The sequence below is a fragment of the Lathyrus oleraceus genome, chromosome 1, assembly GCF_024323335.1.
Source record: "Lathyrus oleraceus cultivar Zhongwan6 chromosome 1, CAAS_Psat_ZW6_1.0, whole genome shotgun sequence".
Taxonomy (NCBI): domain Eukaryota; kingdom Viridiplantae; phylum Streptophyta; class Magnoliopsida; order Fabales; family Fabaceae; genus Lathyrus; species Lathyrus oleraceus.
In genome coordinates this window covers 168,243,815-168,387,993 of record NC_066579.1, presented here as the reverse complement: position 1 = coordinate 168,387,993, position 144,179 = coordinate 168,243,815, and positions in this window count along the sequence as shown.

Here is a 144,179-nt window from a genome sequence, read left to right as displayed (position 1 = left end):
ATATGTTACATGGGCTACCTTAAAGAAGATCATGGAATGGATAATCTTGGATATGGCCATCTTTATTTGATTCCTTTGCTCTTCAAGATAATATGATTGTGCATTTGTGTGTTGCTTGATTCTAAAAAGTCCAAGTGAATTTTGGGTTTCTATTGACATTTTTGTCTACTGGATTGCTACCCATTTGGTCAGATCTTTTCAACTCTAAACATTTAATTTTTACATAGGATAGTCTATTCATCTTCTCCCCACTCTCTTTAATTTCAAAATCTTTCCATCCCTTTTCAAAATCTTCTTTGATTTAACTTATTCTGTTCTCAACTTTGACCACTTTTGCAAAAGATAGAAACTTTGGCCTTATGCCATTGCATTTTCAAACTTCTTTTCTAAATCAAACTTGTAAATAAACTTAACTATACTTGACTTAAACTTTCAAAAAGCCAAAAAGAACTAACTCATCCAAACCATTTTTAGGCCTTTGTGCCTTTCAAACTTAATTTTTGTTAAAAGCAATGCGTCCATTTTGAATTTTGTATCACGAACTACGAGGTTTTGATCCCTCATTCTTATGTTGGTACGTAGGCACAAGACCGAAGGTCTTGTCAAACACAAAAATATAATTAATGAATTCTTTTCTCATCCCCCCATTCTATTTGTTTGTAAACATCACTTCATACCAAGTACATATGCTCACAAAAGGGCTCCCTAGGAATACCTAGGACACTTTGGGTGCTAACACCTTCCCTCTGTGTAACCAACCCCCTTACCTGTAATCTCTGACATTTTATTAGTTTTGATTTGAAAACTTCTTACTTTTTGGGTTTTGTTCGTAATTTTTCCCTTTTCCCTTGGAAACAATAAAAGCGCAGTGGCGACTCTTGTTATTTGATCTCTAGCTTATCCATAGCTTGATGATCAAGAATTTACCGCTACACCTACATTAGAGGAGTATGCCCATCTCTTGGGAATACCCATTTCTGACGAGGTGCCTTTTAGTAGATTGAAGGAGATTCCCAGATTTCATATTATATCTGAAGCTCTTCATCTGAAGAAGTCTGAGATTGAAGCTCATTGGGTAAAGAAAAGGGGTATTTTTGGGTTGACTTCTGAGTTCCTCATAGGGAAAGCCACTTCCCTTTCTCAGGCCGGTAGTGTGGATTCTTTTGAAGCTATCTATGTATTGCTCATCTATGGTTTGGCTTGGTTCCCTAAGATTGAAGGTTTTGTTGATGTTAACGCCATTAGAATTTTCTTGATTGGGAATCCTGTGCCTACTTTGTTGGGTGATATGTACTTCTCTTTGCATTTGAGGGATTCTAAAGGTGGTGGAACTATTGTGTATTGTGTTCCTCTTCTATACAAGTTCTTTATTTCGCACTTGCCTCAGACGCCTTCTTTTGTGGAGAATACACAATGTCTACGGTGGTCTCAGAGACTTATGTCTCTCACTAATGATGATAGTTGTGGTGAATTCTCTAATGTACCTCTCATTGGTACACAAGGAGGAATCAACTACAACCATGCTTTGCCTCGTCGTCAACTTGGGTTCCCCTTGAGAGACAAACCTAATAACACTCGGTTAGAAGGTCTTTTCTATCAAGAGGGTAAAGATCCCCAATATTTGATGCATAAGATGGCACATGCTTGGCATAATGTGTATAGGAAAGGAAGATCCGAGTTTGGTCCTTGCAACTGTGTAGCTTTGGAGGCTTACACTAATTGGGTGAAGAAGAGAGTTTTGGAGTTTAAGATGCCTTATGCATGTGAGAGACTTATGTTTATGGTTATGGCTGAGCCATCAACTCTCCCTAACCAAAATGTAGAGGAGTTGGAAGACGCACTCGCCAAGATGAAGCGAGAGAAAGACGTGTGGGAAGAGCGGTTCCATGCTTTAAGCTGAAAGCATGAGGAGTTGCAGCTTGAGTCAAAGGACAAAGATGTGCTTATTGAACTTCTTAAAAACCGAGGAGTGAAGAGTCTGAGAGAGCCAAAGGGTCCATCTTCCTCTAGTATGCCTCAGACTTCCGGTGCTTGGAAGAAGATTGTTGATAAGCTTGTCCTTTAGAAGGCTCAAATGAAGACTTCTTTTGAGTCCGAGATTCGACGCATTCGAAGTAAGTATGCGCCAGCAACTAGATCATTTGACACTGTTGTTAGGGGATCCTTAGGATGATTAGTTTCCTTTTCTCTTATATTTGTATTTTGGGTTCTGAAATTATACTTAGTGTAATCCTTCCAAATTATATGAATAAAAGAGATTTTTATGGTCAATCAGATTGTTACAAATGTTATTATTATATATTTGAAAATAAAATAATATGTTCCTTGAAAATAAAACAAACAACACATTGAATTTCATGCGTCATTTGCATAACAGGTTTCTTCTGCCAGATGTCTTATCGGTTATTCTTCTGTGCTTCAGCCAAGTTGACTCACCGATACAACACTCGCGCCAATCAACCTAGAATCATGGAGCACTTAGAGCAAGAGAACTGAGAACTGAAATATGAGATTGCTCATTTAACTGCTATGATGGAGTCTGTTCTTGCTGCACAAAATCAGTTTTCACCAACTCCTGCAACTCCTCCTCCTCAGAGGATTGTCATCTCAGAGGTTGCTACCTCAACTGTGCCGGCTACTCAACCGGGTTTGTCTATGCCTGCCGGATTCCCGTGGGGAATTCCACAAAATTTTATGCCAGAAGGTTTGCACCTACTTTTGCTTCCATGCCGTAATATAGCTCGATCGTGTCTGTTCTGCCTCTAGTTATTCACACACTGCCTCGTGTTAAGGACACCATCTATGATTTTGAGCAGTCTGAGGCCCCCGATGTTTATGAGAAAATGGACGAAATTAAGAATCAGTTCCTTGATTTGCAAAAGGAATTGAAGACGTTGAGAGGAAAGGACTTGTTCGGTAACAGTGCTGCTGAACTTGCTTAGTGTCGAATATGAAGACTAGATGACGTTCAAAGTCCCTGAATTTGAAAAGTATAAGGGAAATACCTGTCCGCTGAGCCACCTCATCATGTATGCCAGGAAAATGTCAACGCAAACTGATAATGATCAGTTACTGGTTCATTACTTCCAAGATAGTCTGACTGGTGCAACTTTGAGGTGGTACATGGGGATAGATAGTGCAAGCGTTCGCACGTTCAATGATTTGGGTGAAGCTTTTGTGAAGCAGTATAAGTACAATGTGGACATGGCACCTGATAGAGACCAGCTAAGGTCTATGTCTCATAAGGACAAGGAGAAATTCAAAGAGTATGCCCAGAGGTGGAGACATCTTACTGCTCAGATTAATCATCCGTTGGAAGAGAAGGAGATGACCAAGATTTTCCTTAAGACCCTGAGTTCGTTTTATTACGAGCGCATGATTGCTAGTGCCCCCAGTGATTTTACTGAAATGGTAAACATGGGGATGAAGTTAGAGGAAGGAGTCCTAGAGGGTCGTCTGTCTAAGGAAGAGGTGGTATCGAGCAAGAATTATGGAAGCAGTTTCGCCAGAAAGAAGGAAGGTGAAACCAATGCAGTGTCAGTAGGGATGCAGAGGAGGCCTCATGTTAAAAGAAATTCGCAACCACGTCAGCATTGTAGCGGTAAATTCATGACCATCAAGCTATGTATAAGCTAGACATCAAATAACAAGAGTCGCCACCGCGCTTTTATTTTTTCCAAGGGAAAAGGGTAAAGTTCGAACAAAAACCGAAAGTAAAAAGTTTTCAATTCAAAACTAATAAAATGCCAGAGATTACAGGTAAGAGGGTTGGTTACACAGAGGGATGGTGTTAGCACCCAAAGTGTCCTAGGTACTCCTAGGGATCCCTTTCTTGTGTGCGTATGTATTTTGTACAAAGTGATGTTTACAAACAAATATAATGGGGGGATGAGAAAATAATTCATTAATTATATTTTTGTGTTTGACAAGACATTCAGAGTTGTTCCTACATACCAACATAAAAATGAGGGATCAAAACCTCGTAGTTCGTGATACAAATTTCAAAGTGGGTGCATTGTTTTTAACAAAAGTTAGGTTTGAAAGGCACAAAGGCCTAAAAATGGTTTGGATGAGTTAATTCTTTTTAGCTGTTGAAAATTATAAGTCAAGTATAGTTACATATATTTACAAGTTTGATTAAGAAAATGAGTTTGAAAATGCAATGGCATAAGGGCAAAGTTTCTAGTTTGCAAAAAAAATAGTCAAAGTTTTAAAATTAACAAACACAAGCAAAGAAAATTTTAAAATGAGGGAGAGATTTTGAAATTAGAGAAGTGGGGAGGAGATGAAGAGACTTATCCTAAACACAAAATTAAAAGTTAAGAGTTGAAAAGATCTAACCAATGGGTAGCAATCCAATAGACAAGAATGTCATATAGAAACCTAAATTCCCTTGGACATTAGAATCAAGCCACAAACAATGCACAATATATTAACTAGAAGAGCAAGGCATCAAATAAAGATATCCACATCCAAGCTCATCCATTCCATGATCTTCTTCAAATTTGCCCATGTAGCAGATGAATTCCACAAGTCACAAGTTCAAAATAACAGCTTCACAATGATCATGTTGCAGATGAACCCAAAGGAATCTTCAATGATGTATCAGATGAGGTTTGAAATTGCAAACACTTGGTTACATGAAAGTTGGCATTGGCCAAGTCTTTTTGCATAGGGATGTTGCCTAGATTCTAAGTCCAATTGTCCAAGATAAAACCAACAGTCCACACAATAGTTTTTTAGGGTTTTTGTTTCTTATTATGTACATTAAAGGTCGAAGACCACACAAACAAACAAAATATACACAAACAAGATATATCACACAATATGGTCCAAGTGGACAAAATGAAAATGACATTAATATTAACAATTAGAATGGTATGAATAATGGTAAATGAATAAAGCTTAAGATTAAAGTGAATTTAAAAGTAAATAACTTGAAAGTAAATGTTAGTTGTTAATGAATTAGAGGTTAGTATTGTTTTTTCTTTTTCTTTTCATTTTAAGTCATTCTTTGGAGAACACGTAAGCCACTTATCACAAGCATGGATCCTTGAACCAAGACATCTTCTAAAGGAAGGAAAAAAGGCCAAGTTTCCACATAATACCATGAAAGAGGGGAGACTTACAATCTCACTAACTAGAATGATATGCCTTTTTGTGTCAAAAATTTAACGCTATGTTAAGCAATCGTAATTGGACTTATGTAGAAGTCACAACTATTTAAGGTCGGGCAATAGAATTTTGGTGTTAATGCATGTTAGAGACATAGTATAATAGACTATGCTCATGAAACATACCACACACATAAAGAATATGCAAAAGAGGTGGCCTAATCTCATCCATACTTATGTTGATTTTTCAATCAACTAGCCTTAGGACCTTGAGATATCATGGGCCAAATGAAATGGATGCATAAAGAAGGGGAATTAGATGAAGAAGGAGGGTAATAGATCAAAACTCAAATTGTTCAAAGGAGGACTTTTACCAAATTAAGACCATTCATTCATTTTGGGAGATGGAATGTACATTCCACCAATCCCCTAAATCCAATGATCTTAACCTAGCAAAGTCAAATCAACTTTTACCAATGCCCAATAACACAAGTCAAACTTATACCAATCATCAAGATAGGTCAACACAATTATTTAGCATTTATTCAATTTAAAAATACTAAAAAATAATGCATTAAATTAAATATGGTTTATCATATTCCTAAAATCTCATCAAAACACCAAAGAAATGGCCATGAGATTTATGATAGGTCAAATAAGGTAAAAAGACCTTGGAGAATTTTTTTTCAGAATTTTTGGAAACTTAAATGTATTTTTAAACAATTAAAAATATTCACAAAATCAATTAAATCATGAAAAATATTAATAATGATCCAAAAAATAATTTTAATTCAAAATATGAAAGAGGAATTTATTTAAATTCTTTTGGTGAAACTCTCATATTTTTCGGATATATATTAAAATTAATATGAATTAATGAAAATCAAATGAACTAAAATGAAAATCAAAAAATTAAAAAAACGGGGACCGCTTGATCTCCCTTATTAATTGAGGTGGCATATCGAGTGGACATAAGTGCGCGTCCCACCATACACCCAGTCAACTGTTCCACACGTGTGGTAATTACTTTGGGCGCTCAGGATTAAAACATTTCAAATGAGTTCAATGGCTCAGAACCTGTCCAACACACCACCGGTGCTGGACCTCCGGTCACCTTCTCAGGCGAGGTCCACCGGACTGGTTCACTCATCACCATCACTAAAATGAAAAAGGAGGACATGATTTGAAAGAAAAAATGGCGTAGGGAACGAATATGACCTCAATTTCAACTAACTCCAAATATATAGAAAGATATGAGGAGTTGAAATTTGAGGTGTGTCAACTGAGTTGCTTCGATTTGACCTCAAAGCAACTCAATCGTCTTGCCTACATTGGTAGGACTTCAGACAACCAAAGATCTAAGAGAATTGATGAGAATTGAGTGAGAATCGAAGAGAAGAAGATTTCTGAAAATTACCTTCAATGCTGTGCAGAAACGGATCTTGCTTGCTTCAAACTTGACTTGATCACACTCGAGGAGCTTGCAGAAGTGGTTTGGCAATGGTACAAAGCTTTAGATCCTGGAGTTTTTGAATCTCCAAATAGTGAGATTCAAACTCAATTTTCAAGTTGAAAATTCTCAGTTTTCCTTTGAATGATGAGGGTTTGAATTGAGGGGAAAAGTTGGCGCGCAAGGTGTGTTTGAAATGAGCTCAGAGGCCTTATATTTATAGCATTTGGGATTGATAATTGCACACTTAAAAAATTGCTAAAAATGGCAAGGGTGATGCACAAGCTTGCATGGGCGTGTACATGCCCATGAAGCAATCCATTATGATCCAATTGCAACTGTACTGAAGTTCAAATCATGCTTGAATGGAAAGGCAAAGTGAAATGGAGTTTTGGACATTTGATTTTCTCCAATGATGCAAACCTGTTAAGACCATACGTATCCCTAGCAAACCTCATCCAAAATGCATGAAATAGGGTTATTTGGAAAGCTTAGATCAAGAGGAACAACTTTTATGTTGGACACGTTTCCAATTGGAACTTGGATAGTGGTGAATTTTGAGGATGAAGTTTGGAAATTTCAATATGTTGAAAATTGTTGTTAAGTCATATATCTTAATATTCCACCTTACTTAACTTTTTATGTAAGCTCCAAATGAGAAACGTGTCTTCATAAAAGTTGTAGATATTTCAAATGCCTCAAAAAGTCACCAATTTCATGTCATTTAGATTTAGAATGATAGAGTTATGCATTTTTGAAGTTGAGGAAAATCACTTGTTCAATGGTATAGGTCAAAAATGACCTATAACATATCCTCATATCACATGCTCATAAAAGTTGATTTAGCTCTCACTCCAAACATAAAAGTTTAAGTTGACATCTTGAATTTGATTGTGCAACTTGGAAATCTTGCATCTCATAAATATTGAGAAAATTATGGTCTTCGGAAGTTGACTTTCAAATTAGGGTTTAGACAAAATGACCTATAATGTTTCAACATAGAAATTGATTTTCCAAGAAAAACTAGCTATAGGTCTCAATATGAAAGTTGTTTGGAATTTCATTTAGAGTAACTTTGATCTTAAAATCATTTTCATATGGTGAAATTGTAGGAGATAGGGTCTAGGGAGACCCAATTTTGATCAGATGAGTTCATCTGGCCAACGACCATCAACCATCTTGCTAACCTACAATTCTCTTGACTTTATAGGCTCATGGTAGATCATATATGCATAAGATGATGAACTTTGAAGTGTCCCTTGAGAAATTTGATCAATTGGTAAGGAAGCTTGTTGAAGAAGTTACTTAAGATACCCAGACAAACTAGGGTTTCCAAGGCAAATCACTTCCAAACTCTTGAAGAGTACTTGATCAATATGACATGTAGAGATCATTGGCACTCATATATGATGCTTTGAAACATTGTGGATCAATCCTTGATTTAAATTTTATCCATGGGGGTCTTAAACCCTAGATGTGAACTTGATAGATCAATGGGGTTCATGCCCTACCTACAAAGGGATTAGACAAATACACAGACATATTTTTGGTATTTTGGTTAGTAAAAATAAATGATAATATACAAGTATGATACAATCACATAGTACTTGACAATCTCTCCCAAAACAAACCCAATGAAAGAGGGGTAAGGAGAATGCCAAGGTGTGATCCCAATGCTAATGCATATGATGAAATTAACTGAGGGGAAAAAAGGGATTATGCGTAGGCCAGGCTACGACTTAAAATTGCTTGGGGACTAGAGAGATTCCATAAAAATGGAAAGACTCAGCCACGGAAACAAAACATCTGCAGGGGATACAAGTAAATCAGGGTAAAGCTGAAGTACTTGAATCATTACAGGAAAAACGATTTCACTAATGAAATGCGTACTCAACTCAACTGGGAAAGAAATGAACTTCAACAAAGGAGGATAAAAAGTCTATTATCCACTACCTGTTATTGGGTAAGGAGATAATAGAGATCTGATAGAAAGGACATCCGTCATCGGTTAGGATGAAAATATCAAGGATGACTCGCTGAGAACCACCAGGAGGGAGTATTCATTACCGGTTACTGGGTAAGAATAGCCTTGTCGGGGAAAACTACAGAAAATAGGATTTACAACTACCAATTACCGGGCAGAAGACCAAAGATGAGAATACTCGTCACTGGTTAGGTTGAAAATATCAAGGATAGACTCAAAAGGGAAGAAAATCCGTCATCGATTAAGATGAACATATCAAGGATAGACTTTCCTGGGATGTCAAAGAGGATATCCGTCATCGGTTAAGATGAACATATCAAGGATAAACCAACTGAGCCAAAAGTAGGGATTACATCTATCGAATGCTGGATAGAATACCATCAAAGTTAAAATCCGTCATCGGCTAGGATGAACATATCGAGGATAGACTCTATTGAGGAGCAAAATAGGAATTACATCTATCAGTTACTGGATAGAATACCACAAAGAGAAAATCTGTCACCAGTTAGGATGAACATATCAAGGATAGACTCTACAAAGGGGAAAGAAAAGCAGGATTTACAACTACCGGTTACTGGGTAGAAGACCGCAAAGAGAAGGGAACCAGTCATCGGTTAGGATGAACATATCAAGGATTAGCTCTCTAGGGAACAAAATAGGGATTACAACTACTTTTTTACTGGGTAGAATACCACAAAGGAAAGTATCTGTCATCGGTTAGGATGAACATATCAAGGATAAACCCAAACAAGGGAAGAAAGATATCTGTCACTGGTTAGGATGAACGTATCAAGGATATATTTCTGGGGAATCATATAAATGAATCCACTAGGGACTCCACTGATGGGGAAAACAGGGGTACTTTTGTCGGGTATTGGGCAAGAAGTAACAAACTGCAAACTAAGAAGAATATTACCTGTTACTGGGTAATAAACTCTTAGGGGATCCAAAGCATTTATCTAGATAAGAACTAGAAAGGAACGGTCAACCAAGACTCAACCCAATGAGGATAGAACTCAAGGGGAGTGATTCCATCCAGATAATCCACTAGGGAGGAAACTAAAACAAAAAATCATCCACGAGGAAATAACTCAGTGGGGAAAGGAGAAAGGTTAAAGTCTTTCTGCTTAAGGGGCCGACATTCTACAATTGAAGGAGGACAAACGCCAGATTTGTATGGGGATAAAGTACCTCTATAATAGAGAATAAGAGTCCCAATCAACAAATATGATGATACAATCATGCAATTATGAAATTATATGAGTGTATATGTATATGTATATGTATATATGATGATTATGCTGACAAAAAGATCGCAAAGGATACAAAGGTGTCGCAAAAATTTGAATCATCGATACAATCCTCTGTCAATCCAAAAGAGGGGAACAACTGCCGGAGAAAAGGGATCAATATCCCAAAGGCTCAACCCTAGCTGGGGAAGGAGGAGATCTGCTAAGGAGAGGAAACAATATCGAATCTACGGAGAACACCATATTGAACAGGAGACAACTGTACAGAGGATAAACATAAATAGTTGCTCAGGAACCAGGAGGAAACTCTGACTGGGGATCGAGTTGGATGGCGAATGGTGGAGAAACCAACGCAATCTACTGAGGAAACCAATCTTACTCTGTGGAGATTAAAACCAACATCAACCCTACTGAGGAGTACACAAACTCTGATGGGGAATATCCATAAACTCCGCTGGGGAATAAATCAACCAACTCGGTTGGGGATAACTGAAGGGTTAACTGCTCGGGGGAACCATTAATGCTCCACACTTAGGACTTGCTGTTTTCGAAATGGTGTTGATATTTCTTTTGAATTTCTTTAAAATTCTTGCTTTTATATGTTTAAGAAAAATGATTTTGATGAAAAAATTTAAATTCCAAAATGATCATAATAAAATTTAAAATTATTTGGCTGAAGTAAATAAGAGTGGAACAATTGGATAAAAGCTCAACTTTATTTAATAGAATGGTAGTCTGTAAATGATAAGACTCCATAGATCTTTAGAAAGTTGAAAATGGTAATTTACATAGAAAAGGGTTACATTGAATACAATTGACCATTAATCCTTCTACCAACTCTTGATATCCGCCGTGCTTTTGGCCGCTACTGAGGATGATGAATTGACGTTAACCCTTGTGCTCAACAAAGTTTTATCCAAAATTTGAAGATCAGCAAAATGCAGTTACTTGCCATAATCCCCAATTTTTGCATAAGTTTCCCCAGGGTGGGGTACTAAACTTATCGGGAGAATTCTTTCTATTTTATGTCTCTAATTTTTGCCTGGATCTCCCTTTTGGGTTTTCAATCCACCGAGACCCTCATTTTTGCCTAAGCATCCCTTTCGGGTTTTCAACTTAGCGAGCTGTTCTTTTCTTTCTTTAGGCGAAGTATTTCTTGACTGCATCTGCGTTCACAGGACGAGTGAACTCTTCACCATCACAGGATGAGTGCTGCATTCTTGAGTGTCGCATCCGCGAAAAACAACCGGCGGGCTGAAACAAAACAACACAGAGCCGCCACCGTGCGTTATTTATCCCAAAAGAGGGAAAGGAAACGCTCGAAGTAAACCTGGAAAAAGCATGGTCTCGCGACCAAAGAGAATGGGATCGGGAGTCGGTTATGCGAAGGGAAGGTATTAGCACCCCTACGCATCCGTCGTACTCGACGGGATCCACGCTCTAAAATAAAGAAAAAGGTTGCTTAAAACAAAAATCACACACACACACTGAAGACAACACAGGTGGGAGAAGAGGGGAGAGGGCTCGCTAGGACATCGCATCCTATGCCTACGTATCTCGTCTGGAACGAGAATCAAAGCTGCCGTAGTTCGGCTCACGCACGCCGAAACAAACACACGCACAAAAAGGCAAACATGGAACCCGAACGCCAATCGCTGGACTTACATCGGCTTCCGAACCAAACCAAACCCACACCCAGGATACGGACAGCCAATCGCTGGTCTTACATCCATATCCTGACACACGAGAAGAAACAAACAACGCACACAAAAAGGAAAAAAAGTGCCCGGAGAGACCTCGCACGGTCTCCTGCCTACGTACCTCATCTGGTATGAGGATCAGGGTGACGTAGTTCCCCTGAACGGGAAAGAAATTCTAACCAGATACAAAGGGAGACACACTACTAGGGAGCTGGACTCGAGCCTAGATGTTATCATGCGTCATTGCCCTATGATATGGTTTCTATCTACTTGCACAACAACAAGCTAATCCTAACCAGGAAAAAGCAAAGCATGCAAGCATAAACAAAACAAATCAAACATTCATAGTTAGCACATACTATATACAGACAGATGTGGGTTCATCAAGGGTTAAGTTGCAAAAGCAACACAACTGTGTCAGGGTGATGTTAGCTCTTAACCCTGACATTGAGAGTCAGGGTGAAGCCAGATGAAGTGGAAGTGAGGGGTGTGCCTCACAGCTCTTATCCCTGACCAGGGAGAGCTTCAGACAAAGGAGTGTGGGTTCAGAAAGTGGGAACCCTTCTACACTCATGACTCTGACTCAACTGTACAACTGTACATGGATCTTGGGTTAATATCCCAATGCATCAACACAGTGGTGTGAGCAGAGGGACGACTCAACAAGAATAGCAGGGGATGGATTGCACATCCCTTGGGTTCTGCCAATTGCCTTAATCAAGGTCTTTTCCTGCTTGGGGACAAAGTTAAACAATCACAAACATCGCCTCTTAAGGAGGACTTCAGACAGTTGCCTGGCTAAATAACAAGCCAGGTCTTCCAGACTACATGGAGACAAGAGAGTCTACCTCAATTGGTTTATACAACCAAGCAGCAGCACAACAAGTTTTCAAAGAACTATTAGCAACTAATGTACCTGAAATCAATCAAATACAGTCAGTATACCAATCACAAAGTCAAAACAGACAAGATAAGAATCAACAGACAATGTATAATCAATCACATGTGCAAAGCACAAGTCCAAAGCAAGTGAGCTAAGCATCCTACAAAATAGAACAATTTAGTTCATAACAATCAACCAAACTCAATCAACTTGCATTAATCTCCTAAAAGCATTTGCTTCTTAACCTGAAAAGCACATCCAAATGTGAGAAACAAGACCACTAGGCCAAGCCTAGGGTCCAAAGGAGATGAAAAATTTAAAACAGCAAGTGAAAATTATCCAACATCAAAATCAAACAATTAAGAATCAAACCCAAGTGGTTCCACATTCAAATCATTCATCATTATCATTTCATGGAAGAAAAGGCATCAAACATGCAATTTGCAACCTCAAGGGACCAAACAGAATGATCACAATCAAATCAATATCAAAACATTTCAAAAAATCCTCAAAACATTCATGATCAAACAGCATCCATAACATGTCAATCATACCAAATTTCAGCTTATTTGGATCAAGGGAAGTAGGTCAATGAAATTCATAAAGTCCAGACAAGTTCATACAAGCTCATACATGGTATCAAAACAAGCATCAACTTCCATCCATCACAAAACAGAAATGAAATATGATAAATGAATGGGACTAAAGCCATGATGTACCTTGAAATGTCTACAATCACTCCACAAAATTTCACATCCATCCAATTAATGACCAGAATTTCACAAATCAAATGCCAACATATCTCACAAAAAGTCAACAAATGACTAAACAGCAAATAAAATCTCAATCAAATAGGAAATGCTTTCAAAAATTCCAGAAAAAGTCATGGTGAAACTACACATACACAAGTAATCACATACAAAAATTGAGAGCAAATGGCAAAGCATAAGCATGGAAACCAAATTCAAGAAGTTGACATAACATAGTGTGACACACATTGTCACACTCAACTTGATCACATCATATCTCCTAATCCAGAAACTCAAAATTAACAAACTATATACCAAAATCACCAGGACGGAGTCAAGAACATGCATGTAAAATTTCACACATTTTGGATAAGGCATCAAGATTTCATGATCAATATGGTGAGCATGGTACACAAATGATACATTCAAACAATCCCTAGGCATTTAATTTTTCCACACGTGCACAAAAATATTAAAAATCACCATAAAAAAGTGCACATCACAAGGAGAATGGTGAAAAAGTCTCATCAAATTTGGATTATTTTTGAAGAAGTTATGGATTTTTAAAGATCAATGATCAAAGTGAAATAAAAATTGAAAAAAGAAAATGAAATAATACAAATTAAATGTCACAATGGCAAATGCGTAATTATTGAGTCCATTAAGTGAAACTCTGCGTTTCACTTACACGCGTGTCCTAATGCTACTGGCTCTAAGGCGCGGGAAACACTTTTCAAACGCAAGGCAAAGCAAACGTGGATCAAAGACGTTCCTGGAGATGTTCTTGAGCATTCATACACATTCATCATTCCAGAAATCAACATGAACAAATTTCAACCAAATTCAACAATCTTTATATCAATGGAATCCTCGTTCAATGTACATCATGGATATGAACTTAATTTGACCTAATTCTAACTACACAGCATGAATCGATCAAAACAACATTTGAACATCAAACTTCAATTCCAGATTTCTTCCTTAATACTCAACCAAAACGCACGATTCAAGTTTCATTCTACTCTACACTAGGAGATCTATCAAAGCCATGTGTTAATTTCAAGAATTGGAAAATTCGAGATCTCACCTTATGAATGTGTAGAAGCTGCAATCGCGTGTTTCAAGGTCCACAAGATGAAAACAGAAGTTGATTGAACCTTAGGAAGATGATTGAAAGAGGGTTTGTAGCTCCAGCATGCTCCAGTTCCAAAATCCTTCAAGATGCCATGGATGATCAAGGTGATGACAGTCACGATTCTTCAAGCTATTGGCTAAGATCTTGCTCAACAGTCCTCTATTAGCATATGCAGATGATGAATCACACGAGCACCAGCACAAAAGATGATGAATCTTGTTGAACAATGAGAAAAAAGCTTGAACACAATTGAGAGAATTTGATGATTTTTGCTTTTGGATCTGAGAAAATGAAATGTGATTCTGCATTTTCTGTTATGATTATGCCTTTCTACCATGTGCTAATCCAGTTAGTAATCATGATTAAGCAAATTGGAAGTGATTAAGCAAAATGAATTTTCATGAGTTTTGGCCAAAATGCCCTTTTCAAGATGCATCCAATGTAACAGTGGAAAACCAGTGCAAACAAGTCATATTGGTCATTTGGAATGTGTTGGAAAAGGTTTTGTATGGAAATCACATGTATTTTGGAAATTCACTATTTTTCCCACCAATTTTTTAAATGGTTCACTTGAAAAAATCCATTTTGCTATGATGATTTTTGATGGAATGTGATGATGCATCATGAAAGTACACATCAAATGTGGTTTGCTCAAACAAAGATCACCCAATTTGGCCATTCCATTCAAAAGTTATGCCACTTTGAATTTCAACATTTTCTGAAAATGATTTGATCATAACTTGCCAACCACACATGAGAAATTCATGTTCTTGGACTTTTTGGAAAGGTGAGAGCAAGATCTACAACTTTCATGTTGAACAAAATTTCATTTGAAGCATTTTTGGACACGTAATTTTGAGGAGAAAAACTTTCCATTTTTGGCAATTTTCAATTACAAGTCACTTTCTATTTTTGGAAAGTTTCCATCTGACTTTATTTTCTTCATTCTTGATCTTTGAAATGTCAAATGAAACTTGTTTAGACATGAATGAAGTGTCTCTAACCCTCTCCCCCCTCCAAATCCATCATCCTAGGCACAGTCGACCACAGTTGACTTTTCTGACTGATAGATGAATCTGGCTATGCACTGATCAAGTTGAGCCTCAAACTTCTGATGAAATGGCTCAACCATGAAACCCTAGCTTCCATAAGCTCAATATAATCATAAAATGATCCCCACATCCATTGAAAACCCCATCTCCTTGCCAAGCCCTGACTGGCACAATGCAGATGATTAGGGTTGACCAGTGGTCAAAACCCTAATCTCAAGGTATCTGATCAATCTCTTGAATCTTCTGGATGATAACAAGACCATGATGATGATGTATCATTTCAATCAAGATAAAGACCAATCTCCTTGATAATCAAGAAACCCTAATTTGGACCCCACATCCTCAGATGATTAGTGATCCATTCAATGAAACCCTAGCTTGCATCTTAACCTCTTTATCTTCTGATCAAGACTTAGGAGGATGATTTGCACAAAGTAGCCACATGATATGCAATATGCAATGACTAATGACCTACAAAATGATATGCAATGCCCAAGCTAGTCCCAAGAGAGGAGGGCAAATTTTGAGGTGTTACATTGAGCACAAGGTCACCTTCCCTGAATACCCGAGGTCTGAGCTTCTTATCAAAAGCTTTCTTCCTCCTTTGTTGATATAACTGTGTAGCGGGAAATTCATGATCATTAAGCTATTGACAAGCTAAAGATCAATTAACAAGAGTCTCCACCGCGATTTTATTGTTTCCAAGGGAAAAGGGAAAAAATGCGAACAAAACCCAAATAGTAAGAAGTTTTCAAATAAAAACTAATAAAAGTCAGAGATCGTAGGTAAGGGGGTTGGGTATACAGAGGGAATGTGTTAGCACCCAAAGTGTCCTAGGTACTCCTAGGGAGCCCTTTTTGTGTGCATATGTATTTTGTACAAAGTGATGTTTACAGACAAATATAATGGGGGGGGGGGGGGGGCTGACAAAAGAATTCATTAATTATATTTTTTGTGTTTGACAAGACCTTCGGTCTCGTGCCTACGTACCAACTATAAATGAGGGATCAAATCCTCGTAATTCGTGCTATAAATTTCAAAATGAGTGTGTTGGTTTTAATTTGGAAAGGCACAAAGGTCTGAAAATGGTTTGAATGAGTTAGTTCTTTTTGGCTTTTTGAAAGTTTAAGTCAACTATAGTTAAGTTTATTTATGAGTTTGATTTAAGAAAATTAGTTTGAAAATGCAATGGCATGAGGCCAAAGTTTCTACCTTTTTGTAAAAAAGTGGTCGAGGTTTAGAACAAAAATGGTTCACACAAAGAAGGTTTTGAAAATGGAGGGATAGATTTTGAAATTAAAGATATAGGGAGAAGATGGAGAGATTGCCCTATGCATAAGAATTTAAAAGTTTAAAGTTGAAAAGATATGACCAAATGGGAGCAATCCAATAGACAAGTATGTCAATAGAAACCCAGAATTCCCTTGGACTTTTTAGAATCAAGCAACACACAAATGCACAATTAAATCAATCTTGAAGAGCAAAGGCATCAAATAAAGATGGCCTCATCCAAGCTTATCCACTTAAATGATCTTCTTTAGAATAGCCTATGTAGCAGATGAATTCCACAAGTCACTGGTTCAACATAACAACTTAACAAGGATCAATGTTGCATATGAATCTGGAGATATCTTGAATGATGTATCAAATGAATCCAAATTTCCAAGTTCTTGGTCTTTCAACAAATTGGCATTGGCCAAGTCCATTAGCAAAGGAATGTTGCCTAAAATCTAAGTCCAATTGGGGAGATCAAAACAACAGTCCACTCAAATTGTCTTTTAGGGTTTTTGTTATAATTTTGTGCATTAATGGTCAAAGACCAATCAAACAAACAAAGCAACAAAGTATATCACACAATATGGTCCAAGTGGACAAAGTGAAATATGCATAAACATAAACAATCAGGATGATATGTACAATGACAAATGATAATAGAGCAATAAAAATAAATTGCATTCAACGTAAAAGCTTGAAAGTAAAAGTTAACAGTTAGTAAGTTAGTAGTTAGTTTTGTTTGCTTTTTGATTTCAAGACATTTTTTGGAGAACACTCAACCCACATGCCACAAGCATGGATCCTTGAACCAAAATATATTCCAAAGGAAGGAAAGAAGGCCAAGTTTCCACACAATACCATGGAAGAGGGGAGACTTACAATCTCACTAACTAGAATGCTTATGCCTTTTGTGTCATAAATTTAGTGCTATGTTAAGCAATCGTAATAGGAATTATATAGAAGTCATAACTATTTGAGGTCGGGCAATAAACTTTTGGTGTTAATGCCTGTTGGAGACATAGTATTAAGAACTATACTCATTAAATATACCACACACACAAAATGTGCAAAGGTGTGGCCTAATCTCATCCATACTCATGTTAATTTTCAATCAACTAGCATTTGAACTTTGAGATGTCATTGGCCAATTGAAAATGAATGGATGAAGAAGAAGGGGAATTAGATGAAGAGGGAAAGGGATGAATGAGATCACAAATTGGTCAAAGGAGGACTTTTATCAAATTAATATTATTCATTCATTTTGGGAGATGGAATGTACATTCCATCAATCCCCTAAACCCAATAATATTAATTTGACAAATTCAAATCGACCTTGACCAATGCCCAACAATAGATGAGAAACTCCAACAAGTCAATTCAAATGGTCAACACAATTTAAATGACATTTATTCAATTAAAAATATTAAAATAATACATTAAATTCAAATATGTTTTGTCCAAATCCTAAAATCACATCAAAACACCAAATAAATGGCCATGTGATTTATCATAGGTCAAACAAGATCAAAGGACTTTGGATAAAAAATTTCATAATTTTTGGACACTTAAAAATATTTTTAAACAATTAAAAACAAATGAAAAATCAATTAATTCATGAAAAATATTAATAATGATCCAAAAAATAATTTTAATTCAGAATATGAAATAGAAAAATATTTGAAATTTTTTGGTGAAAGTCCCATATTTTTTGGATCAATATTGAATTTAATATGAATTATTGAAGAAAATGAAATAAAAAGGAAAATCAGAAATTGCAAAAATACGTGGACCATCAGATCTCCCTCATTAATTGAGGCGGCAGATCTGATGATCCACAATGCGCGTTCCACTAATGCACGAGTCCATTATACTGTAAACTTGGTAATCACAATGCACAACTAAGATTAGAACACAGGAGTTGGATCACACGGTCTAGACCTTAAACACATCATCACCGGAGCCAGAGCTCCGGTTGTCTTCTCCGGACTGGTCATCATCAACCATCACCAAAATTTCAAATAGGGACATGATTTTAAAGAGAAAACATCACTGAGCACGGATATCACCTCCATTTCCTCCAATTCCAACTATATTGAGAGATATGTGGAATTGAAAAATGAGGTTCATGATCTGAGTTGCTTCGATTCAACATCAAAACAACTCAAACACCTTGCCTACATTGGTAGAACTTCAGGCAACACAATAATCAAGAGAATTGAGCAAGAAACAAGGAGAATCGAAGAGATCAAATTTTCTGCAAAATACCTTCAATGGAAGTCTGAGCTTGCTAGATCTTGATCTGAATCGTTCTTTACTTCACTCCAATTGCTTGCAGAAGAGGAATGAAACGGCTTAGAATCAAAGGACTCCTGGAGAATTGAATTCCAAAACAGTGGAGATTGAAGCTCAAATTCAACAGAATTTCTCAGGTTTATCCTCTTGGTATGAAGGGTTTTCTGTGGGGAATCAAAGTTTGTGCAGTGTGTGTCCATATTCTGAGTAATTGAGCTTCAATTTATAGAGAAATCAAGTGATAATTACACACTCCTTCAAGTTTCCAAAATTAGCAAAATAATGTAAGCAAGCTGCATGGGCGCGCATAAGCCCATCAAATGATTGTTCAAAATTACATAATGAAGTTCAGATACATTGGAGGTGGATTGGATTGCAAGGCAATTGAGCATTGTTGTTTGAAGTTTGATCCATGACACATGATACATGCTTGTTTAAGCCATGCGCAGCCTATGCATTTCTCATCTAAAATACATGAACTTTAGCTCTTTAGAAAGGTGAGATCAAGAGGAACAGGTTTGATGTTGTACACTTTTTTATTTGGAGCTTGGAACTTAGAGATATTTGAGGTGGAAGTTTGGAAAAATTTGACATATTGAAAATTTTCTAAGTGTCAAGCCATATGTCTCAATATTCCACCTTGCTTAACTTTTTATGGGAGCTTCAAATGAGAAAAGTGTCCTCATCAAAGTTGTAGCTCTCTCAAACACCTTCAAAATTGGCATGAATTTCATGTCATTTGGATTTGGAATGATAGAGTTATGCATTTTTGAAGTTTGGCAAAATCACTTGATCAATGGTATAGGTTAAAAGTGACCTATAATGTAGCCTCATATCACATGTGCAAATAAGTTGAATTATCTCCCACTCCAAACATAAAATTTGAAGTATACACATTGAATTTGATTGTTCAACTTGGAAATCTTTCATCTCATAAAAATTGAGCAAGTTATGGCCTTGGGAAGTTGACTTTCAAATTAGGGTTTAGAGAAAATGACCTATAATGTTTCAACATAGAAAATGATTTTCTAAGCAAAAATAGCTCTAGGTACCAAAATTAAAGTTGTTTATACTATTATTTAGAGTACATTTTCTCTTGTAATCATTTTCATATGGTAAAAATTGTAGGAGATAGGGTCTAGGGAGACCCAGTTTTGATCAGATGAACTCATCTGGCGAACTACCATCAACCAACTTGCTAATTTCCAATTCTCTTGGATTTCTTGGCTCATGGTAGATCATATATGCATAAGATGATGAATTTTGAAGTTTCCCTTGAGAAATTTTATCAATTGGTGAGATAGCTTGTTGGAGAAGTTACTCAAGATACCTAGTCAAACTAGGGTTTCCAAGGCAAATCACCCTCAAACTCTTGAAGCAAACTTGATCAATATAACATGTAGAAACAATTGGGACTCATATATGATGCTCATAACCATTACTGAATCAACTCTTGATTGTGCTCTTTTGTTCATGAGGGTCTCAAACCCTAGCTGTGATCCATGAATCAAGGAAATCATGTCCCTTACCTACAAAAGAGTTAGACAACTACAAAGACATATTTTTTGGTATTTTGGTTAATAAAATGATAAAATACAAGTATGATAATCACAAAGTGCTTGGTGATCTCTCCCAAAATAAACCTAATGAAAAGGGGTAAGGAGGATGCCAAGGTATGATCCTAGTGCTAATGCTTGTGATGAAATGCATGAGGGATCTTAGGGTCAAAATTGGGGTCTTACAGCTGCCCCTATTTTAGGACATTCTAACTGAGGAGGTGAAGGTTAAAATCTTCATGTCGACTCAGTAGAATGAGCTTAAATAACAACATAGAGAAACAAATTTTGGTCCCTAAGAGACCTCATGATGCATATGATATGAATGCAAAAGTTAATGCTTTGTGGGGAAATATTGCCACAAAGGAAAAAGAAATCAGAGGGACCGAAAATCTGCAAGAGTACAATGCATTCCATAAGGAAAACTCACTTGGGAGATAGAGACTCTGGGGGATAAAAGGAGTTATGCGTAGGCCAGGCTACGACTTAAAACTACTGCGGGACTTGAGGGGATCCATATAAAATGGAAAGACTCAGCCGGGGAAACAAACATCTACAGGGAAAAGCGATTTCACTAGGGAAATGCGCACTTGACTCGACTGGGGAGACAATAAAATTTCAACACAGGAGGAGCAGACATCTATTATCTACTACCTGTTACTGGGTAAAGAGATAATAAAGGTCCGACAGAGAGAACATCCATCATCGGTTAGGATGAACATATCAAGGATGACTCGCTGAGGAAAAGGCCAGGAGGGAGTACTCATTACCGGTTACTGGGTAAGAAGAGCCTTGCTGGGGGAAACTATAGAAAAAAGGATAGACTCTAAAAGGGGAGAAAATAAAAGAGAAAATCTGTCATCGGTTAAGTTGAACATATCAAGGATAGACTCTAAAAGGGGAGAAAATAGGGATTACATCTATCAGTTACTGGATAGAATACCAAAGAAGAGAAAATGTGTCATCGATTAAGACGAACATATCAAGGATTAACTCCCTGGGGAAACAAAATAGGGATTACAACTACCTTTTTACTGGGTAGAATGTAAGAACAAAAGTAGTTATACAATAGAATTCCAGGATTTTGATGATAACAAAGGATGAAACCAAAAATGGCACCCTAACGAAAATTCTGTGTGCAGGACTCTGAACAACAACAAAGGAATCTAATCGGTTTATCAGATACAAACTCTGATTAGATAGAAAGTATTAGAAGATCAGAAGCATCTGAAGAAGAAGTGCGCTCCAGAAGTTCTGATTCTAAGCAAAACAAGACAGCAGAAAGACCAGAAGCTCTAAACTTCCACTGGACTCAGTTCTGATGATCTAAAAGACCAATACTCTTAGAAGCTCTGACGTAACCTCACCGCAATCTCCGGTTGACATAGAAACTCCGAGATAACAAAGACTCTGATGAAGATTCTCCAAATCCAGAAAGAGTAACGGAAAGAACTTCTTCAAATGGAAAGAAAGTATATTTAGGAAGAAGTTATTCAGGGAGACAAAGTGGTTATGGCAAGAAACACAGAAGTAATGACATTGAATGCTCATCAAAAGCCAATATTCTGTCATTACTCCAACGGTCCTTTTCACCACTATATAAAGTACAACCTACCTCATTGAGAGAGACACAACAACGCACAGAAAATTCTTCACATTCTCTCTTAGTTTTTCACGAGCTGCTGCTCATACGTGAAAACACTTGCTTGTTTATTCTACTGTAAAATTTGCTTACTCTTAGAAGCACTCTCGATTACAAATCTATTTTTGCTAAAATTTCTTTTGTTCCTCAAGTGACTCTACGTAGTCTGTATACTTGGGAGGACTAAGAGATCACTCTCTTAGACGTTTGGTTGTATTAATCTTTCAAGATTAGTGGATTAAGTCCTTTTTGAAGGCGAAATCACCTTGGCCGGGTGGACTGGAGTAGCTTTGTGTTATAAGCGAACCAGTATAAAATTCTATGTGTTCCTACTTTTGAAAAAGCTTTTTTTTTAAAACAATTCAAACCCCCTTTCTTGTTTTTCTCACCTTCAATTGGTATCAGAGCTTCGGCTCTGTCATTGATTTTCTAATCAAACACTTAACCGTGTAGAGAGATCCAGAACGAGAAAAACTATGGCCAACACCATTGAAAGAGACAGCTACAACGCTAAACCTCCAGTCTTTGATGGAGAGAAATTCGATTACTGGAAAGATAGAATTGAAAGTTTCTTTCTGGGCTATGATGCTGATCTCTGGGACATTGTCACAGTTGGATACAAACCTCTTGTAACAGATGCTAGAGTTGCCGTTCCTAGAAGTAAAATGACTGATGATCAGAAGCGCGAATTCAAAAATCATCACAAAGCCAGAACGATACTTCTCAATGCCACATCCTACAATGAGTATGAAAAAATCACCAACAGGGAAACAGCTAAAGGTATAATCGACTCCCTAAGGATGACTCATGAAGGAAACTCTCAGGTCAAAGAAACAAAGGCTCTGGCTCTAATCCAGAAATATGAAGCCTTTAAAATGGAGGATGATGAAGCTATAGAGGTAATGTTTTCTAGATTCCAAACTCTTATTGCAGGTCTCAAAGTGCTAGACAAAGGAGACACAACTGTAGACCATGTCAAAAAGGTAGTCAGAAGCTTGCCAAAGAAGTGGAGACCCATGGTCACAACCTTAAAGCTATCAAAGGATCTGAACAACATCAGCCTTGAAGAACTTGTCAATTCACTCAGAAGTCATGAGATAGAATTGGAGGAAGATGAGCCTCAGAAGAAAATCAAGTCGGTAGCACTAAAGTCCAGATCTGAAAGGTGCAAGTCTGACAGAAACAAAGCCTTCCAGGCCGAAACAGAAGACGCTGATGACTCTGAACAAGAAGATTCTGACGATGAGGAAGAATTATCCCTTCTAACCAGAAGAGTAAAATAACTATGGAGAAAGCGGAATAATAACTTCAGGAGACCAAGACCTAGAGGGGACCGATCAGAATCAACCTTAAAAGGTAAATCTAACAAAGATATTACGTGTTATGAATGCAAAGAAACAGGTCACTACAGAAACGAATGTCCCAAGTTAAAGAAAGACAATTCCAGAAAAGAGAACTTCAAGAAATATTCCCTCAGAACCAAAAAGGGACTGATGGCTACCTGGGATGACAGCGAATCTGACTCATCAGAATCAAACTCTGATGAACAGGCTAATGTGGCACTCATGGCTACCACATCCAAGAACACTTCATATGAAGAATCTGAATCAGAAGAGGTATTTTCTGAACTCTCTCGATCTGACCTAGAATCATGTCTGTCTGAAACTCTCAGCTCATATCAGAAATTCAAACAAATATTTAAAGCTATAAAAGGCGTTCTTGAAGAAACATTAGAAGAATGTGGCAAACTTGAGATAACAATTCTAGAACTAAAAGATGAAAACAGAACGTTGACATTAGAAAGAGATGCAACAAAGAAAAATTGCTCAAAACTTGAAGAAGCGTTATCTCAAGCTCCACAAACTTCAAACACAATAATTTATAAATATGAAAAATCTTTTCAAAAGTTTCTAAAAAATGGGATAGGGAGGAGCATAATGGCATCCATGATTTATGGAGTCAGTCAGAACTATAGAAGAGGAATTGGGTATGATCCTAGTAAAGATAAAACTTCTACTAATGACCAACCTAAATCTCCATTTTCATATCACTATACACCTACACAAGAGCAACAATTTAATAATGTTAGAAAACCCAAAGTGTTAAGAAGCTCTGGGAAAACTAATCACAAAGGACCCAAAAGACTCTGGGTACCAAAGGATAAGATTGTTTATGTTGCAGATATCCTATGCAGCAGAGTTAAAACACCAGTCATGGTACCTGGACTCTGAATGCTCGCGACACATGACGGGAAGAAAGTCTATGTTCCAAGGCCTGGAACTTAAAGATGCTAGATTCGTAGGCTTCGGAGGAGATCAGAAAGGAAGGATCAGAGGCTCCGAAACTATTGGTAATGGTACTCTTCCCTCTATATCTGATGTGTTATATGTAGAAGGATTAATGCATAATCTGTTATCAATAAGTCAATTAAGTGATAACGGATATGATGTAATCTTTAATAAAAAAACATGTAAAGCCATAAATCAAAACAATGGTTTTGTCCTATTCACTGGAAAGAGGAAAAACAATATTTATAAAATAAATCTTTCTGATTTAAAAGAACAAAATGTGAAATGTTTGATGTTTGTTCACGAAGAGCAATGGGTATGGCATAGACGCTTGGGCCACATTAGCATGGGAAAATTATCTCAGCTAAATAAACTCGAGTTAGTTAGAGGTCTACCTAAGCTGAAGTTTTCTTCAGATGCTCTGTGTGAAGCATGTCAGAAAGGAAAATTTTCAAAAACATCTTTCAAAAAGAAAAATATTGTTTCTACCTCTAAGCCTCTGGAACTTCTTCACATTGATTTATTTGGTCATGTGAAACATCATCAGTCAATGGAAAGAAGTATGGACTAGTCATTGTTGATGATTTCAGTCGCTGGACATGGGTAAAATTCTTAAAGCGCAAGAGTGAGTCTCACTCTGTATTCACTAGCTTCTGTTCCAAAGTGCAATACGAATTTGACTCTAAATCATCAGAGTCAAAAGTGATCATGGTGGGGAATTTGAAAATAATTTTTTTGAGGAATTATTTGACTCTAATGGAATATCCCATGATTTCTCCTGCCCTAGAACTCCACAACAAAATGGAGTTGTAGAGAGGAAGAATAGGACACTCCAAGAGATGGCCAGAACCATGATCAATGAAACAAATGTGGCTAAGCACTTTTGGGCCGAAGCTGTAAATAAATCGTGTTACATTCAGAATAGAATCTCGATAAGACCTATTCTGGAGAAGACTCCCTATGAACTGTGTAAAGGAAGAAAACCAAACATTTCTTATTTTCATCCTTTTGGATGTTCCTGTTTTATTTTAAATACTAAAGAACATCTGAACAAGTTTGATTCCAAAGCATAAAAAGGTATTATGTTAGGATACTCAGAATGCTCTAAAGGCTACAGAGTATACAATACAGAAACCAAAAGTTATGGAAGAATCTATTCATGTCAGATTTGATGATAAGCTTGACCCTAAAAAGTCAAAGCTAGTTGAGAAACTTGCAGATCTGGAGATCACTCTTGCAGGTTCTGACGAGAAGATTAAAGCTTCAGAAGCAACTGCCATTCAAATTTCAGAAGGAACTAACTCCTCAGCAATCCCAAAGAAAGCTAAAAGTCGCCTCAACATATCTAAAGAGTTGATTCTGGGAAATAAGGACGAACCTATCCGAACTAGGTCTACCTTCAAGACTCCTGAAGAAACTCCTCTGGGACTAGTATCTCTGATCGAGCCTACTTCCTGTGATGAGGCACTTCAAGATAGCGACTGGGTTCTAGCCATGCAAGAAGAGCTAGATCAATTCACAAAGAACGATGTCTGGGATCTTGTTCCTAAGCCTAGAGGCACTCACATTATTGGAACCAGATGGGTGTTCAGAAACAAGCTGAATGAGAAAGGAGAAGTTGTCAGAAACAAAGCTCGACTGGTGGCTCAAGGTTACAGTCAACAAGAAGGTATTGACTACAATGAAACCTTTGCCCCAGTCGCAAGGTTAGAATCTATTCGCTTACTTGTATCATTCGCTATAAATCATTCTATCAAATTGTATCAAATGGATGTCAAGAGCGCATTCCTTAATGGTTATATATCAGAAGAAGTGTATGTCAACCAACCTCCAGGTTTTGAAAATTCAAAGTGTCCAGAACATGTTTTTAAACTTAATAAATCTTTATATGGATTAAAACAAGCTCCCAGAGCTTGGTATGAACAATTAAGTAATTTTCTTCTGGAACATGATTTTATTAGAGGAAAAGTTGACTCCACACTCTTCTGTAAAAACATTAATAGTGATCTCATGATTTGCCAGATATACGTTGATGATATCATAGTTGGTTCAGCTAACGCCTATGTATGTCAAGAATTCTCTGAGCTAATGCAGGCAGAATTTGAAATGAGCTTAATGCAAGAACTAAAGTTCTTTCTAGGAATTCAAATCAATCAAACTTCAGAAGTCACGTACGTTCATCATAATAAATACATAAAAGACATTCTGAAGAAATTTGAAATGGATGAATGCAAACCTGCAAAGACACCCATGCATCCAACCTGCATTCTTGAAAAAGAAGAAGTCAGTCAAAAGGTTTGTCAAAAGCTCTATCGTGGTATGATAGGCTCCCATCTCTATCTGACTGCTACTCGTCTTGATGTTCTATTTAGTGTTTGTCTATGTGCCAAATTTCAATCAGATCCTAGAGAAACTCACTTAACAGCAGTTAAGAGAATTCTCAAATATCTGAAAGGAACTCCTAACCTGGGCCTGATGTATGAGAAAACATCAGAGTATAGACTATCTGGTTTTTGTGATGCAGATTATGCAGGAGACAGAATGGAACGAAAAAGTACATCTGGAAATTGTCAGCTCTTGGGAAAGAATCTGATATCCTGGACCAACAAAAGACAATCAACCATAACCTTGTTTACTGCAGAAGCGGAATACATCTCAGCATCTCTGTGCACTACTCAGATGCTCTAGATGAAGAATCAATTAGAGGATCTGCAAATCTTTGAGAGTAACATCCCTATCTTCTATGATAATACTGCTGCCATCTGTTTAAGCAAGAATCCTATTTTACACTCCAGAGCTAAGCACATAGAAATAAAACATCATTTTATCAGAGACTATGTTCAGAAAGGGGTAGTAACATTGAAATTCATTGATACAGATCATCAATGGGCTGACATCTTTACTAAACCCTTAGCTGAAGATAGATTCCTCTTCATCTTAAAGAATCTGAACATTCAAAATTTCCCTGAATAAAATGTGCCTCTGAGTGTGTAAAATAAGATTCTGACGTAAACAAAGTGGACTCTGCCTCTGACTCTGATACTCCTACCAAGTTAGAAGTTATCTGAGTTAGAAATCTCCAGGAACCAATCCCTTGGTATTCCTGAAGATCAGATAAAGCAAACACGTGGAGTACCTTGCGTCTGACCTTGGAACTTCTAGACAACCGTTTAGCATTAATCAAGGAACAGTCTTTTGAGATCTCCTCGAGCAGTGTATTGACTGTTGGGTTTAGACATCATTAATGAGCTGTAATCATTTTCCCTCTAAACGTGCTAACTTGGTTTTTGTGCTAAAATCTGTTTTGTGTGTCGTTTTGCATGCGCCCTAATTTGGGTATTTGTAAGACCCCAATTTTGTCCCTAAGATCCCTCATGGCATCATATCATACCATAGCATTGCCTCAAGGATCATTGTGCACCTTGCCTCCTTCCCTGTGGGTGGGTTATCTTCTGTGGGAGTGATTTCTTGATCACCAAGCATGTTTTGAATTTGTATATCATTGCTTTTCATTTGTTTACTAACCCAAAAGTACAAAAATATTGTCATCTAACCATGTTACTTGCAGATGAAGCAACCATTAGGTCAAACCAGCTAAGGCAAGTTATTGAGCTATATGGTGGCCATTCTGAAGAATTTGGGCACCATAATCATTATTCAAGAGTTCATATGAGTTGTGACATCATTTGGAATCAAAGTCTCAAGTGGTGGAGGATTGAAATTCATCAAAGCATGGCTCAGTCAACCAAAACCCTAGCAATGTCAACTGTGGTCAACTATGCATTTAATCAGGGATTTGATGGTGGGAAATGGTTTGAGAGGTCTTATTCATGTCCATACAAGCCTTATATAACATGTCAAACATCATCATTGAGGAATTGGAGGTCAGACAAAAAGTTTCCCAAAATAGTAAGGACCTGTAATTTCAAACTGCCAAAAATGGAAAGGTCTTCTCCTCAAGTTTACATCATCAAGGAAGCTTCAAATAAAAATTTTTCCAACATGAAAGTTGAAGATCTTGCTCTTACCTTTCCAAAACGTCCAAGAACACTCATTTCTCATTTGTGGTTGGCAAGTTATGATCAAATCATTGGCAAGAAATCTTGAACTTCAAGGAGGCATAATTCTTGAACCATTAAGCCAATTCATGTGATTCTTTTTTGAGAAAATCCCATTTGACATGCTTTATCATAATCCATCATTACATTTCATCAAAAATCATCACATAAAAAGTCCATTTTTCAAGTGATCAATTTGAATTTTGGTGGGAAAAAAGGTCATTTTGGAAAATACACATGATTTTCACTCCAAACCAATGCCAATCACTTCAAAACAGAAATTTGGACTTGCTTCAACTGGTTTTGCACTGTTCCATTGGTTCTATTTGAAAAAGGGCATTTTTGCCAAATTGCATAACATGAGCATTCACTAATTCACTTCATTTTTGCTAATCATGTTTAGCAAGTGGATTAACAGGTACTATAAGACCTTAATCAAAACAGAAAATCGAGATCCACAATCACAATCTCAGATCCAAAACAGAAAATCTCCAAATTTTCTCAAATTCTTCCAAACTTTTTCACTTTGTTCATCAAAATTCACCATTCTTTTTGCTTGTTCTTGTACTAATCTTCATCTGTAGGTAGAACTGAACATCTGTTGAAGCAAACATTGGAAGAATCGTGGCTGTAGAACTTTGAGCTTGCACATGGCAGTTGGAAATTCCTGCGAATTCAAGTGGTTTTGAGCTGAAGCCTCGATTCCATACCTTCATCCAGGCATCATTGAAGATCTATTTCACACGTTCGAGCCTTGAATCCAACAAAATCAAGATCTGCATCTTCAAGAGGTAAGAATTCGAATTCTTGAATTGCTAAAATTATGATATGGCTTTTATAGATCTTTTATTGCTGAGCTTGCTGCAAATTGAATCGTGCAATTTCATTAAGATTTGAGCTAGATACATGGATTTGAATGTTTGATGCTAAAACTTATTTGATTCGATTCCTTTGCTGTAGTGAGAATTAATTGAAATCAATGTTAGATTCATGATCTAGGTTGAATGCTGGTTCTGGTGATATATGTTTTATTGATTTCTATGGAGTTTCGTTCTTGAGCATGAAGAACAACAAGAACACGTGATGAATGTTTGAGTATCATTTCCAGAACATGATTTGATCTGCCTTGCCTAGCTTTTGCATGGATTTTGTGTTTATTTGCCATGTGGCCAATGAGAACGCGCCACACCTTTTAATGAAACGGAGCGTTTCATCAAAAGGGCGCTTCATTTGAATTAACCAGGGGATCGATTCCCCGCTCCACCAAATTCATTTGCCACATGTTATTTTCCTTTCATATATGCTTAACATGTTCATCCATCCTTATTTCACATTTTTATTTTTCTTCCATATTAAAAAAATGATAACTCTCTCAATAATAATCCAAATTGCATGATTCTCTTTTTGAATTGTTCATCATGTTGTGTACTTGTTTATGGACATTTTTTCAAGATTTGTGCACGGGTAGAAAAAATAAATGCCTAGGGTTTGTTTTCATATGTCATTTCTTGCACAATGCTTGCTATTTCTTTCATGAAATCATGATGCTTAATTGGAAATTCTTGGAATTTTACATGCATAATCTAGACTCATTCCTGGTTATTTTGGTATATGGTTTGCTATTTTTGAGTTCCTGGATTGTGAGATATGATGTGATCTTTGAGGTGTGACAATGTATGTCACACCATTTCCTGTTCATATTCTTGATTTTATTTTCCATGCTTATGCTATGCCAATTGTTTTGAATTTTTGCATGTTAATACTTATGGATGTTAAGTTTGCTTGTGATTTTTCCTGGAATTTTTGAATGCATTTTCCATTTGTTTGAGAATTTCTCTTCTGGTTGACTAACTGTGGACCTTTTGTGAGTCATGATCTCATATGTTTTGTGAAATTCTTGAGGCTTATTGGATGGACTTGAAATTTGGCATGTGTATTATAGACATCTTGAAGTTTGCCATGGCTTTGGTTTCATTCATTTATCTCATGTCATTTCTGTTTTATGCTTGCATGAATTTGATGCATGATTTGTTACCTTGTATGAGCTTGCTTGAACATGCTTTGACTTGTTGATTTTAATTGACATGCTTTCACTTATCCAAATCCAATGAATTTTGGTATGTTGCTCATTCAATGTGTTCTGTTTAAGCATGATTTTTCTTAGAATTTATTGAGCCATTTTGGTATTGATATGCTTGTGTTCATTCTGTTTGCTCCAATGTGTTTCATTTTGCATAGTTTGACATGATTTGCTTATGAAATGGATTTGGTGCATAGTTTTGACATGAGACCAATTGGACTTTGTTCTTATTTTATTAATCTTGATTTTGGTTGATTTTCAGGTTTTGTTTTAAATTTTTTCCCTATCTTGGACCCTAGGCTTTGGCCAAAGGGTTTGCTTCTCATATTTGAAGTTTTGTTTCAGGTTGCACATACAAGTTACACAATTGATGATGCCTCATCTTGAGAGCATTTGACATATGATTTTGATTACTAATGCGTGTTTTGTAGGTTGAAGTTGATTCAATTGGAATTGACTTGTGGCTTTTGCTTTTGCCCATATTGGTTGTCTGTTTGCATTAACTGTTGGTTGTTTGTCTGTATAGCATACTAATTTGTTTGATGTTTCTACAGGTACATTTAGTTGCTATAGTTCATTTTGAACTTGCTTGCTTTGCTTGATAGCTTAAGCATTGAGGTATAGCATCTCTTGTCTCCATGTAGTCTGGAAGACCTGGCCTGTTACTTGGCCAGGCACCTGTCTGAAGTCCTCCTTAAGAGGCAATGTTTGTGATTGTTTACTTTTGTCCCTAAGCAGGAAAAGACCTCATATGAGGCAATTGGTAGATAGAAGAGATATGTAGCCTATCTCCTACTATTCTGTGTGTCACTCACCTTGCTCACACCACATGTGTTGATGCATAGTGAGTAAAAGCCCAAGATCTATCGAGTCATTAACTTGTGGAGAGAGTTCCAACTTTCTGAACTCCCACACCTTCTGATATTCAATGCTCTCCCTGACCAGGGATAAGAGCAATGAGGCACACCCCCTCATATCCTTTCATCTGCTTCACCTTGGCTCTCAATGTCAAGGTTAAGAGCACCATTTACCTCATTCCAGTTGACTTCATAGTCTAACCCTTGCTTGAGCCAAAATTGCTTGCATATAGAGTGTGCTAAATGACTTTGTTTGATTGATTGCCCAGTGCATTTGCACATGTTTGCTTGTTTGCCATTGTGCACTTATCATCATTAATTGTTCATTTTTGCATGATCATCATTTCATATCTTTGTGATCCATCTTTGGTTTACCCATTGAGGACAACTGTAAGTCCATTCATTGGCCATTGTTCCTATGATTTGGAAGGGATAGAGTGTAAGACCATGTCATTTGGCCACTCATGTCCATTGCTTGGTGTTTGTTTGTTTGTTGTATGTCAGGATGCAAGTGTAAGACCACGTTGTTGGCTTTTGTATTCCTATGATCATCTGTTGGAGATTAGAGTATGTCCAGATAGATTGGCATCTGACATCCACATTTTGTTTTACTTTGAGGAGATTAGAGTAAGCCCAGACCGATTGGCATCTGATATCCAAGTTTTGTTTTGTTTTGGGAGGTTGGAATAAGTCCATTTATTGGCATCTGACATCCCTGTTTGTTTTAGGAGACTGGTGTAAATCCATCTATTGGTATCCGGTATCCACCTTTGTTGTGAGATTGGTATAAGCCCAGCAATTGGCCTCCGGTATCATTTTGTTTGCTTATTTGTTATTGCTCATTTGCCTATTCCTAAGGACACACTTGAATCATCTTCTATATGATCTCAAGAGGTGAACCTTTCTGAGAAGTTTTACACTCTTTCATTCACCCTCTTTGTCCTAAACCTTTTCACACTTTGAATTCAAAAACTTTGACATTGTTGTGCAAACATCTTCATGTCTTTTCAAATTAGAAACCTGGACCTTAAGTCCTTGATTTTTCAAACTCCATTTCATAACACTTCTTTGAATCAATCCTAATCGTACCTTGACCATATTTTGTGAATACTCATAATCAATTAACTTCACTCATTCAAATGTTTTGTGGCTTTGTCCATTGTTAATATGTTTTCAAAGCCGTCCTCGCATGGTGGATTGTTGATTCAGGTTGAGTTTTCTCCCATTGGTAATGAAAAGCCTTAATGCTTGTGTTTTAAAATGAACTCACAAATGTTTGGAAATCTTTTAGCCGAACTACGGCGTTTTGATCCTTACCTTTGATGGAAGGTACGTAGGCAACGGGTTCATCCGTTCAAACACAAAAACAGTAAAAGTTGTACATTCTTTTCTCATCTTCCCATTCATGTTTGCACAATATGTCATAAACAAATAAACATTTTCATAAAACAAGTGTGAAAAGGGCTCCCTAGGAGTACCTAGGACGTTTTGGGTGCCTAACACCTTCCCATTGCGTAATTTACCCCTTACCCAGATTCTCTGATCTTTTTATTAGTTTTCTACGTGTAAAACTTCTTAGGCTTTTGTTCGCTTTTTAGCCATTCCTTAGGATAAATAAAAGTGCGGTGGCGACTCGATTTCTTTGTATACTTTGCTTATGGTTTAATCAATAAATCATATAGCGACGAATACACCGCTACAGAAAAGTGGCGACTCCACTGGGGAAAACATTAGACCTTCCCTGGTGGTATTGCCTACTTTTCACCCTCGTTGTGTGATATTTGTTTATCTGTTATTTGACATATTTTTGTACAATTTGGGATAACTGTATTGATTGTAATGTTTGAATTGCTTGATATACAATTGCTGTTTGCTTTGGTGATCTCTGTGAGATGAGTTCTATACCCGAACTCGAGTGCACTCTAGGATAGGAGAATGGCGTAGTCTTGTCGACTCGTGTGGAGTATTCCTTAGCCAGTTGACTTGCGAGTCCATTCACTTGGTGGAGGTCATGTTGGATTAATAATGTCACACAAGTTATTTGTGGTTAGGCATTATTCTTTCAATCATGTGCCTTAGAAGCCAAGGACCTTAGTTTACCAAGCCCATCTTGGCCTATTTTTAGGACGTAGTGCGGAGGTCGTTCAGATGTAAGATCTGATGCGATTGTTACGCGATACTACACTCATAAGAGTCTCTCTCGAGAATATTTTTGGAATACGAGTATTCGTTCCTCCGATAATATCCGAGAGATGGGACGATGATTATGGGAACCTCTGGTAGAACATGTCTGGCAGGTTTACACCCTAGTACACTCCTTTTGGGTGGTTCTTAACCGAGACTCCATGCTCGTGACTATCCGCAAACCCGTGATTCATGGTTGAGTCGTTCAGACATCGTTAATATCAATGGAACTTGGGTATTGATAAGGTGTAAAACCTAAATCTACCAAAATGGATGATTGATATTAAGTGATCTGCCTCATTAATTGAGGTGGCAGATCAAATGGTGAGAAACGTGCGTTCCATGGTTCACGCTAGTCAGCGCGCTACACACTTGGTCATCATAAGTAACGTCCCTGATTAAAATAATTTGAATCCATCCAATGGCTCAGAACACTTCCAGCTCATCGCCGGAGCCAAAGGCCGGTCACCTTCTCTGATGACCTTGGCCGGACTCGTTCTTTCATCACCATAAGATAAATGAAAAAAGAGGACATGATCTGAAAGATAAAATGGCGTAGATCACGAATATCAACTCAATTTTAACTAACTCCAAATATATAGAGAGATACGTGGAGTTGAATTTTGAGGTGTGTCAACTGAGTTGCTTCGATTTGACCTCAAAGAAACTCAATCTTCTTGCCTACATTGGTAGGACTTCAGACAACCAAAGATCCAAGAGAATTAATGAGAATTGAGAGAGAATCAAATAGAAGAAAAAAATGGAAAGATACCTTCAATGTTGTGCAAAAATGGATCTCTCTTGCTCCAGTTCGTGTTTGATCTTGCTCAGGTAGCATGCAGAAGTGGCTTAGGATTGGTACAAAGCTTTAGATCCTGGAGTTTTTGAATATCCAAACAGTGAGATTCAAACTCAATTTTAAAGTGAAAATTCTCAAGTTTTCCTGTCAAATGTGAGGGTTTCAAGTGTGAGAGGCAAAGCTGGCATGCCACGTCCTTTGAAATGAGCATAGAGGGCCTCTATTAATAGCAAAATGGAGTGTTATGTGCACACTTGAAAATTTGTCCAAATTTTGCAATGCAATGCAAATGCTTGCATGAGTGTGTACAGGCCCATGAAGCAATCCAATTAAGTCAATAATCAACTGAAATGAGGTATGCATGAAGCTTGAGTGGCAAGGCAAAGTTATTTGATCATTTGAAGCTTGAATCTTTCCAACTGACACAGGCCTGTTTACACCATGCGCAAACCTATCAAACTTAGTCCAAAATGAATGAATTGGGACTTTTTGGAAAGCTTAGTTCAAGAGGAACAATTATTATGTTAAGCACTTTTCCATTTTTAACTTGTATCATGGTGAATTTTGAGGTGGATGTTTGGAAACTTCAACATGTTGAAATAATTTCTAAGTGTCAAGTCACATATTCAATTATTCCACCTTGCTTAACTTTTTATGCGAGTTCCAAAAGAGAAAAGTGTCTTCATAAAAGTTGTATCTATTTCAAATACCTTCAAAATGGTTACAAATTTGGCATCATTTGGATTTAGAATGAGTGAGTTGTGCATTTTTGAAGTTGAGGAAAATCACTTGTTCAATGGTATTGTTCCAAAATAACCTATAATGTATCCTCATATCACATGCTCATAAAAGTTGATTTAGCTTTCACTCCAAACATCAAAGTTAAAGTAGAAATATTTAGTTTGATTGTAAAACTTGGAAATGTTTCATCTCATAGAAAATGTGCCAGTTATGGCCTTGGGAAGTTGACTTTCAAATTAGGGTTTAAACAAAATGACCTATAATGTGTTAACATAGAAAATGACTTTCCAAGAAATATTAGCTCTAGACCTCAACATGAAAATTGTTTGGAATGTCATTTAGAGTAACTTTTATCTTGGAATAATTTTCATATGATGAAAATTGTAGGCGATAGGATCTAGTGAGACCTAGTTTTGATCAGATGAATTCATCTTGCCAACCACCATCAACCAACTTGCTAGCTTGCACTTCTCTTGACTTTTTAGGCGCATGGTAGATCATATATGAATAAAATGATGGAATTTGAAGTGTCCCTTGACAAATTTGATCAATTGGCTAGGAAGTTTGTTGATGAAGTTACTCAAAATACCCAGATAAACTAGGGTTTCCAAGGCAAACCAATTCCAAACTCTTGAAGAAATCTTGATCAAAATAACATGTAGAGATCATTGGGACTATCTGATACTTAGGGGAATTTTGTATCATTCCTTGGTTGTGCTCTTAGCAATGAGGGTCTCAAACCCTAGATTTGAACATGATGGATCAATAGTGATCATGCCCTAACTACAAAAGAGTTAGGCAATCACAAAGACATATTTTTGGTATTTTAGTTAGTAAAATGATAATATACAAGTATGATACATTCACATGGTGCTTGGTGATCTCTCCCAGAAGAAACCCAATGAAAGAGGGGTAAGGAGGATGCCAAGGTATGATCCCAATGCTAATGCATATGATGAGATAGCATGAGGGATCTTAGGGTCAAAATTGGGTTATTACAGCTGCCCCTATTTAAGGACATTCTAACTGAGGAGGAAGGTTAAAGTCTTCGTATCGACTCAGTAGAATGGATAAAACTGGGGAAATGAGTAGATTAGGATAAAACTGACGTACTTGGATCATGCAGGAAAAGTGATTTCATTAAGGAAATACACACTAAACTCAACTGGGGAAGAAATTAACTTCAACACAGGAGGAGCAGAAATCTATTATCCACTACCGATACTGGGTAAGGATATAATAAAGATCTGACGGAGAGGACACCCATCATCGGTTAAGATGAACATATCAAGGATGAATCACTGAGAAACACCAAGAGGGTGTATTCATTACCGGTTACTGGGTAAGAATAGCCTTGCTGGGGAAAACTGCAGAAATAGGATGTACAATTACCGGCTACTGGGAAGAAGACCAAAGGGAGCGAATATCCGTCACTGGTTTAAAGTGAACATATCAAGATAAACTCACAGAGAAGAAAATCCGTCATCGGTCAAGATGAACATATCAAGGATAAACCACCTAAACAAATGGTAGGAATTACATCTATCAAATGCTGGATAGAATACAACGAAAAAGAGAATATCCGTCCCTGGTTAAAGTGAACATATCAAGAATAGACTCTACAAGGGGAGAAAAAGCAGGATTTACAACTATCAGTTACTGGGCAGAAGACCGCAAAGAGAAGAAAACCCGTCATCGGTTAGGATGAACATATCAAGGATTAACTCTCTTGGGAGCAAAATAGGGATTACAACTACCTTTTTACTAAGTAGAATACCGAAGATGAGAATGTCTGTCATCAGTTAGGATGAACATATCAATAATAAGCTCAAAGCAGGGGAAGAGAATATTCGTCATCGGTTAGGATGAATATATCAAGGATATACTTCATGGGGAGACATGAAAAATGAATCCACTGGGGAGAAAAAAGGGGTACTTTTTGTTGGGTATTGGGAAAGAAGTAACAAATTACAAACTAAGAAGAATATTACCAGTTACTGGGTAATAAACTCTTAGGAGACCTGAAACATCTATCTAGGTAATATCTAGAAAGAACGGTCAATCAAGACTCAACCCAATAAGGATATAACTTAAGGGGAGGTGTCCCATCCAGATAATCAATTGGGGAGGAAGCTGAAACAAAAATCGTCCACGAGGAAATAACTCATTGGGGAAGGGAGAAAGATTAAAGTCTTTCTGCTTAGGGGGTTGATACTCTACATTTGAAGATGGACAGACACCAAACTTGTATGGGGATAAGGTAGCACTTTAACAGAGAATCAAAATCACCAGAATGAATCAACAAGTGCGATGATGCAATAATGAAATTATATGAGTGTATATGTATATGTATATGTCTATGTATATATGATGATTATGTTGACAAAACGATCACAAAGAATACAAAGATGTCACAGATTTGAATCATTGATACAATTATCGGCCAATCCACTAAAAAGAGAAACAACTGCTGGAGAAAAGAGAGATCAACATCCCAAAGGCTTAACCCTAGATGGGAAAGGAGGAGATCTGCTGAGAAACCGTTATCGAGTATGCAGGGAATTTTAGGTCAACACCATATCAAATGGGAGACAACCATGCAGGGGATAAACACAAACAACTGCTCAGAAACCAGGAGGAAACTTTGACTGGGAGCGAATCTGATGGCGATTGGTGGGGAAACCAAAGTTCTGTCGCAACCACGCGAACTGTTGAGGAAGCTTGTTCTTACTCCGCTAGAGACCAAAATTAGCTGGGGAGTGAACACTAAACTCTGCAGGGGACTAATCAACCAACACAGCTGGCTACTTCACCGGGGAAAGGTGAACAAAATCGTTTGGAGAAAAATCAACAAACACCCAGTGCTGAATAATATTGCCGGGGATGAAAGAGAAATGCGCCTACTACTCGGGGAGAACTAGTAATGCCCCATACTTAGGGATTACTTCTTTTGAACCACTGTTGATATTCTTTTTAAATGAAATCGATTGCTTAAAATTCATGCTTTTATATGTTTAATAAAAATGATTTTGATTTAAAAATTTTAATTTAAAAAATGATCATAATAAAATTTAAATCTATTTGGCTGAAGTAAATAAGAGTAGAAACAATTGGATAAAAGCTCAACTTTATCTAATAGAATGGTAGCCTGTAAGTGACAAGACTCCATAGATATTTACAAAGTTGAAAATGGTAATTTACATGGAAAAAGGGGTACATTGAATACAATGATCACTAATCCTTCTACCAACTCTTGATATCCACTGTGCTCTTGGCTGCCGCTGAGGGTAATGAATCACTGTTAACCGTTGTGCTCAAAACGTTCTCAACACTGAAGATCAGCAGGATGTAGTTACTTGCCAAAATCCCTAATTTTTGCATAAATTGCCCCAAGATGGGGTACTCAATTTATCGGGATAATTCTTTTCTGTTTTATGTCTCTAACTTTTGCTTGGCTCTCCCTTTCGGGGTTTCAATCCACCGAGACGCTCATTTTTTCCTAAGCCGCCATTTCGGGTTTTAAACTTAGCGAGCTGTTCTTTTCTTTTTAGGAAAAGTATTTCTTGACTGCATCTACATTCACATGACGAGTGAACTATTCACCATCCATAGTTGTAAGAATTAAAGCACCGCCTGAAAAGGCTCCCTTAACAACATACGAGCCTTCATAATTAGGAGTCCATTTGCCCCTAGAATCTGGTTTGAAAGACAAAATCTTCTTGAGCACAAGGTCACCTTCTCTGAACACGCGGGGTCTGACCTTTTTGTCAAAAGCTTTCTTCATTCTCTACTGGTACAACTGACCATGACACATGGCAGTCAACCTCTTCTCTTCAATCAAGTTCAACTGATCATACATGGCTTGACACCATTCAACCTCCGTCAACTTGGCTTCCATGAGCACACACAATGAAGGGATCTCAACCTCTACAGGGAGCACTACTTCCATACCATATAGAAGAGAGAAAGGGGTTGCCCATGTTGAAGTGCGGATGGATGTACGATACCAGTGCAAAGAAAATGGGAGCATCTCATGCCAATCCTTATATGTTACAACTATCTTCTGAATAATCTTCTTGATGTTCGTATTTGCAGCTTCGACAACCCCATTCATCTTCGGTCTATAGGGAGAAGAATTATGATGTGTTATCCTGAAGTCTTTGCAAAGAGCTTCCATCATATTATTGTTCAAGTTTGATCCATTATCAGTAATGATCTTACTCGGCACACCATAGTGGCATATGATCTGATTCTTAATAAACCGCACAATAACTTGCTTCGTTACTTTTGCATATGATGTCGCTTCAACCCATTTCGTTAAGTAATCAATTGCCACCAAAATGAGACGATGTCCGTTTGAAGCTTTGGGCTCAATCATGCCAATCATATCAATTCCCCACATGGAGAAAGGCCATGGGGAGGAAATAACGTTCAATAGTCTCGGAGGAACATGAATCTTATCCGCATAGATTTGACACTTGTGGCATTTGTTCACAAACTTGCACCAGTCAGATTCCATTGCCAGCCAATAGTAATCTTCTCGCAACATCTTCTTTGCCATTGCATGTCCATTGGAATGAGTACCAAAGGAACCTTCATGGACTTCAGTCATCAATAGGTCTACTTCGTGTCGATCCATGCATCTGAGCAAAACCATATCGAAGTTTCTCTTGTACAACACATCACCATTTAGGTAGAAATTGCCGGCTAATCTTCTCGAAGTCTTCTTGTCCTTCAAGGATGCACCAGGCAGGTAAATCTGACTTTGGAGGAAACACTTGATGTCATAATACCACGAATTTTCGTCTCTGATCTCTTCAACAGAAAACACATGAGCTGGCCTATCAAGACACATCACTGTCAAGTTGGGAACTTCATTCCAATATTTCACCATAATCATTGATGCCAACGTTGCAAGAGTATCTGCCATCCGGTTTTCATCTGGAGGGATATGATGAAACTCAACCTTTGTAAAAGTTGAAATCCTACTCGCATAATCTCTATATGGTATCAAACCGGGTTGATTCATGTCCCATTTACCTTTGATCTGATTCACAACCAAAGCTGAATCTCCAAAGACATCTAAATGCTTGATTCTGAGATCAATGGCCTCTTCAAGCCCCATAATGTAAGCTTCATATTCTGCCATATTATTTGTACACTTGAAAGTTAATGTAGCTGTAAATGTAAAATGAGTTCCTTGAGGAATAATGATTACTGCCCCAATGCCATTACAATACTGATTAACACCTCCATCATATACCATGCCCCAACGGGAACCAGGTTCTGGCCCTTCTTCAAGCAATGACTCATCACAATCTTTCATTTTCAAGTATATGATCTCTTCATCAGGATAATCAAACTGCACTGAATGGTAATCTTCAATCGGTTGGTGAGCCAAATGGTCAACCAAGATACTACCTTTGATTGCTTTCTGAGATCGGTATTCGATATCATACTCTAATAATAACATCTGCCAATGGGAAATTCTCCCAGTTAAAGAAGGCTTCTCATATATATACTTCATTGGATCCATTTTGGATATCAACCAAGTGGTATGATTCAACACATATTGACGCAGACGCTTAGCAGCCCACGCCAATGCGCAACAGGTCTTCTCTAACATAGAATATCGAGTCTCACAGTCAGTGAACTTCTTATTGAGGTAGTAAATTGCAAAGTCTTTCTTTCTAGTCTCATCTTGCTGACCAAGAACACAACCCATACTATCTTCAAGCACAGTCAAATACATGATGAATGGTCTTCCTTCAATAGGTGGAGACAAAATCGGAGGTTCAAGCAAATATTCTTTGACACTGTTGAAAACTTTTTGGCAATCTTCGGTCCAATCACAAGACTGATCTTTCTGAAGAAGCTTGAATATAGGCGCCCATGTGGCATTCATGTGTGAAATGAATCTTGAAATATAATTCAAGCGGCCAATAAAACCTATGACTTGCTTCTCAGTCTTGGGCGCAGGCCTCTCTTATATTGCTTTGACCTTGGCAGGATGAACTTCAATACCCTTCTCGCTGATAATAAAGCCCTACAACTTACCAAAACGAACACCAAATGTACCCTTATTGGGATTCAAGCGGAGTTTATACTTCCTCAAACATTGGAATGGCTTCAACAAATGCTCAACATGTTCCTCTTCATCAATTGATTTAGCAATCATATCATCGACATAGACTTCAATCTCTTTATGCATCATATCATGAAAAAGATTAGTCTTTGCTCTCTAGTAAGTTGCACCAGCATTCTTCAAACCGAAAGGTATCACTCTATAACAGAATGTTCCCCATGGTGTAATGAATGTGGTCTTCTCCATATCTTCGGGTTCCATCTTGATCTGATTATATCTGGAAAATCCGTCCATAAACGAAAAGACTTTGAATTTAGCTGTATTGTCTACCAACATATCAATGTGTGGTAGAGGAAAATCATATTTCTGAATGGCTATATTCAAATCTCTATAATCAACACACATGCAGACTTTTCCATCCTTCTTCGGAACAGGCGCAATATTGACCACCCACTGCGGATACTCAACGGTTATAAGGAAACCGTCATCAATCTGCTTCTATACTTCTTCTTTTATCTTTACTGCCATATCAAGATGCATTCTTCTCAACTTCTGCTTGACTGGAGGGCATTCTAGCTTCAACGGTAATCTATGTTCCACAATCTCCGAATCTAAACCAGGCATTTCTTGATAGGACCGAGCAAACACATTTGAATACTCTCGGAGAAGATCAATCAACCCATTCTTCACATCTGGACATAGTCGTGAGCCAATCTTGACTTCCTTCACATCATCTTCGGAACCCAAGTTGACTGGCTCAATCTGCTCTTCGAATGGCTGAATGGCTTTTCCTTCATGCTCAAGAAGACGAGACAATTCATCACTCAATTCTTCATCACTTTCCTCCTCAGCCTCAAACACAGGGAATTTAAAATTTAGAGAAAGGGAAGGATTATTGTATTCAATGGGGTTAAAAACCAACCTGCATAATGATTTGATATTTTGATTTTAGAGAAGTGAATTTGTGACCAAGTATTATGCATATGGACAATTATATTGTTTATTTATGTTTTTTGTGATTACCATTTTCAGAATAAAGCAAAAAGTAAAAACAAAACATCATAGATGTGGATGAATAGAATTATACTTTATTAATGATCAAATTGAAAATGCCCAACAATGCTCACTTCTCCCTTAGGCATAGGAGAAGGATTTTTTTTTGAAAACAAATAAAAGCAATTACTTAGATCGATGCATAATAACAGGAATATCAACAGTAGTCCAATTGTTGCAAGCCTTTCCATGCGTCACAAAATTGGTTCAGTCTTCCTCTTTATCCTCCTCTAGCACATCAACTAAGTGTTGTTCATTGTCATGAATGAATCTTCCGCTATGGAAGTTGAGTTGCATATCCTTGATCTAACAACTGATGAACCTTGCTGAAAACCCGAACCGGTTCTGTTCTTATTATCGGAGACCTCTACCATTCGTCCCCACTGATCAACATTTCCCTCCTCGACAATCTTCCTTGCATCTTTCAATGAGGACATGGGTGCCCCAACTCTCTTTTTAGCAGCAATAGATAAGGCTTGGAACGGAGTTCCAACCTTATCCTCAGCTTCAACATAAGATAAAGATGATAGGTGGCTGACTAACAGTGCCTTCTCCCCGCTAATAATGACTAGCTTCCCATTCTTGATAAACTTGAGCTTCTAATGCAACATGGAGGTAATAGCTTCTGCTTCGTGGATCCATGGCCTCCCGAACAGACAACTGTAGGCCGGGTGGATATCCATTACTTGAAAAGTAATATGGAAGTCACTCGGACCTATCTTCACTGGAAGGACCACTTCACCAATCACTGTCTTGATTGAACCGTCAAAAGCTTTGACGATTACACCACTATATCTCATAGGCGCTCCTTGGTATGACAATTTTGACAATGTTGACTTCGGCAGCACATTCAAAGAAGATCCGATATCAACTAACACATTGGACAAAGCGTCATCTTTGCAGTTCATGGAGATATGCAAAGCCAAGTTATGATTCCTACCCTCCTCGGGAAGTTCCTCATCACAAAAACTGATATTATTACAGGAAGTGATGTTGGCCACAAAATGATCAAACTGATCCACCGTAACATCATGTTCCATGAAAGCTTGCTCCAGAACTCTTTGCAGTGCTTCTCTGTGCGCTTCGGAATTCATTAACAGAGACAGTACTGAAATCTTCGAGGGGGTTTGGAGCAGCTGCTCCACCACATTGAATTCAATTTTATTTATTAGTATGAGTACCTCATCATCATTGTTAGGCTTCAAATTGCTGGATTCACCAGACTGACACTTTGGAGCATTAACTGGATCTACTCCAAGTACTTCCACCTTCTTTCCAACTGAACAATCTTCTGCATTCTTTGGGAACACCGACCCAAACATATGACCACTGCGGGTCACCTTAGTAACATCAGCAATGCTTACGACAAAGCTGGTCGTAGGTAATGGAACCTCTTGACCATCTTTCAACATAGTTGCGTTATACTGATAAGGAACAACTTTATCGGATGCGTACGAGAATGGACCCACCAACCGTATAACCAACGACGATACCGATCTCTTGCTGATACTGTTACAACTGTTGCTATCAAACTGAATCACCACTCTCTCTAGTGTCTTAAATACTGGCACTATTACATTGACATCATCATCTATGTGACGGGATTGAACAATCTGAATCAAGCCTTCATCCATCAACCACTAGATGTACCTCTTTACAAATATACAACCTCTAGAAATGACACTACAAATAGCACAACCATCATGGTCATTCACAATCACTCACCAAGAAAATATCCTTGCGCATCGTCACCAAGGACCTTCTAATGAAGCGTACATCGAATACTTCGAACTCCCCTGGACAATCGTCCACCATATTAACAGATGAATTTCCATGGGCAGGTAGTGGGTTAACTTTAACATTTGGCGCACGGTCCTTAAAGGACACCATTCAACTTTTTACCAGCTTCTGAACTTCATATTTAAGGGGGTAACAATTCTCAATGTCGTGTCCGGGGGCTCTTTGATGAAAAGCAAAATAGAGTTCCGGTTTGTACCACCATGGAAGTGGTTTAGGAATCTGCAGAGGATTTCTTGGTTGTAGCAGGTTTTGAGAACCAAAGACGGATATAATTCTGCATATGTCATAGGAATTGGGTCAAAGAGACCTTCTTTCTCTCAAAATTATGTTGCTGATGATTGTTGGTATTATTGTTGTTGTAAGTATTCATACGTTTCCGTGGTTCCTGTTGTTGACGTTGTTGTTGTTGAACTGGTGTTGACTGATTTGCTGAAAATACGGAAATAACTGAAGATACTTGATGGTGATGTTGACGGGGTGGTTGATTTCTTCTAATCTGAGGCCTTCTTTGCCTACCACTTGAAATTGCATTAGTTTCACTGTCCTTCTTCTTACCAAAACTGTTGTCATACCTCTTGCTCGACGACACCTCCTCTCTAGACAACCGTCCTTCTCATACACCTTATTCTAGCCTTATCCCCATGTTTACCATTTCGGTAAAATCACTGGGGGCATTAGCAATCATCCGCTCATAGTAAAATGAGCTCAGGGTCTTTAGAAAAATCTTAGTCATCTCCTTTTCTTCTAAAGCATGGGTAATCTGAGCAGCAAGTTCTCTCCATCTCTGAGCATACTCCTTAAATGTCTCCTTGTTATTCTGAGACAGTGATCTCAACTGATCTCTATTGGGAGCCATATCAACATTGTATTTGTACTACCTTACAAATGCTTCACCCAAATCATTGAAAGTGCGGATGCTCGCACTATCCAACCCCATGTACCATCTCAACACACCAAATGGCTAAGTTAGACTGTCTTGAAAGTAATGGATCAATAACTAATCATTATCTGTTTGCGTAGACATCTTGAGGGCGTACATCACCAAATGGCTAAGTGGACATGTGTTCCCTTTGTATTTTTCAAAGTCAGGCACTTTGAACTTCATTGGAATCTTCACATTCGGCACTAAACACAGTTCAACAGCACTCTTCCCAAATAGGTCCTTACCTCTCAAAATTATCAACTCCTTGCGCATCTCAAGAAATTGATCTTTCATTTCATCCAATTTCTCATACACATCCGGGCCCTCAGACGGCTCAAAATGATAAATGGTGTCTTCCACACGAGGTAAGGTATGCACAACAGGTGGTGGCACTGACATGAACAGGCTAGATGCCGGCATAGAAGCAAATGTAGGCGCAAAGCCTTCGGGCACAAAGCTTGGCGGCATTCCCCACGGGAACCCAACAAGCATGTTAGGTGCGAAGATTGGCTATGTGCAGCTAAAACTGACTCCATCATGGCAGTCAGGCAGACGATCTCCTCTTTCAAGTCTCTATTCTCTTGCTCAAGATGTTCCCTGATTCTGGGGTGATTGGCACGAGTATTGTATCGATGAGTCAGCTTGGCTGAAGCGCAGAAGAAAAACCAATGAGACATCTGGCGAAAGAAAAACCTGGTTATGCAAATGATGCATGAAGTGCAATGCTTGGTTGTTTTTATTTTCAAGGAACATACTATATTTTTTGCAAATTTATATATATTTTGCAACAACTTGATATAACCATAAAATATCTTTTATTTATATAATTGGAAAGATTACACTGAGTACAATTTCAGAAACCAAATGAAAAATACAAGAGAAAGGAGACTAGTCATCCTAAGGATCCCTAACGACAACGACAAAAGATCTGGCTGTAGGCGCGTACTTCCTTCGAATGCGTCAGATCTCAGTCTCAAAAGAAGCCTTCATCTGAGTCTTCTCGAGGACAAACTGATCAACAATCTTCTTCCAAGCAACAGAAGGTTGAGGCATGCTAGAGGAAGATGAAACCTCCGGCTCTCTTTGTCTCATTGTTACTCGGTCTTCAAGAAGCTCAATAAGTGCATCTTTGTCCTTAGACTCAAGCTGCAACTCCTCATGCTTTTTGCTCAAAGCATGGAAACACTCTTCCCACATATCCTTCTCTCGCTTCATCTTGGCGAGTGCGTCTTCAACCTCTTCTACATCTTGGTTAGGGAGAGTTAATGGCTCAACCACAACCATAGACATAGGTCTCTCACAAGGATAAGGCATCTTCAACTCCAAAGCTCTCTTCTTCACCCAAAGAGTGTAAGCTTCCAAAGCTACACAATTACACGGACCAAGCTCGGATCTTCCTTTCCTATGTACATTATGCCAAGCATGCACAATCTTCTACTTCACATGTTAGGAATCTTTACCCTCTTGATAGAAAATACCTTCTAACAAAGTGTTATTAGGCTTGTTTCTCAAGCGGAACCCAAGTTGACGACGAGCCAAAACAGGGTTGTAGTTAATTCCTTCTTGTGTACCAATGAGAGGCACATTAGAGAACTCACCATAACTATCAATAATCTCCAAACTGCTTAAAGAAGGATCATACCAAACTATATCATCCTTAGTGAGAGAGATAAGTCTCTGACACCACCGTAGACATTGTTTGTTCTCTACAAAAGTAGGTGTCTGAGGCAAGTGCAAAGTAAACCACTTGTACAAAAGAGGGATGCAACAGACAATAGCTTCCTTGATGAGGAAATCAGATGGCAATCCAAACAATCCTTCTTTCTTCACCCAATGAGCCTCTATCTCAGACTTCTTTAAGTGAAAAGCTTCACCAATAAGATGAGATCTGGGAATCTCTTCTATTCCACTAAAAGGAACTTTGTTAGAAACAGGTATTCCCAATAAACGGGCATACTTCTACAACGTAGGCACTAGCTGATAATTGGGAAAAGTGAAGCAACGATAGAGAGGATCATAAAACTGCACTAACACACTCAAAAGTCCTTCAACCACATCAGCAAACAATATAGACAGAAGCTTCTCATGGCGTTGTTTGAAGTCCAAGGGATCTAATACAAAAGGTGATATCTTCCTTAACTCTTTTAAGTTGGGACATCTGAAACTGTACTTCTTAGTGTTTCTTCGTACACAATCCATGGTCTGAAAATATTTGCAAATAACACCTCAGTTCCTTGTAATTTTCGTGTGATGAATGTTACGATGAGCATGAATGGATGAATGCAACAATCAAAAATAAGGGATCACACACAAGGCAAACAAACAAAGGTCAAGGGATGAATCGAGTCATTGTTAAGATCAATCATCCATTTTGTTGGATTGTGGTTTTCACCTTATCAACACCCAAATTACATTGATATTGACAAGACTTGATTGGATCAACCAAGAATCAAGGGTTTGTTGTAAGTCACGAGCATGGAGTCTGTGTAAGAACCATCCCAAAGGAGTGAACTAAGGATAAAAACCTGTAGATCATGTTCTAAAAAGTTCCCAGAGTCTTAATTCCATCTATCGGATATTACAGGTTAGGATGACTGACTCATCAACCCATAATATTCTCAAGAGAAACTCGTCTGAATGTAGTATCGCTTAACAACTGTTATCAAGTCTAAACTTGAACAGTCTCTGCACTACGTCCTAAATAGGCCAAGAGGGTTAAATGTTCTACGGTCCTCAGCTTTTCGGACCCCAAATCAGAGAGTGTAATGCCTAACCACAAATAACTTGTGTGACATTTCCAAATCCAAAAGGGTATCCACTAAGTAGATGGATCTCAAGCCAACTTGTTAAGGACTACTCCACACAAATCGAATATGACTATACCATCCTCTTATCTTAATTGCACTCAAGTTCGGGTTAGAACTTATCTTATCACTCAGAGATCACCAAGCACAACCAGCAGATTATATCATACAAACAAATATACAAACATCAAATTTACAATTATATACACAAAAAAAGGTAGGCTAAACCCACTGGAGACTACTTCCCAGCAGAGTCGCCACTCAATTTTTATAGTGGTAAATTCGTGATCATCAAGCTATGGATTAGCTAGACATCAAATAATAAGAGTCGCCACTGCGCTTTTATTGTTTCCAAGGGAAAAGGGAAAAATATGAATAAAACCCAAGAAATAAGAAGTTTTCAAATGAAACTAATAAAATGCCAGAGATTACAAGTAAGGGGGTTGGTTATACTGAGGGAAGGTGTTAGCACCCAAAGTGTCCTAGGTACTCCTAGAGAGCCCTTTCTTGTATGCATATGTGTTTTTTATACAAATGATGTTTGCAAACAAATAGAATGGAGGGATGAGAAAAGAATTCATTAATTATATTTTTGTGTTTGACAAGACCTTCGGACTTGTTCCTACGTACCAACATAAAAATAAGGGATCAAAACCTCGTAGTTCGTGGTATCAATTTCGAAGTGGATGCATTACGTTTAACAAAAAATTAAGTTTTAAAGGCACAAACGCCAAAAAATGGTTTAAATGAGTTATTTCTTTTTAGCTTTTGAAAAATTTAAGTCAAGTATAGTTAAGTATATTTACAAGTTTTATTTAAGAAAATGAATTTGAAAATGCAATGGCATAAGGCCAAAGTTTCTAGTTTGCAAGCTGGTCTAAGTTTAGAAAATAAGCACAAGCAAAGAAAATTTTAAAAAGGAGGGAGTGATTTTAAAACTAATAAAAAGGGAAAGAGATGAAGAGACTAATCCTAAGCATGATTTCAAAAGTCAAGAGTTGAAAAGATCTGACCAATGTGCTACAATCCAATAGTAAAGAATGTCATATAGAAACCCAAATTCCCTTGGACATTAGAATCAAGCAACAAACAATGCACAAAGTATCAAATTGAAGTGCAAGGAATCAAATAAAGGTAGCCACGTCCAAGCTTAGCAACTTCATGATCTTCTTCAAATTTGCCCATGTAGCAGCTTAATTTCACAATGCATAAGTCACAGGTTTAAAATAACAGCTTCATAATGATTATGTTGCAGATGAACTCAAATTGCAAGAACTTGGTTACATCAAAGTTGGCATTGGCCAAGTCCTTTTCATAGGGAGTGTTGCCTAAATTCTAAGTCCAATAGTCTCAGATCAAACCAACAGTCCACACAAGATATTTTTTAGGGTTTTTCTTCTTATTATGTACATTAATGGTCAAAGACCACACAAACAAACAAAATATACACAAACAAAATATATCATAAAATATGGTCCAAGTGGACAAAGTGAAAACGAAATTAACATAAACAATTAGAATGGTATGAATAATGGCAAATGAACAAGGCTTAAAATTAAATTGCATTGAAAGTAAAGGACTTGAAATTAAATGTTAGTTGTTAATAAGTTAAAAGTTAGTATTTATTTTGCTTTGTTTTTTAAGTCATTCTCTGGAGAACACTCAACCCACTTATCACAAGCATGGATCCTTGAACCAAGACATCTTCCAAAGGAACGAAAAAAGGCCAAGTTTCCATACAATACCATGAAAGAGGGCAGACGTACAATCTCACTAACTAGAATGTTATGCCTTTTGTGTCAAAATTTAGCACTATGTTAAGCAATCGTAATTGGACTTATGTAGAAGTCAAAGTTATGTGAGGTCGGGCAATAGAATTTTGGTGTTAATGCATGTTAGAGACATAGTATGATTAACTATGCTCATGAAACATACCACACACAAAAAGAATATGCAAAGTGGGGGATTTAATCTCATCCATACTTATGTTGATTTTGCAATCAACTAGCCTTAGGATATTGAGATATCATAGGTCTATGACATGAATGCATAAAGAAGGGGAATGAGATGAAGAGGGAGGGAAAATGGATCACACTCAAATTTGACAAAGGAGGACTTTTACGAATCTAAGATCATTCATTCATTTTGGTATATGGAATATACATTCATCAATCCCCTAAATCCAATGATCTTAACCTAACAAAGTCAAATCAACTTTGACCAAGGCCCAACAACACAAGTCAAACTTACAAAGTCAATCAAAATGGCTATACATAATGTATTTGGCATTTATTCAATTAAAAATACTAAAACTAATACATTAAATTAAATATGGTGGTCAATTTCCTAAAACCTCATCAAAACACCAAAGAAATGGCCATGAGATTTATCATATGTCAAACAAGGTCAAAGGACCTTGGAGAAAAAATTTCAGAATTTTTGGAAACATAAAAGTATTTTTAAACAATTAAGAATATTCACAAAATCAATTAAATCATGAAAAATGTTAATAATGATCCAAAAATTAATTTTAATTCAGAAAATGAAAGAGGATTTTATTTTAAAAAGATTGGCGAAACTCTCATTTTTTGGATCAATATAAAAACTAATATGAATTAATGAAAATCAAAGGAATACAAATCAAAATAAAAAAAAAATCAAAAACACGTGGACCACTTGATCTGCCTCATTAATTGAGGTGGCAGATCAAGTGGTGAGAAACGTGCACTCCATGATGGATGCTAGTCAGAACGCTACACACTTGGTCATCACAAGCAACGTCCCTGATTAAAACAATTTGAATCCATCCAATGGCTCAGAACACTTTCATCTCATAGCCGGGGCCAAAGGCCGGTCATCTTCTCCGATGACTCCTGGCCGGACTAGTTCTCTCATCACCATAACATAAATGAAAAAAGAGGACATGATCTGAAAGATATATATAGAGATATATGGAGTTGAATTTTGAGGTGTGTCAACTGAGTTCCTTCGAGTTGACCTCAATGCAACTCAATCTTCTTGCCTACATTGGTAGGACTTCAGACAACCAAAGATCCAAGAGAATTGATGAGAATTGAGAGAGAATCAAAGAGAAGAAAAATCTAGAAAAATACCTTCAATGTTGTGCGGAAATGGATCTCTCTTGCTTAAATTCGGGTTTGATCGTGCTCATATAGTTTGCAGAAGTGGCTTAGGAATTGTACAAAGCTTTGGATCCTAGAGTTTTTGAATCTCCAAACAGTGAGATTCAAACTCAATTTTCAAGTGAAAATTCTCAGGTTTTCCTTTCAAATGTGAGGGTTTCAAGTGTGGGAGGCAAAGCTGGCGCGCCAGGTTCTTTGAAATGAGCATAGAGAGCCTCTATTTATAGCAAAATGGAGTGTTATTTGCACACTTGAAAATTTGTCCAAATTTGACAATGCAATGCACATGCTTGCATGGGCGTGTACAGGCCCATGAAGCAATCAAATTAAGTCCATAATCAACTGAAATGAGGTTTGCATGAAGCTTGAGTGGCAAGGTAAAGTTATTTGATCATTTGAAGCTTGAATCTTGCCAACTGATACAACCCTATTTACACCATGAATGAATTAGGACTCTTTGGAAAGCTTAAATCTTAGTCCAAAATGAATGAATTAGGACTCTTTGGAAAGCTTAAATCTTAGTCCAAAATGAATGAATTAGGACTCTTTGGAAAGCTTAAATCAAGAGGAACAACTCTTATGTGGAACACTTTTCCATTTGGAACTTGTATTATGGTGAATTTTGAGGTGGAAGTTTGGAATTTTCAACATGTTGAAAAAATTCCTAAGTGTTAAGTCACGTATTCAATTATTCCACCTTGCTTAACTTTTTATGCGAGCTCGAAAAGAGAAAAGTGTCTTCATCAGATTTGTAGCTCTTTCAAAAACCATAAAAATGGTCACCGATTTGACATCATTTGGATTTATAATGAGTGAGTTGTGTATTTTTGAAGTTGAGGAAAATCACTTGTTCAATGGTATTGGTCCAAAATGACCTATAATGTATCCTCATATCACATGTTCATAAAAGTTGATTTAGCTTTCACTCTAAACATCAAAGTTGAAGTAGACATCTTGAATTTTATTTTGCAACTTAGAAATCTTTCATCTCAAAAAAATGAGAAAGTTATGGCCTTGGGAAGTTGACTTTCAAATTAGGGTTTAGACAAAATGACCTATAATGTTTCAACATAGAAAATGACCTTCCAAGAACAATTTGAAATTCTGGTATCAGATATGAGATGTCGAAGGGAATGTCACGACAATTTGAACAGTAATGCAAGAGACACAAGCAATTGTTCACCCAGTTCAGGGCAAACTCACCTACATCTGGGGGCTACCAAGCCAGGAAGGAAATCCACTAAACAGAATTAGTTCAAAGACTCTCAGTAAACAACTTCAAGTTACAGTCTTTTCACGTAATCTCTACCAGTGGTACTTCTACCTAAGAACTCTTAGATACGAGATCTTACTCACTCCCCCTCAATCACAGTAGTGATGTAAAACAAGAATTACAATGAAAAGAAGACACTCTTCAAAGACACATACTTGATCTTGCTTAAAAGCTTCAATCAAGTAAACACACACTCATGCTTCAAACCTTAGAGTGGACAAATTACAACTCAAAAATCAGTCCAATTCAATCATCTATGGATGAATGAATGGCTTACAATACACACGACCACACAAGACTCAAACCCTTATTCTCTCTCAATATTTCGTTCTTTATTTCTTGTGTATAAAACTAGGTTTTCTATGTCCTTTATATAGAAGTGTTTGGCTGGGCTTGGACATCATAAAACCCTAAAACTATTTCCCATTCATATCTTCTCATGACAGTTGATTATATCTCGTTGGAAAATAAGTCAATCTGGTTGTAATTACTGATTGAGGGTTGTAGCGGGGTATTCGTTACCATTAGAGATATTGACTAAATCCAAGGTAAACCATACAAGTCGAGTCGCCACCGCACTTCTATTTATCCAAAGGAATGGTTAGAAAGCGAACAAAAACCTAAGAGTTTTATCGAATCAAAAACTAGTAAAAATGTCAGAGATCTGGGTAAGGGGGTTGGTTATGCAATGGGAAGGTTTGAGGCACCCAAAACATCTTAGGTACTCCTAGGGAGCCCTTTTCACATTTGTTGTAAGGTTGGTGTTTTGTGAAAATTTGTTTGTGCAAACATGATTGAAGAGATGAGAAGAGAATATACAAGTTATTTACATTTTGTGTTTGGATGGATAAACCCATTGCCTACGTACCATCTTAAAAATGAGTAGGATCAAAACCTCGTAGTTCGGGGTAAAAATCTCAAAGCAAGTTGGTGAATTGATTAGGCCAAAAGCCTTAAGGTCTTTTGTTATCCAAGGAAGAAAACTCAACCTAAAACCACAAATCCACCATGTGAGGATAGCTTCAACATGCTAGTGAGGGGTTAACCCTATAATAAGCATGGAAGACTTATTGTCCATCACTAAGGATAAAGGTGAGTATTACATCTACCTCAAGGATAACTCAAACCTAATAGATAAATGTTATGGAAAATTTGATTAAGAAAGTGGCCATTGAAACCACAAAAAGACATTTGAATGGGTTGTATTTACCAATGAAAAGTATGTACAAAACATGGTCAAAGTTGACTTAGAAGTTTAATTCAAAATAAGTATTAAGAAAAGATAGTTTGAAAATCAAAAGAATAAGGCTTAGGTTTCTAATGTTGAAAACAAGTATTAAATGTTTGCACAAAAGATTTGGCTAGGGTTAAAGTGGAGGGAAGAAGAAGAAAGGCTAAATCTTAAACATACAAGAGGTGAAGAATAAGAAACAAAACCATAAAAGGAGTTCCTCTCTTGAGATCATATTGATGATCCAAGTAGCTCTCATCCTTTAGAATAAGCAATCACAATAATGGTAAACTCAAGCAATCAACAATCAAATGAAGCTCTTGGAAAGTTCCTCAATGTATCTTGGATCCCTCTCTCTTAGAAGCTCATGGTAATGATTTCTCAATTTGGCTCAATATGGGAATCCCTAGCACAAGAACACACACATCAAAAGGTTCTATTAATAATCAAAGAATGGACAAGAGAGAGTTTAGAATATGGCCCTTTCAATGTTCATCTTCAAGTTTTAAGCATTCTAAAGGCATGAGGCCTAGTTGCTCTTTGACATTTAAGCACTCTAAAGGCATGAGGCCTAGTTTCTCTTCAAACTCCATTAGCTTGGGTAAAGGTCCTAAAGTCTAAGTCCATTTTGTCCAATTCTGTGCATTTGGTCAACAACAATCAAACAAACACAAGCACAAAAGGTATATACACAATTATGTGCTCAAGTGAGCAAAGAGCAAATAGCATTAACATAAACATGTGCTCCAATGAGCAAAGGAAAAAGCAAATGAATAATATGTACAAGAATGATAAATTGCATAAAGTAAAGAGCGAAAAGTAAATGTTAATGGTTAATAGTTAATGTTAGTAGTTAGTGTGCCATAAGGCAAATTTAGCGCTATGTTAAGCAATCGTAATTGGACTTATGTAGAAGTCACAACTATCTGAGGCCGGTCAATAATAATGTAGGCAACAACACAAGTTAGAAGTCTTGATTAGTGAACCAAGTTTCAACAACTTGCCATGCCAAAAAGAAGAAGAGAATTGATCTTGTATTGGTTTAAGTCCTTTGCATGATTTAGGAAGCAACCTATCCTTAATGCAAAGTCATTCACTTGATCAATTGATCAAGATGAATTAGATTTGAATCAAGGAAGATTAAGCCTCCCTAATCAATGCTAACTTATCAACCTTTTAACTCATTGATCAAAAAGAAGAAAGAAGAAAAAGAAGATGAATAATGAAAAATGGAAAAGGAAAGAATAAAGTGCATTAAATGAAATAAAATGTACCAATCAACAAGTGTTGACCAATGACATTGAGGATCATGGTCAAACAATCAAAAAACAGAAGTGAGATGAAGATTGGAAGTCAAGAAATGAACAAAATACTTTTTGGCATTTTTTAATATTTAAAATAAACTTGAAATAAAATAATAAAGAAAGTTCAAACTTCAAAATCACTTCAAATCAACCTTGAAAGGCCCAAGTGATTTATCCCAACTTTAACAAGGTCAAACAAAGTTTGACAAAAAAAATCAGCATTTTTAAAAGTCAGAAACTATTTTTAATCAATAAAAAATGAATAAAAATAACCTAATTGAACTAAAATCTCAAATAAATCTCAAATCAATTAAAAAATTGGTGAGAATATTTTTCATAGATCCATCATCATTCAAATAGGTTAGGAAAATATTTTTGTATTTTTTGAATATTGAGAACTATTTAAAATGAATTAAAAATAACCAGAAAAGAGAAAATTCACAAAAAATATCAAATTACAAGATAAAAAATATTAAAAATCATTTTTTGAAACTAGAATTTAAATGGAGAAGAATGCAATTGGTCCCATATTTTTTGGATTAAAAATAAAGAAGTTATGAATTTTTGAAATTAAAGGAAATAAAAGAAATAAAATCAGAAATTAGAAAAGGAGAAAAAACCAGGAGCGTCTAATCAAGCCTCATTAATTGACGTGGCTGATCAAACGCTCCACATGCGCGCGCTCATGGTGGTCTCCAGTCAAACGCGTCACACAAGGCATTATTAAAAGTCATAAGATCCAAAGGCTGGGATACAAACTGGAGATCAGATCCAATGGCTCACAATTTATCTGGCAAAGAGAAGGTGGCCAACGCCACCGTCTTCTCCGGTGAGCTCCGGTGAGACTCAACAATTGCAGAGATGCAAATGTCCACCAAAATGGGCGATCTAGGTACCGTTCGAAAGAGGAAGTGATGTACATGACTCCTGTACCACTCACTTCCATTCTAGATTCCTATAAATGGAGAAATCAGAGATGGAAGCATGAAGGTGTTCATCATGAACTTGCTTGATTTCAAAAATTAAACACACAACAATGATGCCTATATAGAGAGGACTTCAGACAACACAATATCCAGTTCAATAGGTCAAGGAATAAGGAGTTTCGAAGAAAAAACCAGTTGAAGTAAACCTTTGAATTGTGAAGATATGAGCTCCTTTCCTTGGTTCTTTTGGCAAAACAGAAGTTCAATGGATCATATGATAAAGGTCTAGGAACTTTAGATCTAAAGATTCAACCAAATTCAGTTGAATTTTAGATCTGAAAAATTGAAGAAAATGTGAACTAGTTCCTTTAGGTATGGCTAGGTTTTGATTTCTGCAGCATTTCAGATTGATTCAGGGTCCCCAATTATGAAGCATAGCATGTCTATTTATAGTTGAATTGGAGGCAAGGCAAGGTGAATTTCGTGTGCATGAAAATTGAAGGCCTCCATGCATGGGCCTGTACAGGCGCATGGAGGGCCCAAAAGCCAATGCATATGGATGCTGAAATGATTTGGAGAAGGTTTGGACGTGTGGTTTGCACTCCAATTGCTTGCATATGAAGTTTCACCATGAAATGCATAATTGGTCATGAAACTTCACCTCTTCGAAAATGCCACTTGAAAAATTGAAACATAGGCATGTGGGTAATGGTTGGAAAGTTATTGTCATAAGGAACAAATGTTATGTTGGCTAAAAACTCATTTGGAGTGTGGAAATTTATGAAAACAGGCCATGAAGTTCATAGTGTAAAACATGCCTTTGAGAATTTTGCCAAATTGGTCCAACTTCAAGCCCTTCTGTTTTGATGATGAAAGCGCCAAATGGAAAAACCTCCAACATCAAAGTTGTAGATCGTTTCAAGAAAATAAAAATGGACTTAAATTGTGCATCATTTGGATTTTTTATGAAGAAGTTATGGGCACTTGAAGTTAGACTTTTTTGTCTTTCAATGCATTTGGTCCAAAGTGACCTATAATGTTTTGTATTATCACATGTATTTATTTTGCGATTTGAAATTTTGTTCAACATAACATTTGAAGTAGACATCTTAAGCGTTCCAATTAATTTGATCCCACCTCAAAATCATAAAAGATGAATGAGTTATGTTCTTGGGAAGTTGACCCAAAATTAGGGTTTCAGTCAAAATGACCTATAATGTCTTGGAATGGGAGATGACCTTCCAAGCTTCAAATCAATTTTTGAGGAACATGAAAGGTGTTCATATTGTCCTTAAGAACATTTTTGATTTTGGGAACATCTCAATTTGACCAACACATAAAAAGTTAGGTCTCAGTGCACTTCAAAATAGCCAGATGGATTGACAGATCAACATCTCAAGTCCACAACTCATATCTTGATAAATTGATGATTGAGGACACTCAAATAAGTTCAAATATGCATGAAATGATGAATTAGAGAACTTCCCTTGATTGTTTTTGACCATGGGCTGAGGTTGCTTCACTAGCAAGGCATTGTAGGTGATCAGATGAACTTAGGGTTTCCTTGAGAAACAAAACCTCAAACCCTTTGACTTGCTTTGATCAAAATGATGAATTGAGATATTAGGGAGGCATATTTGATGGATGAGAGCTTTAGGAACCATTACCATGCTTGTTTTCATCCTCTCTTGACCATATCTTTGCACACAGGATCTTCTTGAAGCTCTTGACCTTATGATTGCTCAAGCTACTAACAAGAAATGTTAGTGACATATTTTTGTGCTTTTGGTTAGTGAATAAAGATGAGAAAAGAAATAATATACAATTCAAGCATGCTTGGTGATCTTCAAACCACTCACAAGAGGTCCCACCCAAAGGCAAAGGGAACCAAGATGCTCATGATCCTTAAGGCTTTGCAAATGCAATGTTATGATGCCATGAGGGATCTTAGGGTCAAAATTGGGGTCTTACAGATGCCCCTATTTAAGGTCATTCTGGCCGGAGAAGTGAAGGTTACAATCTTCGTCTCGACGAGGTAGAATGGGCTTAAATAATAACAGAGAGACGAATTTTGGTCCCTAAGAGACCTCATGGTGCAAATGTATGTATGCAAAAGGTAATACTTTGTGGAGATATGTATCCACAATGGAAAAGATCAGGAGGAATTGATAATCCATATGAGTAATACGCTCAACGGGACAGAGACTCTGAGGACTCTCATGGGGATGAGAAAGGGAGAAACAATATGTGAGCAGGGCACGACTCAAAGCTTGGGGAGCAGAAATCCACAAGGAGTAAATCAATGGAAAGACCCGAGCTGACTCGAAGATGCATGTATTGGGGAATATGCCAATACAGCAAAAATTATCCACTTCGGATACTTCGGATGAAAATCCGGTCTCAGGCTGGGAGAATCCACTAAGGGACCTCACTGGGGAAAACCCGATCAAAAACTCCTTTGAGGATGCAACAGGATGAGGTATTACCGGTTACTGGGTAATAAGCTCAAAGAGGCATATGATCTGAACACCGGTATAAGGGTGAGAGAACAACATGCTCGGGAAGAATGAATATCTAAGACCGGTATAAGGGTGAGAGATATCAAACATCCGAAATCACCTGAGGAAGACCTAAAAAAGGTATACTTTAGCTCAGGAAAATCTGACTCCGCAGGGGACAAAAAGTCATAATAGGGAGCAGGGAGGAAGGAACACCTGGGATACCGGTTACTGGGCATATAATATGTGACCAACCAAAGCGTGAATTGGGGAATATTCCCAAGACACTCATCATCCAAAAGAGGGCTAAAAGCAAACTCGACTATAGGATGGACATTCGATTCCCAAAAAGGGATACGAATCTTACTCGATTGGGAAAAACAAAAGGCTTCGACCAAAGAGTGCATGAGATATATTATCTATTACCATCAGAACATAGACAATCTACTTGCATGGACGATTATCCACAACCGGTTACTGGGTTAATAAAGGATAAATCGACCGACAAAGAAAGGCATCGGGATACCGAAACTAGGTATATAATGATGACCAATCCAGGGGAGAAACAATCGTCACCAACAACAAAGGGTAGACGAGAGATGACTTACTGGGGATGAATTGCTTAATCAAAGCAATTATCCAAAAGATGAGGGAATATCAGCACCGAATATTGGATAATGATAACCGTCAAGGAGGGAATTACATCTACCGGATACTAGGTAGAAAACCACGGAGAAGTAACCGTCATCGGTTAGGATGAGCAAAAGGTTAACTCTGTAAGGGGATAAAAATAGGGTTTACGACTACCAGTATGAGGGTAGAGAACCACAAAAAGGACTTATAACCACTGGTATTAGGGTAGAAGGCCACAGACTCCGCCGGGGATAAGATGGATAATTACTGGTTACTGAGCAACCATTCATTTACACCACAGGGGAGTGCAAGAAGCAGCCAAAAGAGGCCAATCTAGGATCAAACTAGATGGGCACGCTGAAACAAAATTTGTCCCCATGAGGATATAACTCAATGGGGAATTCCATATCAATATATGTATTAGGGAGGAAACAGAAGCAACCATCATCCACGAGGCTATAACTCAATGGGGAACATGGAAGGAAAGATGAACACTTTCTGCTTATGGGCTGACCCTATATGGAGAGATGAACCACCAACATCTACTTGGGGAAACATGAATACTCCCAAACAACAGATAATCAAACAAAGATATATGTCAAACAAATGCGACATGGATGTTATCAAATATGCGCATATGTATGGTTTATGTATGATGAATGCTGACAAACAGACATATCTAACACAAATAAGTCCAACGAACAAGTACACAAACATCCGGTACTACATCTCAAGAGAGAAAGCCAGGCCCACAAAGATCTCTTCAGGGAAATGAGCATCAGACATTCCAACTGGGGGAAAAGATCATCAAAATCCTCCATGGAAACATCCTTCTGGGGAAATTATCAGAGGGGGGGATCAGGGAATTCCGTGGGGAACAACCACCGAATCAGAAGTTTCCAAGGGTCATCAAGTATTGTCCCAAATAATGAGATCACATCTGCTGAGGAGGAATAAATACTGCTCTGCTAAAGAAAAGAGGGATGAATAATCTTTCCCAACACTCCGCTAGGGGGGGGAGAAACCACAAAAGGCTCCGGAGGAAGAGGACACAAGCATTCCAGGAACGAACACATGTCTTACCCTGTCAAGAATCTTACCATCCTTGGGTGAGCACTGAAGACATCCACAATATCCCTTCATCATTGTGAATATTCACTTTATTTAAAAACAAATTATGAAAGATTTAGTTAAAACAATGATATTTTTCAATTAAAACATGCAAAACATTTGTTGAAATAGAAACAAATAAGAATGCAAACAATTGGATAAAGGCTCAAATTTATTTGATGGAATGGTAGTCTACAAATGGCAAGACTCCACAGATCTTTTCAAATTTGAGATTGGTGAGATATATTGGAAAAGGGCAACATTGAACATAATGACCATTTCTCCACCAATTCCGAATCCGATGTATTTGAAGCTTTGGTTGATGACGAATGAGCGAGAACCTCTGACGGATGACAGTTGTAGAACAAAGTCTTGTCAGGATGCAGTTACTTGCCAAATCCCTAATTTTTGCCTAGATTGCCCCAGGGTGAGGTACTCAATCTAGCGGGATACACATATTCAATTTTTTTATATATGTCTCTAATTTTTGCCTGGATCGCCCTTTCGGGTTTTCAATCCACCGAGACGCTCATTTTGCCTAAGCCGCCATTTTAAGCGAAGTATTTCTTGACTGCATCTGAATTCACAGGACGAGTGAAATCCTCCCCATCCATAGTTGTGAGTATCAATGCACCGCCTGAAAAGGCTCTCTTAACAACATATGGACCTTCATAGTTTGGAGTCCACTTGCCCCTGGAATCGGGCTCGAAAGACAAGACTTTCTTGAGCACAAGGTCACCTTCTCGGAGCACACGAGGCTTGACCTTCTTATCAAAGGCTTTCTTCATCCTTTGTTGATATAACTGTCCATGGCACATGGCAGTCAATCTCTTTTCTTCAATTAAATTCAATTGGTCATAACGACTCTGACCCCATTCGGCATCAGTCAACTTGGCTTCCATCAAGACCCTCATTGATGGGATCTCCACCTCTACTGGGAGCACAACCTCCATGCCATAAACAAGAGAGAAAGGGGTTGCCCTTGTTGAAGTGCGGATGGACGTACGATACCCATGCAAGGCAAATGGCAGCATCTCGTGCCAATCTTTGTACGTGACAACCATCTTTTGGATAATCTTCTTGATGTTCTTATTAGCAGCTTCAACAACCCCATTCATCTTGGGTCTGTAAGAAGAAGAATTATGATGCGCAATCTTGAACTCGCTACACAGCTCTTTCATCATTTTGTTGTTCAAGTTAGATCCATTATTAGTAATGATCTTATATGGCACACCATATCGGCATATGAGTTGATTCTTGATAAACTTCACAACCACCTGCCTGGTCACATTTGCATAAGATGCCGCTTCAACCCACTTAGTGAAGTAATCAATTTCTACGAGGATAAATCTGTGTCCATTGGATGCTTTTGGCTCTATCATGCCAATCATGTCAATTCCCCACATGGAGAAAGGCCATGGTGATGAAATCACATTCAGGAGTGTCGGAGGAACATGAATCTTATCCGCATAGATCTGACACTTATGGCACTTCTTCACATATTTGCAACAGTCAGACTCCATTGTCAGCCAATAGTAGCTTGCTCTCAATATCTTTCTAGCCATGGCATGTCCATTGGAGTGTGTACCAAATGAACCCTCATGGACCTCAGTCATCAACAGGTCTTCTTCGTGTCTATCCGCGCATCTGAGCAACACCATGTCAAAATTTCTCTTATAAAGCACATCCCCATTGAGGTAGAAACTGCCTGGCAATCTCCTCAAGGTTTTCCGATCTTTCACAGATGCCCCAGGCGGGTAAATCTGGTTCTGAAGGAAACACTTGATATCATAATACCATGGCTTATCATCTTTCACTTCCTCTACTGCAAATACATGAGCTGGTCTGTCCAAGCGCATCACAGTGATATTGGGAACTTCATTCCAAAGTCTTACCACAATCATTGAAGCAAGTGTAGCAAGAGCATCTGCCATTCGATTCTCATCTCGAGGAATATGATGGAAGTCAACCTCAGTAAAGAATGTTGAAATCCTCCTCGCATAATCCCTATATAGAATGAGGCCAGGCTGATTCGTTTCCCATTCACCCTTAATCTGATTAACAACGAAGGTCGAATCACCATAAACATCGAGGTGTTTGATCCTAAGATCAATGCACTCCTCCAATCCCATAATACAAGCTTCATACTCAGCCATATTATTCATGCATTTGAAAGTTAGCCTTACTGTAAAAGGAAAATGTGTGCCCTGAGGAGTAATAATCACTGCCCCAATACCATTTCCATATTGATTCACAGCGCCATCAAACACCATACTCCATCTGGAACCAGGTTTTGGCCCGTCATCAAGCATAGGCTCATCACAATCTTTCATTTTCAGATACAGAATCTCCTCATCTGGGAAGTCATATTGAACGGACTGATAATCCTCAATCGGTTGATGTGCCAAGTGGTCAGCCAAGATACTTCCTTTAATAGCCTTCTGAGCTCGATACTCAATATTATACTCAGATAACAACATCTGCCAACGGGCAATCCTCCCTGTTAAAGCAGGTTTCTCGAAGATATACTTGATTGGATCCATTCTAGATATCAACCAAGTCGTATGATTTATCATATACTGACGTAAGCGCTTAGCAGCCCAAGCCAAAGCACAACATGTTTTCTTAAGCATTAAGTATTGAGACTCACAATCAGTAAACTTCTTAATTAAATAGTAAATAACATACTCTTTCTTCCCTGATTCATCCTGTTGACCAAGGACACAACCCATTGAGTCTTCCAGAACTGTCAAATACATAATCAAGGGTCTCCCTTCCACGGGCAGAGACAGAATCGGAGGCTCAGACAAATACTCTTTAATACTGTCAAAAGCTTTCTGGAAATCCTCGGTCCAATCATGGGATTGATCTTTCCGGAGGAGTTTGAATTTTGGCGCACATGTGGCAGTCATGTGGGATATGAATCTAGAAATGTAATTCAAGCAGCCAAGAAAACCTCGGACTTGCTTCTCAGTTTTAGGCGCAAGGATCTCTTGTATTGCTTTGACCTTTGCAGGATCAACCTCAATACCTCTTTCACTAACGATAAAGCCCAATAACTTGCCGGAACGGACTCCAAATGTACACTTGTTGGGATTCAGACGAAGCTTGTACTTCCTCAAACGCTGAAAAAGTTTCAACAGGTGTTCTACATGTTCAACTTCCGTTCTCGACTTAGCAATCATATCATCGACATATACCTCAATCTCCTTATGCATCATATCATGAAACAAGGTAGTCATAGCTCGTTGATACGTGGCTCCGGCGTTCTTCAAACCGAAGGGTATCACTCGATAACAGAATGTTCCCCAAAGTGTGATGAATGTTGTCTTCTCCATATCCTCGGGTGCCATTTTAATCTGATTATATCGAGAAAATCCGTCCATAAATGAGAAGACATTGAATTTAGTTGTATTATCTACCAACATATCAATGTGTGGTAGAGGGAAATCATCTTTCGGACTAGCTTTATTCAAGTCTCTATAGTCCACACACATCCGGACTTTTCCATCTTTCTTAGGCACGGGCACAATATTGGCCACCCATTGAGGATATGTAGAAGTCACCAGAAACCCCGCATCAATTTGCTTCTGAACTTCTCCTTTGATCTTCACTGCCATATCGGGATGAGTTCTTCTGAGCTTTTGCTTCACACGCACACACTCAGGCTTCAAAGGTAAGAAATGTTGCACGATACCAGTATCTAGACCAGGCATGTCTTCATATGACCAAGCGAAGACGTCAACATATTCTCGTAGTAATTCAATCAACCCCTTCTTAACAGACTCTTCCAGGAGTGCCCCAATCTTTACTTCTCGCACACAATCTTCAGACCCCAAATTGACTGTTTCTAGATTCTCAAGATGCGGTTGAATGATCTTCTCTTCATGCTCAAGTAGACGGGTAATCTCGTCAGGAATCTCTTCAACATCATCTTCTTCCGCCTCAAATACAGGGAATTCAAAGTTGGGAGATGGTGTTGGATCATTGTGTTCAAAGGGTTTGATCAACCTGCACAATGATTTTGGATATAAAAAGCTTTTAGAATTCAAGCAAGGCAAATCATTATGCAGATGAAAAGATTGGTTTTATTCTTATCTTTAGGGTTTTATGTGATCACCAATTTCATGCAAAAAGCAAAAAGGGAAAATAATTGGAAAAACAAACATTTAACATGAATTTATTGAATGAAAGTATCATTGCATTTATGTGCCAACAATGTCATCACTCCTCCTTTTGGAATGGAAGAAGGGTTTTCAAACATAATGAACATTACTTCGACTTATGGATACATGTTGGAATATCCACAACGACCCAATTATTGCAGATTCCTCCAGGGATAATGAAGTTGCCAGAATCCTCTTCCAAAATGGCATCAGCCTCTTCATCCTGGCCAGTGTGGATGAAACCTCGACCTTTGAACAAACCTTGCTTGTTGAAGACCCCAGAAGAATAGCCTATGCCAGCCCGGGACTTGTTGTCTTCCAACTTGATCATTTGCCCCAATCCAGCAGTTGCACCATGCTCAATGGCCAACTTTGCATCTTTGTAGGAAGCAAATGAAGGAGTTTTCTTCTCAACAGGTTCAACAATAGATAAAGCTTGGAACGGAGTTCCAACTTCATCCTCAACATCAATGTATGAGAAGGAAGATAAATGGCTAACCAGGAGAGCCTTTTCTCCCCCTACCACCACCTGCTTCTTATTTTTCACAAACTTTAATTTCTGGTGTAGGGTGGATGTCACGGCGCCTGCCTCGTGAATCCATGGTCTGCCTAAGAGACAGCTATACGATGGGTGAATGTCCATAACTTGGAAGGTAATCTGGAAATCACTTGGTCCGATTTTGACTGGGAGATCAACCTCTCCAATCACAGTTTTGCGAGACCCATCGAAAGGCTTCACAACTACTCCACTCTACCTCATGGGAGGCCCTTGATATGACAATTTCGCGAGAGTATTCTTCGGTAATACATTCAATGATGACCCAGTGTCTGTCGCATTGCGCGAAAAACCGGCGGGAAAAGAAAGAACAACAGAGCCGCCACCGTGCGTTATTTATCCCAAAAGAGGGAAAGGAAACGCTCGAAGTAAACCTGGGAAAGAACATGGTCTCGCGACCAAAGAGGATGGGTTCGGGAGTCGGTTATGCGAAGGGAAGGTATTAGCACCCCTACGCATCCGTAGTACTCTACGGGATCCACGCACACTAGAAAGGAAAATTGGTTGCTAAACACTGCTCAAATATTCACACACACTGGCTGAAAGAAACGAAAGAGACTGACTGAAACTGAACTCGGCAGGATGTCGCATCCTGGGCCTACTTAGTCTATCAGGCATAGACATCAGAGTCGAAGTAGTTCGGACTGGGGAAACGACACATGCTCGCTAAGATATCGCATCCTATGCATACGTATCTTCTCGGACGGGAGAAGAATCAGAGCATTCGTAGCTCGGCTGACACGCACACAAGCAAACTGGACAAAGGCAAAAATGGAGCCTGAATGCCAATTGCTGGACTTACATCAGCATCCGAACCAAAACACACGCAAGGAGGCAAACGTGGAGCCCAAATGCCAATCACTGGACTTACATTGACATCCGAACCTAAACAACACAACAGATAGATAGGGAGTCGGGGACTCAGCCTATAACTGTCAAACGCACACAAACAGACAGCAAATGCTAAGGAGTACGGGGACTCGAGCCTAGCAACGGTCAAACAACACACACAAAAGAAAGAAAAGGCGCCCGGAGAGATCAGCTCAATCTCCTGCCTACATACTTCATCCGGTATGAAGATCAGGGCGATGTAGTTCCCCTACGCAGGGATAAAGGACCAGCCTAACCAGATAACAGAGGGAGACACAACACTAGGGAGACTACGACTCGAGCCTAGATGTTATCATGCAAATCATCCCTAAGTTATGGTTTCTAGCTAAATGGCACAAGGGCCAACCTATCCTAAGCATGGCTCACACAGGAAGCAAGTCACACACACTTAACTTGCACAGGAAGCAAGCCAAGCAAAACCTAACTTGCACAGGAAGCAAGTCTAAACTAATCCTAACTTGCACAGGAAGCAAGTCAAACTATCCTAACTTGCACAGGAAGCAAATCAAACTATCCTAACTTGCATAGGAAGCACACGCTATACACAAACAAGTGGCTCAAACAAGGGTTAGGTTTTAGTCAAGGGGTCATATCAACCTCAACAAACAAACCTCTGGAATGGGGTGAGTGTTGCTCTTAACCTTGCCATTGAGGGGGCTAAGGTGAAGCAGATGAAAGGATGAAGTGAGGATGAGACCTCACAGCTCTTATCCCTGGCCTGGGAGAGCTCAAGACAAAAATGTGTGGGTTCAGAAAGTGGGAACCCTTCTACACATTTAGAACTGACTCAACTGTACAGTTGTACAAGATCTTGGGTTTGTATCTGCAATGCATCAACACAGTGGTGTGAGCAAGGCAGATGACACACTGAATAGTGGGGGATAGATTGCATATCCCTACCTTCCACCAATTGCCTCTTCACTTAGGAGGTCTTTGACTCTATGCAAGGACAAAGCTAAACATCCACAAACATTGCCTCTTAAGGAGGACTTCAGACAGTTGCCTGGCCAAGTAACAGGCCAGGTCTTCCAGACTACATGAAGTAAAGGAGACATACCTCAATGCAAATTGCTTATACAAGCAAAGCAAAGCAAAAAGTTCACAAGGAACTAAGCAACTAAAGCACCTGAAACAGTCAAGCAGATGTTAGCATACAACTTCAAACAAAACAAACAGAAACAGACACCAATAGTCAATTAGAGGCATATGGATGTGCAAGGCACAAGGCTTAAGGCATGTAAGCCAAGCCACCTACAAAACAAAGAGGTTAGACAATGATACTTGAGTAAGCTCAATCAAAAGAATTGGTCTTAATGGTCATTTGATGGTCAACCTGAAATCACAAACTCAAAGGTGAGTAACAGGACCACTAGGACAAGCCTAGGGTCAAAAGTGGATGAAAAAGTCAAGACAGCAAGGGTCAAGTATCCAAAATCATGTTCAAACCATTAGGAAACAAAACCAATTGGTCTCACACTCATATCAATCATCATCATCATTTCATGAACCATTTAGGTCAAAACATGGGAAACAGAAGCTCATAGAAATCAACAGAAAGACTTGCATCAAAAGCAATCTAAACATTTTCCAGAAATCATCAAATAAATCATGATCAAACCTAACACGTAGCATAGTAAGCATGTCAAATTTCATCCCATTTGGGCAAGTGGAAGGCAGTCAATGAAAATCAGAAAGTCAAAACCAATTTGAACATGCTCAATGGAGTCAACCAAACATGCATCAACTTAGAAAAATCATAAGTCAAGAATGGTGTATGATAAATGAATGGGATCAAAACCATGGCAAAGATGAGAATGTCTAGTTATCTCATGTAAAATTTCATGTCCATCTAATAAAGTATGAGGATTTCACAAATGAAATGGGAACATGTGTCACACAAAGTCAACATTTGACTAGGCAGGGAAGAAAAATCTCAAACAAATGGAAAATTGTTCAAATAAATCCAAGAAAATTCACATGTAAACTAGACATACAAGAGTAGGCTCATGCAAAATTTCAATCCATTTAGAGGCCAAGAAGCATGGTAATGAAAATCATGAAATTGGACATCAATGGTGTGACACAACTTGTCACACCCTAGTTCAAAAAATCATATCTCACAAACCACAAATGATAAATGCACAAACTCTATACCAAAATCACCATGAATGTGTCTAGTTTAAGCACAAAAAATTTGGGAGCCATTGGATACATTCTCCTCATTTCACAATTGATTTGGCATGGTGTACAAAATTTGGTCACATGTCACAAACCCTAAGGCCATTTAAAAACCATTCATCCAAAAATTCTGGAAAAATAATGATAAAAAAGTAGAGATCATGATGAACATAACACAAAAAATCCCATTGAATTTGGATTAAAATTGAAGCTTTTATGAATTTTGGAAGATTGGTAATTAAAATGAAATAATTATTGAAATTGACATTGAAAGAGTGGCATTTTGGTAATATTTGATTCACTTAACCTAAACGGCGCCGTTTTTGGCCCAGAATGAAATGTTTTTGGCCCAGAATGAAATGTTTTCATTGGCCTTCACTAAGCATGTATCAATTTGAAAAAATCATGGAGCTCGAAGACTTACCAATTTGGAGGGACAGTGGTGATTCAGTTGGTTTTTAGTGACTTTGACTCCAAACAGGTACACTTTAAGCTTTCCAATGATGGATGATGGTGATGGTATGGCTCAAGACATCTTGGAAATGCTTAGATCATGGACTGTCAAAGTTGAAAAATGCAAAGATGGATTTTTAGAGAATGAGATGAAATTGGCTGTTGGTGTTGCTGCTGTAACTGTTGTTGTTGTAATTTTGATGCTTTTTTGACAGAAAGAAGTAAGTGGCCAGGCTTTGGTTGGAAAATGCAAGTGAGGTTTTGGTGCTGCTGGCAGTTGGTTTGAGCTTGACAGGTTCTTTGGAGTTTTGGCCAAACAAAATTCAAATGCAAGTAGCCAAAGGTGATTTGGGAGGGTGTATGGTTTGAGCAATGGCCAAAGGTTGAATGCAGGGTTTGGGAGATGCAGTGCCAAAAGCCAAGTCAAGTTTGAGAGGGTGTATGCTGCTAGCAGTTGGTTGGGTTGGCAGATTTTTAGTGAATGCCAAGGTGAGTGTAAGGTGATTGTGTGATGTAGGCTAGGTCATGTTATGTTGGTGGTCACAATGCAATGCTTCAAGTTTGGTTCATGCAGGGTTTGGACAACTTTGGTTTTGGACAGGTTTTGGAGTTTGGCCAAAGCAAGGTGAATTTTGTTTTTTGGTGACAAGGTTGAGTTTGTTAATGAGACACTGAGATGGACAAAGGCAAGGCAAGGTTTAGGTAGGCTTTTAAGATGCAGGATGGCAGGGTGAGGTTCTTGACTGGTTTTTCATGGCCAGGTTAATTTGTTGTGCTTGTAAGGTCTTGAGGATGCAGTGCCAAGGGTGTTTGCTGCAGAGTTTGGACAGAAAAGCAAGGTGAAGGCAAGATTCAAACATGACCTTCTGCTGCAGTGTGGCCTATTATGTTTATTGACAGAAAAAGCATGGTGGTTTGTGAGATGTCTTGTGGCAGGATTGGTGCTCCTTTTTTTTTGACAGCCAGCATGCAAATGGTAAGCAATGTGTGTCTTTTGAATGAGAATGCCCAATCTATTTGCCTTGGCCAAAGTAGTTTGTGATGCCCCTTTCTGCCCTTGCTGCTGTTCCCTCAATATGCAGAAAAAGCAAACATCATCAAAGCTGCTATCTCATATCGTACAAGTATGGTGTGGAGGTCTTGTTTTGAGAAATTGCCAAGGTTTTCCCTCTCCTACTGCAGTATTGTGACAGACCTTAGAAGAGAAAAAAAATCAAAGTGTTTTTGGTAATGAGTGTAAGATGGTTGGTTTGCCCCCTTGCTTCGCAATGATCAATATGCCCCTGTCATCAAAATGCCATGCTTTGTTAATACTATTGTCCTTGACAGCAAAAGTTATGGTTCATGAAGGTATGGTCTCTTTGAATTGTACAGTAGGATAAAGTTTTTTTTTTTGGATGCAAAGCAAGGTTGGATTTTGGAGATTTGGACAGAAATCTTGGAAAAATAGCAGGGCCCCCCTCTTTGAATGAATGTGGTTTGCAGGTTTTGTTGGAACTGTGGAGTTTGGCCAGCTTCAAATGGATTTCAAAGGACAGCTAAATGCACAATGCCTGCTGGACAGTACAAGGCCAGGTTAGGTTTTTTGAGCAATTGCCAAGGTGTTTCCTCCTTTTCTGCAGTATGGTGACAGGTCCTTTTTTGAAGAGAAATGCCAATGGTGTGTGGTTTGTAGCTGCCTTTTTGTGACAGTGCTAGCCAAGCCCTCGTCTTGTGTGACAATATGACAGAAAATTGGGGGGAAAAATCTGCTGTGAGAGTACAAGTTATGGTTGTGAAAGTATGGTACAAACATGTCCTTTTTCCAATTCTTAAGCAACTAAGCATGGTTCTTTGTTTTGCTGTTAATTTTAGGCTGTAAGTGAGGCTCTAATGACAGAAAAGTTGCTGCATAATGCTGTCCTTTTGAGGTACAAGGCAAGGCATGGACAAGTATGGTTAAATGGTACTTTTCTTACAATTCAAGCAACCAAGCAATATTCATATGTTCTGCATAATTTGGCTTTGCAAACACACTCAAAATGATATTTATGAGCTGTTCCAATTGGCCAAATGTTGAAAAAATGCTTGAGTCAAAAAGTCAACTCTTGGTCAAACTTACATTTAAATGAAAAAGGTCAAAATATGCCATTTTGATTGGTGAAGTTTTGGCTCATGAAACTTATATTTTTGGAAAGAGGGGATCAAATGTGACTTGTAGGAAAAAACCCCACCAAAATTGGCCAAACGGTTTGGGAGATATGGCCCTTTGAAGTTCAAGATTTTCTGAAATCGATTCGATCATAACTTGCCAACCACACATGGGAATTGAGAGTTCTTGGACTTTTTGGAAATGGGAGAACAAGATCTTCAACTTTCATGTTGGGCAAAAATTCATTTGAGGCTTGTATCAAAATGTAGGTTTGAGGATCAAGACTTTCCATTTATGGCAGGTTTCAGTTACAGGCCCAGTTTCTTCTTTTGGAAATTTTTGATCTGGCTTCAAATTCTTCCATGATGGTGTTTGGCATGATGTATGATGACTATTTGGACATGAATGAACTCTCACAAACCAAATCCAATCATCCAATCACTGATTAAATGGATAGTTGACCAACAGTTGACTTTTAGGGTTTCTGACTGGTTATGCCTTGACTGATGAATTCCAAACCCTAATTCCTTGAGAATTTGACTTCAAATGATGTCCCAAGTTGTTTGAAATCTTGATTATTGACCATGGTGCCTAAATTCCACAAGAATGACCACCAACCATTGCCTTGACTGGCAGTTGACTTTTTCAGGTTTTTTGACTGTCTGGGCATGAACTGCTGACCTCTGAGCCCTTAACCCTTGACCAAAATACTTCAAATAGACCTCCAAGCCATGTGAACTTGTTGCACAAACCTTAGGGCCTTGATTCAATGAGAAATTCTTTTGCTTGCTTGGTTGACTGATCAGAAGATTAGTTTGACCTAATTCTGATTGCTTGCACTTGAGGCAACTGAGGGACAATGCAAATGCTATGCAATGGATCATGACATGCTATGAACTAATATGAAAATGTATGTATAATGATAGGTGCAAATTTGAGGTGCTACAGCTGCCCCTATTCAATCAGCTGGGAACCCGAACGGATGATAGCAACGGCTGTCAGACTTTCAGGGTAAACAGGGATTGAATACCAAAGAACCGTAGAATTTGCACAGTACTGGATATGATACAAAAGAACCACGTCATTTACCGATGACAAACTGCATGACAGCTTCAGAAAAAGCAAAACCATTTACCGATGGTTGGAGAACTGGAAACTTGATATTTACCGATATCAACTTCAGCACGACCATTTACCGATGGCGGCTGGGGAAAACAAACTTCTGAAAAATAAAACCATTTACCGATGGTTAAAATTTGATATTTACCGATATCAACTTCAGCCAGACCATTTACCGATGGCTGCTGGGAAACAGATTTTGATGTAGAAAGGAAGCAAGGCCATTTACCGATGGTGGCTTCAAAGAAACTGGGAACTCGATATTTACTGATATCGAATGCAAACGGGGCCATTTACCGATGGCGTCTCCACGTGGGGAGGAACAAAATCTTTGTGGTGATACCAGACAAGACGTTTACCGACGACTTCTGGGGATTTTGATTTTATTGACCAGACATTTACCGATGACTGGGATGAGACTCGACGTTTACCGACATCGAAAGATGATGTTTACCGACATCAAAAGAATGACCAGACATTTACCGATGACTGGGATGGGACACGATGTTTACCGACATCGAAAGATGATGTTTACCGACATCCAAAGAAATGACCAGACATTTACCGATGACTGGGAATGAGAAATTTATTGGGGAGATACAAATATTTGCAACTGGAAACCAGGTAGGACATTTACAGAAGACTCTACTGGGGATTTCTAGCTGGGGATTTATCAGACATTTACCGATGACTGAAAGAAAGACTCGATGTTTACCGACACCGAAGCAATGGCGTTTACCGACACCAAAAAAAAATGACCAGACATTTACCGATGACTGGGTGGAGACTCGATGTTTACAGACATCGAAAGATGATGTTTACCGACATCAAAATGACCAGACATTTACCGATGACTGGAGTGAGACTCGATGTTTACAGACACCGAAACAATGGTGTTTACCGACACCAAAAATGACCAGACATTTACTGATGACTGGGTGAATACTTGATGTTTACCGACATCGAAAGATGATGTTTACCGACATCAAAAAGAGAAGACACACGCGGGTGTTGACATGACACTTACTGGTATCACAAAGAACAAAATCTGGGATATGTTGAAACAAGGCTGATCACTTGCTGGGGGTCTTACTGAGGAGAAACAAACTTTCTGTCACCATCGGGTGAGGAAATAAACCTCTGTCTATATCGGGTGAGGAAATAAACCTCTGTCTATATCGGGTGAGGAAATAGACCTCTGTCTATATCGGGTGAGGAAATAAACCTCTGTCACCATCGGGTGAGGAAATAGACCTCTGTCACCATCGGGTGAGGAAATAAACCTCTGTGGGGAATAAACAACTCTGAATGCTGTCAAGAGCAACTGTAGCAGTCTTGCTGTGCTGATGTTGAATGAAATGATCCGCCTCTGCCGGGGATACGGTCTGATGAGATTAACACATGAATGCATATGTTTGAATTTTTCTATGGCGTAATGCTCCATTTATGAATGGAAATGCTACGCTATTTTGAGGATGCAATGATTACTACATGCAAAATGCAAATGAACCCCGGATAGGGAGCCTTGATGCTCTGACTCTGTGGGGAGACTCCTCTTGGGGAATTACTCTGCGGGGAACTCTGCTTGAGGAATGGTAAAGCGACTTCACCCTCATGTTGAAGAATAGCACTGCTGCTGGGGGAAGGGTAAACTCCGCCGGGGATATCCTTCAGTCCACAGATAGGATAAATGCTGGAGATAAAATCAATGAAACTGCCTCACTCGGGGAGGGGATTGGCAAATACAGGCCTGCTGGGGATAGGCAACCCTTAGATCTGTTAGGGAATAGAAAGCACTATCCACAGACGTCTTCGCAGGGGAACATAGCTCTGGTAGCTTCCAAACTTGCTTGGGGAAAATATCTGCTGAGGAAACGTCCTCACAGATGCCAACCTGAAAAAAAAACAGCACAACAAACTGCCCCCAGGGGATACATGGACAAGATACGCTCAAGCGTCCTCAACATTCAAAAATGATTTTCAAATGTTTTATCTTTCTGCACGTTATTGTTTAGCCTTCATGTTTTTTATATGCAATGCTTATCAAAAATTCGGACATTTTCGCAAACAAAACAGTAAAGATAAAAACAAAAGAGCCATTTATCTGAATAACGACTTTTATTGATTGAAAATGTGCCTGAAGAGGCAAATACATCGGGAAGCAATTCCTAGAAAGAGGTAATCGCGCACAAAAGAAAAAATCTATCCTAATGGCAATGTGAACACGGCATCCACTATTTCCCAATTCTGTTATAACTCACAGATCATCAGTTTTCCTCCCAACTCCTTGCTTTCTGAGAAGAATGACTGGACGGATCACATCTTTCGAGATGGCGGATGACAAAGCTTGATGAAGTACAGACAACTCAGACTGTAGTCTTCGCTTTAATCCCTAACTTTTGCCTGGATCGCCCTTTCGGGTTTTCAATCCACCGGGATACCCATTTTTGCCTAAGCCGCCCTTGCGGGTTTTCGACTTACCGGGTGTACACATTTTTCATTTTATCCCTAATTTTTGCCCGAACCTCTTTTTTTTCTGTTTTTTTTTTTTTGGTTCGTCGGGATGCCCATTTTTGCCTGGACTTTTTTCTTTTTTGTCCAGCGGGTCAATTTATGCGAAGTATTTTTTGACTACATCTGAGTTGACAGGAGACGGAAAATCTTCACCATCCATAGTTGTAAGCATCAAGGCTCCACCGGAGAAGACCTTCTTCACAACATACGGACCTTCATAATTAGGAGTCCACTTGCCCCTGTTATCTGTACCGGGAGGGAGGATCCTTTTCAAAACTAGATCACCAATCTGATAGCTTTGAGGACGCACTTTCTGATCAAAGGCTCGTTTCATCCTTCGCTGATACAGCTGTCCATGGCATACAGCTGCTAGCCGTCTTTCCTCGATAAGGCTCAACTCGTTAAACCTTGTTCGGATCCACTCGGCTTCGTCTAGCTTGACATCCAATAAAACTCTCAGAGAAGGAATCTCCACTTCAACAGGTAGGACAGCTTCCATACCATACACAAGGGAGTAAGGGGTTGCCCCGGTCGATGTACGTACTGAGGTACGGTACCCATGCAAAGCGAAAGGGAGCATCTCATGCCAATCCTTGTACGTAACGACCATCTTCTGCACAATCTTCTTGATATTCTTGTTCGCCGCTTCTACCGCACCATTCATCTTCGGTCTGTAAGGAGAAGAATTGTGATGTTCAATCTTGAAATCTTTACAAAGCTCTTTCATCATCTTGTTATTGAGATTTGAACCATTGTCAGTGATGATTCTCTCAGGAACTCCGTAACGACATATGATTTCTTTCTTGATGAACCGGGTAACCACTTGTTTGGTGACTTAAGCATAGGAAGCTGCTTCCACCCACTTGGTGAAATAGTCAATCGCAACCAAGATGAAGCGATGTCCATTCGAAGCAGTAGGCTCAATCTTCCCAATCATATCAATGCCCCACATGGCGAATGGCCAAGGCGAATTCATGACATTCAGAGGGCTTGGTGGTACATGCACCTTATCAGCATAGATTTGACACTTATGGCACTTCCGAGCATATTTGAAACAATCGGATTCCATAGTCATCCAGTAATAACCCGCTCTCAACAATTTCTTAGCCATTGCATGTCCGCCGGCATGAGTACCAAAGGAACCTTCATGAACTTCCTGCATTAACATGTCTGCCTCAGGTCTGTCCACGCATCTGAGCAAGACCATGTCAAAGTTTCTCTTATACAACACGTCATCCTGATTCAAATAGAAGCTTCCAGCTAGCCTTCTCAGGGTTTTCTTGTCATTCTTCGACGCACCTTCAGGATACTCCTGAGTCTTGAGGAAATTCTTGATATCATAATACCACGGCTTCTCGTCACCCACAACAGACTCGGCTGCAAACACATACGCAGGCCTCTCAAGTCGATTCACCGCAACATGCGGCACATGATTCCACCAATGAACTTTGATCATAGACGACAAAGTAGCCAAGGCATCAGCCATTTGATTCTCATCCCGGGGGACATGATACAACTTCACCTTCTTAAAGAACGTCAGTATTCTTCTGGTGTAATCTCTATACGGAATTAAATGCGGCTGATTCGTATTCCAATCTCCATTGACTTTATTGATCACAAGAGCTGAATCTCCGAAAATGTCAAGTGTTTTGATCCTCAGATCAATGGCTTCTTCTATCCCCATGATACAAGCCTCATACTCAGCTTCGTTGTTGGTGACGTCAAACGTCAATCTGGCAGAAAAAGGTATATGAGCACCTTTAGGATTAATCAATACTGCCCCAACACCGTTGCCGTTCATATTCACAACCCCATCAAACATCAGTGTCCATTTGTCATCCAGGTCCGGTCCTTCCTCGACAAGAGGCTCTTCGCAATCTTTCATCTTCAGATACATGATGTCTTCATCAGGGAATTCAAACATCATAGGCTGATAATCTTCAATCGGTTGTTCGGCAAGATAGTCTGACAGAATACTACCTTTGATGGCTTTTTGTGACGTGTACTGAATGTCATACTCTGTTAAGATCATCTGCCAACGGGCAACACGTCCGGTGAGAGCTGGTTTCTCAAAGATGTACTTTACTGGATCCATCTTAGAAATCAACAAAGTAGTATGGTTCAACATATACTGTCTCAGTCGGCGAGCAGCCCAGGCCAAAGCACAGCAAGTTTTCTCGAGCAGTGAATATCTTGTTTCACAGTCGGTAAACTTTTTGCTAAGGTAGTATATGGCATGCTCTTTTCGACCAGACTCGTCATGCTGTCCCAATACACACCCCATCGAGTTCTCAGTCACTGACAGGTACATTATCAGAGGTCTCCCTGGAACTGGAGGTATAAGGATTGGAGGTTTCTGTAAATACTCTTTAATCTTGTCAAAAGCCTTCTGACAGTCATCATTCCACTTGATCGCTTGATTCTTTCTGAGCAGTTTGAAAATTGGTTCACATGTAGCAGTTAGATGAGATATGAACCTTGCAATGTAGTTCAATCTCCCTAAAAACCCACGGACTTGCTTCTCCGTTTTCGGTTCAGGCATCTCTTGAATAGCTTTGACTTTTGCTGGATCAACCTCAATCCCTTTCTCACTGACGATGAAGCCTAAAAGCTTCCCTGATCTCACCCCAAACGTACACTTATTCGGATTCAACCTCAGTTTGAACTTTCTCAACCGGTCAAACAGCTTCTGCAAATTAACCAGGTGCTCCTCTTCTGTCTGTGACTTTGCAATCATATCATCCACATACACTTCAATTTCTTTGTGCATCATGTCATGAAAGAGAGTCGTCATTGCCCTCTGATAGGTAGCACCAGCATTCTTCAGCCCAAATGGCATCACCTTGTAGCAGAACGTGCCCCAAGGCGTAATGAATGTCGTCTTTTCCATATCCTCTGGCGCCATCTTGATCTGATTATATCCGGAGAAACCATCCATGAAAGAGAATACCGAGGATTGAGCCGTATTATCAACCAATACATCAATGTGAGGTAATGGGAAATCATCTTTCGGACTCGCTCTGTTCAAATCCCGGTAATCGACACACATTCTAACTTTACCATCCTTCTTCGGCACAGGAACGATGTTGGCCACCCACGGTGGATAACTTGTAACAGCCAAAAAACCTGCATCCCACTGCTTCTGAACCTCTTCCTTGATCTTAGCTGCCATATCAGGACTCGTTCTACGAAGCTTCTGCTTGACCGAAGGACATCCTTCTCTAAGAGGTAATCGATGCATCACAATATCTGTATCCAATCCAGGCATATCTTGATATGACCAGGCAAATATCTCCACATATTCTCTCAGCATCTCAATCAGCCTCCTCTTGACAGAGTCTTCTAAAGCAGCCCCAATCTTAATTTCCTTTTTGGTGTCCTCAGTACCCAAATTAATAGTTTCCAACTCCTCCTGATGAGGTTGGATGACCCTTTCCTCTTGCTTCAGTAGTCTGGCCAATTCTGCAGGGAGTTCACAGTCTTCCTCACTCTCCTCTTCAGCTTGGTAGATGGGATTGTCGAAATCATACTGAGCCATAACAGGACTGTTCATAGTGAATGCCATAAGATCGCTTCTGCATGTTTAATGCTCTGTTTTTAGAAAAAGAGTTCAAAAAGGTCGCAAAAAATAAAAACATTGCCATTTTTATTGTTTTGAAAAAAAAAGTGAAAACAGAAAACAGAAAGACAGGGATCACAAAATTTGTTCAAAAAATGTCCTTCATTAATGATAATCATTAAAACATGATGAGGCCCTACAAAAATGAATCACTACGCCTTGGGCAGAACGTAGGATTTTCATGCAAAATGACAAAACAACAGAAAATTACTCTGTCAGAAGAGTAACTTGAACCACTTCTTCAGCCGTCCAATTGTTGATAGACCCCCCTGGTGCACACGGGCGAACCCAGTTGTCCAGATCACAGTTACTGTCACAGTCTTCACTACCGGTTGCAGAGACGTCGCCATGATTCATCAGCCCAGCGCTGGTAAAGGTACTTGGACCCGCTTGACCATTCTGCTCTGCTCGGAGAGGCTCATAACCGACGCCAAATTTGTCTTCTTTAACCGGCAAATCCACCATCTTGCCCCAGCCTCTAGTCTTGCCAGAGTCAACGACCTCCTTAGCCTGCTTGTAAGAAGTAATTGAAACACCTGGTTTTCTCTGCTCAGCGTACGCCACTTTCTCAAGAGCCACAGTCTCAAACGCCTGGCATAAAGTTTCGTGGATCTCGCCATCTACCTCAACATATTTGAACGAGGATAGATGACTCACCAGAATTTCCTCTTCACCGCACACAGTCACGATCTGACCGTTCCAGACATACTTGAGCTTTTGATGGAGAGTCGACGAGACTGCCCCTGCTGCATGAATCCACGGACGCCCCAATAAACAACTGTAGGCGGGCTGGATGTCCATAACATAGAAGATGATATCAAAAACCTCAGGACCTATCTTCACAGGCAAGGTAACTTCTCCACACACAGAACGTTTGGATCCGTCGAAAGGACGAACGATCAGGTCACTGGGATTAAGCACAAACCCTTCCGCATCAATCTTCCTCAGAATCTGCTTAGGCAACACATTCAGCGACGACCCGGTGTCTACCAATACGTGAGACAACACTGCCCCCTTGCACTCCATGGTAATGTGCAAGGCTTTGTTATGGTTTCGCCCTTCAGGTGGTAAGTCCAGGTTGGTAAAACCCACACCATGCCTGGTGCTCACATTGGCCATCACACCCTCCAGTTGATTGACAGAAATCTCCTGAGGCACGTAAGCCAGGTTCAACATCTTCAGCAAGGCATTACGGTGTGCCTCAGAGCACATCAATAGTGAAAGTATAGAAATCTTAGACGGAGTTTGATTCAACTGATCTACAATCTTGTAGTCACTCTTCTTGATTATTTTCATAAACTCCTCCACGTCTTTCTCAAATGACCCCTCGGGCGCTTCCTTTTGGACAGGCTCTTCCTCAACCACAGCTTGCTTACCCTTTGCTTTGGCGAGAGCTTCAGCATTATTGTCCCTCAAAGGCTGCGGTGCGAACAGACGACCGCTTCTGGTAAAACCTCCTGGACTTCCTACATTATCCACCGCCGGACCAACAGTTGCAGGAACTCTGTTCGGTAAACCAATTGTCACTGGAGTTTGATTCACTGGTTTTGTCTGACTTTCAGCCCTTCTGTAACTGCGATGAGCATTATCATATTTCCACGGCACGGCTTTACTATTCTCAACAACCCTTCTTCCAGGCGCAACGATGGTAGTTGGAACACTGATGGTTACAGGCACGGGAATGGTAACTGGGGTACCATTTGCTGCAGGTGCGCTAACAACCCTTTGTCCACGTTCTTCAGACGGTTTAAAGTAAATGGTGATAGTTGATGCTGTTCCACGATCTTTTACAGCCCTACTGAATTGCAAACAACCTTCATCCATCATACCCTGGATACCGGTCCTCAACTGGTCGCAACCATTCTCAGATTCTGCACAGCCCAAACAATCTTCATCACAGCCCGGGTAGACACCCCCATTCAGCAGACGGCCCTTCACAACTAGCAGAGAAGTCTGAACATCATCAACATTAACAACCAGATCTTCAGCTTCTTTCCCTTCAATATTGTTCACTCTATGCCCACCATGCTGAGGCATAGGGTTGTTCACGACGTTAGGCACTGGAGCGAAGTTGATCGCCTTGGCATCAATCAAATCTTGAACCTTGTGCTGGAGAGCTCGACACTTATCAGTATGGTGGCCTGGTGCCCCAGAATGAAAGTCACATCTAACATTAGCATCATAGCCGGGAGGCAGCACTGTAGGCGGAGCCATTGTACGCAACTCAATCATCCCCAACTTGAGTAGTTCGGGTAATAATTCTGTGTAAGACATGGGCAGAGGATCAAATCTTCTATCAGCCTGCAATTTCTGTCTGGGCTGATAAGGACGTTGCTGTTGTTGTTGTTGTTGTTGCGGTTGTTGAACTCTTTGTTGTTGTTGTTGACGAGGTTGAGGTGTCGGAATGGTTACTGCAGCAGCTTGACGGTATTCAATTCTATTCTGATCTCTGCGGTGTTGAACAGCATTAGTTTCACCCTCTCTTCGACGAGGTGCCCCAACAAACGGCTTCCTAGAAGAAGAGGAACCAGCATCTTGAATCTTCCCATTTTTGATCAAACTCTCAGTCCTTTCTCCGCAAATGACAACATCAGAAAAACTACCGAATGGGCAGCTCCCCATTCGGTCCATAAACACACCTTGAAGAGTACCAATAAACATATCTGTCAACTCCCTTTCCAGCATAGGGGGTTGAACTCTAGCAGCCAGTTCACGCCACCTCTGGGCATACTCCTTGAAGCTTTCATTGGATTTCTGACAAAGACTCTGCAGCTGAGTCCGGCTTGGTGCCATGTCCATGTTGTGTTTGTATTGCCTCAAAAAGGCCTCACCCAGATCCCTCCAACAGCGGATAGAATCTCTCTTCAATTCCATGTACCAGTCCAACGAAGCCCCAGATAGACTGTCTTGGAAAAAATACATCCACATCTTTTCATCATCGGTATACGCAGAGATCTTTCGATAATAAGCCTGCACATGGGTGCGAGGGCAAGAAGTACCGTTGTATTTGTCAAAGGACGGTGCTTTGAACTTGTGAGGGATTCTCAAACCTTCAACCAATCCCATATTAGTAACATCAAAACCGAGAGAATTCTGACTTTCCATAGCACGGATCTTCTCAGCAAGAGCTTCAACTTTGCGGTCTCTCTCATTGACCCTTCCCAGAACGTCTTCGTCCTCACTGAGCAGAGAGAACATATCCTCTTGTCTGTCAACAATCGTAGCAGGATTACGGGCCGGAGCACGGACTACTCTGGCATTAGCGGCATCTGGAACAATAGGTTGACCGTTGATTCGAATACCCCCCAACTCGTCACCTACAGCATAGTTGTTGACAGGTACAGCAGCAGCAACATTGTTATCATTGACCGGGCCTCCCTCTGGCGGAGCATGGTTGATCGGTGGATTTGCAGCCTCTTGTCTCTGAACCATAGCTCGAAGCTCTTCTTGACCTTGCGCAACCCCTTGCATCATATTCATAAACTGGGCCATGCTAGCCTTCATCTCAGCCAACTCAGCTTGAAATTGATCCATACTTCTCTGTTGATTCAGTCTTGTTGAGTAGCGGTGCGGACGTTGATCAGCTATCCTGCCTAAAACAGGAACCAGAGTGAGAAGTCACGACCAAGAACACCTGTTATGCAAAATGATATGAGTATGATGCTAATGATGCGTATGATGCACATGATATGCTCATTTCTCAGGCATTCAAAGAGCCTGACCCATCCTGAAAAGATGGCAACCTGCAGCAACAAGAGAACAAATAGATACAAGGGAATGCTGACATCCTTATACATACATAAGGGTGAAAAGGCATACAACCAATGTCAACAGAATATTCACATAAACAGAGTACAAAGAAATGAATCCCATCCAACAAACCTGGAGGTGATTCTCAATAATGAAGATCCAAAGACGGGGTACAAACAAATGAATCCCATCCAACAGGTCTGGAGGTGATTCTCAACAAAACACAAGCAAAGATACAAACTAAGACAGACGGTCTTCTGGAATGAGGGTCTTCAGGTAATGGCACTGGTCTATCAACAGTGAGCATTCTGAGCATTCTGGTAAAGGGGTAATCTTCTCCTTCAACTGTCTTCTAAGCCCCAAGACTTCTCCTCCAAGGTGGTCCTCTGATGCCTGTCTCAAGTCTACTTCCCTCTTCAACTGGATGTCTTTATCTCTGAGTTGCTTCTCCAAATCTCTGATCTTCTTCTGATAACTGGCCTCAGCCCTCTGCAGCCTCAAGCGCTCCCGGTGTTCTGCATCTAACATACTCTCCATCTCCTCGTAGGATCTCTTCTTGCTCCTTGCTCTGCTAGCATCTTCCCCTTGCACTTCCCTGAGTTGATGGGCCATGTGCAACCTATCAGCTTTAGCTTTGTACAACTCCATATGGGTGTCTTGCTCCTTCTCCCTCAACCGACGACTCTCCATCAGAGCTTGCTTATAGTGCTCAGCAGGCACACTATCAGCAAGAATCAAGGGTGGTTGCTCTTGCAACGGTTCCATCCTATCGTAGGGTAGCAACAAAGTTTCCACTCTCTTCTTTACCCAATCAGTGTAATCAGGCATGGCTATGGCAAACTTCTTCCCTAAGACGGATCCATCTCTGACACCAATGGACTTCCAAGCTCTTCCAATCTGCTCCAACCTAACAGGGTCATCCTTCTTCTCAAAGTACACACTCTCAGCTATCTCAGCTTCAAGTGGTCTTCTACTCATAACGAAACCTAACTGGCGAAGAGAAAGAACTGGATTATAATTTATACAACCCTTGGTCCCCACGAGTGGCACATTCCGGAATTCTCCACAGCTCATAATAACATTCTTCACATTCATCCGGTAAGATTGCCATCTGATGTCATAGGAGGTGAGCGACATGACCCTCTGAGTCCACTTGAGAGTGCTCTGAGTGTCCATAAAGGGTCCACTACCAGGCAGGAGTGACATGAACCATCTAAACAGGAGAGGTAGACAGCACCTGATGGCTCCACCCTTACCATGCCTACTGTGGATGGCATAGTAAGTATCAGCTAACAAGGTGGGGACTGGATTTCCTCTGATGAAAATGCTGATGGCAGCATGGTCAACAAAATTTGGCATACTGGGAAATAGGATGATCCCATATATCAAGGCGGCAAGCTGTGCGTGAAAAGCTTCCCAATTTCCCTTCTCTGCTTCATCTCTGGCTATTCTCAGAAGAAACTTCAACGGCAGACCCACAACTCCCCCACTGGGCTTCCAATTATCACAAACTTCCTTAACACTCAACCGGAGAGCTCTGGCAACAACCTTAAAGTCAACCTCCTTTGGTACGTCCAAGAAAGGAACCTGATGCTGAATCGGGATGCTTAACAGTATAGAATACTCCTCGAGAGTAGGTGCTAACTGGTAATCTTGGAACGTGAAACATCTAAGCTCCGGGTCATAGAACTGAAGAAGTGTCTGCAACGGCACCGGGTCAACTACTGTCTTCAACACTGTCAGGATATCCCCATATTGATTCACGAAACCCCCCCAGACGATCACTGGTCACAAGACTGCCCAACTCAATCAGAGGCGTCAAAGGCTCCCGGTGAAAAACGTAGATACAAGTCTTCCGCTTCAACTCTGGGACTGTTGCCATCTCTATCAGTGAACAAGCTCTGGAATGTACCTGAGAAATGATATGCATGCAGGGATTAGTTTTTTTCTTTTTTTTCTTTTTTTTTTCTTTTTTTTTTCTTTTTTTTTTTTGCGTTTCTTTTTGAAAATAAATATGCTATGATGCACATGATGCAAACACAACTGGCTGGCGGTGCATCTCTGATCACAAAGTCGAAGCTTCGGTCTAAACTCAGAACCCAAATCCAACTTGAAAACCCAAGGTCAACTGAATATACTGTTGTCTGAACCCAAAGTCAACATCAGAACCAAGTCACCAACAGAACCGAGTCACCAACGGTACCTGTAATGAAATAACCCTTCCCTACTCACGGGTGTAGTCTAGGCCAAGGTAAGGTCAAGAGAAACGCAGGATAAACAACCCTTTCAAGAATATCATCCTGTGCACACCCGATGTATGCACCGATAATACCCCATCAGAGTCTGAACTACTCGTGATATCAATGTTCCGCTAAGTGGCGTACACCACCCGCTTCCCATGAATCACTCTATTCCTAGGTTCCCTAGATTTCACTCATAGCCTGGGTATTGGGCCTTTTACCTCATAGAACTCCCACCCCAACAGAGAGAAACAGACAACCAGCCAGGTGAACAGATGAATATGAATGCAAACATAATTACAAACATAAATGCAAACAACAGACAATGAATGCAAACAGTAAATAATGAATGCAATAAATAAACACAGCACAAAGCAACCAAACCCTAACCTAGAGAGCGCTAGGAGAGACTCGCTTAGGGAAGACGGACCAGCACAGGTCAACTTCTCCATCCCCAGCAGAGTCGCCAGCTGTCGCATTGCGCGAAAAACCGGCGGGAAAAGAAAGAACAACAGAGCCGCCACCGTGCGTTATTTATCCCAAAAGAGGGAAAGGAAACGCTCGAAGTAAACCTGGGAAAGAACATGGTCTCGCGACCAAAGAGGATGGGTTCGGGAGTCGGTTATGCGAAGGGAAGGTATTAGCACCCCTACGCATCCGTAGTACTCTACGGGATCCACGCACACTAGAAAGGAAAATTGGTTGCTAAACACTGCTCAAATATTCACACACACTGGCTGAAAGAAACGAAAGAGACTGACTGAAACTGAACTCGGCAGGATGTCGCATCCTGGGCCTACTTAGTCTATCAGGCATAGACATCAGAGTCGAAGTAGTTCGGACTGGGGAAACGACACATGCTCGCTAAGATATCGCATCCTATGCATACGTATCTTCTCGGACGGGAGAAGAATCAGAGCATTCGTAGCTCGGCTGACACGCACACAAGCAAACTGGACAAAGGCAAAAATGGAGCCTGAATGCCAATTGCTGGACTTACATCAGCATCCGAACCAAAACACACGCAAGGAGGCAAACGTGGAGCCCAAATGCCAATCACTGGACTTACATTGACATCCGAACCTAAACAACACAACAGATAGATAGGGAGTCGGGGACTCAGCCTATAACTGTCAAACGCACACAAACAGACAGCAAATGCTAAGGAGTACGGGGACTCGAGCCTAGCAACGGTCAAACAACACACACAAAAGAAAGAAAAGGCGCCCGGAGAGATCAGCTCAATCTCCTGCCTACATACTTCATCTGGTATGAAGATCAGGGCGATGTAGTTCCCCTACGCAGGGATAAAGGACCAGCCTAACCAGATAACAGAGGGAGACACAACACTAGGGAGACTACGACTCGAGCCTAGATGTTATCATGCAAATCATCCCTAAGTTATGGTTTCTAGCTAAATGGCACAAGGGCCAACCTATCCTAAGCATGGCTCACACAGGAAGCAAGTCACACACACTTAACTTGCACAGGAAGCAAGCCAAGCAAAACCTAACTTGCACAGGAAGCAAGTCTAAACTAATCCTAACTTGCACAGGAAGCAAGTCAAACTATCCTAACTTGCACAGGAAGCAAATCAAACTATCCTAACTTGCACAGGAAGCACACGCTATACACAAACAAGTGGCTCAAACAAGGGTTAGGTTTTAGTCAAAGGGTCATATCAACCTCAACAAACAAACCTCTGGAATGGGGTGAGTGTTGCTCTTAACCTTGCCATTGAGGGGGCTAAGGTGAAGCAGATGAAAGGATGAAGTGAGGATGAGACCTCACAGCTCTTATCCCTGGCCTGGGAGAGCTCAAGACAAAAATGTGTGGGTTCAGAAAGTGGGAACCCTTCTACACATTTAGAACTGACTCAACTGTACAGTTGTACAAGATCTTGGGTTTGTATCTGCAATGCATCAACACAGTGGTGTGAGCAAGGCAGATGACACACTGAATAGTGGGGGATAGATTGCATATCCCTACCTTCCACCAATTGCCTCTTCACTTAGGAGGTCTTTGACTCTATGCAAGGACAAAGCTAAACATCCACAAACATTGCCTCTTAAGGAGGACTTCAGACAGTTGCCTGGCCAAGTAACAGGCCAGGTCTTCCAGACTACATGAAGTAAAGGAGACATACCTCAATGCAAATTGCTTATACAAGCAAAGCAAAGCAAAAAGTTCACAAGGAACTAAGCAACTAAAGCACCTGAAACAGTCAAGCAGATGTTAGCATACAACTTCAAACAAAACAAACAGAAACAGACACCAATAGTCAATTAGAGGCATATGGATGTGCAAGGCACAAGGCTTAAGGCATGTAAGCCAAGCCACCTACAAAACAAAGAGGTTAGACAATGATACTTGAGTAAGCTCAATCAAAAGAATTGGTCTTAATGGTCATTTGATGGTCAACCTGAAATCACAAACTCAAAGGTGAGTAACAGGACCACTAGGACAAGCCTAGGGTCAAAAGTGGATGAAAAAGTCAAGACAGCAAGGGTCAAGTATCCAAAATCATGTTCAAACCATTAGGAAACAAAACCAATTGGTCTCACACTCATATCAATCATCATCATCATTTCATGAACCATTTAGGTCAAAACATGGCAAACAGAAGCTCATAGAAATCAACAGAAAGACTTGCATCAAAAGCAATCTAAACATTTTCCAGAAATCATCAAATAAATCATGATCAAACCTAACACGTAGCATAGTAAGCATGTCAAATTTCATCCCATTTGGGCAAGTGGAAGGCAGTCAATGAAAATCAGAAAGTCAAAACCAATTTGAACATGCTCAATGGAGTCAACCAAACATGCATCAACTTAGAAAAATCATAAGTCAAGAATGGTGTATGATAAATGAATGGGATCAAAACCATGGCAAAGATGAGAATGTCTAGTTATCTCATGTAAAATTTCATGTCCATCTAATAAAGTATGAGGATTTCACAAATGAAATGGGAACATGTGTCACACAAAGTCAACATTTGACTAGGCAGGGAAGAAAAATCTCAAACAAATGGAAAATTGTTCAAATAAATCCAAGAAAATTCACATGTAAACTAGACATACAAGAGTAGGCTCATGCAAAATTTCAATCCATTTAGAGGCCAAGAAGCATGGTAATGAAAATCATGAAATTGGACATCAATGGTGTGACACAACTTGTCACACCCTAGTTCAAAAAATCATATCTCACAAACCACAAATGATAAATGCACAAACTCTATACCAAAATCACCATGAATGTGTCTAGTTTAAGCACAAAAAATTTGGGAGCCATTGGATACATTCTCCTCATTTCACAATTGATTTGGCATGGTGTACAAAATTTGGTCACATGTCACAAACCCTAAGGCCATTTAAAAACCATTCATCCAAAAATTCTGGAAAAATAATGATAAAAAAGTAGAGATCATGATGAACATAACACAAAAAATCCCATTGAATTTGGATTAAAATTGAAGCTTTTATGAATTTTGGAAGATTGGTAATTAAAATGAAATAATTATTGAAATTGACATTGAAAGAGTGGCATTTTGGTAATATTTGATTCACTTAACCTAAACGGCGCCGTTTTTGGCCCAGAATGAAATGTTTTCATTGGCCAGTGGGGAATGACACAGTACACGTGAGGAAAGAAGAAAAATTCTGGGAAAATACACATTGGAATCTAGGGTTCATGTTCATCCATCCCCAAATTCGAATTTCTCAATTTTCTCCGAAAAATCAAAATTGATTACACCCAAATGACCAGCAAACAATGACAAGCACGAATCTAACCATGGTTTTCACTAAGACCTCTCACAATTCAAGATTCGAACACAATAAATAAATGTCATCAAACTTCCAAATGGCATAGCTTCATGAATAAGCATTCATTTCAAAAAGTAAACACATCATGATAACCAGCATAGAAAGGCCTTCACTAAGCATGTATCAATTTGAAAAAATCATGGAGCTCGAAGACTTACCAATTTGGAGGGACAGTGGTGATTCAGTTGGTTTTTAGTGACTTTGACTCCAAACAAGTACACTTTAAGCTTTCCAATGATGGATGATGGTGATGGTATGGCTCAAGACATCTTGGAAATGCTTAGATCATGGACTGTCAAAGTTGAAAAATGCAAAGATGGATTTTTAGAGAATGAGATGAAATTGGCTGTTGGTGTTGCTGCTGTAACTGTTGTTGTTGTAATTTTGATGCTTTTTTGACAGAAAGAAGTAAGTGGCCAGGCTTTGGTTGGAAAATGCAAGTGAGGTTTTGGTTCTGCTGGCAGTTGGTTTGAGCTTGACAGGTTCTTTGGAGTTTTGGCCAAACAAAATTCAAATGCAAGTAGCCAAAGGTGATTTGGGAGGGTGTATGGTTTGAGCAATGGCCAAAGGTTGAATGCAGGGTTTGGGAGATGCAGTGCCAAAAGCCAAGTCAAGTTTGAGAGGGTGTATGCTGCTAGCAGTTGGTTGGGTTGGCAGATTTTTAGTGAATGCCAAGGTGAGTGTAAGGTGATTGTGTGATGTAGGCTAGGTCATGTTATGTTGGTGGTCACAATGCAATGCTTCAAGTTTGGTTCATGCAGGGTTTGGACAACTTTGGTTTTGGACAGGTTTTGGAGTTTGGCCAAAGCAAGGTGAATTTTGTTTTTTGGTGACAAGGTTGAGTTTGTTAATGAGACACTGAGATGGACAAAGGCAAGGCAAGGTTTAGGTAGGCTTTTAAGATGCAGGATGGCAGGGTGAGGTTCTTGACTGGTTTTTCATGGCCAGGTTAATTTGTTGTGCTTGTAAGGTCTTGAGGATGCAGTGCCAAGGGTGTTTGCTGCAGAGTTTGGACAGAAAAGCAAGGTGAAGGCAAGATTCAAACATGACCTTCTGCTGCAGTGTGGCCTATTATGTTTATTGACAGAAAAAGCATGGTGGTTTGTGAGATGTCTTGTGGCAGGATTGGTGCTCCTTTTTTTTTGACAGCCAGCATGCAAATGGTAAGCAATGTGTGTCTTTTGAATGAGAATGCCCAATCTATTTGCCTTGGCCAAAGTAGTTTGTGATGCCCCTTTCTGCCCTTGCTGCTGTTCCCTCAATATGCAGAAAAAGCAAACATCATCAAAGCTGCTATCTCATATCGTACAAGTATGGTGTGGAGGTCTTGTTTTGAGAAATTGCCAAGGTTTTCCCTCTCCTACTGCAGTATTGTGACAGACCTTAGAAGAGAAAAAAAATCAAAGTGTTTTTGGTAATGAGTGTAAGATGGTTGGTTTGCCCCCTTGCTTCGCAATGATCAATATGCCCCTGTCATCAAAATGCCATGCTTTGTTAATACTATTGTCCTTGACAGCAAAAGTTATGGTTCATGAAGGTATGGTCTCTTTGAATTGTACAGTAGGATAAAGTTTTTTTTTTTGGATGCAAAGCAAGGTTGGATTTTGGAGATTTGGACAAAAATCTTGGAAAAATAGCAGGGCCCCCCTCTTTGAATGAATGTGGTTTGCAGGTTTTGTTGGAACTGTGGAGTTTGGCCAGCTTCAAATGGATTTCAAAGGACAGCTAAATGCACAATGCCTGCTGGACAGTACAAGGCCAGGTTAGGTTTTTTGAGCAATTGCCAAGGTGTTTCCTCCTTTTCTGCAGTATGGTGACAGGTCCTTTTTTGAAGAGAAATGCCAATGGTGTGTGGTTTGTAGCTGCCTTTTTGTGACAGTGCTAGCCAAGCCCTCGTCTTGTGTGACAATATGACAGAAAATTGGGGGGAAAAATCTGCTGTGAGAGTACAAGTTATGGTTGTGAAAGTATGGTACAAACATGTCCTTTTTCCAATTCTTAAGCAACTAAGCATGGTTCTTTGTTTTGCTGTTAATTTTAGGCTGTAAGTGAGGCTCTAATGACAGAAAAGTTGCTGCATAATGCTGTCCTTTTGAGGTACAAGGCAAGGCATGGACAAGTATGGTTAAATGGTACTTTTCTTACAATTCAAGCAACCAAGCAATATTCATATGTTCTGCATAATTTGGCTTTGCAAACACACTCAAAATGATATTTATGAGCTGTTCCAATTGGCCAAATGTTGAAAAAATGCTTGAGTCAAAAAGTCAACTCTTGGTCAAACTTACATTTAAATGAAAAAGGTCAAAATATGCCATTTTGATTGGTGAAGTTTTGGCTCATGAAACTTATATTTTTGGAAAGAGGGGATCAAATGTGACTTGTAGGAAAAAACCCCACCAAAATTGGCCAAACGGTTTGGGAGATATGGCCCTTTGAAGTTCAAGATTTTCTGAAATCGATTCGATCATAACTTGCCAACCACACATGGGAATTGAGAGTTCTTGGACTTTTTGGAAATGGGAGAACAAGATCTTCAACTTTCATGTTGGGCAAAAATTCATTTGAGGCTTGTATCAAAATGTAGGTTTGAGGATCAAGACTTTCCATTTATGGCAGGTTTCAGTTACAGGCCCAGTTTCTTCTTTTGGAAATTTTTGATCTGGCTTCAAATTCTTCCATGATGGTGTTTGGCATGATGTATGATGACTATTTGGACATGAATGAACTCTCACAAACCAAATCCAATCATCCAATCACTGATTAAATGGATAGTTGACCAACAGTTGACTTTTAGGGTTTCTGACTGGTTATGCCTTGACTGATGAATTCCAAACCCTAATTCCTTGAGAATTTGACTTCAAATGATGTCCCAAGTTGTTTGAAATCTTGATTATTGACCATGGTGCCTAAATTCCACAAGAATGACCACCAACCATTGCCTTGACTGGCAGTTGACTTTTTCAGGTTTTTTGACTGTCTGGGCATGAACTGCTGACCTCTGAGCCCTTAACCCTTGACCAAAATACTTCAAATAGACCTCCAAGCCATGTGAACTTGTTGCACAAACCTTAGGGCCTTGATTCAATGAGAAATTCTTTTGCTTGCTTGGTTGACTGATCAGAAGATTAGTTTGACCTAATTCTGATTGCTTGCACTTGAGGCAACTGAGGGACAATGCAAATGCTATGCAATGGATCATGACATGCTATGACCTAATATGAAAATGTATGTATAATGATAGGTGCAAATTTGAGGTGCTACAGTGTCCACCAGCATATTGGATATGGCGTCCTCTTTGCAGCTCATAGATATATGTAACGCCAAGTTGTGGTCTCTTCCCTCCTCGGGGAGATCAGAGTCACAAAAACTCAAATTGTTATAAGCGGTGATGTTTGCTACAATGCTATCAAATTGCTCTAGCATGACATCGTGATCTACGTACGCCACATCCAACACCTTCTGCAGAGCCTCCCGGTGTGGTTCAGAATTCAAAAGTAGTGATAGCACAAATATTTTGGATGGCATTTGTAGAAGCTGGTCTACAATGTTGTACTCGCTTCTTTTGATGAGCCTCAGCATCTCATCACAATCTTCTTTCGTATTGCCACTCGGGCCAACAGAAGCAGGAGTTTTCGGCATGGAGGCGGGCTTAGCAACAAGTGCCGGATTCGGAGTGCTCACAGCATTCCCAATCGAACGTTCAACAAAATCAACGTCAACACTTCCTCGAACATCAGCCTGGGGTTTCAACGGAGCTGAAAATACACAACCACTGTAGGTCAAACCACTGACGTCAGCAATGTTTACAGCAGACGAAGAGGGCAAGGGCACTTCTTTCCCACTTTCCACTTCTACAGCATTGTAGCGATAAGGAACCGCCTTCTCGGAGGAGTACGGTACAGGTCCGGCTGGCTTGATAGTCAGAGCTGGAGTAACCTTCTACTTGCTACCATCATACTTGATGACAACAGGCTCAGGTATCCGAAATACTGGAGAAATTATGTTGACTTCGAGCTCATCTTCGTCAACATTTCTATTTTGGAGGATCTCGATGACTCCCTCGTCCAACATCTCTTGAACATCTTTGCGCACCTGGCGACATCCTCTCTGATTAACAGAACAGACTTTGCATCTATCATGGTCATGTTCATAATGGCTATAATCACACAGTAAGCGATGCAACTCAACCAACGATTGTCGGATATGAATGACATATTTGACCTTGTACTTGCCAGGACAGCCCTGGACCATATTAACAGACATCCCATGCTCGGGCAATGGGTTCTTCTTCACATTTGGACCTACGTGTAGCACCTCAAATTTGCACCCTACCATTGTGTACATTCATTGCATATTAGGTCATAGCATTAACAATGTCCACTGCATAACATTGCATTGTCCATGTGCCCAAGTGCAAGCTCAGTTGATGAATCAGGTCAGAATGATCAGGAGAATCAGTCAATCAAGCAAGTGAGTGCCATTTTCATTGGGACAAAGCCCTAGGGTTGATTTATCAAGCTCATATGGTCTAAGGATCATTTTGAAGTGGTTTGGCCAAAGGTTGGATGCTCAGAAGTCACCAGTCATTGTTCAGTCAACCAGAAACCCTAGAAAGTCAACTGTGGTCAACTGTGCCTGATTTTATGGATTGGAAGGTGGGAAATGGTTTGAAAGGCCTCATTCATGTCCATATAAGTCTCATTTGACATGCCAAAGACCAAGGTTGAAGATTTGGAGGCCAGACAGAAAGTTTCCAAAAATAGCAGATGACCTGTAATCTCAGCTGCCCAAAATGGAAACTTTTTCTCCTCAAAATAAAGTCATCATACAAGCTTCAAATGGAATTTTGTCCAACATGAAAGTTGAAGATCTTGTTCTCACTTTTCCAAAAAGTCCAAGAACTCAAAAATCCAATGTGTGGTTTGCAAGATATGATCAGATGAATCTCAGAAAAGACCCGTAATCAGGAGGCCATAACTACCACATGGTTGGTCCAAATTGCAAGTTCTTTATATGCACAAACTCCATTTGACATGTACTTCAAGGGTGCATCATTGTATTTTTCCAAAAAGGGCCAATGCAAAAAGTCACTTTTCAACTGGACTGTTAAATTGGATCAGGGGCAAAATCGTCCAAATGTCAAAATATTTGGAATTTTGAGATGGGACTTTTTGTAACACCTCAGGAATGACATTTGGAGTGTGTTTGAATCCTCATTTCATGGCTAGGCTTTGCAAATTGAGTTTTGGCTTGAAGAATGAAAGTGCATAAATTGGACATTTTCCATCACATGGTGAAATTCAAGAATACTTATCCAATTGAAATGAAACTTGTTTCTACACATCACATATGGTATTTTGGACTTGTTGGAACAAAAATTGAGCTGCTATTTGGACTGTTTTGAAGGAAGGGCATTTTGGCCAAATTGAAGGAAAATGCATTTTTGCTTACAATGCCATTTGGTTAATTACCTTGGTTAATTGTGGATTAAGCTGACATATAAAAGCCTAATTACTCCATAAACGTAACAAAAAATTCATTTCACCAAAAATTTGGATCAAATCATCACAATCCTCTCTAGAATCTTCAAGAACTCACAAGAACCAAAATCCAAAAATCTCTACAAAACGGTGATCAATTTGCATTCTTCTTTTTGCATCGATCTCACTTTGGCCATTACTCCATCTGTTTGTGTTGAAAAACCATCAAAGCCGTGCCATTATCAACTGTCCAAAAGAGCTCCATCCATGGTGAATCGGGGATTCGAGAACTAGGAGCACAATTGAGCAAAACTGAGCTTCACATCACCTTGCCACGAGCTTGTACTGTTGCTGTTTTGCCAAATCGCGCCTTGATTCCGTCGAATTCAATACTACCATAACAGGTTAGCTCAAAATTCGACCTCAAGCTTTCGTGCAATCATTGTATGCGTGTTGTAGTGCGTGTTATGTGGATCACGAGGATGCTTTTAGAATTGCGAATGGTGAACCGTAGTGTAAGAAATCTTAACTCGAAGTTTAGATCTAGAACCCTAAGTTCATCGATTCGCACGATTTAGGAATTTTTAGGTTAATTGGAATGCATATTCATGCTCTACGTGTTGTAACGGTTCCAACGACTATAAGATCGCGCATTTTGGTTAGGTTTTGAGTGAAGTGTGTTCTTGAGGCTTCGTGTAATTTCTGGAAAATTTCTGGCTGGAGATGATGAATAGTGACGCGTTTGATCCATAAAACATTTTGAAAATTTGAATTGGGAGTTTCCCTCCCCCGCGCCCAATAATTACGTTTCTGCCATTATTCAATATTTCCATTAATTAATTAATTAATTCTAAAAAATCCTAAAAAATACCATAACACTTTAAAAAATCATATAAAATTATAGAAAAATCACAAAAATATGGAAATAATTTTGTTGACTTTGTGGTTGAGTGTAGATGATTTTTGACCTATTGGTCAAAGTTGTGCATGGAATATTTTTCATTTGACCTAGGGTTTCTTCCACATGTGTATATTTTGATACCTTAGACTAATTTGATCATGAAATTCTCATATTGTAAAATAAATGTCTGGAAATTTTTGTGATGATTGTTGACTGGATGATGCTTATTTCCATATAAATTTTATGAGTTTTTGATACCTGGCTATGGAGTTATGAATTTTTGAACTTAGGTGTGACAATTGGTGTCACACCTCTTGATGCCAATTTGTTGGATTTTTTAGCATGACCTATCCTTGTTAGAATTGATTGAAATTTGGCATGGATGCTCATTAACATGTTAGGATCCTTTGTGAATTTTTGTGGAATTGTTCATTGTGTTTTCTAATTGATCATGATTTTTCATTTCTGATGATTGAATTTGCAAGCTCATATGACACATGTTGGTAGATTGATTGAGAAATGCTCATGTGGTATTGTATGATCATGAAATTTGACATGCTTGTAGTAGACACATGTTAGGACCTCCCTGTTTTGGTCTCATCCATTTCTTTTTTGTTTTCATTGGGTTATGAATTTTTGAAGTGGGAGCATGTGTTGATGTTGTGATTTGGAGCCTATAATTGTGTCTGTTTTTGTTGATTTTCATTGACATGGTTCCATTTGCCCAATTGAGCTCAAATTTGACATGGTAGACCTTGAATACCCCCTGTTTAGGTGTAAATTGTTTGAGAATTTTTGGGATTGTGTTGAGGTGGATTTGGATGCAATAGTTCTGTTTGTAGGCTTAATGCTTCCTTTGAACTAGTTTGCCTTATTTTGTGCATAGAATGAGCATGATGAATGATATGACCATGAAATTTGGTAGAATAGTTCCTGACATGTGTAGCTTTCATTTGGCTTTGGTCCTACTAATTTCCCATGTAATGTCACTGTTTACCATTGGATTGAAGTTAATGTACATTTTGTAGCTTCATTTGATTGTGTTTTTGCATGCTTAGACATGTTGAATTAATTCCCATAGTTCCACTAGTCCAAATGGATTAAAAATTGACATGTAGCTTGTTGAATGTCCTCTGTTTAGGATATAATTTTTGTGGAATTTTCCATGCTGTTTTGGTATTTTTTGTGATGTGATCTTGCTGATTGCTCATATGTGGTTTAACATTGCTCACGTTGCCTTACAGGTTGTATAAATTGAAATAGGTGTATAGTTTGGATATGGGACCAATTGGGATCCCTTTGTAATTGAAATATCTTGGTTTTAATCATGATTTGCCTGCTGTTTTAGGATTTTTCCATCCTTTGGACCCTAGGCTTGGCCTAGTGGTCTAGTTACTTATGTTTGAGCTTGACTTTGACTTTTCAGGTTAAAAAGCTAATGCCTTAAGGAGGTTGATACATGATTGAGTTGAATTCATTTGACTAATTGTTTGTTTTGTAGGGCTTGGTTCACTTGACCTTTGTGCTAGGCACATGATGTACATCATTGGGATTGTTAATTGGTCATTATATTGTTGTCTGATTATGAATGGGATGCTAATTCTGTTTGACTTTTGTACAGGTACACCTAGTTGCTCAGTTCTCTTAAGAACTTGCATTGCTGTGCTTATAAGCAATTGGCATTGAGGTATAGAACTTTCTTCTTCATGTAGTCTGGAGACCCGGCTGTTACCGGGCCGGGCAAACTGTCTGAAGTCCTCCTTAAGAGGCAATGCTTGTGTATGTTTATATTTGTCCCAAGCAGGAAAAGTCCTCATTTGAGGCAATTGGTGGAAGGTAGGGATAAGCAATCTATCCCCCACTATTCCGTGAGTCTTCTCCTTGCTCCCATTACATGGTTGTAGCATTGAGATCCAAGCCCAAGATCTTGTACATTGTCCAGTCGAGTCTATGTCCTGAGCGTAGAAGGGTCCCCCCATTCTGGACCCACGCTCCCTTGTCTGATGCTCTCTCTGACTTGAGATAGAAGCAATGAGGCACACCCCTCATCACCTTTCATCTGGCTTCACCTTAGCCCCTCAATGGCAAGGTTAAGAGCTAACCTGACCCCGATACAGAGGCTTGTTTGTTGAGGTTGATATGACCCCTCGACTAAAGCCTAGCCCTGATGTTTGAGCCCCTTGTTGGTGTGTTTATTTCATGCTGTATATGTTTGTGTGGCGTGACTGTATCCCCTAGGTTTGCTAGACTCCGCGTAGTCTCGTTTGCATGACAATTAAGGTAGCACGGTTCCTTCGTATAGGACTTCCTTTCTTGCTTGAGCTTTCCTAAAACACAAACAAACATTATCCCCTCTTAAGGATATGTCAACTCCTTCTACTACAGGTGAGTAAGTCTCCAAAGGTCGAGCATCCGGTAGATTGCGTAGTGACGTTATCCACTTAAAAAACACAAACCAACAGGAATAGTTTAGCCGAACTACGGCAACTCTGATTCTCATGTTCAGATGAGATACGTAGGCACGAGATGCGATGTCTTGTCGAGTTTGACTAACCACTAACATCTAATTCTTTTCTCTCGCCCTCGTTGCGATTGAGACCCCCCCTTTCTCTTGCCCTAGTTGCAATCGAGACCCTTCTTCCTGTGTCTTGTTGTGTGCTTGGAAGCTGATGTAAGTCCATCGAGTGGCATTCGGGTTCCAGTGTTAGTGCGTGTTTTTGGTTCGGATGCCGACGTAAGTCCAGTGATTGGCAGTCGGGCTCCACGTTTGCCTTTGTGTGTGTTTTGGTTCGGATGCTGATGTAAGTCCAGTGATTGGCATTCAGGCTCCACGTTTGCCTTTGTCTGTGGTCGGTTGTGTGCGTGTTAGCCGAGCTACGAATGCTCTGATTCTCCTTCGTCCAAAGGAGATACGTATGCATAGGATGCGACATCCTAGCGGGCATGTGTCGTTTCCCATGTCCGAACTACTTTGACTCTGATGTCTATGCTAGATAGACTAAGTAGGCCCAGGATGCGATATCCTGCCGAGTCTGTCTTGTTTGTTTCTTGTGTCTCCTTCAGCCAGTGTGTGTGTGTGAGCAGCGTTTTAGCAACCATTTTCCCTTCCTATTGTGCGTGGATCCCGTCGAGTACGACGGATGCGTAGGGGTGCTAATACCTTCCCTTCGCATAACCGACTCCCGATCCCATTCTCTTTGGTCGCGAGACCATGTCTTTTCCAGGTTTACTCTGAGCGTTTCCTTTCCCTCTTTTGGGATAAATAACGCACGGTGGCGGCTCTGTTGTTCTTGTTTTCCCGCCGGTTTTTCGCGTAATGCGACAGCTGGCGACTCTGCTGGGGACTATAGAGAAGTTGACCTCTGCTGGTCCATCTTCCCTGAGCGAGTCTCTCCTAGCGCTCTCTAGGTTAGGGCCTTGGTTGTTATATGCTGCTTTATTTATTGCATTCATTTGTATATATGTGCATTTATTGTTTGCATTTATTGTGTGCATTAATGTTTGCATTCATTCATATTCATCTGCTGTGTTGGCTGTGTGTTCTCTGTTTGGGGGTGGGTGATACTCGAGGTAAAAGGCCCGATACCCAGGCTATGAGTGCAATCTAGGAAACCTAGGAATAGAGTGATTCATGGGAAGCGGGTGGTGTACGCCACTTAGCGGAACATTGATATCACGAGCAGTTCAGACTCTGATGGGGTATTATCGGTGCATACATCGGGTGTGCACAGGATGATATTCTTGAAAGGGTTGTTTATCCTGCGTTTCTCTCGACCTTACCCTGGCCTAGATGACACCCGTGAGTGGGAGGGGATGATTATTACAGGTACTGTTGCTGACTTGTTGGTGACTTGTTGGTGACTCTTAGTACTAATGATGACTGTGAATTATGGACACTTATTTCTGGGACGCCAGAGTTCTGTCCGTGGTTTATCAGCGGGTTCCGTTTATTTCGGATCCCCGGGTTGAGTTGAGAGTACTTGTTCAGAGGATCTGGCTGTCATCCGTTCAGTGGATATTCCTGTGATGGTAGTGATGTAATCTCCGGTTCTGTTTATTTCGGAACTCCCCAAGTTGGATTGATGGTGACCTAGTCCCTCAGATAACTGTGACTGGTTCAGAGAAGTATTGGGTCTTCAGATGACTTGGCGGCACAGTGGCCTGCATACATGCATTTGCATTGGTCTCATTTGGCATTCATTTGCATTCAACTCATGTCAGTCCGTACTCAGGGTCCATTATTTTTATTGAGACTCAGGTCGAGAGATATCCAGATGTCAGAATATTGTTGATAAAATTTTATCTGTCTCAATGAAACCGGAATCAAAGGACAGAACATTCCTAGTACGGACAGACATTGCATGGGTGAGTCATACTAACCTGTTTGCTGTTTTGTAGGGTTCAGTATTCAACCGGTGCGCATAGCTCGTTTGCTCAGATAACCTGCTGGGGTCAACAAATCCAAGCTGATGGATCTTCCCAACGCCGACATCCTTGAGCTGAAAGAGATGGTGAGAGACTTGTTCAGTATGGTGCAAGGGCTTGCCTTGGGGCAGAAGGCCATGGCCGAAAGATTGGAAAGGATCGAGAAGCGGCTGATGGTGGAGAAAGTTCAGGACCAGGTTCCGTCCTCCGAAGTAAACAAACCCTCTGGCACTGTAGTAAAGAAACTTTCTGACGGAAGTCCTTTCAAGAAGGAGGTTAAGCCAGTTGGTATGACGGTAAAAAGGGAACGTAGTCAGGATCGTTATCACCCTTACGCTGGCTCTGTAACCACTCCTGTTGGTAATACACCTGCTCAACAGCAACAACCACCACCTCAACAGAAGGCGCCAAGGGTTAGGAGCCAGGTGAAGAAGAAAAAGGAGGAACGTCAGTTTGAGGAGCCACCTGTGACTTATGCCCTCCTGTTCCAGAGGTTGATGGATCTGGGTTTGGTACGGCCGAGGATATTGATTCCCATAGAGCGGCAGAATAGGCCTCCAAACTATGATGAGAATGCTAGTTGTGTATTTCATTCTGAGATGCCCGGACATAGCATTGAGGGCTGTAGAGCTTTTAAGCATGTTATCCAGGACATGGTGGACTCTAAGACCATCAACTTAGCACAGATCATGAAGGGGGATGTCAACCCTGTGCCCAGGCGGGGTCCTGTGAAAGTCAAGATGGTAAAGAAGTCCAAGAAAGGGATGGAGGTGACTGAGGAAGATCAGTTAAAAGTTCCAATGGCTGTGGTCCCCAAATCGCTGATGCAGGATGGAGCTTTCCCTGCTGTTGATGATACTTGTGCAACCGTCACCACAGAGGGATGTATGCTGACAGGAGATACGACCCAAAGGATGAAGGAAGTAGAACTGGACAATGAAAAAGAAACACCCAGCCAAGTAATCGAAACCGTCAAGGCGGAGAGTGCTCTTGTGGCTGGGAAAGAGAAGAAGCTGTCCATTTCTTCTTACAAGCAAGCTCTAGAGGTGGTGAAGAACCAAGAGGCCTAAGGCTGGGGAAGAATCATCGACATTGTGGTGAAGGCAGACATGTTCGGGATTGGTTATCCGGATCAAGAGTCGTCTAGACCGAACAGAGGACGTCGCTCACCGTATATCTTCGTCAGTGCGGGAATGTTGGATCCTGGTCATGCCCATTCAGTGGATGAAGACGTTGACATCAACCGCGAGCTTGAGGCGTGGATAAAGTCGTGCGTACCAGACAACTGGAAGGCTTCCAACAGCATCACTGTCACTCATCCAGAAGTGTAGTATTTCTGTTTTTCAATTCTTGTTTGCATGAAAGCCATACGTTTTGCCCGAAACGTATTGGTCCATTGTAAGGGCCACCTCATGTGTTTCATTTTGCAACATTTTGCATCAATGATAAATGGATGTTTTTGTAGTTAAAAGCGGTATTCCCTGTTTTTCACTTTTTGCAGTTTAAAAAATAAAATAAAAATGGCAATATTTTTCTTTTGTTTTTCCTTTTGAGATTGGTCTCACCTCACCGGTGATTATTCTCCGGATCTCATCGATAACAATTCGGTTACACCTCGGTATGACTTCGGCAATCCGATCTATCATGTCAAAGAAGAAGGCGAAGAAGATTGTGATCTGATGGAACTAGCCAGGTTGTTAAGACAGGAGGAGAAGGTGATTCAACCGCACGAGGAGTGACTCAAGATTGTTATTCCAAGCACCGCCGAGGTCAGAAAGTGAAAGTTGAGGCCGCTTCGGAGGCAAGCCGAGAACAGAATGGTAGCCCTGTTGAAAGAGCAGGTTTATATTTGTGCCTGGTCGTATCAAAATACACCAAGGTGGGATACCAATGTTGTGGGGCACAAGCTACCATCAAGAGAAAACTGCTCTCCATTGAAACAGAAGCTGAGGCCTGAAAAGGATGAGAAAGAGAAAAGGTGTATGGACCCCCAAAGGGAGAATAGAGCTAGTTCAAGAGATGAATTCCCGGTACTTCACAATGGGGTATCGGCTGATTATATAGCTCAGGTCTCATTGTTTACCTTCATGGATGGATTCTTGGCCAAGACCAGATTGAATTGCTGCCAAATGATATGAAGTAAACAATGTCCATCACACAAGGGGCACCTCCTTGGTATGAAGGGATGCCATTCAGTCGCAAGAGGCCGGTGCCACGTATCAAAAGTCTACGGTGACTTTGTTTCATGATATGATTCATCGTGAAAGCAAATGCCATGTTGATGACATGATGGCAAAGTCCCAAGCAGAACAAGGGCATCCGGTGGATCAAGTTGGTTGATTGGTTGAGATAGCTCATACTGTTGAGTCTGAATCAGTGCACTTATGGAGTGTTGTCCGGTAAGCTGCCGAGGCTTGTTGTGGGCGAATCAGAGGACAAGGTTGATCCTGCAAAAAAAAAAAAAAAAAAAAAAAAAAAAAAAAAGGCAATACTAGAAACGCCTGAACCGAAAAAAAAGAAAACAAAAGAAATCAAATGGTCAGGTGGAATGATGACTGCCAAGGGGCATGGAAAGGAAAATGAGTAGCAGGAACCTCTGATTATGATACCTTCCTTGGAAGAAACAACTGTTAATCTGGTACTTGACAGCCCTCAAGGGGTCTATGAGGTGTATTGGGTCAGCATGACTAGTCTTGTCGAAAAGAGCATGCAATTTACCTAAGCAAAAAGTTTATCGACTGTGAAACAATACACTCACTGCTCGAGAAAACTTGATGTACTTTGGCATAGGCTGCTCGCCGATTGAGACAGTGTATGCTGATTCATACCACCTTGTGGATGTCCAAAATGGATCTGATCAAGTATGTGCTTGAGAAGTCAGCAATGGACCGGACGAGTTGCGAGAGGGCAAATGATGTCGACTGAATACGATATTCGGTATACCTCCCAGAAAGCAATCAAGAGGAGGTATTGTATGGTTATCTCGCCCAACAACCCATCGATGATTCTCAACCAAGGAAGTTTGAAGTCCCTGATGAGGACATCTCGAGGTACTCAAATCGAAAGATTGAGAGTGACCGATCCCGGAGGAGGGGCCTGACCCTGAATCCGAACGGATTCTGATGTCTGATGGGGAGAGTTTAAAGTGAGTGAGCTAGTGCTTCCCCGATAACATTTGAATGCACCAACGATGGTGGCTGAGTACGAAGTCGGTATCCTGAGTGTCGTACTTCGACACGTGCATCTACTGGGGCAACGCCTTTCCCACTCCGGTATGAGATGAAGGTTGTACTATCATTTGAGACCCAGGTTTCGTCATGGAGTCCCGTTGGACGTAGACTTGAAAAGGGCGAGTGGATGAGGACTCGGTATGACGCGTTGAGCCTGATTGAGAAAAGAGGGCTGACAGTTATTTGCCGTGGGGCAGTCGTACCCAGGGAATGAAGCGGGTTGTTGACCGAGACGTGCGACCTCGTGGGTAGCATGGAAGAGATGTGGCGTTGAAAAGGATCCTTCCTCCTCGGCGATCGTGGGGCAAGTGGACACACAGTTATGAATGTCCATTCGTGGTCCAGAAAGGTTTCTCTGACAGAGCTTTGTTGTCGATGACCACGGATGACGACGATTTTCCATCCCCTGAGTGCGGACGCAGTTAAAAGATACTTCGTGGAAAAAGAGACCCGCTGGACAAAAAGAATAAAAGAGTCCAGGCAAAAAAAGGGGCATCCCGGCGAACCAAGAAAAAGAGAAAAGGTTCGGGCAAAAGTCAGGGATAATAAAAGAAAAGAACTGTACACCCGGCAAGTCGAAAACCCCACAAGGGCGACTTGGGCAAAAAAGGGTATCCCGGTGGACTGAAACCCAAAAGGGCGGTCCAGGCAAGAGAGGGATTGAAACGAACAACTGCGTCCGACATGATCGTTTGTGCTTGAGATATGACTTGGCTAGTCTCCGACAGAGATCGATCGGAAGCGTCTTGTTCAGAAGACAGAAGGTGAGGAAAGTCTTGAGGACATATGGGGTATAACCGAGTTGGAACCCGATGAGATCATGGTTTCACATTGCCATTAGGGTAGATTTTTTTCCTTTTGTGCGCAATCACCTCTTTCCAGGGTTTGCTTCCTGTGTGTTGCTCGATTCTGAGCCATCCTTTGTGTTTCAGTCAATAAAATACGTGTTCAGTCAAATAGTTTTGTTTTTGTTTTCATTACTGCTTTGATTACGAAAACATCCGTTCGTTTTGATAAGAATATTTGCATTTTGAAACATGGAGGTCCCTTCCGATGCATGCTTATAAGATTGAAATCTGGAAATCTTATTCGGAAGTTTGAGTGACCAAGATGTTGAAGTGTTGGCACGCCTGGGGCACGCTTTTATCTAACAATCTCTTGTGCAGGTACCGTTAGATATCTTCATTCGCTGGCAAGTAGTGATATGGAGCCTTTTGACAAAAGATCCCCACAGAGTCCAACCAGGGGCAAGGGATAGACGAACGGTGAAAGGACGACGAAAGAAGGACGACGATCCTGGAAGGTTTAATCAAGAAGACTCTTCAAAGTCTGAGGACTGGGAAGTTTGTATAATCCCAGGAGTGCGATCCCCGTGGAGTACGGAGGAGTCGGGAATACAAGGTGATGGGTCAGAAAAGTCCAGATGAGTCTGGGAGTTCTCAAAAACGGAAAGTCAACACTGTGGTAGGATGATGAACACCAGTGTTCGACGAATCGAAGGGCGGCCCGTGTCCGATAGGCCGTATTTCCCCAATGGGTTTGAGAGTGTCATCTCCCTAGCAGATTCGAGATCAGTGCCTCCTCAGCAAGCCTGAAGGTTACCGTATCCCCAGCGGAGTTGTGATTGTTTTCCAAGTCTGAAGTTGTCTTCCCAGCAGAAGTTGTGTTGTCGGTTTTCCCCCAGCAAGGTTCCCAAGCGGACCGAGTCCGGTGGAATCATCCCTAGTAGAGACAAGCATGGGTTGCCTCCCCTAGCAGGGTAATCACCAAGCAAGTCCGGGTTCGATGGAGATCATCCCCAGCAAGGTTTGTCTTTCCCCAGCAGGGTGGAAGTTGACGTGGTAATGAGATCCTCAGTGCAGTTCCTGGAGTTCCTCAGTGTTGTCTCTGGAGGAGACGCGTGTTTATGCATTCATCATGTAGATAAGCATAACATATTGCATCATTAGTGCGTGGCATTTCCATAATCATGGGGCATTACGCTAAAAAAAAACTCATGCATCTGCATTGCAAGCATATCCATTAGCCCGAGGCCGTGGTGAATTGACCAAGAATGGGTTGTTGGAAAGAGTTTAGCATCGCTTGGATCGATTTCAGAATTGGGTTCCCCAGCAGGGTTGAGAGAGGTGTTTTCCCAACAAGTGACCCCGCAAGTGAGGGGGTATCCCCATCATTGTTACTCCCCAATTGGTAGCATCTTGCCAGCTTGGATCTTTTTCCTTAGCAGATGTGGGGGTGTCTGATCTCTCCATGTAGAGTTGACCCTTTAAGCAGAAAATGTCTGTCATTTCCTTCTGCGCTCCCCACGAGTTGTGTCCTCGTGGATGACGGTTGTTTCCGTTCCCTCCCCTTGGGATGGGTTTTCCCTAGTGAGTTCTTTCCTCATTAGGATGTCTTGGTTCAGTTTGCCTTTTTGGATCGATCCTGAATTGGCTTCCTTGTGGCTGTCTCCTGTTTTTCCCTGGGGCATAAATGAATAGTTGCTCACTAACCGGCACTCATTCATCTTATCCTCAGCGGAATTTGTGGGCCTCTACCTACGAACCGGTAGCTGTAAGTCCTATCGTCGTGGTTTTCTACCTACGAGCCAGTAGTTGTAAAATCCCACTTTCATCCCCTAGCAGAGGTAACCTTTGAGGTTTATTCTGGTTGTTGGCTTCTACCTACAAATCGGTAGCTGTAAGTCCTATCTTTGTGGTTTTCTACCTACAAGCTGGTAGTTGTAAAATCCCACGTTCTCCCCTTGGTGGAGTTGACCCTTTGTGCTCATCCTAGTTGATGACGGTTACTTTCCCGTGGTTTTCTGCCTACAAACCGGTAGATGTAATCCCCTCTTTGTGGTTATCATTATCCCGTTTGCGGTATTGATATTCTTTTCCCCTCTGGATACTGGCCATGATCAAGCAGTATTGTCCCCAGTGGGTCTTCCCCTTCCTTTTGGATGTTTGCTCCGAGTCAGCAACTTTATCCTCTTTTGATTGGTCATCTTTGCATACCTGTTCCTGGTACCCCGATGCCTTTCTTTTCGGTCGTTTATCCATTTAACAACCTACAACCCGGTTATGGATAATCTTCCATGCGAGTGTATTATCTACGTTTTGACGGCTATAGATAATATGTCTCATGCACTCTCTGGTCAGTCCTTTGATTGTTTTCTCCAGCTGAGTAAGATTCGTATTCCTTGTGGAATCGAATATCCATCCTTTAACAAGTTTGCCTTTGCTCTCTTCAGGATGATGTCGGTAGATTTATCCATTTAACAACCAATCCGGTTATGGATGATCTTCCATGCGAGTATGTTATCTACGTTTTGACGGCTATAGATGATATGTCTCATGCGCTCTTGGGTCGAAGTCGTCCTCCCCAGTCGAGTAAGATTCGTATTCCCTATGGAATCGAATGTCCATCCTCTAACAAGACTGCTTTTCTAGCCCTCTTCAGGATGTTGAGTGTTTTTGAACATAAACCAATTCACGTTTGGTCGGTCACCTGTTTAATACCTACAAACCGGTATCCTTGGTGTTCCTTCCTGTTGGCTCGCTGTCGTGACCTTGTTCCCCAGTGAGATCCCCTGCAAGTGTGTAGCCTTGCCCTGCCATCTTGTAGATGCCAGTATCCTGTCAGCACCCGCGTGTGTTATTTCTTTGGTGTCGGTAAACACCATCTTTCGGTGATTTCCAGTCATGCGTAGTGTCTGGTATTCTTTGGTGTCTGTAAACATCATCTTTCGATGTTCATAACGTCGCTATCCCTTCCCTAGTGAAGATTTCTCCTCTCCGTTGGTGTCGATAAACGTCGAGTTTTTCCCGATCATCCGTTGATGATTTGGTTGTGTTCACTCTTCCCTAGTGAAGTTCCTCCTCTCCGTTGGTGTCGATAAACGTCGAGTTTTTCCCCATCATCCATTGATGATTTGGTTGTGTTCACTCTCCCTAGAAGAGTCCTCCTCTCCGTTGGTGTCGATAAACGTCGAGTTTTTCCTATGCGTCCGTTGGCGTATAGTTGATATCTTTCCCCACAGGGTCGTCCCCAGAAGTTTACTCCTCTCCGTTGGTGTCGATAAACGTCGAGTTTTTCCTGTACTTCCTATGACGTCTGGTTGCTTATTCCCCGCAGGTCATTTGGTAATGCCAGATGATTCCCCTCAGAGTTTCCTCCTCTCCGTTGGTGTCGATAAACGTCGAGTTTTTCCTAGTCGTCCTATGACGTCTAGTTGTACCTTTCCCCAAGTGGATCTACCTCCACGTTGGTTTCGATAAACGTTGTGTTTTTCTCATTCGTCCATGAACGTCTGATTGTATACCCTATTCCCAGTTCATTCATTAATGTCTGGTTGACTTCCCAACCAGAATTCCCAGTAGACGTCCTATTCGGTTTCCGGTTGTGGTGCCTTTCCCTCGTGAAGTGGCTTTCTCCTTCTCCCTTTCGTCCTATGACGTCTTGGCTGAGTTTTCTCCTTCTCCGTTGGTGTCGATAAACGTTGAGTCTCCCTTTCGTCCTATGACGTCTTGGCTGAGTTTTCTCCTTCTCCGTTGGTGTCGATAAACGTTGAGTCTCCCTTTCGTCCTATGACGTCTTGGCTGAGTTTTCTCCTTCTCCGTTGGTGTCGATAAACGTCGAGCTTCTCCCTTTCGTCCTATGACGTCTGGTCGAGTCTTCCCATTCATCCTATGATGTCTGGTTACCTCTCCGTTGGTCTTGGTAAACGCTGAGTTTTTCCCCATTACGTCCGCTGACGTATGGTTGTATCTCTCTTTCCATTCATTCATTAATGATTGGTTACCTCTCCGTTGGTCTTGGTAAACGCTGAGTTTTTCCCCATTACGTCCGCTGACGTATGGTTGTATCTCTCTTTCCATTCATTCATTAATGATTGGTTACCTCTCCGTTGGTCTTGGTAAACGTTGAGTTTTTCCCCATTACGTCCGCTGACGTATGGTTGTATCTCTCTTCCCATTCATCATGATGTTTGGTTATCTCTCCGTTGGTTTTGGTAAACGCTGAGTTTATCCCATTGCGTCCGCTGACGTATGGTCGTATCCTTTCCTGGTCATCCCCAGTAGAGTTGATTTACCTCTCCGTTGGTCTTGGTAAACGTTGAGTGTTTCCTAGTTGTCCGTTGGCATCTAGTTGAGATGATTTCTGTTCCCATTCATCGTGTGTCGATGTCTGGATGTGCTTTACCCTGAAAAGAAAAAAAAACAACAAAAACAAATAAATCCCCAGCAGTGTGCAAATTTCTACGGTTCTTGGTATTCAATCCCTGTTTACCCTGAAAGTCTGACAGCCATTGCTCTCATCCATTCGGGTTCCCAGTTGATTGAATAGGGGCAGCTGTAGCACCTCAAATTTGCACCCTACCATTGTGTACATTCATTGCATATTAGGTCATAGCATTAACAATGTCCACTGCATAACATTGCATTGTCCATGTGCCCAAGTGCAAGCTCAGTTGATGAATCAGGTCAGAATGATCAGGAGAATCAGTCAATCAAGCAAGTGAGTGCCATTTTCATTGGGACAAAGCCCTAGGGTTGATTTATCAAGCTCATATGGTCTAAGGATCATTTTGAAGTGGTTTGGCCAAAGGTTGGATGCTCAGAAGTCACCAGTCATTGTTCAGTTAACCAGAAACCCTAGAAAGTCAACTGTGGTCAACTGTGCCTGATTTTATGGATTGGAAGGTGGGAAATGGTTTGAAAGGCCTCATTCATGTCCATATAAGTCTCATTTGACATGCCAAAGACCAAGGTTGAAGATTTGGAGGCCAGACAGACAGTTTCCAAAAATAGCAGATGACCTGTAATCTCAGCTGCCCAAAATGGAAACTTTTTCTCCTCAAAATAAAGTCATCATAAAAGCTTCAAATGGAATTTTGTCCAACATGAAAGTTGAAGATCTTGTTCTCACTTTTCCAAAAAGTCCAAGAACTCAAAAATCCAATGTGTGGTTTGCAAGATATGATCAGATGAATCTCAGAAAAGATCCGTAATCAGGAGGCCATAACTACCACATGGTTGGTCCAAATTGCAAGTTCTTTATATGCACAAACTCCATTTGACATGTACTTCAAGGGTGCATCATTGGATTTTTCCAAAAAGGGCCAATGCAAAAAGTCACTTTTCAACTGGACTGTTAAATTGGATCAGGGGCAAAATCGTCCAAATGTCAAAATATTTGGAATTTTGAGATGGGACTTTTTGTAACACCTCAGGAATGACATTTGGAGTGTGTTTGAATCCTCATTTCATGGCTAGGCTTTGCAAATTGAGTTTTGGCTTGAAGAATGAAAGTGCATAAATTGGACATTTTCCATCACATGGTGAAATTCAAGAATACTTATCCAATTGAAATGAAACTTGTTTCTACACATCACATATGGTATTTTGGACTTGTTGGAACAAAAATTGAGCTGCTATTTGGACTGTTTTGAAGGAAGGGCATTTTGGCCAAATTGAAGGAAAATGCATTTTTGCTTACAATGCCATTTGGTTAATTACCTTGGTTAATTGTGGATTAAGCTGACATATAAAAGCCTAATTACTCCATAAACGTAACAAAAAATTCATTTCACCAAAAATTTGGATCAAATCATCACAATCCTCTCTAGAATCTTCAAGAACTCACAAGAACCAAAATCCAAAAATCTCTACAAAACGGTGATCAATTTGCATTCTTCTTTTTGCATCGATCTCACTTTGGCCATTACTCCATCTGTTTGTGTTGAAAAACCATCAAAGCCGTGCCATTATCAACTGTCCAAAAGAGCTCCATCCATGGTGAATCGGGGATTCGAGAACTAGGAGCACAATTGAGCAAAACTGAGCTTCACATCACCTTGCCACGAGCTTGTACTGTTGCTGTTTTGCCAAATCGCGCCTTGATTCCGTCGAATTCAATACTACCATAACAGGTTAGCTCAAAATTCGACCTCAAGCTTTCGTGCAATCATTGTATGCGTGTTGTAGTGCGTGTTATGTGGATCACGAGGATGCTTTTAGAATTGCGAATGGTGAACCGTAGTGTAAGAAATCTTAACTCGAAGTTTAGATCTAGAACCCTAAGTTCATCGATTCGCACGATTTAGGAAGTTTTAGGTTAATTGGAATGCATATTCATGCTCTACGTGTTGTAACGGTTCCAACGACTATAAGATCGCGCATTTTGGTTAGGTTTTGAGTGAAGTGTGTTCTTGAGGCTTCGTGTAATTTCTGGAAAATTTCTGGCTGGAGATGATGAATAGTGACGCGTTTGATCCATAAAACATTTTGAAAATTTGAATTGGGAGTTTCCCTCCCCCGCGCCCAATAATTACGTTTCTGCCATTATTCAATATTTCCATTAATTAATTAATTAATTCTAAAAAATCCTAAAAAATACCATAACACTTTAAAAAATCATATAAAATTATAGAAAAATCACAAAAATATGGAAATAATTTTGTTGACTTTGTGGTTGAGTGTAGATGATTTTTGACCTATTGGTCAAAGTTGTGCATGGAATATTTTTCATTTGACCTAGGGTTTCTTCCACATGTGTATATTTTGATACCTTAGACTAATTTGATCATGAAATTCTCATATTGTAAAATAAATGTCTGGAAATTTTTGTGATGATTGTTGACTGGATGATGCTTATTTCCATATAAATTTTATGAGTTTTTGATACCTGGCTATGGAGTTATGAATTTTTGAACTTAGGTGTGACAATTGGTGTCACACCTCTTGATGCCAATTTGTTGGATTTTTTAGCATGACCTATCCTTGTTAGAATTGATTGAAATTTGGCATGGATGCTCATTAACATGTTAGGATCCTTTGTGAATTTTTGTGGAATTGTTCATTGTGTTTTCTAATTGATCATGATTTTTCATTTCTGATGATTGAATTTGCAAGCTCATATGACACATGTTGGTAGATTGATTGAGAAATGCTCATGTGGTATTGTATGATCATGAAATTTGACATGCTTGTAGTAGACACATGTTAGGACCTCCCTGTTTTGGTCTCATCCATTTCTTTTTTGTTTTCATTGGGTTATGAATTTTTGAAGTGGGAGCATGTGTTGATGTTGTGATTTGGAGCCTATAATTGTGTCTGTTTTTGTTGATTTTCATTGACATGGTTCCATTTGCCCAATTGAGCTCAAATTTGACATGGTAGACCTTGAATACCCCCTGTTTAGGTGTAAATTGTTTGAGAATTTTTGGGATTGTGTTGAGGTGGATTTGGATGCAATAGTTCTGTTTGTAGGCTTAATGCTTCCTTTGAACTAGTTTGCCTTATTTTGTGCATAGAATGAGCATGATGAATGATATGACCATGAAATTTGGTAGAATAGTTCCTGACATGTGTAGCTTTCATTTGGCTTTGGTCCTACTAATTTCCCATGTAATGTCACTGTTTACTATTGGATTGAAGTTAATGTACATTTTGTAGCTTCATTTGATTGTGTTTTTGCATGCTTAGACATGTTGAATTAATTCCCATAGTTCCACTAGTCCAAATGGATTAAAAATTGACATGTAGCTTGTTGAATGTCCTCTGTTTAGGATATAATTTTTGTGGAATTTTCCATGCTGTTTTGGTATTTTTTGTGATGTGATCTTGCTGATTGCTCATATGTGGTTTAACATTGCTCACGTTGCCTTACAGGTTGTATAAATTGAAATAGGTGTATAGTTTGGATATGGAACCAATTGGGATCCCTTTGTAATTGAAATATCTTGGTTTTAATCATGATTTGCCTGCTGTTTTAGGATTTTTCCATCCTTTGGACCCTAGGCTTGGCCTAGTGGTCTAGTTACTTATGTTTGAGCTTGACTTTGACTTTTCAGGTTAAAAAGCTAATGCCTTAAGGAGGTTGATACATGATTGAGTTGAATTCATTTGACTAATTGTTTGTTTTGTAGGGCTTGGTTCACTTGACCTTTGTGCTAGGCACATGATGTACATCATTGGGATTGTTAATTGGTCATTATATTGTTGTCTAATTATGAATGGGATGCTGATTCTGTTTGACTTTTGTACAGGTACACCTAGTTGCTCAGTTCTCTTAAGAACTTGCATTGCTGTGCTTATAAGCAATTGGCATTGAGGTATAGAACTTTCTTCTTCATGTAGTCTGGAGACCCGGCTGTTACCGGGCCGGGCAAACTGTCTGAAGTCCTCCTTAAGAGGCAATGCTTGTGTATGTTTATATTTGTCCCAAGCAGGAAAAGTCCTCATTTGAGGCAATTGGTGGAAGGTAGGGATAAGCAATCTATCCCCCACTATTCCGTGAGTCTTCTCCTTGCTCCCATTACATGGTTGTAGCATTGAGATCCAAGCCCAAGATCTTGTACATTGTCCAGTCGAGTCTATGTCCTGAGCGTAGAAGGGTCCCCCCATTCTGGACCCACGCTCCCTTGTCTGATGCTCTCTCTGACTTGAGATAGAAGCAATGAGGCACACCCCTCATCACCTTTCATCTGGCTTCACCTTAGCCCCTCAATGGCAAGGTTAAGAGCTAACCTGACCCCGATACAGAGGCTTGTTTGTTGAGGTTGATATGACCCCTCGACTAAAGCCTAGCCCTGATGTTTGAGCCCCTTGTTGGTGTGTTTATTTCATGCTGTATATGTTTGTGTGGCGTGACTGTATCCCCTAGGTTTGCTAGACTCCGCGTAGTCTCGTTTGCATGACAATTAAGGTAGCACGGTTCCTTCGTATAGGACTTCCTTTCTTGCTTGAGCTTTCCTAAAACACAAACAAACATTATCCCCTCTTAAGGATATGTCAACTCCTTCTACTACAGGTGAGTAAGTCTCCAAAGGTCGAGCATCCGGTAGATTGCGTAGTGACGTTATCCACTTAAAAAACACAAACCAACAGGAATAGTTTAGCCGAACTACGGCAACTCTGATTCTCATGTTCAGATGAGATACGTAGGCACGAGATGTGATGTCTTGTCGAGTTTGACTAACCACTAACATCTAATTCTTTTCTCTCGCCCTCGTTGCGATTGAGACCCCCCCTTTCTCTTGCCCTAGTTGCAATCGAGACCCTTCTTCCTGTGTCTTGTTGTGTGCTTGGAAGCTGATGTAAGTCCATCGAGTGGCATTCGGGTTCCAGTGTTAGTGCGTGTTTTTGGTTCGGATGCCGACGTAAGTCCAGTGATTGGCAGTCGGGCTTCACGTTTGCCTTTGTGTGTGTTTTGGTTCGGATGCTGATGTAAGTCCAGTGATTGGCATTCAGGCTCCACGTTTGCCTTTGTCTGTGGTCGGTTGTGTGTGTGTTAGCCGAGCTACGAATGCTCTGATTCTCCTTCGTCCAAAGGAGATACGTATGCATAGGATGCGACATCCTAGCGGGCATGTGTCGTTTCCCATGTCCGAACTACTTTGACTCTGATGTCTATGCTAGATAGACTAAGTAGGCCCAGGATGCGATATCCTGCCGAGTCTGTCTTGTTTGTTTCTTGTGTCTCCTTCAGCCAGTGTGTGTGTGTGAGCAGCGTTTTAGCAACCATTTTCCCTTCCTATTGTGCGTGGATCCCGTCGAGTACGACGGATGCGTAGGGGTGCTAATACCTTCCCTTCGCATAACCGACTCCCGATCCCATTCTCTTTGGTCGCGAGACCATGTCTTTTCCAGGTTTACTCTGAGCGTTTCCTTTCCCTCTTTTGGGATAAATAACGCACGGTGGCGGCTCTGTTGTTCTTGTTTTCCCGCCGTTTTTTCGCGTAACGCGACACTACGTCCTCGAAAAACAAAATCCCACTTCTCACAAGGTCTTGCACCTTGGTCTTCAAGGGATAACAATTCTCCACATCGTGTCCGGGAGCACCGGAATGATACACACAATGAAGCTCAGGCTTGTACCACCACTAGGGGTTAGTAGGTACAGCGGGAGTGTCTCGTGGAGTGATTAACTTTCTATCGATCAGAGATGGATAGAGTTCAGAATAAGTCATCGAGATTGGATCGAAGGTGACCCTCTTCCTCTCATAGCTGGCGCTGGCATTATTGTTGTTATTTCGAGGCTGGTAAGCCTGCTGTTGTGGACGCTGTTGTTGTTGCTGATATTGCTGAGTTTGCGGTTGTTGATAATGTTGAGCTTCCCTGAAAGATGGTGCTATATGAGCCACCTGATGCTGATTATTAACTGGGCGAGCAATCTTCCTCTTCACAGAGGGTCTTCTTTTGACATGGGAAGACACAGCGTGTGCCTCTCCCTCCTTCTTCTTTGCAAAGCTTCCATATCTCTTTGCTGAAGAGCCTTCATCTCGAGTTAAGCATCCTTCTTGTACCCCTTCTTCCAATCTCATCCCCATATTCACCATCTCGATGGAGTCTGAGGGAGCGTTGGCTATCATCTTCTCATAGTAGAACGAGCTCAAGGTCTTCAAGAAGATCTTGGTCATCTATTTCTCCTCAAAGGGTGGCACTATCTGAGCCGCCAATTCGCACCATCTCTGGGCGTACTCTTTGAAGGTCTCTTTCTTTTTCTAGGACATCGCCCTCAATTGGTCTCCATCAGGAGCCATATCCACATTATATTTATATTGCTTGACGAAGGCCTCGCCAAGATCGTTGAAAGAGCGGATGTTCGAACCTTTCATACCCATGTACCAATGGAGAGCGGCACCGGACAGACTGTCCTAGAAATAGTGGATGAGCAGTTGATCATTATCGGTTTGTGTCGACATCTTGTGAGCATACATCACAAGATGGCTGAGAGGACATGTGTTTCCCTTATACTTCTCAAAGTCAGGCACTTTGAATTTAATAGGGATTTTCATGTTGGGCACAAGGCACAACTCAGCAACACTCTTGCCAAAGAGGTCTTTCCCCCTCAAAGTCTTCAGTTCCTTGCGAAGCTCAAGGAATTGGTATTTCATGTCGTCCATCTTCTCATAAACGTCTGGGCCCTCAGATGGCTCAGAATGATAGATGGTATCTTCAACCCTTGGTAAAGTGTGCACGACAGGAGGTGGCACTGAAAGGATCGGGCTAGATGCCGGTAGAGAAGCAAGAGTAGGAGCAAAACCTTCTGGCCTAAAATTGGGGGGCATTCCCCAAGGGAATCCGGCTGGCATGGATGGCACAAAATAAGCTGTTGCAACAGGCACAGTAGAAGTCACGATCTCAGAAATAACCGTCCTATGGGGAGGAGTTGCAGGTGTTGGAGAAGACTGGCTCTGAGCGGCTAAGAATGACTCCATCAGGGCAGTCAATCTAGCTACTTCATCCTTCAGCTCGTGGTTCTCTTGTGCCAAATGATCCATCAGTCTTGAAGAATTGGCTCTGGTGTAGAACCGGTGAGTCAGCTTGTCTTCAAAATAAATGAAGAACACAGAGTTAGACCATAGGACAAGAAGCCGGGAACGAAACCTGCTTATGCACATGATGCATGCAATGCTCGTGCATATGATTTATTTTTTATTTCAGAGGAACTTTAGAGTTCTATTTGCAAATTTTGGGAAATATTACATTTTTATCACATATGAAAACATCTTATCAATAGTATCTGGGAAATATTTTTACACCAAAGAAGTACAACATTGGTAACCAAATTCAATACAAGAGAAAAGAAAAATGATCATCCTATGGATCCCTAGAAACAATCATCCAAAGCTCGGGATACAGGAAGATAAGATGCACAAAGCCTCTTCACCTCCTCCTCATAGGCTGCCTCCATATCTGCCTTCTCCTTGGCGAGCCGATCGTACTTCCTCTTCCAGAACTTAGAAGACTGAGGAAGTAGAGAAGTCGATGCATCATCAGGATCATCAATAACCTAATGCTCGAGAAACTCAATCAAAACATCCTTCTCCTGATTCTGCTAAAGCAACTCTTCTCGTTCACGGATCCAAGCACGTGAACGGTCTTCGTCTCTCAACTCCTCTACTCCTTGGTCAGGGAGGGTTAAAGGCCCAGCCATAACCGAAGGCGTAGGTCTTGGATACTCGTAAGGCATGAGATACTCATAAGCTCTCTTCATAACCCAAGCAGTGTAAGGCTCCAGAATTCATATATAGATTTATCCAGAATTCATCAGTCAAGGCTTCCTTGACATTGCTAGGCTCAATCTTGGACACAAAACAGCCATGTGAGATCACTTCCCTTGATCTAGTTGTGACCCCTTTATTTGGGTCTCCTATAATGAGATCTTTAGGATGATCCTTCTGAATTCTGATAGAGGGTCCCTTATTAGTTTTGTCAGAATCAGGTTCAGCTTGAGTGAGTTCTCTCTCATTGCTTTTGTCTGTGAAATCAGCTGGGGGATCATTTAGGGATGTCTCAACATCGTTTGTGACATCAGTCTGTTGATCATCAACCACAACATTTATAAATTCCATCATTACTTTTGTTCTGGAATTAAAGACTCTAAATGCTCTGCTAATTATTGAGTAGCCCAGAAATATTCCTTCATCACTCTTGGGATCCATCTTCCTTCTTTGTTCATGATCAATCAAGATATAACATTTACTACCAAACACATGGAAGTATTTGACTGTAGGTCTTCTCCTTATCTAAACTTCATATAAAGTAGTAGGAGTTCCTTTCTTCAAGGTTACTCTGTTGTGAACATAGCAGGTTGTGTTCATAGCTTCAGCCCAGAAGTGGTAGGGTAATTTCTTAGCATGAATCATAGCTCTGGCTGATTCTTGGAGAGTTCTATTTTTTCTTTCTACCACACCATTTTTCTAAGGAGTAATGGGAGATGATAACTCATGACTAATTCCTTCTGATGCACAGAATCCAGCAAATTTGTTGTTCTCAAATTCTTTCCCATGATCACTTCTGATTCTAATAACCTGACTTTCTTTTTCTCTTTGAAGTCTTAGACAAAGATCTTTGAAGACTTCAAATACATCATATTTTTCTCTTATAAAATTGACCCAGCTGTATCTAGAGAAGTCATCCACCACTACATAAGCATACTTCTTCGCACCAAGACTTTCCACCTGTATCGGTCCCATCAAGTCCATATGGAGAAGTTCCAACACACTAGAAGTGGTGTCATGTCTGAGCTTCTGATGTGACATCTTTGTTTGTTTTCCAATCCGACACTCCCCACAAACTCTTCCTTCATCAATCTTCAAGTTTGGAATTCCTCTGACAACTTCAACAGATATAATCCTCTTCATTCCTTTAAGATGCAAATGGCCCATTTTTTGATGCCATATCTTCACTTCTTCTTCTTTGGCTAGAGTACACATTGAAGAATAACTAGTTTCTTGAGAACTCCACATATAGCAGTTGTCCTTAGACCTGACTCCTTTCATTATCACTTCAGTTTCTTTATTAGTAATCATACATTCAGTTTTTGTGAAGTTTACAGTTAGACCTTGGTCACATAGTCGACTGATGCTTATTAGGTTTGTAGTCAGTCCCTTAACAAATAGGACATTGTCAAGGTTAGGAACTCCAGGGTAGTTTAGCTTTCCAATCCCCTTGATTTCACCCTTTTCTCCATCACTAAAGGTTATATAGCTGGTGGCGTGAGGATGAAGGTCAGTTAGCAGGTTTTTGTTTCCCGTCAAAATACCAGTCTTCTTTGGCTGAAACTCTGAAGGAGGTGTGAGCTATTAGGTTAGTAACACCAGTCCTAGGAACCCATTGTTTTCTGTTGACAATGATGTGATGTTTGGGTCTAGGTTGTGATGAGAAGGACTAGGATAGCCATACAATTTAAAGCTGAATGGTTTTATGTGACCAAATTTTCCACAATAATGACATCTCCATCTTTGGTGTTTTCCTTTCTGCTGTCTTCCCTTATGATGTTGTGACATATGATGTGACATCTTTGGTTTGCTACCAGTGTGACTACATTCAGGTTTGGATTCATTGAACCCAAGGCCAGACTCGTCTCCTGCCATTTGTCCAGTCTGGAGAATTTTGTCTAAGGTGTCAGATCCATTGTTTAGCATTCTGACATACTTTGTCATCTCATCCAGTTTGGAATTCAAGAACATTGCTTCAGTTTTCAACTTAGAGATGGTTTCCAAGTGTTCTGCCTTCTCAGTTTCCAGTTATGTTATCACTTTCTTCTGACTTTCAAATTGTTGACACACTTCTTCACTTCTGTGACACAACTTTCTATAAGTAGTGGCTAACTCATCGAAGGTTACTCCATTATCACTTGAGTCTTCATCAGAACCCCATCTTCCAGTCAAGGCAGTCACAAGATTTGCAGATTCTTTTGTTTCACTTTCATTAGACCAAGTAGCAGCAAGACTCCTCTTCTATTTCTTGAGGTAGGTCCCACATTCAGCTCTAATGTGTCCATACCCCTCACATTCATGGCACTGAACTCCTTTTCCTTCTTTGGACTTTTCATCAGATCTTGTTCTTCTTCCAACATTATTGGACCTACTGATGTCAGATGAGATGTTCTTGACATTAGACTTAAACCTTACATCCATCTTTTTCAGAAGTTTGTTGAAATGTCTTCCCAGTAATGCTACATCATTTGCCAGATCTTCATCAGTTTCTTGACCACTTTCTTCCTCTTTCTCTTCAGTGTTTGAAAGGAAGGCTATGCTTTTGACTTTCTTTTCAGATCCATCACACATTCCCAACTCAAATGTTTGGAGGGATCCAATTAGCTCATCCACTCTCATATTGGAAATGTCTTGAGACTCTTCTATGGCTGTCACTTTCATGGCAAATCTCTTAGGAAGTGACCTGAGTATTTTCCTCACTAGTTTTTCATCTGACATCTTCTCACCAAGGGCTCCTGAGGCATTAGAATTTTCAAGGATATTCATATGAAATTCATGAATATTTTCATCTTCTTTCATCCTCAAATTTTCAAACTTGGTAGTGAGCAGTTGCAGTCTAGACATCTTCACTCTAAAGGTGCCTTCATGAGTGGTTTTGAAAATATTCCAATCAACTTTAGCCACCTCACAGTTGTTCACCAATCTGAAAATGTTCTTATCAACCCCATTGAATATGGCATTAAATGCTTTAGAGTTCCCAAGGGCTAGATCATCCTCCTCCTTGGTCCATTGTTCCTCAGCCTTCTTATAAGTTGTAGCTTCTCCTTCCTTAGTAATAACTGGATGTTCCCAGCCTGTTAAAAAAACAACCTTCCAAGCCTTATTATCCAAAGATTTTACGAAGGCTACCATTCAAGGTTTCCATTAGTCATAGTTGGATCCATCCAGAATAGGTGGTCTATGAACAGATCCTCCGTCTCTATCCATAGTACCAGAAAGTTATGTCCCTAGATCTCACCCAGAACCAGAGCAGAAGGCTTGCTCTGATACCAATTGAAATTCTGGTATCAGATATGAGATGTCAAAGGTAATGTCACGACACTAATATCTGAACAATACAAACAGGATAAAATATAAAGAACACTAATGCAAGAGAGGCAAACAATTCTTAACCCAGTTCGGTGCAAACTCACCTACGTTTGGGGGCTACCAATCCAGGAAGGAAATCCACTAAACAAAATTAGTTCAAAGACTCTCAGTAAACAACTTTAAGTTACAGTCTTTTCACCTAATCTCTACCCGTGTGACTTCTACCTAAGAACTCTTAGATATGAGATCCTACTCACTCCCCCTCAATCACAGTAGTGATGTAAAACAAGAATTACAATGAAAAGAAGACACTCTTCAAAGACACATACTTGATCTTGATTAAAAGCTTCAATCAAGTAAACACACACTCATGCTTCAAAGCTTAGAGTGGACAAATTACAACTCAAAAATCAGTCCAATTTAATCATATATGGATGAATGAATGGCTTACAATACATATGACCACACAAGACTCAAACCCTTATTCTCTCTCAATATTTCGTTCATTATTTCTTGTGTATAAAACCAGGTTTTCTATGTCCTTTATATAGAAGTGTTTGGCTGGGCTTGGACATCATAAAACATTAAAACTATTTCCCATTCATATCTTCTCATGACAATTGATTATATCTCGTTGGAAAATAAGTCAATCTGGTTGTAATTACTGATTGAGGGCGCGTTCAATCATTACATCAATCACACATAGATTAGCATAAAAAACACAATCACATAATACATCACATTCAGACTGAATGTTCTGTATACAGATGTCATGACATCGGGTCTGACATCTCAGTAAAATCCTTCACATTCACATTTTAAACACCCTGCAGGTACATGTTATCTTATGTCAAGACAACACTTGTGACAACTTGTGAACACTCTAGGTTTTACCAAAATTGCTGGCAACACATAGAACCAACACAATTATCTCTAGACCTCAACATGAAAATTGTTTGTAATGTCATTTAGAGTAACTTTGATTTTGGAATCATTTTCATATGATGCAAATTGTAGGAGATATGGTCCAGGGAGACCCAGTTTTGATCAGATGAATTCATCTGGCCAACCACCATCAACCAACTTACTAGCTTGGAATTCTTTTGACTTTCTAGGCTCATGGTAGATCATATATGAATAAAATGATGGAATTTGAAGTGTCCCTTGAGAAATTTGATCAATTGGTGAGGAAGCTTGTTGAAGAAGTTACTCAAAATACCCAGATAAAGTAGGGTTTCCAAGGAAAACCAATTCCAAACTCTTGAAGAATTCTTAATCAAAATAATATGTCGAGATAATTGGGACTCATATATGATGCTTAGGGGCATTGTGGATCATTACTTGGTTGTGCTCTTAGTAATGAGGGTCTCAAACCCTAGATGTGAACATGATGGATCAATGGTGATCATGCCCTACCTACAAAAGAGTTAGGCAAATACAAAGACATTTTTTGGTATTTTGGTTAGTAAAATGATAATATACAAGTATGATTGTAGCGGTAAACTCATGATCATCAAGCTATGATCATCAAATAACAAGAGTCGCCAACACGCTTTTATTGTTTCCAAGGGAAAAGGGAAAAGTATGAACAAAACCCAAAAATAAGAAGTTTTCAAATCAAAACTAATTAAACGCCAGAGATTACAGGTAAGGGGGTTGGTTACACAGAGGGAAGGTGTTAGCACCCAAAGTGTCCTAGGTACTCCTAGGGAGCCCTTTCTTGTGTGCATATGTATTTTGTACAAATGATGTTTGCAAGCAAATAGAATGGGGGGATGAGAAAAGAATTCATTAATTATATTTTTGTGCTTGACAAGACCTTCAGACTTATGCCTACGTACCAACATAAAAATGAGGGATCAAAACCTCGTAGTTCATGATAGAAATTTCAAAGTGGATGCTTTGCTTTTAAAAAAAATTAGGTTTGAAAGGCACAAAGGCCAAAAAAAGGGTTTGAATGAGTTAGTTCCTTTTGGTTTTTGAAGTCTTTAAGTCAAGTATAGTTAAGTTTATTTACATGTTTATTTAAGAAAAGGAGTTTAAAATACAATGGCAGAAGGCCAAAGTTTCTAGTTTGCAAAATGGTCTAACTTTAAAAAAATCAAGCACAATCAAAGAAGTTTTTAAAAGGAGGGAAAGATTTTAAAATTAAAGAAATGGGGAGGAGATGAAGGAACTAATCCTAAGCATAAATTTAAAAGTTTAGAGTTGAAAAGATCTGACCAATGGGATGCAATCCAATAGACAAGAATGTCATATAGAAATCCAAATTCTCTTTGGACATTAGAATCAAGCAACAAACAATGCATACAATATTAACTTGAAGAGCAAGGCATCAAATAAAGATAGCCACATCCAAGCTTAGCAATTCCATGATCTTCTTCAAATTTTATCATGTAGCAGATGAATTCCACAATGCCATAAGTCATAGGTTCAAAATAACAGCTTCACAATGATCAAGTTACAGATGAACTCAAATGGATATTCAATGATGTATCAGATGAAGTTTCAGATTACAAGCACTTGGTTACATGAAAATTGGCATTGGCCAAGTCCTTTGCATAGGGGGTGTTGCCTAAATTCTAAGTCTAATTGTCTCAGATCAAACTAACAGTCCACACAAGATGTTTTTTATGGTTTTTATTTTTATTATGTACATTAATGGTCAAAGACCACACAAGAAAACAAATTATACACAAACAAAATATATCATAAAATATGGTCAAAATGGACAAAGTCAAAATGACATTAACATAAACAATTAGAATGGTATGAATAATGGCAATTGAATAAAGCATAAAAATAAAGTGCATTAAAGTAAATGACTTGAAATTAAATGTTTGTTGTTAATGAGTTAGGAGTTAGTATTGCTTTTGCTTTTTATTTTAAGTCATTCTTTGGAGAACACTGAACCAACTTATCACAAGCATGGATCCTTGAACTAAGACATCTTCCAAAGGAAGGAAAAAAGGCCAAGTTTCCATACAATACCATGAAAGAGGGGATACTTAAAATCTTACTAAATAGAGTAATATGCCTTTTGTATCAAAATTTTAGCGCTATCTTAAGCAATCGTAATTAGACTTATGTAGAAGTCCCAACTATTTGAGGTTGGGCAATAGAATTTTAGTGTTAATGCATGTTAGAGACATAGTATAATGGACTATGCTTATGAAACATACCACACACAAAACGAATATGCAAAAGTGGTGGCCTACTCTCATCCATGCTTATGTTGATTTTGCAATCAACTAGCCTTAGGATGTAGAGATATCATAGGACCATGATATGAATGCATAAAGAAGGGGAATAAGATGAGGAGGTAGAGGAATGGATCAAAACTCAAATTGGACAAAGGAGGACTTTTACCAAAATAAGATCATCCATTCATTTTGGGAGATGGAATGTACATTACATCAATCCCCTAAATCCAATGATCTTAACTTAACAAAGTCAAATCAACCTTGACCAAGGCCCAACAATACAAACAATCAAAATGGCTCAACACAACTATTTGGCATGCATTCAATTTAAAAATACTAAAAATAATGCATTAAATTAAATATGGTTTGTCAAATTCCTAAAATCTCATCAAAACACCAAAGAAATGGCCATGGGGTTTATCATAGGTCAAACAAGGTCAAAGGACCTAGGAGAAAAATTTTAAGAATTTATGGAAACTTAAAAGTATTTTTAAACAATTAAAAATAATCACAAAATCAATTAAATCATGAAAAATATTAATAATGATCCAAAAAATAATTTTATTTCAGAATATGGAAGAGGATTTTATTTAAATTTTTTTGTGTGAAACTCTCATATTTTTTGGATCAATATTAAAATTAATATGAATTAATGAAAATCAAAGAAATAAAATAAAAAATGGAAAATACAAAAAAACGTGGACCAGTTGATCTCCCTCATTAATTGAGGTGGAAGATCAGGTGGTCATTAGCGCGCTTTCCACCATAGTTACTAGTCAACGCGTAACACAAGTGGTATTTACAAATAACGCACGAGATTAAAACATTTTGAATTGATCATGTAGCTCAGAACCTGTCCAACACATCACCGGCGCTAAACCTCCGGTCACCTTCTCAGGTGAACCTCGCCGTACTGGTTCAGTCATCACCATCACATAAATGAAAATGGAGGACATGGCCTGAAATAAAAAATGGCGTAGAGCACGAATCTGTCCTCAATTTTAACTAACTCCAAATATATAGAAAGATATGAGGAGTTGAATTTTGAGGTGTGTCAACTAAGTTGCTTCGATTTGACCTCAAAGAAACTCAATCTTCTTGCCTACATTGGTAGGACTTCAGACAACCAAAGATCCAAGAGAATTGATGAGAATTGAGGGAGAATCGAAGAGAAGAAAATTCCTGAAAAATACCTTCAATGTTGTGCAGAACTTGCTCTTCCTTGCTTCATTTCTTGTTTGATCTTGCTCTAATGACTTGCAGAAGTGGATTAGGAATGGAAACAAGCTTTGGATCCCAGAGATTTTGAATCTCCAAATAGTGAGATTCAAACTCAATTTTGAAGTAAAAATTATCAGGTTTTCCTTTGAATTGTGAGGGTTTGAAGAGAGGGGGCAAAGCCGGCGCGCAAGGATCCTTTCAAATAAGCTAAGAGGGTCCAGTTTATAGCAATTGGGAGTATTATTTACACACTTGAATTTTCTTCCAAATTTGGCAATGTCATGCACAAGCTTGCAGCGTGTACAGGCCCATGAAGCAATCCAATTAGGTCCAAATGAATCTGAAATGAGGTTGGAATGAGCTTGAATGGCAACGCAGTGTTATGTGATCATTTGAAATTTGATTTCCACCAATGATGCAGGCCTGGTAAAACCATGCGCAACTCTAGCACACTTGGTCCAAAATGAATGAATTAAGACTCTTTGGAAAACTTATATCAAGAGGAACATCTCTTATGTTGAACACTTTTCCATTTGGAACTTGGATCAAGGTGAATTTTGAGGTGGAAGTTTGGAAATTTCAACATGTTGAAAACGTTTCTAAGTGTCAAGTCATATACCTCAATGTTCCACCTTACTAAACTTTTTATATGAGCTCCAAATGAGAAACGTGTCATCATCAAAGTTGTAGCTATTTAAAAGACCTTCAAAATGGTCACCAATTTGAAATTATTTGGATGTAGAATGAGAGAGTTATGTATTTTTGAAGTTGAGGAAAATCACTTGTTCAATGGTATTTGGTCAAAATGACCTATAATGTATCCTCATATCATATGCTCATAAACGTTGATTTAGATTTCACTCCAAACATCAATGTTGAAGTATACATGTTGAATTTGATTGTGCAACTGATAAATATTTCATCTCATAAAAAATGAGCAAGTTATGGTCTTGGGAATTTGACTTTCAAATTAGGGTTTAGACAAAATGACCTATAATGTTTCAACATAGAAAATAACTTTCCAAGAAAAATTAGCTCTAGACTTCAACATGAAAGTTGTTTGGAATGTCATTTAGAGTAACGTTTATCTTGAAATTATGTTCATATGGTGAGAATTGTAGGAGATAGGGTCTAGGGAGACCCAGTTTTGATCAGATGAATTCATCTGGCCAACCACCATCAAACAACTTGGTAACTTGAAATTCTCTTGACTTTTTAGGCTCATGGTAGATCATATATGAATAAGATGATGAATTTCTAAGTGTACCTTAAGAAATTTGATCAATTGGTGAAGAAGCTTCTTGAAGAAGTTACTCAAAATACCCAGACAAACTAGTGTTTCCAAGGCAAACCAACTCCAAACTCTTGAAGAATGCTTGATCAAAATAGCATGTAGAGATCATTGAGACTCATATATGATTCTTAGATACATTGTGGATCATTCCTTTGTTGTTCTCTTAGCCATGCGGATCTCAAACCCTAGATGTGAATTTGATAGATCAATGGTGATCATACCCTATTTAAGAACATTCTATGGTGAAGGTTAAAATCTTCGTATCAACTCAGTATAATGGGCTTAAATAACAACATATAGAAAGAAATTTTGGTCCCTAAGAGGCCTCATGATGCGTATGATATGAATGTAAAAGCAAATTCTCTATGGGGAAATGTTATCACAAAAGAAAAGAAATCAGAGAGACCGAAGGTCCGCAGGAGCATAATGCATTCTGGGGAGTTAGAGACTCTGAGGGTGTAAAAGAGTGATGCATAGGCCAGACGACGACTTAAAAACTGCTGGGGGACTAGAAGAATTCCATAAAAAATGGAAAGACTTAGTCGGGGAAACAAAAACATCTGCATGGGAAACGAGTAGATCAGGATAAAACGGTTATACTTGAATCATGCAGGAAAAGTGACTTCACTAAGGAAATGTACACTCAACTCAACTAGGGAAGAAATAAACTTCAACACAGGAGGAGCAGAAATCTATTATCGGCTACCCGTTATTGGGTAAGGAGATAAGAAAGATCTGGCAGAGAGGACACCCGTCATCGGTTAGGATGAAGATATCAAGGATGACTCGCTGGGAACCGCCAGGAGGGAATATTCATTACCGATTACTGGGTAAGAATGGCCTTGCTGGGGAGAAACTGCACAAATAGGATTTACAACTACCAGTTATTGGGCAGAAGACCAAAAAGGAGAGTATTCGTCACCGGTTAAAGTGAACATATCAAGGATAGACTCAAAGGAAAGAAAATCCGTCATCGGTTAGGATGAACATATCAAGGATAGAGTTGCCTGGGGGTGTCAAGGAGGATACCCATCATCAGTTAAGATGAACATATCAAGGATAAACCAGCTAAACAAAAAGTAGGAATTACATCTATCGAATGCTGGATAGAAAACCATCAAAGAGAAAATCCGTCATTGGTTAGGATGAACATATCAAGGATAGACTCTGTGAGGAAGAAATAGGAATTACCTATATTAGTTACTAGATAGAATACCACAAAAGAGAGTACCCGTCACCGGTTAGGATGAACATATCAAGGATAAACTCTGCAAAGGGGAATGAAAAGCAGGATTTACAACTACCGGCTACTGGGTAGAAGACCGCAAAAAGAAGGAAACCTGTAGGACCCTAATTTTGACCCTAAGATCCCTCATGGCATCATATCATTGCTCATTGCATTTTGCCTCAAGGATCATATCATCTTGGCTCCTTTACCCTTGGGTTGGGACTTGTGTGAGTTGGTTTGAGACCACCAAGCATGCTTGAATTGTATATTATTTCTTTTCTTATTTTGTTTACTAACCAAAAGCATAAAAATATGTCACTAACCTCTTTTGTTTTGAAGCCCAAGCAGTCATGTGATCAAAGGCTCCTAGGAGGCCCCTATGCTCAAAGTATGGCCAGATGAATATGAAAGCTAGCATGACAATGGTTCCCAAAGCTCTCAATCATCATATATGTTTCCCAAGTATCTCAATTTGTCAATTTGATCAGATAAACCAAAGGGCTTGAGGATTGTTTCCCAAGAAAACCCTAATTCAATTGTGCATTGATTATGCCTTGCTCATGAAGCAACCTAGACCTATGATCAAATACAATCAAGGTAAGTTATTTAATTAATAATTTTATTCATATATAAGCCTATGTGAGTGTCCTCAATCATTTATTCATCAAGATTGAAGTTTAGACTTGAGAAGTTGACCAGTCAATTCATCTGACTATTTTGAAATCCACTGAGACCTAACTTTTTATGTGTTTGTCAAATGATGATTACCCCAAGAGAAACATTGTTCTTATGAACCATATGAACAACTTTCATGTTCATCAAAAATCCATTTGAAACTTGGAAGGTCATCATTCCTTTCAAAACATTATAGGTCACTTTCACTAAAACCCTAATTTTGGGTCAACTTCCCAAGGACCTAACTTCTTCATTTTTTATGATTTTGAGGTGAGACCAAGTGAATTGGAAAGTTTAATATGTCTACTTCAATTGTTATGTTGGACAAAATTTCATAATCCTAAAATAAACACATGTGATAAAACAAAACATTATAGGTCACTTTGGACCAAAGCCATTGAATCTTGAAAAAGTCCAACTTCAAGTGCCTATAACTTTATCATCAAAAATCCAAATTATGCAACATTTAAGTCCAAATTGATTGTCTTGAAACTATATACAACTTTTATTTTGAAGGTTTTGTCATTTGAGGCTTTCATCATTGAAACAGAAGGGCTTGAAGTTGGTCATTTTTGGCAAATTTTCCAAATGCATGTTTTGTACCTTGAACTTCATGGCTAGTTTTCAATATTTTCCAAACTCCAAATGGATTTTTGTTCAACATAACTTTTGTTCCGTATGCCAAGACCTTTCCAACCATTACCCACATGCTTATGTTTGGATTTTCCAAATGGGATTTTCGAAGAGATGAATATTTGTGATCATTTATCTAAACTAAGTGAAATCTTCGTGCACAATCCAATGCCTTACAATCTGCAAGTCCAATTCACTTTGGTTGATGTTCAAAATTAATTTGCAAGTGGTTTTGGGCCTCACATGCGCCTGTAAAGGCCCATGCATGGAGGACCCAACTTCATGCACACGGTTTTCATCACACTATCCTTGCACTTTCCTCTATAAATAGAAGCATCATTTCACTTGAATGGCAACCTGAAGGCGCCTGAATCCCTGCTGAATTGATTCCCCAACCTCTCACCAAAGGAATTTTCATTTTCACTTTTCATTTTCAAGTGTGATTTTCAACGACATCAGTTGATTATCATCACTAATTCCTAAGCATAGCTCTCATACCAAGCATCTAGATCAAGCTGCAAGCAAAGGATTGGTTGAATTGAGCTCTCGAAAGCTGCTCTACAAAGGTTTATACCTCAACTATTTTGCGTCGAATCTCCTTATATTTTGTGCATTGTTTGTGTTGGTTTTCATTTCTGAAGTCCTCATGTAAGAGGCAGGCCAGTGGTGGCTTTAATTTTGTGAATTGGTGAACTTCAGATTGAACACCTTGTTTTTCAACCTCAGATTTCTTCTTCCATAAGAATCTTGAGCAAAAACTAAGGTTACTGGGGTGATGTACATCACCCCAACTTTCATTTGGTATATGGATCGGGTGTTTTAGTTGAGGTTTCAAAACCTGCAACTGGTGGCCGGACTGAGCCTTCTCACCGGAGAAGACGGTGGCTTCCACCACCGTCCCCACGCGTTTGAACCTTTGCCGTTGGATGTTGATTCCCAGATTTAATCCTAGCCTTGCATTATTATGACTTCATCTAATGCTGCATACCACGCGTTTAACCAAGGAACACAATGAGCGCGCGCTTGAGAGCTGTCTGATCAACAACGTCAATTAATGAGCTCTGATCAGACGCTTGTGGTTTTTTCTAATTTCTTAATTTCTATTTTAATTTCTTTTATTCCATTTATTTTCAAAAATTCATAACTTCTTTATTTGGAATCACAAAAATATGAGACCAATTGCAAAAAATTTCTCTTAAATTCTAGTTTCATAAAATGATTTTTAATTATTTTTGTGATTCCATTTAATATTTTTTGTGAATTATTTCATTTCTAATTGTTGTTAATTCAGTTAAAATACCATTTGATATTCAAAAATACTAAAAATATGTTTGACCTTTCTTGACTTCTAATCTTCATTTCACTTCTATTTACCATTGATTGATGTTGATTCCATTCATGTTTGATCAATGTGTTTTGGTTAGGTCATTTGAACTTTCATTTTGTATATTCCATTTCCATCTTCATCTTCTTCTTTTTTCTTTTGACCAATGAGTTAATGATTTGTGGTTAGCCTTGACATATGAGAGGCTTAACCTTCTTTGATCCAAATTAAATTCATCTTGATCAAAGATCAAGTGAATTGCTTTGTGTCCAAGATAGGTTGCTTCTTGGTCAAGCAAAAAAACCTAAAATCCATACAAGGTCATTCTTTTTTTCTTTTGCCATGGCAAGTTGTAGGAGCTTGGCTTACTAGTCATGGTCTCTAACTTGTGTTTATTTGCCTATAGTTTTATTGACCGACCTCAGATAGGTGTGACTACTACATTAGTCCACTTACGATTGCTTAACATAGCGCTAAATTGCCTTATGGCACACTAACACTAACTACTAATTACTAACTTTTAATTCAAGCACTTAATTCTTGCAATTTACTTTAATGCAATTTAATTTCTTGCTCATTTATTCATATTGTCTTTTTCCCTTTGCTCATTTGAGCTCATGTTTATGTTTATGCCATTTTCATTTTGCTCACTTGAGCACATTATTGTGTATATACTATTTCCTTGTGCTTGTTTTGTTTTGTTTGTGTGAACCAATGCAAAAAGGAGAAAGGACTTAGAATTAGGACCTTACCTATGGTTAATGGAGTTCAAGAGCAACTAGACCTCATTCCTTTAGAATGCTAAATTTGTTGAAGAGGAACTAGGCCTCATTCCTTTAGAATTCTTAATCTTGAGGATGACTTTGAAAGGACCCCTAATCTAAACTCTCTCTTTGTCCATTTCTTATTGCATTGTGGAACTTTTTTATTGTTTGTTCTTGTGTGATAGGGATTCCAAACATGAGATATTTAGAAGGACCATTGTCATGAGCATCCAAGTTAAGAGAGACAAGTCCCATTGGAGGATCCTAGGAGCTTGATTGAATATTTGCTTGATTGCTTGAGTTAATTGCTTATTGCTTGCTAAGTCCAAAGGAAATGAGCATCTTGGATCATCTTTATGATCTAAAGAAAGGAACTCCCAGGGTTTTATTTCTCTTCTCTCAGCTTTGCATGTTTAGGACTAGCCATTCTCTTCTTCTCTTCACTCTAACCCAAACCAAACTTATTTTGTGCAAACATTGACATTGTTTTCAAAACTAGAAACCTAGGTCATATGCCTTTGACTTTTCAAACTCTTTTTCTTAATACTTATTTTGAATTGAACCTTAAGTCAACTTTAACTTCATTTTTGTGAATACTTTTAATTGGTAAACCCAACTCACTCAAGTTTGTTTTTGTGGTTCCAATGACCACTTCTGTTAAAAGCTTTTCATAAACATTAGCTATTAGGTTTGATTATCATAGTCGTTGATGTAAACCTCACCTTATCCTTAGTGATTGGACCATAAGTCTTCCATACTTATTATAGGGTGGATCCCTCACTAGTATGTTGAAGCTCTCCTCACATGGTGGAATGTGGTTTAGGTTGAGTTTTCTCCATTTGATAACAAAAGACCTTAAGGCTTTTGCCCAAACTAATTCACCAACTTATTTTGAGATTTTTACCCCAAACTATGAGGTTTTGATCCCACCTTTGTGATGGTACGTAGGCAATGGGTTTATCCATTCAAACAACAAAATTGTAAATAATTTGTATATTCTTTTCTCATCTCCCCAGTCATGTTTGCACAAATATTTTTTTACAAATACCAACCTACCATACAACATTTGCAAAAAGGGCTCCCTTAGAGTACTAAGGATGTTTCGGGTGCTTAAAACCTTCCCATTGCATAACCAACCCCCTTACCCAGATCTCTTACATTTTTATTAGTTTTTGATTTGATAAAACTTCTCGGTTTTGTTCACTTTATAACCTTTCCTTTGGATAAATAGAAGTGCGGTGGCGACTCGAATTGTATGATTTACTTTTGGTTTAGTCAATAAATCTAAAGGTAACGAATACTCCGCTACAAAACCCGTCATCGGTTAGGATGATTAACTCTCTGCGGAACCAAAATAGGTATTACAACTACCTTTTTACTGGGTAGAATACCAAAGATGAGAATATTCGTCATCGGTTAGGATGAACATATCAAGGATAAACTCAAAACAGGGGAAGAAAATATCTGTCATCGGTTAGGATGAACATATCAAGCCTATACTTCCTGGGGAATCATAAAAAATGAATCCACTGAGGAGAAAACAGGGGTACTTTTGTCGGGTATTGGGCAAGAAGTAGCAAACTGCAAACTAAGAAGAATATTACCAGTTACTGGGTAACAAACTCTTAGGGGACCCAAAGCATCTATCTAGGTAAGATCTAGAACGAAACGGTCAATCAAGACTCAACCCAATGAGGATATAACTCAAGGGGAGTGATTCCCTCCAGATAATCAACTAGGGAGGATACTGAAATAATAATCATCCACGAGGAAATAACTCAGTGGGGAGAGGGGAAAGGTTAAAGTCTTTCTGCTTAAGGGGCTGGCTCTCTATAATTGAGGGAGGACAAACATCAAACTTGTATGGGGATAAAGTATCACCATAACGGAGAATAAGAATCTTATTAGTGAAACCACAAAAATGATGATGAAATATATGAGTACATATGTACATGTATATGTATATATATATATATATATATATATATATATATATATATATATATATATATATATATATATATATATATATATATATATATATATATATATATATATATATATATATATATATATATATATATATATATATATATATATATATATATATATATATATATATATATATATATATATGTGTGTGTGTGTATGTGTGTGTGTGTGTATATGTATATGTGATGATCATGTTGACAAAACGATCACAAAGGATACAAAGGTGTTGCAAATTTGAATCATCAATACAATTCTCGGTCAATCCACAAAAGAGGGAGACGACTTGCTGAAGAGCAGAGAGATCGTCATCCCAAAGGCTCAAACCTAGCCGGGGAAAAGAAGAGATTTGCTGAGAAAAAACCGTTATCGAGTCTGCGGGGAATTTTAGGTCTAGCCATATCAAATGGGAGACAACCATGCAGAGGATAAACACAAATAGATGCTCAGAAACCAGGAGGAAACTCTGACTGGGAGTGAATATGAAATTTTGGTATCAGATATGAGATGTCGAAGGTAATGTCACGACACTAATATCTAAACAATATAAACAGGATAAAAGATAAAGAACAATAATACAAGTGACACAATTGAAGCTAGTGGAAATATACCCGAATGTATCTCACGCTTGTGTAAGACCCTAATTTTGACCCTAAGATCCCTCATGGCATCATATCATTGGTCATTGCATTGCCTCAAGGATCGTAGCATGTGTGGCTCCTTACCCTAGGGTTGGGACTTGTGTGAGTTGGTTTGAGACCATCAAGCATGCTTGAATTGTATATTATTACTTTTCTTATTTTTTTTACTGAGCAAAAGCACAAAAGCATGTCACTAACCTCTTTTGTTTTGAAGCTCAAGCAATCATGAGATCCCTTGCTCCAAGGAGGCTCCTATGCTCAAGGAAGTGGTCAGATGAAGATGAAAGAAAGCATGACAATGGTTCCCAAAGCTCTAAATCATCATATATGTCTCCCAAGTATCTCAATTTTCCAATTTGATCAAGATAAACCAAAGGGCTTATGGCTTGTTTCCCAAGGAAACCCTAATTCAACTATGCATTGACTATGCCTTGGTTTTGAAGCAACCTCAACCTATGATTAAATTCAATCAAGGGAAGTTCTTTCATTTATAATTTTATTCATATATGATCCTATGTGAGTTTCCTCAATCATTCATTCATCAAGATTTGAAGTTTGGACTTGAGAAGTTGACTAGTCAAGTCATCTGACTATTTTGAGATCCACTGAGACCTAACTTTTGATGTATTTGCCAAATTAATATGACCCCAAGATAAAACATGTTCTTAAGAACCATATGAACAACTTTAATGTTCATCCAAAATTCATTTAAAACTTGGAAGGTCATCATTCATTTCAATACATTATAGGTCATTTTGACTGAAACCCTAATTTTGGGTCAACTTCCCAAGGACCTAACTCTTTCATATTTTATGATTTTGGTGTGAGATCAATTACATTGGAAATTTTGAGATTTCTAATTCAAATTTTATGTTGGGCAAAATTTCATAATCCTAAAAAAAAACACATGTGATAATACAAAACATTATAGGTCACTTTGGACCAAAGCCATTGAATCTTGAAAAAGTATAACTTTAAGTGCCCATAACTTTCTCATAAAAAATCCAAATTATGCAAAGTTTAAGTCCAAATTGATCACATTGAAAAGAACTACAACTTTAAAGATTGGAGGTTTTTCCATTCGAGGCTTTCATCATTGAAACAGAAGGGCTTGAAGTAGGTCACTTTTGACAAATTTTTCAAAGGCATGTTTTGTACATCAATCTTCATGGCCAGTTTTCACAATTTTCCAAACTCCAAATGGATTTTTGCCCAACATAACTTTTTTTCCTTAGGCCACGACCTTTCCAACCATTACTCACATGCCTATGTTTGGATTTTCCACGAGTAACTTTCGAAGAAGGGAACATTTGTGATCAATTATGCATTTCACATTAAATTTCCATGCACAAGCCTTTGCAATTCAAATTGCACATCCATTTCCATTTGGTATGAGCTCAGCATTCATTTCCATCAGCTTTTAGGCCTCACATGCGCCTGTACATACCCATGCATGGAGGACCCAAAGCTTCATGCACACGGATTCCACACCTATTTGCTTACAGCTGTAGCTATAAATACATACCTTGCTTCATTCAAACTTCATCTTGAATCAACCTGAAGCTCTGCAGAATTGGAAACCCAACCATACCAAAGGAATTCTCATTTTTAATTTCTCATTTCAAGTTTGAATTTCAACAAAATCAGTTGATCTTCAATACTAATTCCTTAGCCTTGCATTCACATCATACCTCAAGATCAAACTGCAAGCAAGAATTGGAAGGAATCGTGCTGATCAAAGCTGCACTTTAAAGGTTCATTGCTCAACTGTTTTGATCCATATCTCATCATATATTGTGATTTGCTTGTGTTTATTTGGTTCTCTGAAGTCCTCGTGTGAGAGGCAAGTCAATGGTGGCTTTGATTTTGTGAATTGATGCATTTCAGATTGAACACCTGGATTTTCCATCTCAGATTTCTCCTTCCATGGAGATCTTGAGAGAAATCCAAGGTTACATGGGTGATATACATCACCCTAGCTTTAATTTGGTATAAGGCACGTGTATTTTAGTTGAGGTTGCAAAACCTGCAACTGGTGGCCGGATTCTGTTGGCTCATCGGAGAAGACGGTTGTTTCCACCACGGTCCCCACGTGGATGAGTTGTGGCCTTTGGATCTCACTTGAGCGTTCTAATCCTAGCCCTCGTTTCATTTGACTTGTTTTAAAGTGTTTTACAACGCGTTTGACTAATGCCTACCATACGCGCGCGCTTCAGGACCACTTGACGTGTCCACGTCATTTAATGAAGCTGATCATGCGCTCCTGATTTTTTCTTTTTTTCTAATTTCTGTTTTATTTTCTTTTATTCCATTTATTTTCAAAAATTCATAACTGTTTTATTTGGAATCACAAAAATATTAGACCAATTGCAAAAAATTTCTTTTAAAATTTAGTTTCATAATTTGATTTTTAATTATTTTTGTGATTTCATTTAATATTTTTTGTGAATTGTTTTGTTTTTGATAGTTTTTAATTCATTTTAAATACTTTTTGATATTCAAAAATTCTAAAAATATTTTCTTAACACATATGGATGATGATAAGTCTATGAAAAATATTCTCATCAATTTCTTAATTAATTTGAGATTTATTTGAGAATTTAGTTCATTTGTGTTATTTTTTCTTGATTTTTAATTGTTTAAAAAATAGTTTATGTTTTCAAAAAATGTTGAGAAAATTTGTCAAACCTTGTTTGACCATGTTAGACTTATGATGATTCAATTGGACTTATTCAAGTTGATTTGAATTGAATTTGAAGTTTGACCATATTTTGTTCATTTTATTTTATGTATTATTTTAATTCCAAAAAAATACCAAAAATATGTTTGACCTTTCTTGACTTCTAATCTTCCTTTCACTTCTGTTTACCATTGATTGATGTTGATTTCATTCACATTTGATCATTGTGTTTTCTTTATGTCATTTGAATTCACCTTTTCTATTCATTTCATTTTATCATCATCTCCTTCTTTTTATTTTGGCCAATGAGTTAATGATTTGTGGTTAGTCTTGACATATGAGAGGCTTAACCTTCTTTGATCCAAATCAAATTCAACTTGATCAAAGATCAAGTGAATTGCTTTGTGTCCAAGATAGGTTGCTTCTTGGTCAAGCAAAAAACCTAAAATCGATACAAGGCCTTCCTTCTTTTCTTTTGGCATGGCAAGTTGTTGGAGCTTGGCTTACTAGTCATGATCTCTAACTTGTGTTTATTTGCCTATAGTTTTATTGATCGGCCTCAAATAGGTGTGACTACTACATTAGTCCACTTACGATTGCTTAACATAGCGCTAAATTGCCTTATGACACACTAACACTAACTACTAATTACTAACTTTTAATTCAAGCATTTAATTATTGCAATTTAATTTCTTGCTCATTTATTCATATTGTATTTTCCCTTTGCTGATTTGAGCTCATGTTTATGTTTATGCCATTTTCCTTTTGCTCATTTGAGCTTATTATTGTATATGAATATATTATTGCTTTGTATTTGTTTTGTCATTGTTTGTGTGAACCCAATGCAAAAAAGGAGAAAGGACTTAGAATTAGGACCTAACCTATGGTTAATGGAATTCAAGAGAAACTAGGCCTCATGGCTTTAGAATGCTAAACTTGTTGAAGAGCAACTAGGCCTCATGCCTTTAGAATGCTAAATTTTGAAGGTTGACTTGAAAGGACCCCTGATCTAAACTCACTCTTTGTCCATTCCTCTTATTGTATTGTGAACTTTTTGATTGTTTGTTCTTGTGTGATAGGGATTCCAAACTTCAGATAGTAAGAAGGACCATTGTCATGAGAAGCCAAGTTAAGAGAGACAAGCCAATTAGAGATCCTAGGAGCTTGAATATAATATTTGTTTGATTGCTTATTGCTTGCTAAGTCCAAAAGAAAGGAGCATCTTGAATCATCTTTATGATCTCAAGAAAGGAACTCCAAGGGTTTTATCTCTTCTCTCATCTTTGCATGTTTAGGACTAGCCCTTCTCTTCTTCTCTCCATTCTAACCCAAGCCAAACTCATTTTGTGCAAACTGTTAATACCTTAGGATTGGCATTAATTTTGTAAAACAAATAATGTAATCACGTCTGTTGTTTTAATATGTTGGGTTGAAGAAGTTCAACTTCTGGACCAACATGTCATGTAGGATGTCATAACATCGTGACTGTGACATCGCGCCTGTGTATAAAATTGAATTAGTTAATTCTGTGATGTGTTAAGTAATTCAATATTTTGGGATTAGTTAGAATCCTATGTGGCGTTAGTTGTGGAGGTCTTGAAGACTCAATCAGAATATTTGGTGAATATACAGTTTCTAAATATGGAGATATTTTAGGAACTAAAAGGTTGAAGACCTTGAGTATAGCAGAAGTGTTCTGTTGGATTTGTAACAGCAAAGGAGAAGTTTGTTGCGATTGCTGAAGGCCCAAATCCAGTTGGGTGTTTAGGTTATAAATAGAAGATTGTAACCTAGGTTTAAAACAACCTCAAACAATGTAAAAATTAGGGGTGTATGAGGTAAACCTCCCAACCTGTGGGAAGGTTACCATGTGTGTCTCAGTGCTCAAAGCATGAGATTATCTGTAACTCAAAGCCTGTAGGTAAGAGTAGTTATGGTCTTGAACGAAGCTGTGAAGCAAGTTCAAGTTATTTAGCATTACTTTGAAGTTGTAGTGATAGGAATGGAAACTGGTGGTTTCTATCTAGGAGTTCCTAGGTATAGATTGCATTGGGTAGGGATTAAGTGAAGAGTTGTAAACGGGGGAGTTTAACTCTGAATTAATACTGTTGATAGTGGATCTTCTTCCTGGCTTGGTATGCCCCCAGAGTAGGTGATGTTGCACCGAACTGGGTTAACAATTTCTTGTGTTTGTTTTTCCCTTCTGCACGTTATAATCCTGTCTGTTATAACTCAGCATGTATTTCAGTCTGTTGATCAAGAGAATAACAGACCTGGTACATAGCATACTGTCTGAATGTCAATCAGAATGTTTTGACATTCATCATTGACAGCATATACTGAATAATAGGAAGGTTGGTTTTTCTGCTTCAGTTCAGTATGTATCTCAGTCTGTTTATCAAGGGGATAACAGACCTGGCATAAGACCATTGAGTAAATGTCAAACTGGATGCTTTGACATTTAATACTGTAAGCTGATATTGAAGTATAGACTGGTTGGTCTGCTACAGTACAACATTTAGCACAGTCTGTTTTCAGGAAAATAACAGACTTAGCAGATGGTATATGTTCTGGTCGTCAAACTGAATGTTGTGACATTCATTCCTGACAGCATATGCTAAAGTGTACGATGGTTAGTTTTTCTGTTTCAGCATTTTTCTCAGGCTATTCTTCAGGTGTCCAACAGCTGAGCTAAAATCCAGGAAACTAACAACTAAGCTACAATTAATGAACCTAACAAATAGCCTATTTGTTAGTACCCTATTATGTGGAAATTAGGTTAACTTGTTTAACCTTTATTTTAGGAAATACGAGTACAAGGCCAGCAAACTGTAATACTGTAACAGGTGATGTTCAAATCACTATTGAGACATCATGCTGATAACTGTGCAGGCTCAACAGAAGTAAGAGCTATGTTTGATCTCTACTGTGTCTTTGTACCAGATGGACAGAACTGGGTGTTCTTCCATTCTATGGTGATATAGTAGCAGATGTCGTGAATGTGTGCACATTAGTATTGGGTTTTAATTGTATAACTTTCTTGCTGTATTAGTGTAGCGGTGTATTCGTCGCTATTTGATTTATCGATTAAACCATAAGCAAAGTATACAAAGAATTGAGTCGCCACCGCACTTTTATTTATCCTAAGGACTGGTTAAAAAGTGAACAAAAACCTAAGAAGTTTTACACGTAGAAAACCAATAAAAGATCAGAGAGTCTGGGTAAGGGGTAAATTACGCAATGGGAAGGTGTTAGGCACCCATTACGTCCTAGGTACTCCTAGGGAGCCCTTTTCACACTTGTTGTATAAGAAATGTTTATTTGTTTTGACATATTGTGCAAACAAGAATGGGATGATGAGAAAAGAATGTACAAGTTAGTTATTTTTGTGTTCGAACGGATGAACCCGTTGCCTACGTACCTTCCATCAAAGGTAAGGATCAAAATGCCGTAGTTCGGCTAAAAGATTTCCAAAAATTAGTGAGTTCATTTTAAAACACAAGCTTTAAGGCTTTTCATTACCAATGGGAGAAAACACAACCCGAACCAACAATCCACCATGCGAGGACGGCTTCAACATACTAGTGAGGGGTTAACCCTATAATAAGTATGGAAGACTTACAATCAACTCACTAAGGATAAGGTAAGATTTACATCAACCACTATGGTAATTGAAACCTATGGCTAATGCATGAAAACATATTAACAATGGACAAAGCCAAAACAATTGAATGGGTGAAGTTAATTGATTATGATTATTCACAAAATATGGTCAAGGTATGATTAAGATTGATTCAAAGAAGTGTTATGAAAAGTGAAATTTGAAAAATCAAGGACTTAGGGTCCAGGTTTCTAATTTGAAAAGACATGAAGATGTTTGCACAACAAATCAAAGTTTTTGAAAGCAAAGTGTGAAAAGGTTTGCACAACAAATCAAAGTTTTTGAAAGCAAAGTGTGAAAAGGTTTAGGACAAAGAGAGCATGGATGATGGAATGTAAAACTTCTTAGAAAGGTTCACCTCTTCAAATCATATAGAAGATGATTCAAGTGTGTCCTTAGGAATAGGCAACAAAGCAAGTAAAAATAAAGCAAGGTGATACCGGATGCCATCAATGGACTTATACCAATCTCTAAAACAAAAGCGGATATCGGATACCAATAAATGGGTTTACACCAATCTCCTAAAAACAATACAATGATATCGGATGCCATCAATGGTCTTATACCAATCTCACAAAGCAAAAAGCGGATATCGGATACCAATAAATGGATTTACACCAATCTCCTAAAACAAAACAATGATACCGGATGCCATCAATGGTCTTATACCAATCTCACAAAGCAAAAAGCGGATATCGGATACCAATAAATGGATTTACACCAATCTCCTAAAACAAAACAATGATACCGGATGCCATCAATGGTCTTATACCAATCTCACAAAGCAAAAAGCGGATATCGGATACCAATAAATGGATTTACACCAATCTCCAAAAGTAGAACAAAACTTGGATGTCGGATGCCAATCTATCTGGACTTATACCAACCTCCAAAGGATGATCAGGGGAATACAAATGCCAACAACATGGACTTATAATTGCATCCTCACATACAACAAACAAACAATGCACTGAGCAATGGACATGAGTGACCAAGTGAAATGGTCTTACACTCTATCCCTTCCAAATCCTAGGAACAATGGCCAAAGAACATGGTCTTACAATTGTCCTCAATGGGTAAACTCAAACATGGATCACCAGAGTATAAAATGATGCTTATGTACTAATGAACAATTTATGATGATAAGTGCACAAAGGCAAGCAAGCATGTACAAATGCAACAAGCAATCAATCAAACAAAGTCATTTAGCACTCACTATAACCAAACCATTAGGCTCAATCAAAGGGTTAGACTTAAAAGTCAACTAGAATAGGGTAAATGGTGCTCTTAACCTTGACATTGAGAGCCAAGGTGAAGCAGATGAAAGGATATGAGGGGTGTGCCTCATCACTCTTATCCCTGGTCAGGGAGAGCATTGAATATAAGAAGGTGTGGGAGTTCAGAAAGATGGAACTCTCTCCACAAGTTAGACTCGATAGATCTTGGGTTTTTTACTCACTATGCATCAACACAGGTGGTGTGAGCAAGGTGAGTGACTCACAGAATAGTAGGAGATAGGCTACATATCTCTTTTGTCTACCAATTGCCTCACATGAGGTCTTTACCTGCTTGGGGACAAAGTTAAACAATCACAAACATCGCCTCTTAAGGAGGACTTCAGACAGTTGCCTGGCTAAATAACAAGCCAGGTCTTCCAGACTACATGGAGACAAGAAAGTCTACCTCAATGCTTAAGCAAAGCAAAGCAATAGCAAGTTCTCAAAGGAACTAAAGCGACTATGGTACCTGAAATCAATCAAATATAATCAGTATACCAATCACAAAGTCAAAACAGACAAGTTATGAACCAACAGTCAACACAATCAATCCTATGTGCAAAGCACAAACTCAAAGCAAATGAGTTAGCATCCTACAAAATAAAACAAGTTAGTTCATCACAATCAATTAAACCAAACTCAATCAACTTGAATTAAACTCCTTAAAGCAATTGCTTCTTTAACCTAAAAAAACAACTCAAATGTGAGAAGTAAGACCACTAGGACAAGCCTAGGGTCAAAAGGAGGTGAAAAATTCAAAACAGCAAGTGAAAATTTATCAAAACCAAGATTTATCAAACAAGAGTAGAATCCAATTGGTCTCACATCAAAACTATGCACCAAATCCATTTCATAAAATAAACATGTCAAACTATGCATTTTGAGAACTCAATGGTGTAAACAGAATGATCACAATCAAACCAATACCAAAATAGCTCAATAAATCCCCAGAAAATTCGAGCTTAGACAGAACACATTCAATGAGCTACATATCAAATTTCATGCTATTTGGACCAGGGGAAGTAAGTCAATGAAAATCATAAAGTCAACACAAGTTCATACAAGCTCATACATGGCATCAAAACATGCATCCATTTCAACCAATCATAAAACAGAGATAAAACATGATAAATGAATGGGACTAAAACCATGGCAAACCTCAAGATGTCTACAATACACATGCCAAATTTCAAATCCATCCAATTAATAACCAGAATTTCACAAATCAAATGGGAACATGTATCACAAAAAGTCAACAAATGACTAAACAAAAAATAAAATCCCAATCAAATAGGAAATGCCTTTACAAATTCTAGAAAAATTCACATGTAAAGTTAACATCTAGATGTAACCTCATGCAAAAATAAAGAGCAAATCATGTTCAACAAGCATAGAAAATAAAACCAAGAAGATGCATAAAGCACGGCATGGCACAAAATGTAACACTCCAAAGATAATATAATATCTCTCAATCCAGGAACTCAAAAATTACAAACCACATATCAAAATGACCAAGAGTGAGTCTAGAATGCACATGTAAAATTTCACACATTTTGGAGCAAGCATCAAGATTTCATGAATGAAATGGCAAAACATATGCAAGAAGCATACATGAACAAAGACCTTAGACCAAAATAAAACACAGCCGTGCACAACTTGTGATATCATGCTCATAAAAAACTAGAGGAAAAATGGAAATGGATGCAAAAATCCCCACTCAATTTGGATCATCCAAGAATTATTTATGAATTTTTGAAATTTGATTGATAAAATGAAATAAACATGTAACAAATAAAATGAATTAATTGGACTGAGTGGCAAACTTGTAATTACAGCGCTCTTAGGACGAAACGCTCCGTTTCATTAACGGAGGTGTCAGCGCGTGAATGGTTAGCGAACGCGGGAAACACAATTTCAAACGCAAGGCACAGGAAATGCAGATCAAACGCGAAAATTGAAGTGAAAATTTGAACACAACATCGTGTTCTTCATGTTCATACTGGTCAACAGCAAATCATCACAAAAATCATCATGCCATATACCAATCGAATCATCACATCATATAGATCATTAATCTAACAATCAATTAACCTAATTCTAAACATGCTTCACGGATCGAGCCAAGAAAGTTTCACATTCAACTGTTCAGATCTACATATCTTCAACAATACTTGATGAAATTAAGTGATCTAAGTTACAGTGAGCTCTATGTTCCACGATCTACCTAAGCCACATGTCAATTTCAAGAATCGAAGGTTTTGAAATCTTACCTCTTGGAGATGCAGTTCTTGTTTCTAGTGATCTCGAGGCTTGGAAGCTGCAAACAGAAGTCCAATGGTGATTAGGAAGGTGAATGGAATGAGTCTTTTAGCTCAATAGTGCACGATGATGATGAACTTTCGAACTGCCATGGAAGCTCAAGGTTGCAACAGTTAGGATTCTTCACGATTCTTCCAATGATAGCTTCAAACAGATCTTCAAATCCACCTGCAGATGAAGATTACTACAAGAACCAGTACAAATGATGAAGAATTTTGAGGAATCAAAGTGAAAAAGTGTGAGTGAAAATTGAGAGAATTGAGAGAATTTGAGAAATTTGTGAGTTTGATTTGAGATTGTGAATGTGGATCTGGATTTTCTGTTATGATTAAGCTCTTATAGTCTTGTTAATCCAGCTGCTAAACATGATTAAGCCAAATTGGAAGTGATTAGTGAAATGAAGCATGTAGTGTAATTTGGCAAAATTGCCCTTTTTCACTTTGAACCAATGGAACAGTAAACTCTCCTTTGAAGCAAGTCACAAATCATGTTTAGAAGTGAATTGAATTGGTTTGGTATGAAAATCCCATGTAGTTTTGAAAATCACTATTTTTCCCACCAAATTTTAATTAGTTCACTTGAAAAATGACCTTTTTATGTGAAGATTTTTTATGAAATGTGATGATGCATCATGATAGTACATGTCAAATGTGGTTTGCTCAAAAAAGAATCACCCAAATTGGCCAAATGGTTTGAAAGTTATGCCACTTTGAAATCCCAAAATTCTTGAAAATGATTTGACCATAACTTGCTAACCATAAATGAGAAATGAGTGTTCTTGGACTTTTTGGAAAGGCAAGAGCAAGATCTTCAACTTTTATGTTGGACAAATATTTATTTGAAGCAAGCTTGGACATGTAATTTTGAGGAGAATGACTTTCCATTTTTGGCAGCTGAAAATTACAGGTCCTTACTATTTTGGGAAACTTTTTGTCTGACCTCAAATCCTTCACTGTGGATGTTTGAAATGTTAATTGAAGCTTATATGGACATGAATGAGACCTTTCCAACCATCTCACACCTTCCAATCCCTGATTAAATGCACAGTTGACCATAATTGACTTTGCTAGGGTTTTGGTTGACTGAGCCATGCTTTGATGAATTTCAAGCCTCTTTCTCTTGAGATCCTGACTCCAAATGATGTCACAACTCACATGAACTCTTGATGAATGATCATGGTGCCCAAATTCTTCAAGAATGGTCACCATCCATTGCTCAATGAATGATTTGACTGTTTTGACCTAGTTTGCTTCATCTGCAAGTAACAAGGTTAGATGACAATATTTTTGTACTTTTGGTTAGTAAAAAAATGAAAAGCAATGATATACAAATGCAATACATGCTTGGTGATCAAGAACCACACTCACAAGATAACCTACCCACTAGGAGGCAAGCAAAGGTGCACAATGATCCTTGAGGAAATGAATGATATGATATGATGCCATGAGGGATCTTAGGGAAAAAATTGGGGTCTTACAGATGCCCCTATTTAAGGTCATTCTAGCCGGAGAAGTGAAGTTTAGAAATCTTCATCTCGACGCGGTAGAATGGGCTTAAATAACAGTAATGAGGCTAATTTTGGTCCCTATGAGACCTCATGATGCAAATGTATGCATGCAAGACACAAACTCTGTGGGGATAACGGATTCACACAGAAGAAAAGACGATCCATCGGAGTAATACACTCACCAGGAACAGAGACTCTAATAGGACTCTTATGGGGATAATGAGAAAAGAAAAAGAAAACGTGAGCAGGTCACGTCTCTGATTTGGGGGAAACAAAACTGACACAGTGCGGACAAATCACGACTGGACTAGAGACCTTACTGGGGAAGCAAAGGACTCACACTGGGGATAAGAATCGATTCCAAAGGAAACACATCCATTGGAAAGACTCAAGCTGACTCACACAATGCGTGTACTAGGGACAACACCAATACAGCAACACAAATAGCAATACAACTCCGCTGGGGAAATCTAGAAAAAGACTCTCCAGGGGAAACCAAGGATGAGATGTTACCGGTATAAGGGCAACAAACTCAGGAAGAATGAATATCTAAGACCGGTATAAGGGTGAGAGATATCAATCAATCCAAACATCTGAGAAAGACCTGAAAAAGGTACATAAACTCAGGCAAATCTGACTCCACAGGGGACCAAGGTCATAATAGGGAGCAGAAAGGAAGGAACACCGGGGATACCGAGGTATATAATAGGTGACCGACCGAAACGTGAATTGGTATATATGCCAAGACACTCATCATCCTGAAGAAGGCTAGAAAAGCAGACTTGTTTATAGGAGGGATATTCGATTCCACAAGGAATATGAATCTTACTCTGCGGAGAAAACAATCAAAAGATTGATCCAAGAGTGCATGAGATATATTATTCATTACCGGCAGACCGTGAATAATATACTCGAAAAGGAAGAGACACCAGAGATACCGGGGTATATAATAGGTGACTTACCAAAGACGTGAATTGGTATATATGCCAAAACACTCATCATCCAAAAGGAGGGCTTGAAAAAGCAAATCGACTTATAGGATGGACATTCGAATCCACAACAGGAAAACGAATCTTACTCAACTGGGGACACACACCCAAAGAGTGCATGAGATACAATATCCATTACCGTCAGAACGTGGATAGAATACTCGCATGAGATATATTATCTATTACCGGCAGACCGTAGATAATACACTCGCATGGTAAGAAACACCAGGGATACCGAAGTATATAATAGGTGATATACCGAAAACGTGGATTGGTATATATGCCAAAACACTCATCATCCACAACACAAACTAGTTAAAGGATGGGTATTCGATTCTTCAAAGAATACGAATCTTACTCTATTGGGGAAGATCAACAAAGGATTCCAACCAAAGAGTGAAAGAGATATATTATTCATTACCGGCAGACCGTGAATAACATACTCGAAAAGGAAGAGGCACCAGAGATACCGAAGTATATAATAGGTGACTAACCAAAAAGAGAGACAATCGATACCAAGCATCCGGGTAAACGAAGGACAACTCAAAGGGGATAAATTGCAAGCATCCGGCAATTATCCAACAACAAATATTCGACTCCGCAAAGGGAATAACGAATCTTACTCGACTAGGGAAACACAAAAGGCTTCGACTGAAGAGTGCATGAGATATATTATCCATTACCGTCAAAACGTGGATAACACACTCGCATGGAAGATTATCCACAACCGGTTACTGGGTTAACAAAGGATAAATCGACCGAAAAGAAAGGTATCGGGATACCCACTAGGTATATAATGATGACCAATCAAAGGGAGCAACAGACATTACCAAGCAAACGGGTAAATGAAAGGCGATCCGCTGAGGATGAATCGCAAGCATCCGGCAATTATCCACAGGGACTGGCTGGGGATACATTGATAAACAAACAATGATCCGGGGAACAAATCACTAGCAAACTGTGAAAAGACCCACTGGCGACTTCAAAAGGGATAACATTGCGAGCATACGGCAATGATCCAGAAGACAACTTGTTGGGGATAAATTGCTAGCATCTGGAAATTATCCACAAGCAAAGGGAGGAATATCAACATCAAATATTGAATGAAGATAACCACAAA